At 43.1% G+C, this 106,883-nt stretch overlaps 2 protein-coding genes across 8 annotated transcripts; both read right to left on the bottom strand.

Moving 5' to 3' along the window:
• Positions 1-2,608: 2,608 nt before the first annotated feature.
• On the bottom strand, positions 2,609-55,765 carry ESCO1 (establishment of sister chromatid cohesion N-acetyltransferase 1). Of its 7 annotated transcripts, none has more exons than XM_006265230.4 (11): positions 55,649-55,761; positions 52,404-52,508; positions 50,068-52,193; positions 49,316-49,427; positions 45,884-45,950; positions 41,222-41,333; positions 25,724-25,855; positions 16,667-16,756; positions 10,190-10,333; positions 8,816-9,003; positions 2,609-3,822 (listed from the first exon to the last, which is right to left on the bottom strand). In XM_006265230.4, exons 3-11 carry the CDS (start codon positions 52,189-52,191, stop codon positions 3,675-3,677), a joined length of 3,117 nt encoding a protein of 1,038 aa, XP_006265292.3. In that variant the 5' UTR covers positions 52,192-52,193; positions 52,404-52,508; positions 55,649-55,761; the 3' UTR covers positions 2,609-3,674. The 7 variants fall into 7 exon arrangements, 6 of the variants coding, with proteins under 6 accessions (XP_006265292.3, XP_019346130.2, XP_059580167.1 ...); XM_059724184.1 differs by lacking the exon at positions 2,609-3,822 and adding an exon at positions 3,829-4,604 and having other exon boundaries at positions 55,649-55,763; XM_059724185.1 differs by lacking the exon at positions 2,609-3,822 and adding an exon at positions 4,611-6,404 and having other exon boundaries at positions 55,649-55,763.
• Positions 55,766-64,834: 9,069 nt separating this feature from the next.
• ABHD3 (abhydrolase domain containing 3, phospholipase) lies at positions 64,835-92,635 on the bottom strand. The gene is made up of 10 exons (XM_014606604.3): positions 92,624-92,635; positions 92,162-92,506; positions 88,685-88,848; positions 86,782-86,964; positions 85,092-85,137; positions 81,970-82,082; positions 75,118-75,291; positions 74,344-74,392; positions 74,095-74,260; positions 64,835-66,447 (listed from the first exon to the last, which is right to left on the bottom strand). The coding sequence occupies exons 1-10, from the start codon at positions 92,633-92,635 to the stop codon at positions 66,269-66,271; spliced, it is 1,431 nt and encodes a 476-aa protein (XP_014462090.2). The 3' UTR covers positions 64,835-66,268.
• Positions 92,636-106,883: the final 14,248 nt, after the last annotated feature.

The following is a 106,883-nucleotide window of genomic DNA, read 5'->3' as shown; positions in this document are numbered from 1 at the left end:
TCTCTTCCTTCCCACCTCTCCCTTTTCCTCTCTCCTTTCTCACCCTTTATCTTTCTCCCTTTTTTCTCTTCTTTCCCTCCCTTTTCTCTCCTTCTCTTTTTTGCCCTTTCTTTTTTTCTCCTGCCTTTCTTCTCCCTTTCTTTTCTCTCCTTTTCCTTCACTCATTCCTTTTCCTCTCCTTTTTTTTCCCCTCCTTTCACTTCCGTTCTTTCCTCTCCTTTTTTTCTCATTTCTTGCCCTTTTTCTTCTCCCTTTTCTCTCACTCCTTTTTCTGTCTCCTCTCGCTTTCTTTTCTTTCCCCTCTCCTCTTTCACCCCTTTCTCTCTCCATCTTTCTTTCTCTCTCCCCCCTTTTTCTTTCTTTTCCCCCTCTTCCCTCTCATCGCAACACACTTAACAAAAAAGAAAACACAAGACCAAGAAGGGAGAGGGAGGAGAGAGAGAAAGAAGGAAAAAAAGGAGACAATGGGAAAGAGAAGAGGAGAAAGGAGAAAAAAGTTACAGAAAAAGAGAGGGGAGACAAAAAGTGGAGAAGAAGAGAGGTAAGGAGAGAGACAGAAGGGAGAGAAAGATAAACAGGAGAGGAGAGACAGAAAGGGGGAGAGTGAGATACAGAAATGAGAGAGAGGGGGAGACAAAGAGGAGAAGGAAAGAGCGACAGAAGAGAATGAGAGGAAGAAGGGGAGAAGAGAGGAAAGCAGAGGAAAGAGGGGGGAGAGAAAGAAAATGCGAGCAGAGAGAAGAGCAAGAAAAAAAGAGGGAGAAAGTAATGGGAGTGAGGGAAAGAGGAGATGGAGAGGGTGAAAGAAAGAGCAAGAGACAAAGAAAGAAGAGAGGAGAGAGAAATGGACAAAGGGAAAAAGGGAGAAGAGAAAGAGGAGAAAAAGGAATAGGGAAAGGAGAAGGAGAAAAAAGCAAGAGAGACTGAGGGAGAGAGAGAGAGAAAGAAAGAAAAAAAGAGAGAATAAGGGAGGAAGAGGGAGGAAAAGAAAGGAGGGGAAGTAAGAAAAATAGGACAGAGGGAGAAAAAAGAGGGGGGAGGGAGACAGAAAGGAGAGGAGGCAGAGGGAAAGAGGAGAGAGAGAAAAAAGGAGGAGAAAGGAGGAAAAAGTGAGGATAGAGAGAAAAAGATGGATGGAGGGAGAAAGAGTGAAAAAGAGGAAGGAGAGGGGGAGAGAAGAAAAAGAAAAAGAAGAGGGCAAGAGAGGGAGAAGGGAAGAGAGTGAGGGAGAGGAGATGGAAAAATTGAGAGAGAATGGGGGAGAGAAAGGGAGGAAGAGGGAGAAAAAAAAAGGGAAAATGAGGGAAAGAGATGAGAGAGGGAGGCAGAGGGAGAAAGAAAAAAGGAAGGAAGGGGAGAGTGAGGCAAAGAGATGGAAAGGGAGAAAAAAGCGAGAGGAGAGAGCGAGCAAGAAAGGGAGAGGGGTAGAGAAAAAAGAGAGGAGAGAGTAAAAGAAAAAGGGAGAAAGAGGGAAGGAGAGAGGGAGAGAAAAGGAGGGGGAGAAAAAGGGAGAGAGAGAGAAGATAGAAAAAAGGAAAGAAAGAAACAGGAGATAGGAGAGAAAACCAGAGCATAAGACCAGTGAGAGAAAAAGGGGGGTGGGGGAAGGAGACGGAGAGAGGAGAAGATAGAGAGAGAGAGAATCTGTCGACGCCAGCCCCCCCCCCCCCCCCCACACACACACTTACGAGCTGGGCGTTGCTCCACATGTGGTTGGGCTGTTCCTGGCTGCCTGCAGCAGGCTGTGACTGGGTGTCTGTGTGCCCCTCCCCCCTGGCGTACCACTCCCAGGTTGTCTGCGTACCCCTGGTGGTACCCGTACGACAGTCTAGGGATTGCTGCAGTAGGGTATACTGCAAGACAACCCAGAAGCACAGTAATTTAATACAAGTTAATAAATAAATACAAGAGAAACAAGTACTCTGATTCTATATGTGGCTCACCTTGTACATGAGTAAGGCCCACTGGCAGACCAATTTAAGGAAAAAGACACTCTCAACTACTTATGGCCAAAAGCATGAAATAGAAGTGAATACGGAATTGCTCCACTGAAAGCACTTTACAGAAGGAAAGCTTATTAGAAGGTCAAATCAACATTTTTCCCTTTCTCAGAACATCCTACTTCTATAACCTTGTTATAGAACTATGATGGGACTGCTACTACTGCCATTCTTACGGTCTGATTCAAAATTAAATGTAGAAGGGCTTTCCAACTTCTCCTGACACTTCTCCCAGAGGCTGTGCTGACTCCCTGTGGTCTTACGCCTGCTGCCTGGGATCCCTGGATGGGTGCAGGAAACAAAAGCCAGAGGAATCGGGGAGAGTTCAGAGACCCTCATAGGAGCAGTGTGGGGAGTGGCAGGAGCCTGTGGGTTGCAAATTGGACAGCTCTGAATTCTAGCATCAGCAGCCAGAAAGTGAGACTTGTACTGAAGACAGAATGTCTACAATGATCATTTGATCTCCAGTTTAGCAGAGTTCAGTTCATAGTACTGTAACACCCTCCACAAAGACCACACAAAATCACACCTTTTATATCAGAATAAGCCACTTGCACAAACAAAACCTCCTCAGAACACCTATTCAATTTGGCAGCCTCAACACAGAATTGCTTTAAAAAAAGCTATCAAGTACTTTATTTTTAAAATCTACATTATATACAGATCAAGAAAGGCCACAGCATTTTTTCCAACATATACACCCTTTTAAAGAAGAGGGCTTTATGAAAAAGACAAGTAACAGAATGAAGTCCAATAACAAAGGCATATACCCAGTACAGCATTTGAAGGAACATGAAGTCCTTACACCAGTTCTTTTGTTTTAAGTTAATCTTTCACAAACAATGGTATGTAAATGTCCTATATTTTATGTTACTAAAGGACCCAGGTTAATTCGTCCCTGTTACTTACATGAATGCACAGAAAGCATACCAGGACCTACCATATGATCTGTGAATTTCATCACCCTTAAATACTGCATCATAATAGAAAAGTAGGGAGACTTTTCTGGCTCTGGGCTGGAACAACCTATCCCAAGTCAGAGGCAGCCAGTGCCCATCCTCATGGTAGCATAGGAGAGCACCCACAAATGGCACCCCCTACCTCTGAAGCCCTTTGCCCACCAACCAGATCCAGTGGTTCTACAGGCTGGATCTGGAACATGGGCAATAGGCTGCCAACCCCAGCCATAATATACTTCTTTCACTGATGTTCTGAATCTAGTTTTAAATGTTGTCAAACAGAGTATCTTCTATCTACCTTATGAAACCTTCCAAACTGGTGGTAGCAGGTCAAATACTAAAAATGTACAGTACTAAAGAGCACTGGTATATCACCAAATTAAGAACTTCAATATGTACTCATCAGTGAGACCATAGTCCTTGCATTAATTTACAGTCCACTATGAACAAGTATCTGCTGCATGTAAACATGACTAACTATAGATAAAATACAATCATAAACTTCTGTAAAAGTTAACAAAATATCTTTTTTAAAAAACAAAGTTAGCCTATTACTGCATTGTTTACAACTGTAATAAAATAGTACAACCTTTTGGCTGTTACCAGTCCTGAGTTCATTGGGATAAAAAAAATGGCCCTAGCTCCTGGTTAAGGTCAGTACCCACTCAGTACATTTGAGCAGAAGTCTTCCACTAACTTGCTGAAGGAATTCCACTTAAGTGTGATGTTGTCCATTGAGAAAATTATATACCAGGAACTGGCCCGTGCCACAGTACTGTGTTGCAAAGAGTTTTCCATCAGGAGTTGGATCAGAGAAAGCAATTTCTTCTTTACTCAAATATGAGCCATATATAAAGTTACTCCTGTTTAAAAAAAAAAAAGTTACTTTGATGAAGCAATACTGCAACAATTACCTTCCCTCAATTCAAGTCAGATAATCCTCACATAAAGATCCATGGAGTTTTAAAATGGCAAAACCAAGTTCGTCTGTCACTAGTGGGGTATTAAACCGTTTTCTCTAAATAACTAGAGTACACTTCCCTAATTTTTTAATAACTATATACAAGAAACAGTTATAAGTAGTAATAAGCTAAAAATGTAGTCCCATGCTGGCTGGCATACATCTGCATAGCTTGACAATGCACTAGAGATTCCAATAAAGAAATAATAGTAAAGGTAGGTAGATGCCAAGAGACATCTGAAGAAAGGAAATTTTTATAAGAAAGCTTCTCACCTATTCTTCATATTGATATCTAGTGACCCTACACACATAATTTGGCACCACAGAATGTAACTACAACAAGAACTATGTAGAAGAGAAAAGATTGTTATGGGTGATATCTTTTATTATATCAACTGCATGGTTGGGAGAAATTTAGACAAATCTTTGAGTACAAGGCACCCTTCTTCATGTTAGCCTTTTCCTGGTAAAAGGTAGTGCAATAAAAGCTTGTTTATCCACTTCTAGCTAAATAGCAAAAGAACAAGTTTGTTTTTTAGATGCCTGTCCTACATCTGTCCTATTAAAGGATATAACCTCTTGGACCAATAAGCTATTAATTTAATGATGCAAGCTGTCAGAAAACGGAAGTTCTGGTATGCACCACACCTGTCATCTCTCCCATGGCTTGGCATTTCTGTTTTTCTGGAAAAAATGAGGGAAAATATTTCAAAAGAGAGTTTGATTTAATTAATCTGTACAGAAGTTTTATGGACTTCAACGGTGTTACTAGTCTTGATACTGAATGTATCTATCAATGCTATTTCCTATGAGCTGTAAAAAAAGAATCATTGTATTCATTTTAGAATGGATTTAGCATTGTATTCTAAGTACCGTCTGATTAAGTGGAGGAAAATACTTGTGTTCTGCAATTAAAACTACCAGAAATACCAGGGTTCTGAGCTACAAACAACTGGCAGCAGGCAATTCCTGAGTTGTGTGAAGACTGAGTAGAAATGATGGTCCAAGACACCACTTGGTACTGGGGTAAAAGTACATCAACGGATTCAGAATGTTTAAGAACACAGCATATTAATGTACATAATAGATAAGATACTTTCAAGATGTTTATCATAAATGACTCTATAACCTTTTGTTTGACAAAGTAAGACAATGGCCTGAAAGTGTTTTCTCCTCCCTTTTTACCTTGGGGAAAAACAAGTTCAGGATATCAAAACTTTTTCTATTTTACCAGATATATTTTTGGTGGACTTCGGTTTATGGACATCTGGAGCTCTCCAAGACCTTAACTGAAAGCAACTTCAACAGTCAGAAGAAAAGCTCTTGTTAAAGAGATACCAAGGGACTAATCTATAAAATGTCCAGGTTATTATACCTGCTTGCAGATTAAGGTAGAATGCATTAACCTCTAGATCAAAAAAGTAAGATTTCAGTCAAAATGTGTTGAGTCTATGAAAAAAAGTGAGGGAGAGGATTTCAAAAGAGCTTGATTTCATTCACCAGAGAAGTTTTGTGGACTTCAATTGTGTTACTAGTCTTGGTAGTGAACGCACCTGAAACACCCACTAGAAGAGAATACAATAGAATCTGCACATCTTCCATTTTTTACACTTATACTGCAGCAGTGCCCAATGTATGCTGATGTTCCAACTGCTTTATTCTTAAAGAAGTTTAACAGTTATCTTCTGACTGACATTTACGACCATGTAACTAGTTGGGCTCCTATATGGCTCAAAGAGATCTTACACAGATTTTTTTTTTCTTATTTTGGAATGCAGGTCTGTTGGGAGGGTGTCAAAGCTAGAATTAAGCTAGTGAAACAGGTCAAAGACAGTGAATTCAAGGACTGTTGAGGATTTTTCCATTATCTTTGATTTGGCTTTAGTCCGCTAAGGTAACTGTATCCTGTAAATAAGTTAGAAATGTAAACTGAAAGAGCTTTTCGGTGTTGTCTGGGGAGTAACCTTTTTTAGATCCTAATAAAAAAAAACATTTACAGCAGCTTAATGGAGAAGTACTAAATATCACAAACTTTCTAAAATTAAAATCAAAGTCCAATTATCAAATGCACATACTCATTTGATGGTGCCTTTGATACTCCCAGGTTCTGAAAACAACTTTCTAACCCTTGTATTAAAAAAAAGTTTAGAAACTGGCTGGTTCTTTCCTGGGAGGGACTTTGGCACTGCAATGCTTAACAGTAAAAGGCCTAACTTTTAAAAGCCTTGCTACCATAATCCACACCCCAAGTTAGCTACTTGAGCTTCTTTCCAACACAAATGCCACAAAATCAGAATTTTTGATGATTTTGGATCTCAACAGTAACCTGCCTGAAATAGTCCAGAACAAATAAGGGAGAATCAGGTACCACTTAAATTGTAAACATTTTTTTTTCCAACCTACCTGTTCTCAAAAAAACAAGTGAAGTCAATATCCGAGCAGTTAGTGCAAAGAGGCAGATCCAGATTTAAGTTATTTCTCTTCCTGAGTGCAGAACAACATTCATCATTTCAGGTGAATGGTTTAACCACCAGGCAATAGCATGTTCTAGTGTGGGTTGTCAATCTCTTCTGTCAAATAGCTTCATTGGGCAAGAGAGACTGAACTACAACCTAGTAGTTAAGACCCTTACCTGCAAGGGGAGATCTGAATTCTAGCCCTTGCTCTAATGAACAACTAAGTGTTCACTGAAGAAGAAAAACAGCCATGAAACCTGCTTCTCAAACCACTAGACTCCAAAGTCATGCTCACATTCTCTATGGTTGTCCAATGGATATTTTGTGCAAACAGAACAGCTTTAACAGGAAGGGTTGAAAGAACCCCTCCACTAAAGCATTGACTTGGGAAGCAGAAAACAGAAGTTCATATCCCCTCAAGCAAGGAGTTGAGCCTGTAACACCCACATTCTGGCTGACTAATGTTCACTTATAAATGAACATTTTTCGTCTCCATATGACAGTCCTTGCACAAGACCATGAAACCACTGGGATATTGGCTAAAAGGAGGGCAATGTTCTAAGTGTGTTTTATGCAGATGCTGCACAGAATGGGGGCATTACATCCAGAAGTTCTCTGAACATGCCTACTATATTAGGCCTCTGAGGCAAGATAGATGGAGGAATGCCTAGTCCAAGATCCCAACATAGCCTAGGATCGAACTACAGGCAGTCCTTGACTTACAATGTTTCGCACTTACAACTTTTATAAACTGACACCCTGTTTCAACTTTAGGACGTCAGTTTTGAATTACAACGGTTGATCCGATGCGACACCACACCAGCAAACAAGTTCACTGTGTCGCTCACCTCCCTGGAGAACATCTGTCTAAACTCGCTTGGACACTTTAAGAAAGCAGACAAGACTCCAAAAAATCTTGCAGCCAAGACTCCTGAGAAGACTCCAGCCAAGAACCCTTCAAAAAGTCCAACCAAGAGTCCTTCAAAAAATCCAGCAAAGTCACCTCAAAGAAGTCCTTCCAAATCAATATGATTGCTATTTACAATATAAATACATTAATGTAGCTATATTACTCATCTATAATTGATAGAGTACAAAATTCTGGGGTATTTTTGGTGAACATAAGGTACCAGGCCTTGGTTCAGGAACCAATCCCCCATTTATAACATAGTTTTTTATGAGAAAATTGGTTCCGAGTTACAACGTTTTGACTTAAGATGTGGTTTTCAGGAACCAATTGTGTCATAAGTCCGAGGACTGCCTGTAAATGCTTAGTTACTCAGCATTGTCAGTACTCAGGTGATTCTGGTATGTCCAGTAGGAGACACACAGGCATCTAGTAACTTCACTGGTGGAATCTTAGGAACTTTAAGCACCTCCAAAGATAGGCAATAGCTGAGCAGAGGTTTGATGACCTCAGTTCTGAACCTAGGTGCCTTACTGCCACTGCAGACATTCAAGAGAAATTGTAGATCTAGCCCTTTAGAGCATGTATACACATGCTCCAGGGGAGGGGGGCATAGGCTTTAATCAGAGCGGCTCTGAGAGCCACTCTAATGAAAGTGCCCAGAGCATTTTGTGTATCAGCATCCCCATGCTGAAAAATGGTGACGGGGTGATTTAACTAGAGCTTGTTGAATGAGCTTTAGTTAAAGTGCCCCCGCTGCCATTTTTCACCATGAGGACAGTAATACAAGAGACAAAGGGGTCTGCTGGAGAGCAGTAATTAACACGCACCAGCAGACTCAAATCAAGTCTGCTCCAACATGCTGTAATTACAGAGCATTGGAGCAGCTTCACTACTCATGTATAGGTGCCCTTAGCGTTTAGCCAATGTGGGATAAGTGCCTTGAGCCACGCAACTCCACAAAAACTGGAAAACCTCAATTAAGGCTCAATGACCCTGAAATCATTATCAGACTAGGGTTAGGATACACTACAGGAAGAAAGGAATATGCATGTAGGTATGCAAGCAGAATGGATATAAAGATTGTATTTTTGCTTCTTACTTTAAGGTTAGAAAGGATGAAAAAAAAGTATAAAAGCTATAGCCAACAGATTTGGTCACAACACTTAAACCATACTTGAAGTCTGAGTGTTAAGAGTGCCAGAGCCCTGTTTTCTTAAGTCACTTGTGACTCCAGTTTTATCCTGAAGTACGCTGACTGCACAAATGTGGTCTTTGTTAGCCGAGCTATTTTGTAACATACAAAATATATTACAAATGTATTTTCAAGGAATTTTTTCTGGTGAAGGCAGGCCCTAGTTATTTAACTAGTTGTTAAACTGGTTGTAAAAACTAATACTGCCAGCTGTACTCAGATGTATGTCCAATTTAAATGAAAGGCCTAAAAACCCATGAAGTTTAAGTCAGACAAAAATGTTACTGTTAATTCAACCTGTAACCCAAATTATTAAAAGTAATGACTTTAATAATACCTAAGACATTCTATCATCCGAGAAGCAATTTTCTTCCGGCGCATCATGCTGAACACCCAAATTCGACTAATCCCACAGATTGCAGGCTCAGGAGAAGTTGAGCAGCACCAGGCTTTTTGCCTTTCGAATGTGACTTTGTCATTTTCTGAGCTAGCTTCTGGAATCTTCTCTTCTATAACTCGATAGCCCTGAAAAAAATGGCAAAGTATAATGCAAAATTAATTACTCCTAGCTGCAAATGAATGGTAGTACAAGATAATCCACTGTACTTTAAAATTTTAAATTAAACGTATCCACGCACTAACATACTATGTTACTTCAGCCAAAAGAATAAGTTATCTGACCATAAATAGTTTAATTTTAGTCCCTTTTGAAGCCACCACCCACTTTTCAAGTGCCATGTGTTAGGGGGAAAGGGTTGCATAAAAATTACAATATTGAAGAAAATCAAAGTACAATTACAAATTTATTACGAAATTTATTTCTATTTTTATTCCTCTTCAAAATTTTCTTCTCATTCCCTGTTCACTCTCCTCCTGTACTTTCTGAGAGGGTAGGAATATCCATCCATTTTCCTACATAAGTAAGTATCTTATGTCAGGGCCTACCATTTTAAGGTGAGTATTTAGCTGCTGGAAATATCAATGGCAGCAGTTCCCAACTAGGGCTGGATGGCAAGATTTCTCACAAACCACTATATTCTTCGATCCCTGTTACCCAGTTTGCCAACTTAATTAACAGCTACTGTGCAGCTACTATCCCTGTGCTTACAGTTTTCCCTTATTAAGGGAAATCTAAATCAAGGGACAACTCTATTTCATTTGCGGCTAAACTCTCTTTTTACTTCTTACGGTGGGATAAAAGCTATTAGAGGGACAATTAACACAGTACAGCTGGGGCACAGTAAGTCCCAACCCATGTTAAATTGCAGACACACAAATGTTGCATGCATGATCACACCAAATTATCTAAGTGGAAGCATAACACAAAAAAAATTGTGAACCAGTGGCCCATAACTCAAAGTGCTGTATCTTATCTTCTAACAGCATGGAGATTAGTTCTGTAGGATCTTTTAAATTACTTTTAAGTGAGTATTTTCTGTCTCCATATGAGAGTCCTTGCACAGAACGAGGAAATAGAAGTAAGAGGCTGACTACTGTTGGACATTCCTGTAGGTGGCATAGACTACATGCTTAAGCTTCACAAGTAGGATCTTAAATTGCACAGACATCTTACATTGCAGATTTACGAATCAATTGCGAAATCTCCAGAACAGAATTTTAATAGATTCTCTGGATCTGGAATACCTAGCAAACATAATTAGCCACTAAATACTGAAATCCTAAAGACCGATAAAATTCTGGATACACTTACCCACTGTATATGCTCAGCAATTAAACATCCAATCACTTTTTTGTCATTAGAAATAAAGAGAAGTGTCTTTGTTCTAGAATAGCACATAAGTGGAGCTTGTTGAAACCCCAAGTCATTGTCTACCATTTCTCTAATCTCTTCAACCTGTCAAAATAATAAATGAAGATTAATATACAGTAGAAGACCTACATACAAGAAAATAAAAGCCAAAAATGTAACAACAGTTTGAGTTATACAAGCACATCTGAAGCTTTATTCTTCCATAAATTCTAAAGGTTATTAAGCAATCAGGACTCATGGTAGAAGTGGTATCTTTTATTAAACCAACTAAATTTTTGAAAAAAAAATTCTTTAATTGCAAGCTTTCAGGCACAAACACCCTTCTTCAGGCATGGGATAAAAAACTGTAGTTCTTCTGGGTATAAATGAAAGTTCATATTTCATAGGAGAGTTGAAGGTGTGGTAAAATCTCCTGTTTGGAACAGTTCATTTTATACGCAGATTAGGTTCAGGGTTATTAAGAAGGGCTACTGAGAAGTTCCAAATGAAAGCATTCACAAATTTATTTAAAGAATGCTTAATTAAAAACATAAGACATTTCTTTTGATCAACTTTCAGTGGTTTCAAACTGTATGCACCCAGTCATTTCCATCATCACAATGGATCTAGTTGAGGCTAAGAAACAGGCTTCACAAAATCAAGTGTGAGGTTTAGTATTCATTTTAAACACTGAATGAAGCCAATATTTGTAGCTTCATTCTTGACACACAGTTCTCAGAACAAGGGGTACATAGTGTTGGCACTGGATTTATGATGCAGACACCTTGTTTTGGGCAGACCCAAAACCCGTAGACTGACCACAACCTTTTTCTTTGATAATAGGCAAATTTTATTGATATACAGATAACTTTATTGATACAAAGCATATAAGAATAATGCAAACAACTTTATATTTACCAGTTTTAGAGATGTTATCAGAGGGAAGGTATGTTTGGCCAGCATGCAAGCTTTATCCCAAGGTTCTTTTTTTAAATGTTACATGTTAGCAGCCTAGAGGTCGGAGCCTGTGGCTCTCCCCCTTCCTCTGACTGTGGTGGATGACAGACTGGTGGTGTGCCCTTTGTACATAGTGGCCTTGGATTTCCCTTTTGAGGACCCTTTGCTGCTCTGAAATTTTTGCTTTTGTATTTTTTTTTTGTGATTACTTTTTATTTTGGGGCATTGCCGATTGTTTTTTTGTGGTTGTGATACTGTTCATGTTTTGTTTTGTCAGCATATTTTTGTTTTACAAACCCATCACATGCACACAGCTTAATTTTTTTTTCCAGATTTTTTTTCTAATTTGGTCCGTTCCCCAAAACCAAAAATCTCAAGAGCTCTGCAGCTGGGCACTGTGACCTGGTGCCACCTTATTTTACGTTAGGGAACACAGTGCGGTACATGTTTATTTTTCAGCCTACGTGTCTGTTTGCTGCTTGCCTGTTAGACACAGTAGCCCTTAGGAAACTTTTACAAACAGGCTTTTTAGAAATTAATTAACCCTTGCCATTACCCTGGACCATTGTTTTAATACAATATTTACTTCACCTACAAGCCAATTTTTAAAAGCAAACCTTTAAGTACCATTCTCTAGCCATCACTTAGCACAAAGGAACACTGTACCAAGATGCACAATGTTTACTCTGCACATATCAACTCCCCAGCTGGGAGCAATACAAAGCTTATTTGCATGTAAACAGTGCTGCACTAATGTGGCTACATTACCTCCATGTGGGGAGTTAGCATAAAGAGCAGACATGGGGCACCTCAACACAGTGCTGTTTGGCACCATATAGACATACCAAAAAATACATCTTCCTCCGATTCGCCAATGAGAGACTCTGAGTGGATGACAACGAGTGCAAAGCAAAGTGCAAGAATGTGGACTGCAACTGATATCCCTTTCCTTGAACTCTCTGCCTTTACTAAATTCTTGAGATATGAATGACTAGGCCAACTAAGCCATTCTTGCCCAGGCTTTTCAAAGCCACTTACTCCAATTTAACTTATTTAACAATTTAACTATTTAACTAAGTAGTAACTACTATACTACACCCCTTTGGCCATGGCAAGGCAGATATTTCTCAATTCTGACCAATTACAGGCAATCCTCAACTTATGACTTTGATGTATGATGAACGGCACTTATGACCTTTATAAATTGACACGTTTCAAGGTTTCGATGTGGGTTTCAACTTTATAACGCTGGATACAGCTGTGTCCAGCTAGTAAGTCTGGAAGGGGAGGGGGGGGAGGTCAATGCCCCTGCAGTGAAGGAGAGACTGGAGCTGGGGCAAGCGTGGCCCAGCCAGGGAAGAGGGGCACAGGACAAAGGCGCAGCTAGTCCGAGAAGTGTGTGTGTAGGGGGGGGGAGCGGGCTCCCGCTCCTGCATGCCGCTGGTTTGGGAGTTGCTTGTCTGGCAGCTCGTGCCACTGCTCCCACCACTCATACAGGAAAACATGGGGGGGGGGAGGGTGCCCCCAGATCTACATAAGGTGGGTGGGGCTGCACTGCACTGCGCTCTGGGCAGGCATGGTGGCACTGGGAACAGGGTCTATGCCCTGCCGCTGCTTGCCCAGCTAGGGTAGGACGGAGTTGCTCAGCTGCCTCTGAATGAGCAGCGATGGGAGCCATCCCCCCTCCCTGCCCCAGCTGGTGCCCCTAGACTAGGGCGGGGCAGGTGGAGCTGGGGCTGTAACTTGCTGGACTATGGGAGGGCAGCAGGGACTATGGGGAGGCTACAGCAAATTTTTGGGTGGCTTCAGCACCCCCATAGCCCCTGCTGTGCCACCCCCCACCCCCATCCCCACCCCATGACTTCCTGGATGAGCAGCAGGAGCCGCCAGATAAGCAGCTCTCAGACCAGCGGCGCCGCCCACCCCCATACCCCTTGGATAAGCTGCACTCTCATCCTGTGCCTCCTGCCCCAGCCCCTGTCCCAGCCCCACCTTGATCTGCCCCCTGACACACCTATCCTCCCCACTCCCCTTCCAGACTTACCAGTTGGACATAGCTGTATCCAGCATCCTAAAGGAACCAACCACCCATTTATAACATTGTTGTTATGGGAAAATTAGTTCCTAGTTACAACCTTTCGACTTAAGACGTGGGTTTCAGGAACTAATTGTGGCTTAAGTCTGAGGACTGCCTGTATTCGTGACCAGGAAGGAATTTTTCTCCAGAGCAGACTGGCAAGAATTCTGACGGTTTTTCTTAGTTTTCCCCATGGCTCCCAGAAAGCCCAGTTGATTTAAGAGTAACGGAATTTTAAAGGTTGAAGAAAAGATTTTAAAATATTAACTTTTTTTTAGCTCACAGCTAGTGTCCAGTGCAGGTGAAGGTTAGAAACAGATTGTTTCCAGAGATAAACAGAATACATCTGGTGGATCTCACATCTACATGTACCCAAGGTCTCTTCTACTAGTCTATCCTCAGCATGTGGGACCGAGCAAGAGGTTAAGGTAGGCAAAGAAGGCTCTTTGAAATGGGATGGTTTTAGGACACGAGGCATTTTAATCCAAAATCTGTTAAACCAGGGGTATCAAATTCATTTTGCCCCAAGGGCTAGACAAACTATTCCCAGGACCTGAGGAATAGTGACTTGTACCTGAAAGGTTGTCCAAATATCTCCCAACAATACAATTGTTCCAATAAAATATATCACCCATAAAAATTGCTCTCTCTCATGTCTTGGACCATTATGACTATAGAATCCAACATCTCCAGAGAAGTTGCCTTTTTGGAATAGAAAAATGTATATATGTTACTTCAACAGTATTCCTCATACTCTCCTGTCCACATACTGAGCAGAGCAAAATCTGCTTGATTTATTACTGCACTTACTCGAATATAAGACAAGGTCCCTCACCCCTGCCACCCCAATCTGCACGGTGGGAAAAGCTCATCTTACATTTACATACAAGAAAACCTCACTAAATATACTATCATTAAACTGCTGCCAAAAGCAGAATGTGCTCAGTAATGGAACTCCAAACATTACTACAAAATACATGGTCCATATGGGGCAACAATAAGGATACGTTAGTACAGCCTATCTGAATAAGATAAGAGGATAATGCCCACTGAGTGCAGACCTCCTTTTAAAGTCATGGTGAGCCACAATACTGAATACAGTTAGACTTCCACAGTCCCACAGATGAGCTATGCCATTTCCACTGATTCCTATTTCTTCATCTGCCTTAAATTTCAGCAAACATCACCAAACAGGGCCCCAAACGGTTTACCCAGAATCCCTCTGTTGCTCCCTCTCTGTCTGTCGTATATAATTAGTGTAGTCCTGTCCCCCCCCCATGAGGTAGAGCTGAACCAGGCTGCCCTATGTCTCGGCTATATAAATGTTTTTGAGGATCCCAGAACTCATGACAAAAACACCTGGTTGCAGTTATGAATGGACAGGCTAATTACCTCCACAAAGGATCCATGAGCTATCTGGAGTACACACATACACTGAGCAGTGCTGAGCTATGAGGTCACCATGGCTTGAACTCTCATTGGCTCAACAGCCCAGCCCAATGAACTATATGGTAAATTATTAGCCATTTGCCTCTGAACTAACATCATACATAGCTTGTATTACATATAAGTAGATGCAAAAAAAGTGTTGCTTAAAAGTAAGTGTATGAATTTATATGCTAAAACTTCCAGCAGTTCCAAAAAAGGTAAAATGCATCAATTTTGGATTAAATAAATTGGTGGGTACCCAGAGTACAAAGTCAGTGTTTTCAAATGTACCCTTCACTTCCAGAGCAGAGTCTGACCATGGTGGGGAAGGGAGGGAAGACACTGCAGGGGAGAAGAAGGAAAGGAGCCACCTAACCCCCCCCCCAGATTTATTTTTCCCTGCTGTAGCAGTGGGAGGTGAACAAATTCAAGGCAAACCTCCAATAATTAGACTGTATACCTACAAAATTATAAATGCTTCCTGAGCCTGACAAAGGGTATTTGTACCCAAAAGCTTGCAACAAAGAATTTTTCCCAATTATCTGAGTTGGTCTAATAAAAGATATCAGATTTACCCAAAGAACCTTGCCTACCTATGTCCTTAGACCAACACAGCTACAACCTATACCCCCAGAACATTATAAGAAATGTATAAATTGTCCATATATAGAATCTAATTCGTGGGGTTTATCTTATATTCAGGATCATCTTTCATTTACCATATTTACTCAAATATAAGACAGGATCCAACTACAGCATAGCTGCAACTAAGCAATATTTGTCATTGCTATATTCAGTTACGTCCTTTGGAGCGAGTTAACAAAAGCAGTAATCACTGGTCTTTTACATAACATTATACAGCACTACTAACTACACAAAAAGATGAACAATTTCTTCTGTGTATGAAATATCTGACAATATCAACATATTTAAACATGTAATTTAAATTTCAGTCAAAAGATATTCTTAAAAAACTAAACTACTTAAATATTTGGCTTCATTATTAAAGATACCTTAATATCTGTGACAAATGAAGAATGTAAATTATGTTTGCTTTTAATTAGTGCCAAAGTCATGAATATTTGTTTTAGAACTATCTTTTTGACAATACTGAATTGCAAGGATATGGATATTAGAACATTCTGTAAAGTAAGTTAAAGAAAAATGGCACATTAAGAAAAAGGATATTGAAATTAAATTTAATTATAACAAACCTGTAGTTTTACTCTTTAAGCCTTCAAATTTAGAACTATGTTATTTAAAATGATGAATTCACTATATGCATGCCAGGTTTTCCTCCTCATAATTTTAAACTTCAGAACTGTTTACGCCTACTTTTAGAAAGAGCTTATATTTATATTAAAGTTGATATTCCAGTGAATAGCCATGATTATTTTAACAGGGTCAAAACTTAAACATTTACAAAAGTACTGGTGCTCATGTCATGCTGTGTTCAATTCTAATCAGCTGCTAAATCTCAAGTGCCGGAACTCTCAATTGAAACTCAAAAACAACTCAGCTGAAATCATCAAAAGTGATTCACATTTGTGTGCAATCCAAACGGCTTAAAATACCCATGCAATAATCTGTTTTGTTTTTTTAAAGAGAAAAGGCACTTTACAAAACTTAGGAATATAGTATTGAAATGGACCTCTTGGGCCAGTGAATCCAGTCCTCTCACAAAACAACAGAGTTTTTTTAAGCTTGCCAATCATATACATTTCTCAACCAGTCACTGAGTCTAATAGTCAGCCCCTGCTGTAACGATCATGGGCTTTCTTGAAGAGATTGAATATGCATAGCTGAATTCTCAGCTAGGCTAAGGCTGGATTTGGTACAATTGGGAAGTATTAAGTTGAAGTGTATTGACAGCTCTATCAGAAAAAACTTATTCATTATAACATTAACTACAATATAGATAACTGTGGCATTTAAACATCAAGCAACTTTATGTATTTTTACTTATTTATTATTACCTTTTTAAGTGCATATTTTGGATCATCAGGAAGAACCATTATTATTTTGCCATCAGGGTACTCAGCCAAAATTCTCTCCTTTTTCCATCCCTAAATAATAATAATAATAATAAATCTGAATACAAGATGCCATTTTACAATAAGAATAGTAATACATATCAACTTGTGGTATAAAAATTTACAAAAAACCTTATTGCAATTACTTAGCTGATAAAAGACCTTATCAGCCAGCCTTATTTATCCATACGATAATCATAATGCAGTCACTTTCGATGCAAGATTATATCACCCAACTAAACCTAGATACAACTTGTGAAGGTATTTTATAATTGTATAACTGAATTTTTCCCCCACAACATGATAGTTCAAACTGAAATTTAAAAAAAGGATTAACTCACTCACATAATATAACTGATGCCCCAGTCTAAAAGGCATTAATTTTCCAGAGTCCAGTGAATGGAAAAATCTATGCTTCTATTAAAAGATTTCTTCTTTAACATAGTTACCTCCACAAATACACACTCAGTTTTAAAGTTTGGCATGCGAAAGACCTCCAGGAGGTTCTAAATGAACTGATTGGCATGCAGTTGCCCAAAATGTAAGGAAGAGATTTTTTTTTTAATTGTTCATAACTATTCAAAGCCACAAGAAGGAGACTATAAAAAGTAGTATAACTACCTTCTAAGAATCTAATGGGGAAGGAGGCTACGTTGTGTGTATCTGAAGTTAAACATACTCAAAAAATAGAGGTTATTAATTCTTCTTCAGATCCACACTCATGGTGATTAATGAGCAGTACCTGCATGGAAAAAACAAAACAAAAAAAGCCACTTAAATCTAGTAAGATGGGACTAATCCAGAAATTAGAACTCAAGTTGCTTTGACGAGGTTCTGAATATACAGAAAGAGTAACTTCAGCCACTGAGCTGGCCGATCTATAGGTTTTACTCAAAGCAACTTAATGTAAAAAAGCCTTTGCAGAAACAACACAGATGGAACACTTCTCATTGAAATCTATAACTTCCAGCATCAATAAAACCTAACTAAAACAAACAACTGGATTTGGCACTGTGTCTGAATGCCATGATCTACCTGTATTGTGTCACATGCTGGGAGTATTATGCTTGATTTCTACTTTTTTAGCATGCTACTTTCAATCTCCATTTCCCAAACAAAAGAGTAAGAGAAGAATTTTAGAAATGAGGCTCATCAGAGGTCCACTTGCAGCCAACACTGAAAATGACACAGAAGGGATACTTTTGAACATGTGGTGTTCCCCAGGGTTGAGCACTAATACCACAGGGGTGTTATGCACAAGTGTAGTTCATTCCTGCCATCTTCCACCTCAGCAACAGCAATACTGAGTACTGACACAGAGTGGCATAATGGAAGTTATGCTTGGCTGATAGGAATTAATACAGATTACTATGACACTACGTCAGAAGAACAATACCATGTGTGATAGCTCGATCACAATTTTTAATAAACATAGCGTCTCCTAAACAAACCAGAGCAGGAGTTAAGCCCCCACTTTTTTTCCTTTTCAGCTCACTTAACTTGACTCTCTGACTCTAATGTATTCCATTACCTACTCTTTCCCAACTAAGAATGTCACTCATCTAATCTAAATCATGTGCTTGGTAATCCTCCCATAACAGCACCCAGAGTGATACTGTCCCAACACAAGGATGCAGACCAATAAGTATTTTAGGCAAAAAGAATGTTCCCAGGAGAGATGCTCAGACATTCTTCTTCAAAAATAGTTTCACTAAAAGGTAAGAAAATTATGAAAGTTGTCTTTTCAGAAGAATTTTAATCACAAGGAATAGTCAGTCTACCTACAAAAGCATACAGAAAAATGAGTCCTGTCACCCAACTATGCTGCCACTGCTCTACTTTTAAGTAGATTAATATTTTATTAGTAGGAATCTAAAACAAAATAGAGTAAGATCACAGAAGCAATCTTTCAGGACAAGTGAAACTGCCTCTAAATATTTATCATTTTTCTTTTGGTTCTATTGTTCTGTATCTACTATTTTTCTGAAGAGAATTTAAGTGAATAGTTGTTTTTTTTTAATACAAGATAATCATTTTGTGCGACTATTACTCCACAACTTCTGAAATCCAGAGTCTTATAACTCTGCCTTTAAAAAACACCCTGCGCTGAGAAATATTTGAAGTCTTCCCAGGTATGCTGGCAGTATTCAAAATAACATTTAGATTTAGATCACTTGATTTTATGTTTTAGAGTTTAAAAAAAAAAAAGTACAAATGGCATCCTTCTCATTTTGAATTTTGCAGTATCTCTTAAGAAGTAGATATAACCTTTTCTCTATTTTGTCAAAAATTCTAATGCTTACAAACAAAGGAACAAACAACATTTCCTCCTAAACTACCAGTATGTTGATAAATCACCAGAATATATCACAGTCTTAGTATTATTCTTATATATTTTAAACTTTCAACTTTAGTTGATCAAGTATTTAAAACTGTATTTGGTATATTTGCAATGACAAGATATTTTATGCAACTTGCTGGCATATTTTCCTTTAAAAATATATCCCCATGAAGACCTGGAGTAAAAAGAAAGTGTTTTCATCATTCTGACTTCAAAGTGGGACTCTACACTAAGGTGTTCTAAGGTGGGACTGTGAACTCAAGTAATACAGTGTTGTTTAGAATTAAAAAATAAAATCAGTATTAAAGTTGGCAGGAATGAGCTATCACTTTCTTTTACTTGTATCAAAATACTCACAATTTTGCATTTCTGGGGAAAGGGCATGACTGTAACCATATACCCGTAGAAGTAAGCTCTACTCTCATTAGATAACTAGTTGTTGAAATTCTGTATGGCTATTATTTGTAAGTAATAAAGGCACACTATGTTCACGTTAGTCAATCAGAGTAGCATCATCCATTTAGTAAGCTGAAAACAGCAAGCATTCTCTCTAACACCTGCAATGTCAGTGGATGTAGGTATCTATATTATAGGTCACCAAAGTAAGATGAGAGTCCTTTACTACAGCTGACGAACTGCTGGGGAAAAAATTATCTATTTGCATTATTATCATTTAAACATTTATTTTCTAATTCATATGCACATATTCTATTTAAACTATTTTTAAAAATTACTCACGATTGTTTCTATTGCACCCTAACAATGCACAGAATGTGTATGAAAGAATGACAAAATAATGAATAGCTTAAACAAATCTAATCAAGAATAAAGGAAATGTTGCCTATTACACAGCAGTTGCTGCAGTGTTTGCAGTATTGAAGCACTGTGATAGGAACACTAACTGTGACAGTGCAGTTTTGGCACAGCATTTTTAGGTATATTCCAGCCTAGTTAAGGGGCAGAATGAGGATACAAGTGTGACCAAGCCATTTTTCAATAGTGATGGCAACTCTGGTGTAGCTTGGAAGTGCTTGCACTTTTGCAAGTTCTGTTATGCTCACAACGTAAAGAACTTCTGATGTACAACACTTGTCCCTTGAAGATATACAAACTAAGGATACAGAAGAATGCATTAACTACGTATTTCTGAATTTTCAAAAAGCTCATATAAAAATATAAAATATGATATGTTGCCTGGCACTGGTTTTTTTTTGATACACCAGGCATAACCTGTTTCCAATCACTGCCTCCCATATACATGCAAATAGCTTGAAAATTATAATTTTACATTTTTGTTCTTCCTAAAAATGTTTATGGTGGTGTAAAAATGATATTGTAGCTGTGATGGTCCAAACATTAAGTGAGAGGTAAGGATTTCTTAGGATGAAGTCTTTCATCAGACCAACTGAAAATGTTTAGATGTGGAAAAAATAAAGAACTTTATTCCTGGTAGATTCTTTATTATGTCTTAAAGAAAAGAACTTAAGGTAAGGAAGTGAACTTCAACTGCACACCCCTTTTTTTAATCTTTCAATCTTTATAGTAGGAAATAACAGGATGAACTAGATTCTTATTTCCAATTCTGACATCAATTTTGTTCTTTTAGGCAAATTATAACTTTTGTTTGCCTCCAATTCCCCTCAACTGTAAAACAAGGATATTAACTCTTAGGGAGGGTCATCATCAACAACCTGGAAGATGACATAGTGTGCACTCTCAGCAAGGCTGCAGATGACACCAAGCTAGGGGGGGTAGGGGGTGGATACACTGGAGGGTAGGGCTTGGATTCAAAGTGACCTAGACAAATTGGAGGATTGGACCAAAAGGAATGTCATGAGGTTCAACAAGGACAAGTGCAAAGTCCTGCGCTTAGGATAGAAAAATCCCATGCATCAATACAGGCTGGGGACCAACTGGCTGCGCAGCAGCTCTGCAGAAAAGTACCTGGGGCATTACAGTGAACAATAAGCTGAATATGAGCCAGCAGTGTGCCCTTGTTGCCAAGAAGGCTAACAGCATCCTGGGCTGCGTTGGTAGGTGTGTTGCTAGTAGGTCAAGGGAAGTGATTATTCCCCTCTGTTCAGCACTGAGGCCACATCTGGAGTAGTGTGTTCAGTTTTGGGGCCCTCACTACAGAAAGGAAGCGGACAAATTGGAGAGTCCAGCAGATGGCAACAAAAATGGTGAGGGGTCTGAGGGACGTGACTTCTGAGGACAGGCTGAGGGAACTGCACTTAGTCTAGAGAAGTGAAGACTAAGGGGGGGTTTAATAGCAGCCTTCAACTATCTGAAGTGGGGTTCAAAAGAGGATGGAACTAGATTGTTTTCAGTGGTGGCAGATGACAAGTTGCAGCAAGCGAAGTTTAGGTTAGATAAAAAGAAGAATTTTCTTACTAGGAGCGCAGTAAAGCACTGGAACAGGTTACCCAGACATGTGGTGGAACCTCCATCCTTGTAGGTTTTCAGGACCCAGCTAGACAAAGCTTTGATGTTTTAAAAACCCACCATTTCAATTTAGGGAGAACTAAATCGAATTACACCCCCGTGGCATGTACAAGGAGCCTGAGACTTTTGAAAATGAGCCAGGAAAAAAATCATGCAGTGATAGATTGGTGCCTTGGAACATCAGTAGGGATATAACATTTAGATCCAGTGTACAGATCTCTGCCACCTTAACTAACTCTTGACAATAATGTGCTACGTGAATCAACATTAAGTGAGACCAGCATACTTTGCAGATTTGGTGGCACAGGCATAATGAGACTTCAAGAATCCATTCCAGCCTCTGGAAGGAAGAGCACATGTCCTGGGCTGGAGTACATACAGTGAGGATGGATTCTTCAAGGAGTTTAGCTGTTAAAATCTGAAGTTTACTGGAATATATTTCAATAATGGATTTACAAAGACATAGCTTTGTCAAAGTTGGGGATAACAGAAGACATACCCCTGGTATATGAAGGCTACTCCCATCACCAGATTTTAGCCTCGGCTCCAAAGTTGCATGACCTTATGAAAAGCCTTAACAATGGGTAGAAAGAGACAAATCCCTTGAAACGGTCAGTGTTCAGGGGTGTAGGTCGTAGCCGTGTTGGTCTAAGGACATAGTCGCACAAGGTTCTCTGGGTGAATCTGACCACCAACTGCTGATACTTCCTTACCCTGATGAAGGGTTTTTGAACCCGAAAGCTTGCTTAAAAATTGTTTTCCAACTATTTAAGTTGGTCTAATAAAAGATATCAGATTCACCCAAAGAACCTTGTCTGTCTTGAAACAGTCAGAAAACTGTGAGAAGGCCTAAGAGTAGAAAAATGTAGACCCCAATAACAGGCAGGAAAGCCTTGCGATAGTGCGTGCAGGGCAAGGGCTGGGAATGAGAGTCTGATTTGGCCCATGCCCAGCCTCACACCACTCTGCCAACTCACAGGACTGAGGGCCTGATCTGGTCCATGCCCAACCCCACAGCACTCATTCAGCTCACGGAGCTGAAAGGTTGGACACTACTGTATTAGAGCATATTCTGGGATCACAATCATGTGAGAGGCAAACGTTACTCTGTCCTTCCTATTTATTAGAAGGAAATGGGCCCCAGGGTGGAAAAAAGCTATTAGTATTACAGCATTAACGACTGACTGGAACACAGTAAGGAACAAGAGACTATATCCTGATCCTATCACCTAGCCTCTCTTACTGGGGTTTTTCTATCAGTGTCTTACTATTTAGGGCAAAAAAACCCATAGAACTTGAGAGGACCCCCTACATTTACAAGCAATTGCCACTTTGAATCTTCACACCCAACTACATGGCATAACATCTGAAACATCAAGAACACTCTGTAACACATCATAGGTAAAAACAGGGAAGACAAGGTCATTGCCAGTCCCTTGCTACTGCAAAAATAGCTATTACATGCTCAAAAGGTCTGGGGAAAGGACCATGAGCAACACTACAGAGGCAACTACAACTCCCACCTCATGGGTCCAGAGGTAAAACAATCAATTTCTGCCTAATGGTCACCCCGTTAGTGAGAAATCCGATCATTTTTTCAAATACTGACACTTTCTGAAAAAGGGGATAAAATAGAACCATTCACAACTTTTACTAAAGATTTTTGGTATTTGCCCCTTCACTCCCATACTAGCATTTGAGATGGACATAATATTTTATTTAAATTCTGCTATTTCTAAGTTAAAATTAACATTTTGGGGTTTCTTTAAGCATAAAAGGAGCAAAAAAGGGCCAAAGGCTGACTCTGAAAAACACTGTTAAGGCACTTTTAAGAAGCAAGTTATGTGAGTGCCTGCCACTGATATTACTATTGTATACCAAAGCACCAAACCCAGGTGAGCAAACTGAAGAAGGGAAAAAGAATGGCAAGTGATACAGTGGTTTGTTTTAATTGCACAATATTCTACAGGATATTAATCTCTATGCTATGAAACTGTAGAACTGGTCAAGAATAAGTAAACATAAAAAAATTCACTGATTTCCCTTATGTCTAAACTGCCTATTATAAGAACCACTACACCTATTACTATAGCATATCATTCAGAAAATAACAATGTTGTGCATATTCCCTGAGCTGACGATAAAAAGTCTGCTCTGGTGCAATTAAAAATAAACAGACAAACAAACCAAACCTCTCTCACCCATGTGATCATGTGTCCTTTTATACAAACCTTGTTTCTAGGTGTTATTTGAAAAAACTTTCCCTAGTGTTTGAACTTTCTCATAAACCATAAACTTTTTCATTACAAAGCATTATCCAATACTGGCTTCCATATAAATGAATGGGAGAAGAGAGTACCTTGAAATGGTCTGTGGGTATAGACAAATGAACTTTAAAGTCACTTTGAACAGGAGGGACAAGGCTGCTGCTTATAAATAGCATCAAACATTACAACGTAACTGGCATATTTGCATAAATAAGCAGCAATACAAGTTAGCTAATTGCCTTGGGACAGTTTAGAAATTGAATTGTAATAGCTTTTATCAGTATCCTTTGATATTAATATCGCTGTTAATTTTGTTAATAACTTATCCTATACTGGGGTGCTCAATCCCCAGCCCACAGGCCAGATGTAGCCCCCAGTGCTGTGTCATCTGGCCTGCAGGACTCCCTATGGACTCCCATAGGCGGTGCCCCTGCATGCTAGGCTGGGCATGCAAGGCCCAATCCCAGTGCACAGGGGCCAAATGGGAGAAGTGTGGGGCCCCTGAAGCCTGAACCCAGCAGGTGGGGGCAGCACAAGGCCCAATCTGGCCTGTGGACCAGCCCTGCACCATTCATCTGGCCCAGAAGGCCAAAACAATGAACACAACTGTCCTAGACATTATCTTATGACAGTAAAGAACAGAGGTCACATCAATTGCTGCAACTTTCATCATCCTTAAAATACTTGTCCACTCCGCCCCAAGGTCCCTCAGTGGCATGAACAGTTACAGGCCACATCTGCTCAAAGGAAAGAGTTGCTCTTATATTAATTACCATGCCCCCCGTACCTATTTGTCAGTATAACCTCTCCCTCCCATCACCCCACTGTCAGTCTAAACTATTTGAACCCAGATGTGTGCCCAAGCCACTTTATTGCTAGTTGCTGCAATATCTACAATAGAGGAGAGACTCCTGGGACATGTTCGTTATCTGAAGACATCATACAATGACTAATTTGGCAGATAATGGACAAAGTATGTATGTATGTATGTATGTATCATGCTGCTTTTTTATCACATGGTCAATTCATTCTTCTCTTACAGCTGATTTTTTTTTCCAGAAACACCAAGAAAGGATATTTTGGGGTTATTCAGCCAGTCAACTGAGAAAAGAATGAAAGACCCAAGTGTTTTATCAGGACTAGATAGTTGCAAAAGTATTAGCGTAATATACTGATTTTTTTAATGGGTAACTGGTTCAAACCCAGCTCTAGATTTAAGAGTACTCCAATTGCTGATTGGCACCTACATGAAATGAATTGGTGGCCTCAGTTCAGTTATCCTGGAGGTCTTATCTACTTGAGTGTAGAGTACTGAAGGTAACATGTGTGATAAAGAAAATGGACTTCATGGATTCTGATCTGAATTTCAGAAACCTGGGCAAGTTTCCCCTATAAATCTTGTAATATCAGTTTACAATTTTACTACAAATTTGAAACTGCAAAAAACTTCCAAGTTCATCTAAAATGTGCAACTGAATGACAAACATACCTATTAAGCACAAAATGTAAACTTCTATTTTTTAATTTTACACTGTATTATTCAATGAAGTTTAAACACACTAAAGCTATGCCAAAAATTTCCTAGCTAATCTACTTCTGAATTATTGCTATTTTAACTTAGCCCATTTAAGGAAAGCAAATGGAATAAGAAGTTCTATGGCATTCTAGAGAAAACAGTAAGGCCAACTACTAAATAAAAAGGACAGAATAAAACTGAAACAGACGTGTATTATCTTGATGATGAATTTTTGTAGCTTAATTATAACCACCTGTTAGGCTTTTAACAAAACCATCATTTTCCAGAAATGGATTTGTGATCTACTGTGTTATTTTTAGGGCAAGAATTTATTACAATAAATTTATACTTCAAAGTAATTTGAACTTGAGTTAATACAGTATGGAAAATGTTAATCTTATTCTTTAAAAAAAGGCATAAAATTATCTTACCACATATTTTACAGCACTAATGAATTGGTTGTGAAACAGCAGATGTTGAGTTTCATCCTCCGGATTTGATGCAGTATAAAGCATTCCACAAATATTGCAGGAAATAGCGCCAAATCTCTTTTGTCCTGCATCCTATTTAAAAGAAGGTATATTGTTCAAAAGTACAGAACAGAAATGGAATTAAATTGAAGGATTTCATAACTAGATATGCAATTAAATAACATCTGTAGACACAAGCACGCCAGCTAAAATGGAGGAAGGGAAAAAATACAAAAAATAGTGACTGGAAGCCTTACCCACCTACAGCATTCAGACAAGTTGTCAGTCTCAAGACAGACCACAGACCAAGAGGGGCATTAAGACAAATTTCCCCTCCCCAGTTACTTCAAGTCAGAGCTAAGACACATGCGTAAAGCAAAAAAGGACTATTCATATTTTTTGAAAGACAGAATACAAAGATATCGTTAAGATGCCGTTACCTACTCTGTTACTTGTAATAACTGTTATTGCCTAATATAAAAAATGCATTACTTGTTTCCCACTACCAACTCCTGTCAGATGATAAATTCCTTGGGTGTAAACCCTTTCTGAGGATCTGGAAAGTGTCTAGCATACTTTGGTCACTACTATGAAAATCCAGAACATGGAAATTAGCAGTAGAATCATAAGTAACAAATTTACTGTATTTGGCCAAGGGATTTCACAATTCTGTGAAGAAACTAAATATTTTCAAATCAATTGGCTAGCATTATACTTTTTTCTCTTCTCCTTTGGTGGTATACGAGACTTATAATATCATGCTCACCATCAACAAAGCCAGTTCTGAATATTAACTTTACCATACTTTGTATCTGGTTTTTAAGGGAATAGTTCAGTTTGCAATTTTCAACACAGGTGATAAGTACTCATGATATAAAAGAAATTTTCTTCTCGATCTTGCTGTTTCTGACATTAAGTTTATCACCTTATTTTGCAATTCATTACACACGTTAGCATGCAAATGATTTATTGTTCATTCTTTAAGCAGTGTTGTTATTTCATATGAAGTAGGCAAATATTAGAAAAAACCTTGGCAGTATTCGTAAGGGACGGTTTCATTATTTATGTATCTAATTCTCACGTATAGTATTATATGAATATATACTGCTTGAATTTAACTTAATTCAGATCTTTATAAAAGAACAGAATTATTTTTATAATACAAAAGTCAGTGGAAAGATTTTTGCAGCATGACTAGATTTTTTCAGTTCACTTCCTGGCCCTTCTTGCAACTTTAACACACTGCATTTACCTGAATCCAAGACAACCTTGAGTTTAAGACTCCCCACCAATAATTAGATTCTATACGTGGAAAATTATAAATTTGTTATAATTGTCCATGTGTAGAATCTAATTATTGGAGGGTGATCTTGAATTTATCCTGCCTACAGCAATACCAGTGATGAGGGGCAGGACCTCCACCTCCCTGCTTGTTTTCCCATGCCTGTGCCTGTCACCCCTACCCCTAACCAATCCATGCATATGCCTGCTCCCCTGCTGCCTATCCACACCATGCTTATGCCTGTCCCCTGTCACTTGCCCCAAACAATGCCTGTGCCTTTGCCTGCCCCCACTACCCTCTGCCCCCATCCCCATGTCTGTACCTGTCCCCCTGCATCCTGGTGCCTACCACCTTCTCCACTGCATGAGCCATCCCAGGCCAGGGCTGAAATCAGAACTGAGCCACCGTGTGTCTCAGGCCAGTACAAAAAAACTAAAACAAGGTTTTTTTTTCCCCCCCACACCTCATGTTGATTGGGCAGAAAAAACCTCATCTTGGAGTCAAGTAAATATGGCATATGCTGGATCTGAAAACTGATAAATAGATGCAGATGACAGACTTACTTCACAGACTTATTTCAGGGGGCTGGGGCACATAACTTCTGAGGAGAGGCTGAGGGAACTGGGCTTATTTAGCCTAGAGAAGAGGAGACTGAGAGGAGATACAATAGCAGCCTTCAACTACCTGAAGGAGGGTTCAAAAGAGGATGGAGCTAGACTGTTTTCAGTGGTGGCAGATGACAGAACAAGGAGCAACAATCTCAAGTTGCAGCAAGAGAAGTTTAGGTTAGATATTAGGAAGAATTTTCCCACTAAGAGGGTAGTAAAACACTGGAACAGGTTGCCCAGACAGGTGGTAGAATCTCCATCTTTGGAGGTTTTTAAGACCCAGCTAGACAAAGCTTTGGCTGGGATGATCTAGTTGGGGATGGTCCTGCTTAAAGGGTTGGACTAGATCAGGGGTGGGCAATTATTTCGGGCAGAGGGCCGCTTACTGAGTTTTGGCAAGCCATTGAGGGCCGCATGACAGGCAGACAGGGACAGATAAATATTAATTTTTTAAATTTTTTAGGGGCCCCCCCCGTAGGCTGGACAGAATAACCTGGTGGGGTGCTTCTGGCCCGCAGACTGCATTTTCCCACCCCTGGACTAGATGACCTCCTGAGGTCCCTTCCAAACCACAGGTGAAGGGAGAAATTTTTTTGGTGGGGGCTAAGTGTGTGCATGCATGCACATGTGCCCGCCCCCCCCCGGCGCGCGCACAAGGGAAAGTCTGTAGGGGAAGGGGCAGGGGGAGGGGGGAAGGACCATGGGGGTGGAAATGGGGCTGGGGCTGGTCTGTGCTCAGGCCAGGCCAGGTTGTGGAGCAAATCAGAGCCCAGCGGCTTCTCCAGGTATATGGGTGGGCGGCTCCCCCTGCTGTGCACACTGTGGGGGAGCCAGGGGAGGATAAGCATGTTCCCCCACCTTGGCTCCCCCACGCTGCACCCCTGGAGGAGCATCTGGGCTCTGACTGCCCCATGACCCAGCCCAGCTGGGGTCCCATTCACAGTGAATGGGGCCCCGGCCAGGCTGCGTCGTGGGACAATTGGAGCCTGGCAGCTCCTCCAGAGGTACAGTGCAGCACTGAGGAGCCAAAGGGGGGGGGGGGGGGGGGGGGGGGGGCCATGTGCCCCCCTGATCTTTCCACAGCGAAGGGTGGGCTACAGCTGCAAGCTGGGCTCTGCCTGCTCCCAGCCTCCACACCTCACTGCCGCTGCTTTGAAAGCGGCATGGTACCATGTGCCTTGTTGCCCAGCCCACCCAGTGGTGGGATGCACATGGCACCACGCTGCTTTCAAAGGTGGCAGTGAGGTGCAGAGGCTGGGAGCAGGTAGAGCCCAGCTTGCAGCTGCAGCCTGCCCTTGCCACATGCAGAGATAAGGGGGGCACATGCCTCCCTGCCCTTGGCTCCCTGGCGCCGTGCCTGTGGAGGAGCCGCTGGGCTCAGATTGTCTCACGACCAGGCCCAGCCCCCATTCACTGTGAATGGGGCCCTGGCCGGGCCATCCCTACAGTGGAGCATGGAGCGGGGCAGGGGTGAAAGATTCACCCCTGCCCCTAACCCCACTGTCTCCTGCACTGTGGGGGTCTTGATCTGCCCCCTGCCAAGCCCAGGTAAAGAAAGAAACTTACCTGCCTGCTAGGCTGGCTGTGATCTTGGCTGTGCAGGGATCTGAGTGCGCGCCCCTGCCCCCTGCTGCAGCAGCCTGTGGCTGGGCTGCTGTCCAGCCATACCTGCTGCCCCCTGCATTTGTGGGGGCTGAGCCCGGTTAACAGCCCCCTTCCATCACCTATGCTTTCAATCCTAATGTTCTATGATGCACAGAAACTGTTGTAACCTCGAGCAAACCTGCTAGTGAAGTCTAGACTTTAGGTAGAGCCTCCTGATAAATTCACAGTAAGAAGCATAGACTTCTAGTAATTGTCACAGGATACTTCAAGTGACAGAGCACTTAAAAAAACCCCAACTAGGTGGAAGGTAGAAACACAAGAAAGGCTGCCACTCTTTCCTGGCATTTTGTAAGATTTATAAAAGCCTGTAGCAATCTACATATGAACCACTGCTGCAAGCAAGCAACTGAGAAATCACTGGTTTATGCTCAATATCACAGTTCCTATATTCCCATGGCATGTAAGAAGAAAAAGAAAGTGATCATGGTCTGATAGATAAAAAGGGCAAGGGTGTCTGTTCAGATGCTTGAAGAACACTTAAAAAAAATCAGGTAAATAAACAAATCTTAAACATTCAAACACATAACAACAGTGCTGTTAACAATCCTTCTGAAGCAAAAGTATCCGCATTAAAATGATTGAGAATTTAAATGTTATTATAATTGAATGTTGGTTAGTTTGCCAACAAAAATCCTTGAACACAGGAAATCACCAAAACAATAAATGACAGAAATCCTCAAAATGTGTCAATTTAGTTCATCTAGGGCTACCAGCAGGTATTCAGCATGAGTGTTAGGAGTACAATCAGAACTTCCTAGATCTTAAATGCTGGAGGCTGCAAGTGCAAGAGGAACAAGGGAGAAACCCTGATCGTACCCTGTCCTCTCTCCCTTTCAACATCCATGCTCTGCCACTGTGAGAGACAGGATATTGGGCAATATGGACCCATGGTATGACCCACTCAATGGCTGTTCTTATTATCTTAATGTTTCTGAGAGGCATAAGAGAGCCAAATTGGAAATTCTAGTATACCTCAGATATCCGACAGGATATTTTTCAGGATTTCATTAAAATAACAATTTTAATGTATTCAAGTGGACAACAATACAAAAATATTTACCACATACTAGGGTAATACAAGAGACCCTTACAAAACACACATGAGCTTCTCTCAGGCTCAGCAGAGTGGTGAATGGGTTAATTTGTTTTAGATAAATATATTCTGCAGACCATACAGATTTTAGCTAGCAAATAAACCTAAAGCAGTATTTTAACTCTGCACACCACTGTGCATCATCCCTTAAACAAAAAATTGTTGCGCAGGCAAAAAATTGGAGTGCAGGCTCTGCAGGGCAAAAAACACTAAGCTGACTAAAATCAAGAGCAGCAATACAGCAGAAGGATTTACACTTTTTTGGTGTTTAAGAGGTTAAAAAAAATACATATTTGACCCTATAATTGAAAGTGGCAAGCAGGAAGACCTGTCCAGAGGGTGTGGGGTATGAAGGGATATGTACCAACCCTGTGTAATCCTTCTCAGATCTTGGTAATCTACCATGCTGCAAAAAGCCCCTAAACTTTAGCACAGAAGGATAAAAATCTTCACACCTTTTTAAAGTTAGAAATACGGAAAAAGGCTTTTTATATTAGTATAAAATTTCAACTGACAGAATCCCTTTAACTCATTTTAAGTTAATATTATTTCAAGTTGATTGTGTCCCTTCACTATTCTTCACAAGCCCCCATTAGAGCATGAGCTGTCAAGACCTTGGAGACAACTAGAAAATAGTGTTGAGATGATTAGTTCCAAGAAATCCAGCAGAACAAAAGGTTTTAGAAAAGCAGTAGAAAGAGCAGAAATTAGATTACTTGTCTTGAATTGATTCTTCTAGTCCCCAAACAAGAACCCTATACTAATGATTCTCAACCAGGGTATTGCAGCACCCTGGAGAAAAATTAGATACTTTCAAGGTGCCACAGGGTGCCACGCAATGTTAGCACTGTTAGGTATAGAAACATGATTCACGAGCGAAACCCTGAGTTCTCAAACAGGAATCCATGATGTTAAAAATCATTTGGACATTGTGATCTTTCCGAGTTCTTTGCAACAGAAGAATTGCTCTTATTTTTCCATAGTCAAAAGAGCAAAAACTAAAGAGCTAAAAAGTTTGAAAGGTTGAAACCCACTGGCCTACATAAACTAGAAGTACAGAATTGCAAATTCTGTAATGCTTTAAATGCAGCAGACAAACAACTCTGATAAGCTAGGCAAACTCTATTAAGATGAATGTGGGCTCATGGCAAAAAAGCATTGCAATTCATCAAGGCCAAGTTAACATCTAGAAGGACTTAGTTCTTTCTCTGTATTAAACAGGGGGGAAAAAGTCTTACCAAATTTCTCTTCTTTGAGACGGTGCATGTCTGCCAATCTTCCATTTTGGGTTTAAGGAGTCCTGCAAGCAAAAAAGGCATTTGGTGCCTTTGTAGGACATTGAAGGGAGCCCTTGCTTTGGGCAAAGGATAACTCACTTCCCTCCTTATAGACCCTCAGGCAGAGGGAGATATACGTTGCTGAGTGAGGATACTAGAATAAAGAACAGAACAGCCAGAAAACAGAGCGTCTGAAAGTGAAAAATGAAATGGCAAGAAGAAGACAGAAGTTCCAAAGAAGGAAGAGATTTCCCTCTTAGACCCTTCACAGAAAGAAAAAGGAATGGGGATTCCTGTGCGGCCTTGTGCATGCTTCCAACAACAGGCATTTCTAAGGCAAGGTTGTGGGCAGGTCACCCTGCTGATCAAGAAGAGGATCAGTAGACATGCCCCACTCAAAAAGGAAACACAAACTTTAAATGAACCATTGGGAAGACAAGTTCAGTTTACTTAGAGGAATATTGCTTTAGCCAGGGGAGGCAGAGCAATTTAAGGCTATTTTAAAAATAAATTATTTTTACGGAATTATACGTCATAAATTAATTACTATTTTAATAGTATAAACATGTCCAATTATAAAAAGATATTAAGAAAAGGAAATGTAAACAGTATTCAGACATGGATAATATGACATCTCCTAGTTATCAAACAACTCAGATAAAGAATTTGAATATTCCATTATTTTATAACACATATAACCCTACAAATTGGAAGTAGAATAGTCAAATTTTTCAGTTTTATAATAAATACCTTTTACCAAATTAATGTAAGTAAAGATCACTGTTTATAAATTAAATTAGTAAAACAATTAAGATTGTGAGCTTGGTAAGAATTTAGGAAACAAAAGAAATTTAGGTCTCCCATGAACTGTTTCTTTTAATAAATGGTAGAAGTGGAAGTAGAACCAAAAATATTTTTTAGCAAGCTGACACTGCAGAATATTTTTTTATTAAATAAAAAATAAAATTGAATTATATGTCCATTTTGCATAATTTGGATGCTCATTTAACTTTAGAGCACATAAATGTAACGTGTAAATTTTAAAAAACGGCAGTCCATAATCCTCATACTAAAATAATCCATAAGGGGGTGTATTTAATAAGTTTTCAGAATAGTTTGTTATATTCATTTGAACACAAGAACAAATCAGGGCATGTCCAGACAAGCGTGCACGTGCGGTTCCCAGGGACAAACAGCAGCTGCACATAGTTGTGCTGCTGGTACTTGTCCCCAAGGAACGTTCATGCACACATGCACACAACAAGTCACTCTGGGTGGGCTAGAGGAGGCTGAAGCCAGCATCTGGGCTGGCCCCAGCAGCATTACTTGAGATCCTGGGGGCTTCCTAGGGCTCCAGAGGTGGTGATCCAGCATGCGGAGCCTGGCCGACAGCCGGTGCATGGCTCCGACAGTCCAGGCTCCAATTTTAGGCAGCGCACACTACCTCCATATCTGCCGCTCCACTTTTTTCAGGTGCAGGGGTTTTTTTGACACTGAGATAGCCCGAGGTCAAAAAACACTCCCAGTTTACTGCAAATTAGCAGCGCAGAGAACACCTGTATGTGCAGTGCATGCAGTTTATGGTGCCGGAGAACATACCGCGCATGCACGCTGGTCTGAACATGGCCTCAGGAACTGACACTATCTTTGACCTTATTCAAGTCATAATCTTGCTACTCATCTCTCCTTGGTCTGTAAAAGAGAGATCACATTTGCTTACCTCAAAAGGGACAAGGCTTAAATGTTGTAAGTGACCTTAAACATAAGTCTCCTCCAACGGAGTACACTTTTGGATGTGCACAGACAGTATTATACTTCCTGTTTTCAATTGGGTCAGCTACCACTAAAACAGCATGGAGAGTAGCACTGTTCTTAAGGCAGTCAGGAGACCTATGTTCTGCCAGACGTCCTGTGACCCTTCTTTGCCTCAGTTGTATATCTGTATAATGAAGATTATAGTTGTGACGGGGGGATAAATTAATATTAGAGATGTTCAGATAGCAGGAAGAGGCACATGAAAGAAAATGAATGATTGAGAAGCAGTACAAGTATTAAAATAGAACATCAAGTTATAGCATATATGATGAGCATTAACAGTTGTACTGCTATTTGAGAAAGTGGCAGCACTTTTTGCAGGCAAATAAAACCTGCAGCAAGCTCTGCTATAGTCATATAATACAGAAAAATAACAAGTCACTATCAATACCTTCCAAAGCAATGATATACAATGTTTAGGGACTAAATATAAAATAGCACATGCAAAAGGAAAAAGAATGCTGAGTTACCCATAAGACTTCCTTTAAAATACAGGGTGAAAAGGTAAAGGTTACATAATTTGACAACATACCTCAGACCCAAGGACTCGACCATTATATGGACAATTAGAAGTTAGATGTTTTAAGATAGATAACATAAAACCAAAATATTAAAATGTTCAGCATTACAGCAAAGGAGGTAGTGGTATATACAGCCTGACAGAAATTAAGGTATTTGAAAGCCAGAAAGGGTATCCATTCAGCCTATCCATAAAAACAATAGTGTTGTAACTAATGATGAAACATCTCAAAAGGTGGTTTTAAATAAGGATGAACAAGTTAAATTACAGCCTATTTCATTTAATTTCTATTCCTCTATATTAAAGTGCTATTGCTAAGAGCATACTTGTAATTCCAACAGAATTAAAATTATGTTTCTAGCTATTACTATTAAAATAGCTTATAACTATACAGCAACTGAGTTTAACTTGGCTGCACACAACAAAACATTTTTATTATATTTATTTTTAAAGTAAATAATTGATTCATTTTTAAAATCAACCTAGCATTCTTTGATTTGGTACTCAGATACCTGCAACACAATAGTACCTAAGTATCTTTGTAAAATGTCCATTCAGAAAATTTTGAACTACTGCTAATATCTAAAAATGTGATTAAAAAAAAAATAAAAAAAATCACAAATTCCCATAAATGGCAACTATGAATTTTAAAAATAGGATTAAAAAAAATGTATTTACTGATTTAAACTCTTGCAAGTAATTATATTTGAAATTTTTCTTTTCAAATCAGGTATTTTCTATATATGCAAGTACAAATTATCAAAACCATATACAAAACTACCATGAATCATCTCTACAAAAACTATAGTTAGCAAATATGTAGTATTTTATGAAAAATGTTATTTTGCAGAGGACAACTTTCTCTATACATATAGAAGGTTGCAGTCTCACGTTTGAGAAAGGTAAACCAAAAAGTTTCACTGCCACATGTACTGTCACTCTTTGATTAAAGTGAACTACAGGCATGACTAAAGTCTCTTTAGACCAAAAAAAACCCAACAAAGAGTTAATCCTGATCCAAGTAAGTGTTAATTTTAAGTATTAATGCTAGAGAATGAATAAAAATAATAATATTATGGAGGTCTTTTCCTTTTATAAATATTTTGTTATGATTAAGTGTCCTTCTCTTTGGCTTGAGAAAGATGTACAAGAAAAAATGATAAATTTGTGGCCAATTTAAACTTATTTTCTAACTTTCTTCAGTGAAAACCATCCTTTATACTCTAAGATTAATACTCTAACTTAAAATCACAGAAAAATAGAGCTAAAAGGAACCACAAAAGGTCATGTAGTCTAGAGGTGTCAAACACTTTTAGCCCTGCAGGCCAGATGAAGGGAACAGGGCTGGTCTGCAGGCTGGACCAGGCCCACAGACCAACCCCATGCACCAGAGTCAGCACACAAGGTTGGTTTAGCACAGGTAGCTCATGCAACACACACCCTGGTACCAGTCCAGGGCTTGCATGTGGAGCCATATGTGGGGGTATGTGGGGTACGTACTGCACGAAGTGCCGATACCAGTCCAACTCTGTGTGCTGGGTCCAGTCTGTGGGTCCAATACAGACTGCCCTGGAGCCAGTGTGCAGGGTGCTACATGCAGTGCAACTTTGGATTGGCACCCTGTACTGCATACAGGTTCCAGGCTCTGTGCACCCTAGGCTGGCCACAGTCTGGGGCTCACACCGCATGCAGATCTGACATGGGGTGCATACTGCATCTGCATCCAACTGGCCCTGTGCACTGACTGCAGCACGCTTGAATGGCTTGTGGGCCTGATCTGGCCTTGGAGCCACCATGTACAGTCAGTGCAATACAGGCATCACATGTCATGAGCAGGACCAGGGCCAATGCACACTGCACACAACGCATGTGCTCAGTCCAAGACCCATGGGCCAGATCCTAGAGTTCCATGGGATGTATACATCTTTGACACTGCTGATCTAGTTCGACTCCCTACCCAAAAGCAAGATCATACCTGTCTAAAACATTGCAGACAAGTGTTTATTTAAACTGGTCTTGAGAAATGCCTAGGATGGAGATTTCACAACCTCTCTAGGTAGCCTGTTCCACTGCTTTACCACTTAGTGTTCAAAAGTCTAATATCCAAACCAAATTTCCACTGCTGCAATTTAAGACCAGTACTTCTTGCCCTGTCCCTTGTGGACACATAGAAGAATCAATCACTGCCCTCTTTATAACTATCCTTCAGGTATTTGAAGACTGTTATCAAATCCCCCTCAACCTTTTCATGTACAGACTAAGCAATCTCAATTCTTCCAACATTGCTTCATATGTCAAATTTGACAGACTACAAATGTTATTGTAAAATGTGTTTTAAATGTGTTTTTGTTTTAATGGTATTGTATGCCTCAGTTTTCCTGACTGACTTGTACATGGGGAAAGAAGAAGGGGTTAAGAGACAGTGAAGCCAAGAGAATACAGGAAAGCTGAGGGACATAGGTCTGGATAGGAGCAGCCTGAACAGGCAGGGTTTTAGCTTGGGAGCTCAAGAATCAGGAGAAAGAAAACAGATGGGCTACTTTGGGGGCTGGGCACACTGGAAAGAAAGCAGCTATCTTTGGGGTGCTCAGGACTATGTGGGCTAGCCTGAGTACAGTGCTACTTGCTTAACTTTTTGGAGGGGAAAAAGATTTCTTGCTGAGTGGCCTTTGGCCCAATATCTGCCTTTTTAAAAATACATTATCTGCTTTGCTGCTGGAACTTCAGGATGCACTTCTTATCCCTATTAAGAGTTAATGTCCCTCATTCTGAAGTCAATGAGAAGGTAGCGCCCTAAGGAAGGGCTGTAGAAGACCCGAGAGAGTGAGGCACCAAAAAGCTTTGGCTTCTGCTCTACACTCCAGAAGTCGGGCCTCAACTGGCTTCAGGAGTTATCCAGAGAAACCAGATGAAGCTGAAGGTGAGAACCTTTAGCCTCACCTTTAGCCTTCAGGTGAGAACAGAAAGCATGCCCCTGGGGGACTTCATAACATTATGTTTCCTAGACCTCTCATCGTTTTTGTTGCTCTCTCTGAACAGTTGCTAAATTTATTCACATCTTTCTTGAAATGTAGTGTCCAAAACTGGACAAAATACTCTACATGAGGTCTCACCAATGCTGAATAGAGTAGAAGAATCACTTCCCTTGACTTGCAAGTGACATTCCTGATATTACAACCATGTTGATAATATAATGCTGTTAACAGTGTGCTCTTGTTGAAAACAAGTCAACTCATATTCAGATCACAGTCCACTTGTGCATGCAATTATTACTTTCCAAGTGCAGCACTTTGCACTTATCCTTACTGAATTTCATTCAATTAAGTTTTAACCTTTTCTCCAATTTATGAAGGTCATCCTAAATCCAAAGCATCTACAACTCCACCCAGCTTGGTATCGTCTGCAAATTTGCTAACTCTGCCCTCTTCATTATGTATGTTAGTAAAGATAATATTAAGGTACAATTAAAGAAAATCTTTAGATATATTAAATGGTACTGGACCCAAGACAGACCCCTCAGCATCTCCACTTGATACCACCTCCCAAACAGACAGTGAAACATTGATGATTAGTCTTTAAGCATTATGGGCGTGTCCACACATGCAAGCACATATGCTTGCAGCAGCTTAAATAGAAGCGGTGCAAATTTGAGCCGGGGCTTTTTGCTTCAGCGCACATGCTCGGACATGCACTTTGTTGTGGAGCAAACCGTGCCACCAGGGGCAAAATAACCCTGCCTGGCTCCTCCTGGATCTGCAGCCCAGGGGGAGCTCGAGCCCGGGGCCAGCACCCTGTGCTGTCCCCAGCAGTATAGCTGCCCTGTCCTGGCCCCAGCAGTATAAAAAGCCACACTGGCAAATAGCTCAGGGCTACTAGCTCTCAGGAGCTTCTGGGACCCAGCCAACTGGTACCTGGGGACACTACCCCTTGTGCCAGCTGGACTGCTGAAGCAACCCTGAGAGTTCCCTGCACCCTCTGCCCACTGCAACAGTCTGGCAGTAGGAACTGCTGCCTGGCTGTGACGTGCTGCGCACCTGCCGCGCTCGGATGGGGACTGCAGAGCCAGTAGAGGCATCTGCCCCTCTGGGCCAACTGCCAGTGGACTGCAGTTGCGGAGTTGGCCTTTGTGCAGCACTACTGCCATTTGTGCCCCCTGCCCGGCTATCTGGGCAGCTATTGCCTGGAAGATGATCCAGGTGTGGTGGCCTGCTTTGAACTGTCAAACCATGTCCTCCTGGCCCCATTTGTCCAGGAGGTCAGCCACAGCCAGATGGGTCCAAGGTGCCAGCTCTGAGCAGGCAGGGTCCTGCCACTGGCCTCTCTAGCAGGAATTCTGGTGTTCCCTATTGGAAAACTGAAAAATCCCTGATAAAAAAAATCCCAAAATCACTCTCTAAAATACCCCAAATGCAAGTTCCTCCACAAGTAAAACAAAAGACCACTATAAAGAGAGAGTGTGAGACAGAGACAACGATCAGTTGGACAATGTTTTATTGATATACCTACAGTGTTAAAGCAAGTCCCTTATCATAATAATAAAGTGAACTCTAAATACAGGTTTCATGAATTCATGAATACATATTTTGCTGCTCTCCCACAGGGTGATGGCCCCCACACAAGGGGTCAGTCCCCCGCACAAAGGCTACAGCACCCCAACATGGGATTCAGCTCCCACACAAGGGGTTCAGCCCCCACACAAGGGCTACACGCCCCCAACAGGGGGTTCGTCCCCCACAAAAAGGGTTTGGCCCCCAAAGAAGGGGGCCAAATGGCCCCCGCAGGGGCTACCCCTCCCCTCCGCAAGGCCCACATGCCCCATTCCAGCCCCCTGATTGCTGCCCCACCTGGCCCCATCCTCCACCAGCTGCTGCAGCCCCCCAATGGCTGCCCCACCCAGCCCCACCCCCCAACTTGCACCCCCAGGGCCCCAAGGCTACCTCCACAACCCCAGGCACCACCACTTAAACCCCACCCCCAGAAAAAGAACAGAAAAAAAATGGGAAGAAAGCCTCTGTTTACCTGAGAAGCAGGGGTAGGGGGTCTCTGGGACCCACTGGCAGAGCCCCCCGGGCAGCACAGGGCAGCGGAGGGGGCAGGAGGGCTCAGACTAGAGCTGCTGGGGCTGTCAGCCTGTCCTGCACTGTGTGGGCGGGGCCCCAGGCAGCCACACAGCAGCTGCAGCTGCCAGTAAGTGCCGAGTTTTTTTTTTAAAGTATGGGGTGGGGGGGTAGGGATGGAGGTGTTTGGGGAGATGGGGCCGGACAGGGTAGGGGTCAGGGAGTTCAGGGGGTGTCTGGCAGGGGGAGCAGCCAGCCACAGCAGGGCTCTGGGGGCTGGCGCGGGGAGGGGCTGGCTGAGTGGGTGGGGCTGTTGGGGGTCCCCCCCCACAGTCTCTTTCCCCCTCCTCCAGCCCCCCAACCCCTTACTGACCAACGCCGGAGCCCTGGTGCTGAAACAAGTGGCCTTACCGGCCCCGTGTTTCAGCACCAGGGTGAGGGGTAACCACAGAGACACTCTGGCAGCCAGGTCTCAGGACCCAGCCTCTGGTTGCCTCAGGGCACGGTTGGGGACCGTGCCCTGCACCGCTTATTTCAACTTCACCTTTTTTAGACCCCTGGATATCCAGGCGTCTAATTTTCTCCCCGCACTGCAAGTTTGCAGCAGGGGAACATTTTTTTGTTCCCGCACGTGCTTGTTGCCCCGCCTCAAAGGGGTTTGAGGTGGGGCAAGAGGCACGTCTGCACTCGTGCCCTATGATTCCTCAAGTTAAGTCCTTTCCTTAGGGTAACTTGTCTTTCCTGTATTTCCTTAGCTTAACTTGCTTAACTTGATGTTATGCAACTCAGACTTTTACTGTTAAATATCAGAAAAAAGGGAGAAGTTATATACAATCCTTTTTCTTTTAAGCTGAAGAGAATAAGAAACATATTGATAATCAGTAAGCTTCAGAAAGTACTAATTTATAAGAGTACTGAACTATTTATTTTCCCCCTCTTACGTCTTGGATTTTGTTTTTCCTGAAAAAGAGCTTATGTTACTGAAGATCAAAATCTACTATTGTACCATCAGAAACTGGGTTTTTAAAGACTCCTATTCAGCCCCACTGAAGTGAAAGGACTATTTACATTTAACGTTAGATATGTGGTTGAATACATGTCTCAAACGAGGTATACACATAATGACTGAGACTACTGCAAATTAATTAACTGTATCCCACAACAATTTAATATCCTTAAATTTATGAACCTGAGTGGCAATAAGCAAAGTATCTATTAGTTTGTAATGCCATGCATATGGAAGCAAGGTCCCTGCTGCAATAAAGAGCAAAACTTCTGACTTGTATTCCTAGTATGTTTTTGGAAGATTAAAGACTTTCCTATGATTTTATTTCTTAGGTACTCTCCTTTTGTAATACTGAAGTGTGAATATCTGATAATGTCTGTGTTGGTTCTGCTGTGGCATTTTGTGTTCCTTCTCTCTGAGACAATTAGTGTGCCCTCTGCCCCAATTTGTGCCATTTTGAAATTGTGTTTAATAGTTCTCAATATACTACTACTTTAGTGGAAATAGCCATACTTACTAGTTTACCAATCATTTTTAATTATTTCTTTTTATTTCCCTCACAGTATTTGCTATTGTTGAAGCTCAGCTGATATGATTAAAAAGCATCAGGATGTAGGGGGAAAATTTCATCATCTTTGGTTTTAGATAGTGTCCCGGAAAAATATTTTCTCACTTCAATAAGCATATGCTTTTTACATTCAACTTTTTATGTGAAATCTGCCAGATACATTTGCTTCCCCCCACCAGCAGTTCTATTAACAGAATAAAACTGAGGATTTGCTAATAAAGTAAAGATAATTTGACAGTCTTTTTCATTTCTTTTCTATTCTTTATAGTAAAAAACTTTGTATTTGAATAAACAAATACAGCAGCTTACTTAAATTGCCAATTTTTTACAATCTTGATTTAAAAACAGTTCTATTTTAATCAATCATCACTTTTCCTGCCAATTTTAAATGACAATAATTCAATAAAAGCGTAATAGTGACTGCAAGACTAGAGAAGGAACACTGATTGTCAGCTATGTTTAAGGCAGGTTCATACAATTTAAGCATAGCTAAATTAAAAATATTTCATTGTAATCATTACAATTTCAGAGAACTTGATAAACAGTTATATAAAAAGAATGTACTTACAATTATCAGCTGCTTATCACCATCTTTTCCTGCTTCTTTTAATTTCTGAATATGCTCTTCTGATAGTACACTACTGCACCTTGGTGTTAATGTATGATTTGGCAAAGGGACCCTTTAAATATAAACAAACTTCATATCAAAAAGGCTGCCTAATTCTCTCCAACTTACATACTTCAATACTGCCATATTTGGCAGGCATTTTCAAAAATGTACTTTAAAAGGTCAACAAATGCAAATCCAATTCAAATCAATTGATTTAAGCTCCTAAATACGACAGTACGCATTTTATCTTGTAATTCAACTGAAACATAGAAGGACATGTTTAAAAGGATGAATTAAAAAGCACACCATTTGTTTGCAGCTATGTATAAAATGATGATGTGCTATCCTGTACATTGAAGCTTACATATTTTAAGACCTTGAGATCATGATTCTTTCATTTGCCAATTCCTAAAATTTTTCATTTTAGTGAAGTAGCAATATCATTTTTAAAATTATGCTAGTATTTACATTCAACACCACATTGTGACAGGCTCACTGCCACCAGGGCAGCCATGACGCTCCCTAGAAGCCCCGTCGCTTCTGCCTGATTCAAACTCTAGCGCCACTCTCCCTACATGACTTGCCTGCCACTCCTTGTTCTTAAATATTATAGGTTGATTCAGGGAGGCTGCCAATAGTCCTCAGAGTGAGCTCTAATCCCAATAAGTTGCCACTCTCCTGAGACCCCACTGGCCTCAAACCAGCCCTCAAGCTTGGTAAGTCCCAATCAGCCTGAGTAGGCACCAAGAGCCTTAAGGGCAATTTGTTTGGCTCCTTCACCTTCCCTACACCATGCCCCAAGCTTCACAGATGTTCTCTCTCATTGATGTCACAGTTCATACACTTGGGCCCCCTGGTCTCTTACTCAGTCTTTCTTAGCACTGTCCCTCAGTTCTGCATGCAGCCCCTTCTCTGGGCTGTTGGACCCTCTACTCCGGCTTGGACCGCTCTGGGTTCGTGTACTCTCTGGCTTAACTCCACCATTTCCTGGGGTCTTGGACCTTTAGGTTTCGGTCTCAGCCTTTTTCTTGGCTCCTGGGCTCCTCACTGGGGCCCAATCTCAGTCTGAGGCTCCTGGGTTATTGGTCCTCTAAATAGGCCTTCAGCTTGCCCCTGCAGGGCTCAAGGATAAACAACCAGGATAACTCAAATAAACAAGAAACATCACTACCCTCTAGCAGACACCTCTCTCCTCCAGGGGTTTAACATAAACAAAATCCACTCGCCTGTAAACCCAGTCTTTCTTAGCCCAGGGGACTTGCCTCAGCTCCCAGACCTGCAGGTTTGTCCAACTATATCCAATCCCTTCAGGAGCCCTGGAGCAGGGAGCTCCTTACTTTTTGGTTGTTGGGGAAAGACTACCTGACAGGTGCAGGCTCCGAGTTTATATAACACCAGTCTGAGCCCTCTTCTGGTCAGGTGAGTTCCTCATTAGCTCCTCTCTGCCACCTGCAAGCAGTCTCTCAGACTGCTTGATGTCTTAAAAGTGCCCTGCTACACACATGAACCAGAATATTATTAGAAGGCAGACAAGGTTCCTTGGGTGAATTTGATATCTTTTATTAGACCAACCCAAATGGTTGGAGAATAGTTATTAAGCAAGCTTTCGGGTTCAAAAACCCTTCGTCAGGCTAAGGAAGCTGCAGCAGTTGGTGTGTGTTCAGAACACTTTTATGTAATTTCACAAAATTTCCACTTTGAAAACTACTTATTGTCATGTTCAATAACTGCCCAATATCACTAGAAGAACAGCTAAGTCTAATTAGCACACCACCTCAAGTGTAAGAACTGAAAACTCTTCCCCAGATGTCTCAATGGGTCTGCAAAGGTTATGCAGACATATGCCACGCTCAGCTTCAAAGCTCTTAATGGGATTTCCCTACTGCATGGAGCAGAGAAGATGCACTAGACCTGCTTGCCTCAGAAGTAGATTAGCTTTCTGATGGCCACTAGGCCTGTGAGAATAGGGAAATATTTAATTTGGATTTGGCCGATTTGGACAACAATGATTCAATTCGGAGATTCAGATCACTGTTCTGAACCGATTCAGCTGAATCGGCTGATTCGGAGAGATTTGGTGATTCAGATTAGCCAGGGAGAGGCAGGCGCAGCTGGGCGGGTGCAGGTTCTCTCACAGCTCCTCTGGCTGTGTCTGCCTCCCCCCGGGTGGGGGTGGAGCTGTGGAGAAGCCTCCATGACTGCCCTGGCTTCAGCCTAGTCCCAGCACTAAAAAAAAAAAGCCTTGCAGCAGCAGTGATTGGGGCCTCTAGGCGCTCATGGCAGAGCGCACTGGGAATCGCTCCCCCTGCCTGGCACCCACGCGGGAGTTGCCCCATGGTGCGGGTGCAGCGCAGCTTGGCAAGGCGTTGTGTGCCATCTGGGAGCTGGGGCTGAGCATTACTGGGTTCTGGCCATCCCAGTTCCCACAGAGCGCACAGCACACTGCCGAGCCACAGCATACCCACACCAAGGGGCAGCTGCTGTGTGGGTGCCACAAGGAGGGGAGAGGGGTGATCCCCATTGTCCTGCACTGCATTCAGGGCAGTGGGGGGCAGTAGGGATCTTGCCCCCCCCGCACCTGCATGACAGCTGCTCCATGATGCAGGTGCAGCACAGCTCGGCAGGGCAGGGGATGGGGCTGGGCAGGGCAGCCATGGGGGCTTCTCCCATGTCTCCTCTGCCCCAGAGGGGGGAGATGTGGGGGCTTTGCCTGGCTGCCACTTACCTAGCTGGCACGCGAGGGAGAAGGGCGGGTGTGCAATGCAGGCATGGCTTGCTCCAGGCAGCAGCAGGGCATAGCCCCTGCTCCCAGCACTGCCGTGCCCACATCAGTGCTGGAAGCAGGGGCTTTGCCCTGTTGTCACCTGCCAGTGGGCGCAAAGGGTGCAGGATGAGGGCACTGCAGCACTGGGAGAGAGAGAGCTATCTCCAGTTGCTGCTTGCACCCTTCTACCTGGAGCAAGCTGTGCCTGCATCCCACCCCCCTTGCCCTGGGTGGGCAAGTGACAGCAGGGCAGAGCCCCCACTCCCAGCACTGCCACACCTACATCCCACACCCCCACTGCCCCCCGGGAATTAATATGACTCCACTCTTCCCAACTGAAGGAAGCCTCAGAAAAATGCTCTTGCCTCATGGTGGCAGCACTTGGACAATAAAAAGGAGAAGTGGAAAACATCTTAAAGAGGACTGCCACAGGCTAGTACTTCTCTAGATTTAGCATAAAGGTTCATGGGGATCCCTGAAAATCATAGGGAGAAACATCCATAGGACAATTACTAACACTAATTATTTGACAAGTGAGGGTCAGGGAAAGAGCAATATGATGTTTTTTAACAGAAGTTTGACGTGTTGTGGTCACTGTAGTAGATGAATTTTTGCTGAGAAGGTTATTTTAAAAGAGTACTTTTCTTGCCAGACAAGACAGTAACATACATGCCTTTTCACTTGATTACTAATTTCCTTTGACATATTTTCAATAATGAACGTATTTCAAGGGCTTGATTTTTGTTTCTGTTATCTTTTTTTTACTGGACATAGGGTAGAGTTATATTACTCCAATGTGCAATGTATTGATTTCTCTGTAAACTCAACACTAATTACTTCACTATAACGTAAAACAGGTACAATATCTAGAACATTTGGTAAAAAAAGATAAGGACAAATAATTTAAATAATAGCAAAGTGAAATTAAGGACAGGATTATACATTTGTAATTTAAAAGGAAATATTTTTTTTTAAATGTCAAACCAAACAAAAAAATTTCTTTTTAAAATTAATTTTAAGATTAAATGTTAGGAATTTATTTTTGCAAGTTAAAATTATTCAGTTGGAAATCCCTACACCTGCCACAAATTTCCAAACTTCTCTTTTCTTCTTTTCATAGCTACTTTGAATGTAGCGTTATTTTTGAAGCAAGAACTCTTCCCTCAAAGTTAACATCTACAACACTTGAGCACTCAATGCGTTTATATGATTTGGAAGTATTGCTTATTATTCGGTTTTTGTTGCGAACATGTCTAATGACACTTGGATCACTGGTTATTATGTCAGCATTCTGCTAACCCAGACTTTTAAAAACAGGGAGGATCAACTGACTGCAATGTGTTACCTGCTTAATAAGAAGAGCATGATAAATCAGCTAGAACTGGTACAACCACTTCAAAATTCACAATACAGAAGTGCAGTTAACATAAAAGGCAGCCTCAGTTTCTGATCTTCTCAGGTCATTGGTGTCATGCTAAAGCCAATGTGGCTGGGTCAATAGGTCATTATCAACTTCCAAAATTAATTTTCATTCCAAAAAATTTGTACCAACTACTACTTTCAATTATTAAACTAAACTAAATGACTCTTCATTTAGCTGACGCTAAATTAAGCTGACGGCATCTTATCTGTTAAGAATTAACTTCTGCTTTGATAAACATGTTTTCTTCCATTATCAACAAATGTTTTCAAACTGGATTACATTCTCCCTTATGAAAAGGGCAATATACTGATTTCAGAAAGATGTTTAAGAGGACCAAGGGAAAACAGACAAAAATATTTAGTCTTAAAGGCAACTTTATTACAACTTTGTTTAGCAAGAACTACTGTCCCTGAGAAATAAAAAGGTACCGTACCTGTTCTCATTAGTCTCAGATGTTTGATTTGTGAATAAAGCACGCACCAACTGCTTGGGAGCCAAACCTGCAGTCAATCAAGGATTTTTCATTTCATTATAAAATTTCTTTTAATACCAAAGCAAATATAGATAAACAAATATTGAAATGTGTTAACCTCACTATGCCAAGACAATTCAAGATAACACTATTTTATTTGTATTAAAATAAACAAGTTTAGTACAGGATTCTGATATTACTCCACACTATTTCTTTCCAATTTCCATTACAGGAAAACTGCATATTTCCACTACTACTACACACACCACTTCTCCAGCAGTCAAACAGAAGCAGCAATGAAATGGAATTTTAATCTGCTTGTGATGAAATCAATGGCCTACTATGTATAGCAGGAGAGCCACAAACATGATTCTCACTTGCTCTGGGTACAGGAAATAGTGGCAGGAGGAAGAGAGGGGGAGAAAAAGAACGGAGAAAGGCAGTAGAGAAGAACAATTCTTTCTCCTGTCCTCCCAACAATACTGCAGTGAAAAGATTTGCAGACATTCTACTAAAAAGTGTAACCCATGTAATTAAGCACTGATGGTGGAGTATCAGGCACACTCATAGCAAAATAGAAGGAAAAAGGATAGCATACAAATAAGAGCAAAGAGATATGTCACTGCTCTACCACTGGCATGTGATGGAGTTTGGTTCTTTGTCTCTTGAGCCAATGAGGCTATAGGAAAATTCTCATGTCATTATAAACAAATTTGGACAAATGAAAGAGCAGCTGTGAAGTGAAATGTACACACTCTCCCCTTAGACAGGAAATGAATTCGTGAGAATTTGCTGAAACAAGAGAATAAATAAAGGAAGAACTCTCAAGTTACTCAAATACTGGTGTAGAAAGGATGGATAAAAAGTAAATGAAAATGGTGGAAGGAGAAGAGATGCATACTCATTAAAGAAGATCCAACGGATCCAAAAAAAAAAAAAAAAAAAGAGAGCAAAAAATAAGGGAAGGAGGAAGGAAGGAAGGAATTGAGAAGAAGAGATGCATGAGTTTTTTGTATTAATTCAATCAACATTTCTCCTCAGATGGATTGTTCAGAAAATAATTACTCGATTCCATACCCAAAGCCAGAAAAAAAAAAAAAAAAAAATCACTGATCACAGTGAATAGGAAACTTTCCTAAGAATGTGCTATCAGCCAATATAAATATAAAAATTCAGATGCTTTAACTTTAATAATTGTGAAAAAGGCATTCCAAGAGCAAACCAAGGTTTAAAGCAACATAATGCCATCTACTGAAGGGTGCAAGACAGCTCAGCAGCTCTGTGAAAACTGACCAGAAGCCTGAGTTGCCATTTGGCATTTTGCAGATCTTCATGGGTACAAGCAAATCATCAGGTCACTTTCATTCCACACTAACCTAGGAAAGCTATGGAGGGAGAAAGATCCTATTAAACATAATTCTAAAAATGACATCTGGAGAAAGGAATATACTTATGCTACTTTTTCCTAATGTCATACAGAAAGATGAAGGCAGAGTGGACAAGCTGACACTCTCCCCATCTACAACACATCAGCAGAAGATCAGGGAAGATAAGACATGGCAAAGAACTCTCACCCTAGGAGCTACAGGGAGTACAAGGAAAGAAAGAACAGAGAAAGAGAGAGAGAGAGAGAGAGTGTGAGGGTGCTGCTCTTCTCTTTCAGCAGCCGCACACGGTGAGTGGCTTTAAGTTTCAGATATCTAGTAGGCAGAAGCTTACATGAAAGACATGAGCTTCTTAAGGAATCTCAGCAACTTTCCCTTTGCTAGTACCTAGAAGGAAGCCAAACTTTACACAAAAAGGTGGGACAATGCTCAGTTTTAAGTCTCCTGTTTAGTAATTAAAATTACAAGCTGCAAGTGTAAACATTCAGAAGAGAGAGAGAAAGAAACTGACAGGTGGGTACTAGCAGAATGCTAAATGTCTGATGACTGGTTATTGGAAAGTCTGCAGTGAAGATGGGAAAGAAGGTAAAACAAAACAAAAGATGAAGTAAATCAAGATAGTAGAACACCATGAAAAATGAATAATATTGGTAAATTGAAGCAGCATCTGATTAATACTATTCACAACCAATTTATATAGCCTCTAATTATACTATTTTAACAGATTACTATGACAGAATTAAACAGAATTAATAGAGCTGCACTGACACAGATTTTGGGGCACAATACCAATAGCTGATTTTTAAGGAAGCATATTAGCTGATCCTGATCCAATTTCCGATACAGAGCTCAGCAGTGTGGAAAGTTGTGTCCAACTGGTAAGTCTGTTGTGGTGGAAGGGGAGTGGGTAGAGAAGGGACATGGGGGGGGGGGGGGGGGGGGGGGGGGAGGGGGGTGAAGATCAAGGCCTCTGCAGTGAGGGATGGAGTGGGGCTAGGGCAGGCGCTGCCCAGCCAGGGTGGGGCAGGGTGAAGCCACACCCCAGGAAGGAATGTGGAGTTGCCCCCCAGATCTAGGCAAGGCAGGGCAGACTGCCACTGAGGGCTGGGGCCAGGGTTGCACAAGGCTCTTCCCGGCACAGGCTGATCTGGGCTGTGCTCAGGGCAGGCAGAGGTAGCACTGGGAGGGGAGCTACAGGGGGCTGCAGCCACCCCAAATTCGCTGTAGCTGCCCCCCACCAGGAAGAGCCTGTCACAACCCTAACTCCAGCCTCCAGCCTGCACCACCCCGTGCAGATCCGGCGGGACACGCCCCCCATGCCCTTCCAAGGTGCATGCAGTGGCAGGAGCCACTCACCCTCCTTGAGCCCCCCCGAGCTAGCTGCGGCTCCATTCTGCGCCCTGCCCCACCCTGGCTGTGCAGTGCCTACCCCTGCCCCACTCCCTCCCTCACCACTGGGGGCCTTGATCTGTCCCCACCACCTTCCACCTTCCCTTCCCCCTCACCTTCCACCACAAGAGACTTACCAGCCAGACACAACTCTCCAAGCTGCCGGGCTACGTTCCTCACCGCCTACATGCTGCACCGCGGCGGCATGCATGCACGGGGCACTTATTGGCCACATCAGGCAAAAAAAGTTGATTTTTGACACAGTCGATTTTCTTTACATCTGTGCTGATCTGATATCAGACCGATGTATTGGTAGCACCTCTGAGTAATTAATGTATTTCTGCTATTTGACAAGAACTTGTGGTTAGTGAAATTTAAGAGCTAAAAAACAAGTTAAAGATGTCACTTTTACATGATTAAAAACAATTACATGCTATGTTATTACTGAGAATATGGCTGTGGATTCAGGAATGTTCACTGATATTGTGTTTTTTACTTAAAAATTACTAGGCAAGTTTTACATCCTCTATTCATATTACAAAAAAAACTTTTCCTTTGGCATTAGTAGCAAAATAAATAAATATTTAAAAGTGACATGGAATTTAAGGATTTTTTTTACCTTGAGATTGACACTCTCCTGCCTCTTTCTTGGCTTGTTTTGGTGCTGGAGGTCCTGCAATACTTTTTGCTGGAGAACTTTCTGGGCTTGAATCCAAATGCAGGCTGAAACTCTAAAAATAATATGTCAGAACATACAAGATGAAAATATTTCATCTCACACATTCCTTCCACCTCTTTCTACTAATTCTTAATTCCAAGTTGAGTACTGCTCAGTGCTTTTTTTCCCCTCTTTGAGACTGCTTAATAAACTGATAAGCAAACTCATGTATAAATTTCCACACGTATATGCCTGTGGCTTTATAAATTAGCAAAATGTAGTTAAATCACACATTTTAATGGCTATAAAAACTTATTCAGAAATAAAACATTTTAAATGTGTCATTTAAACTTAACACATTTAACAAAATTGAGATTAATCTAGATCAAGTGTACTTGGTCTGCCCCTGAAAGTACACTTTTAACATAGAACAGCTGTGGAATACAGTTCCATTTGTCAAAAAGTATACCTGAAATACTGAAAGAGAACTATTTTGAAACTACTGCCCTTAATAAAGCATAAAAGACTAGTTTTCCTATTTGAAGTATACCTTCTTGTCTTTAAAACGTAATGCAACACAAACCTTATTAGCTTAAGGTTTCTGCACTGAGTGTCATAGCTATACAAAATATTACTGTTAAAGTTGGTTACATGAGACTAACATTGTTCGGTACCAGAACCTCCCTCCACATCCCACAATTAAAATGGCTTACCTCATCTGGGGCTGGCTCAGGACATTGCTTTGTTGAATTATCCAAGCCATTTTCAGCAGCTCTTTTTGTGGGTTGTTTTGCTTCTGATGTCACATCTTTAGCTTTAACTCTTTCAGAAGGAACTTCCAATTTCTCCTGCAAACAAGTTTTACTTTCATCCTCACATGCTTTTGTCATTGGCAATTTGACTGGAGTTTTTGAAAGCTGCGTTTCCATAGTTCGCACTTGACTCATCTCTGCAACTGTAGATTTCATTTTTAACAAACCAAGTGTGGAAACACTTGCAGATTTTAAGTTACTTTGCTTCATATGATTAGCTTTCAAAAGTTTAATTTTGGTCCACTTAGAGTTTTTGTTTGTGGAATTATTTCTGCCATTCAGTGTACATTTGACAGGCATTCCTTTTTTGCTAGGGAAGAACCTCTTGCACTGAGTGCTTTGATTGGGTTCCTTCTGAGTAAGTATTTCAGTCTGTCGCAGCTGTTCTTCTGCATACTTCTCTTCTCTTTTTTCATGCTCAGTGTTAGGAGAATCTCTTTTTACCTCAACAGTGTCTGACTCAATCTCACCTGCAATTTCTTCACAGAGTTCGAGGATGCTTACACGTTTGGACTTCTCAGCGTTCTCTGGCTGATGGGTTTGATCTGCTTCGCTTGCTCGTGGCTGTGAAACTCTCTTAACTTTTACACTGCTTTTTCCATTCTGATGCACAGGTTGCTTTTCCTTATTTTCTGTCACAGAAGTTGGTCTAAAAGGGCTTACCACATCTACTTTTTTCACATGGCAAGAAACAGGAGACACTGTGTTTGGCTTTTTTTTCTTAACTTCTTGCTGAAGATTATTATCCATAAGTGACCTTGAGCCCTGATGGCTATGTTGGGAACTACTGGTATCGTTGTTTTTATGGTCTATTTTAAGTTTACTCTCTTTTGGAGAGCTAGTTTTTTCTGTAAGTATTTTTCCATCTTCATTTGTACAATCAGGTTTTATTTTTACATTTTTCTGCTTACCAGGTTTAAGTGTTTCAACTTCAACACCTTGATCATATTTTTTCGTCTGGGTGCCTTGTTTTGTTTCTGAAACTTTTCCTTCTTTAATGTCTCTGTTACGCAGTGATCTTGCTGGCACTTCTGATAACTGCTGCAATCTCTGTGACCTCCTCATCTGTTGTTCACTTGGGGTGACTGTACTTTTTGACTTAGAAATTTCTTTCATAGATTTTTTCTGGCACACTTCCTTATTTATTGTGGCTTTTGGTTGTTGCTGTACGTTTTTATTGTTAGAGGTGGTGCTTGAAGATCTTGTAGTCATACGCATCCCTAATTCAGGTACATCTGTGTTACCACTAACAGAATTATCCAACTGTTTTTCAGCTTCTTGAGAAGACAATTTTTTTGCAAGATTCTTTTTAGTACCCTTAACATCTATTTCTAAATCTCTATCAGTTTTTACATCTTTAGAGCTTTTAGAAGACGTATTTTCTTTAGAATGGTCTTTAACAGATTTCATTTCTACGTGATTTCTTCGAAGTGCTGTATTTAATGTTTTTACACACTGCAAGACAGGACGTCTACTACTCTGGGTTTCAGATGAATGCTTTTTATCATTTGAAACTGTTTTTAATTGCTGCTGTCTCTTGCTTTCAGAGACCTTTCCTTGCGTAGAATTCAATTTATTCTTTCCCTCAGGACTTGTTTTGGAAGAGGTCTTTGCAGATTTCAAGAAACTAGTATGGTTCATTTTTGAAGTTTTGGAGGGTGACTTTGTACAAGATACCATACTTAAAGATTTTAGAGTTGATCTTCTGACAGGTCCTATTTTACAGGATCTTCTGTTTAAGTCAATTTCACTCTGTTTAGGTTGTTTCTGCACCGGTTTAGTGTGGGAAGAAAGCATAGCACAATTTTTGTCGTCTTTACTTACCACCAACCTGTTTAGTTTGGTAGGTGTTTTGAGTGTTTTCTCTTGCACTGCAGCTTTATTTGGCTTGGACTTCTTTGAGACATGCTTTGTACCTGAAACCTCTCTTTCTTTCTTTGTTGAAGCTAAATTGCTGTTCTTATCCAGCTTTGGACGTTTAGCAGAAGGTTCTAGTAGTGTAGACTTCCTTTTCTGTGCTGCCATTTCTGCAAAATAAGTAATAAGTGAACGAAACTTCTACGAACCTTTTCAACTACTTCAGCATATTTCAATATCAATATAAACCAGCCTATTTAATACAATTAAATTAGATTAATCATATTGTCTATTTACAATTAATACATACAAGTCGTGATCAGAAACCAAAAACTGTGCAAGTCATCTTTAGTTTAATATGCTATACTTATTTTACTTACAGGTATTTTACAAGAAGCAACCACTGTTTTGGCCAAAGAAGCTTATCAAGGTGTGCCAAGAGCATTCCTTATGAATATGCTTATAAACAGGAAGTTACATGTCACCTATGAAGAACATAAAAAAATTTATGGAGATAAAATAAATATACTGTATTTAAGTAAGCTTTTTCCTTCCCAAACTCAAAATTCACAGTAGAGCTCCGTATCTACCATGCTAAAAATTTCCCATTCTTTCAAATAACAATGCTTAGCTTTGGCAGTGCAAGAGTGATACTATAGCTGTGATGGTGTAGAAATTATAAGGGGCAAGCATTTCTTAGGGCAATACTATATCTTTTACTGGGCTAACTGTAGAGTTGGGACTGTTAGACAAGCTCTAGAATGCCTTCTTCAGGTCCGACCAGAACAAGCCAGGCATAACATATTAAGAACAGTACTCTACAGTTTGTCTGATAAATGATATTACCTAAGAACTCTTTGATTCTCACAAAGGCTAGCTTTAAAATATCTTAGTTGTTCTCCTAAACTGAAAAGAGAAAACAAAATTTAAGCTGATAAACTACATATATTGTATAAATATAACTCTCAGGTAAAGAGTCCTCTGGACTGTAGGTCAACCCTTGTATAAAGGCATCATGATAATACAATTTTACAGTGGGAGCCCTTCAGTTCAGTTGTGGCTCTGCATTACTCAAAGCCCAAGGGAACAAAAAAGTTGACAGGGCTGTTTTTGGAAATCATCACCTCCATATACACCACTGTTAAGTGACAATACATGTCCCCTTTGCATCTGAAACTAAATAACCCACTTCTATTGTACTCTTGGCCTAAAAAGGTTATCAGTGCTACTAAAAATACTAAAATAAAGCAAAGATATGCATTAGACAAGCCCTATAACAAAAAGATGAAGAAGAAAGATATAGTAACTTCCAATTAAGATCTCAAAACATTTTTAATATTCATTATTTAAGAAAATATATATTCTAGCTTCATGTTTATCATTTCCCTTCTTGCATTTTAAATGTTGCTGAAATAAATAGAGGTGACTATTTAAGAACAACTTTCTAGCTGTTATGCAATCTTCCAAAGCCAAATGGAACAAAAAGTGACATACTAGTCCTATCCATAATCTGCAAGATATATATTAGTATTTATATTTATATTTTACCCTTTCCCGTGTTCCTTGGGTATCGTCACTATGTCAGTATGGAATGCAAATCAACAAGATTCTAGTTAGCTTCACTGCTGCTATTAAACCCACCCCCCCGGCAGGCAAAGCTAATGAAGATGATGATAATATTCTGCTAGGAGGAGCTTTAGTTATCCACTGGCCTTCCAGGGCTGTCTGGCTTCTACTTACAGCTTTCAGAACAACAATAAAAATAAGAACAGCAGCAATAATGTTTCTCAAGTCGGACAGCTCTACAACACCAATGTATAATTTAAACTTCTTCCAGTCGGAAGACACTTAGAACACAGCTTCAAGTCTGGAGCAGTGACCAGTGTACAGGTGGGCAATTATTTGGGCCCACAGACCACAGAGAGTTTTGCTGAGCTGTTGTGGGCCAGGTCAGCACCCCCACACCCCACCCCATGCAACAGTTACTAAAACTCTGCATGTGAGATGGCACCGCGGGCAGGCAGGCAGGGAATCGTGTTTGGAAACAGGACAGGTGAGGCTGGGATCCTGGGATGAGGTCACGAGGCAGTGACAGCACGGGCCAGGGCCTGGGGCAGAGGTGATCCATTGTCCCTATGCCCCTGTGATGGGCATTCATTCTATAGGCAGGGGCACACACGGAGCAGGTTGCAGCTCTGCCCCAGCTCCTCACTGTCACACCCCAAGATCCTGGCCCCAGCTGCAGCTCCCTCCCACCCACAGCCCCATCCCATCCACCTGCCAGTTTCTATGGAAACCCCAGGATTGCAGGGTGGTAACAGTGTGAGGCTAGGGGAACACCATGATGCATTCCCCACATGCCCCCCCCCCCCACCTGTAGAACAGGGGCTATGTCACCGCCCTGCGATCCTGGGGTCTCCATGGAGACCGACTGAACAGAAGCCATGTGGGCAGACACGATGGGGCTGCAGGTGGGCAGAGAGCTGTGGTTGGGGCCAGGTCCAGAATCTTGGAGTAGACACAGCATGGGGCCAGGCCAGAGAGGAGGCACACCCACCCCACACGCAGAACTGGCTCCCGTCACAGAGGCATGCAGGCAGCAGATTGCGGGCCCTGGCCCTGTGCTGTCACGACCCCAAGATCCCAGGGTCTGTCTGGCCCCGGCCACCCGTCTTGCTCTACAATATTACTTCCTGCTGGCCTGTGCTCCCATCCCAGCTGCATGCCCTGCCTGCATGGGGCCTGCCCCTGATGGTGGGTATGGGATGGACTGCCCAGGCAGTGGGGCTGGGTCAGCAGCTGGAAGGAGCTGCTACTGGGGCTGCCGGGAAATCGAGTCTAGCTACTGCACCACCCCAGCCCCGCTGTGCACCTAAGGGTGGCATGGCTGGCCGCCACTGCCCCCCCCAGGTCCAACATAATTGCTCCGTGGGGCACCTTTTGCCCACCCTCAGGCTTGCCCAGGGCAAGTCTGAAAAAACAACCAGAAGGAGCAGAAGGAGGAGGTTGGGGGGGAGGGGGCAGGGGAGGAAGTCCTGGGGGAGGTGACACGAGGGAGAAGTCCTGGTGTCAGAGCTGAGAGGCCTCCTCGCAGGCAGCAGCCCCAGAGGCTGACCAAGCCTGTGCCCCTCACACCCACCTCAGACAGGCAGGCCAGGTGGCTCCAGCAAAGGGGCTGCCATGAGCCTGCCAACCCTGCCCAGCCCCTAGCTGTTTTTGCCGTGACAGAGCTGCCGGCTGCGGGAAGCAAGCCCCGCCGGCCCTCGGCTCGACTCAGGAACAAGGGCGACCTAGGGCCCTGGCGGGAGAGAGCGTACCCCCCGCGCCAGCACTGGCGCAGATGGGGCCTCCAAAGCCGCGCAAGACATTTCTTCAGCGAACCGACAGCCAACCCCGCACAGGCGGCTGCCCGCGCCCCCGGCCCCACCTAAGGTGGGGGAGAGGCCGTCCCTGGCCCGGCCGGGACCCCGCAAGGCCAATGCTCCAGGCTGCGGCACCTGCCGGCCCGCCCCGGCCCGGCCCCCGCGGGGAGGCAGCGCAGGGCCGCGGGGCCCGGCAGAGAGTCGCGAGAAGGTGACGGCGGCGTAGGCGCGGGCCCGGGCGACGTCGCACAGCGCTCACTCACCTCAGCAGCGCCCGGTGCGTGGCAGCGGCTCAAGCCGCGCTCCGCCAGTGCCCGCCGGGGGAGGGGGCGGGGCGGGGCGGGGCGGAGGGGAGGGAAGAGGGGGCGGGGCACCGAGGTCAGTGCGGCGCGTGCCCCCCTGCCATGTCCCTCCGAGCCGCCGTCGCGGAGAAGGGGCGTGGCTTGCTCACATCCGGGCACTGAGCCGCCCCCCATTAGTTCTTCCCGGTTAAAAAAAACGTACAGCGTTTCCTCCCTCAGTTCAGCTCCTTCCGGCAGGGAAGCGCATGCGCAATGGGAAACACACTGCTGTTCGGGCGCAGCTGCCTCTGCGGGCGGTGTGCTACAACAGCGGTGGCGGGTGTATGGTAATTCTCTTATTTGTACGATCATTTCACCCCTCCTACAATGTACGAGCAATACTAGTAAAAGTGTTCAAAACCAATGAGCAATCAAGACTCGTGGGAGAGATGCTATCTTTCTTTCAGACGAACAAGATTTTTGCCAAAAAAAATTATTTAATTCTAAACTTTCGGGCACAAACACTTCATCAGGGACCCTAGAAAAGATTGTAAAAGTTCTCCTGGGTAGAAATTAAAGTTCATATTTCATAGGATTTCACAGAGGAGTCAATAGGTGGAAAACTCCTCTGGGCGGTCAGTTTGTAGCATGGGCGACTGGCACCGCCTTAGTCAGTGGGGCCATGTGCCTGTCAGGCTGTGGCCTGTCCTACCCACGGGGGAGGGAGGGCCCAAAGCCAATCCTGCTGACTGGGAGGGGGGCCCCCCCACACCCAATCTCATTTCCCCCTGCGGCTAATCTTGCTCCTCGGGTTGGGGTCTCACTGCAGCCGATCCTGCTGACTGGGAGTGGTGCCCCCAGTGCGCTCCCCGGCAGACCCAGAAGAGCATGTGGAGGGCCCCCCCGCACCTGTGGGATGCTCCATGAGCCAATCTCACTGCTGCCCATGGCCAATCTTGTTCCCTGGGGGGATCCCCCCACAGCTGATCTAGCTGCCCAGGGGAGGTCCCCCCCCCACTGGGGATCCTGCAACCCCGAATCACTGCAGCCGCTTCCAGGAGCGGCTGTAGCAAGTGGCGGGTACTGAGAGGGGAGGCACCAGCACTCCCGCCTGCTCCCCCTGCCCATAGCCTAAGCATTGAGTGCAGCTGGACGGGGTGGACAGGCACTCTCAGGGAGTGCAAATGCACCCCTATGCATCACCACTGTCCTGAATCTCTCCAAATCAATTCGGAGGGTTCTGATTCAATTCGGAGAGATTAAAGGATCCTCTGATTCAGTTCGGATTTGGAGATTCAGCCACTGAATTGGTCCGAATATTCGCCGAATCGAATCAGGGACCAAAGCTTCACACAGCCCAGTGGTCATCCTATGTCTCATGTTAATTAAGCCCTGCACCTTGGCATGGAGCGGGGGGAGGAATCTTTGTTGGAGTTGGGGACTTGGTATGAACCTTCCAAGTAGGATCCATAGTACAGTAGCAAACTCAAAGGAATCTTAGAGCGAAACATTGCTTAGCAAGTGCAGTATTCCCAACTGCATTTACACATGCAGCTGGAATGGCAGTTCACTCAAATTTTAGTCCCACTTGTCCTGAGGATGGGGAGGGGATGTAGGAGAGGGGGGCAGGAGTATTACCTCAGTACTTCACGGGCTAGAAACAGACAACTGGTTTGATTTTGATTTGAGCATCTGGACAAGTATTAGTTTGGATAATTCATAAGTACCTCATGTAGGACAAGGGGCTGGGGTTTGCCCTAAAATAAAACACTCAAACTGGAATCAAGCTGGTTGTCTGCTTTTAGCCTGATTTAACATTTTACCTGAGAACAAATTGTGCTGCTTCGAGGGAACTGCCATTTAAACCTTGTGTGTAAACAACTGTCCCGCACCTCCACTGATACAAGTTAAATCTTGGACTAGTCTGCCCTGGAATAAATGGTAGTTTGATTGTACTTTTGGTTAGGTTATGGAGGTGAGATTACAGATTTGTACAGGACGATTTGGATAGGGATGATCCTGTCTCAGGCAGGGGGCTGGGCTAGATGACCTCTAGAGGTTCCTTCTGGCCCAACATCTTCATGATGCTATAGGCCTTGCACACAGAGAAACCAGCCGTAAAGTTGTTATACATTTTCAAGCATTAAGGTTGTAGTTATTTGGCTCTTTTTATAGCTAGGTGGGCACTTTTATGGCGTGATAACTACTTTGCACCTGTGGCCGGTCTACGTTTATTGTGCGATTTGTCAGTGAACTGCATAATGATTGCACATGTGTCGGGTCTTACCTTGCATGCATGGCCACCTACATTTATTGTGCAATTCACAAGCGAATTGCATGATAGTTTGCTCTTGTGGCCAGTCTTATATTGCATGTATGGCCAGTCTACATTTCTTGCACGATTCACCAGTGAATTGCATGACAATCACTTTGCAAGTGTGGCTAGTCTAAATTTATTGCACAATTGCCCAGTGAACTACATGAGAATCACTTCACACATGTAGCCGATCTCAGTTTACAACACGATTCACCAGTCAGTTGTTTCATATGTGTAACATGTAACTAGGACCTATGATTCTTGGTTTTCAATCGGGGCAGTGGTGGGGTTTCTAGGTTTGCAGGCTCCCAGATCCTGTCCCCAGGGCCCTCCCTGCTGTGTGCTCAGCCCTGGCCTGACAGGGAGGAAGCCCCTGCTGCCTGAGTTGAGGGAGGCGCCCGGGCAGAGGGGAAGGGAAGCACGAATAACACGCGTCCCCAGCTGCTGGGTGGGCACGGAGGCTGTGGGAGCATGGCAGTGGTAAGCAGGAGCTCTCGCAAATGCAGCCAGCGCTGGCAGCGGCATGGAGCTGGCAAACGCCGACCAGGGTTCGGCGACCACCTGCAGACATCTCTGGCAGGGGGTGCACCGCCACACTCAGGGGGTGCACATGCACCCACTAGGCATTGCCCCTGGTTCATAGGATCCCAGTCCTATGATTAATTTTTGAGGCAGTTAATTGTGCAGCATATGCCAAACCCAGGTCACACTCAGAGAGCCTTAACTGACTGTTGAGTTCGCTGTCAGCACTTTCTTATGACTTCTTGCCTCCAAATAAAGAAATGCTTTAAATCTGACCACCAAGTTCTCACTCACTCACTGGAAATTACAGTGAGCAATATAAAGTAAATAAGACTTGTTTGCATGTTTATTTGCATACCATTTTGCTGTATGATATTTTTTCAGCAAATAGGATCATTTTGAGCTTCCAATATGATAATTTAATATTTAAGACCTGGCAACACTGGCATGCAGGCACAGCCATCGCTTGGGATGGGATGGGGGAAGAAACCACTGGAAGAAAGGAAGGAACCTCTTTGTGTTTTGAGGCATGAGCCAGTCAGCAGCTGCCTGTGGCTTAGACCACATCTTCTCCTCAAGGGCAATCTCTTGTACAGCTGCCCCCTCTTCCAAATAATATTGGCCCCCCAGAGCACTTAGAGACTGAACTGGTCATTTGGTGTATCTGCATCAGCTCTTCTCTGCCTCCAGTAGGAGCTCTATGTTTTTTGGCACCTGTCACTAATTCCCAGCTGCATCCATATGCATAACTTTCCCTGCTCCTCTGAAAGTAGCATAATGCCCCTTTTTAAACCCACAGTGTGTCTGCACCTTGAAGGCGGTGCCCAGTTCTGGTCCCCACACCTTCACAAGCGGATAGAAGAAATAGAGAAGGTCCAGAGAAGGGCAACAAGGATGATTAGTGCATGGAAAGGCCTCTGTAGGAGGACACCCTGAGGAGGCTAGGCCTATTCAGATTAGGAAAGAGAGGCTTGAAGGTTACATGAAAAGGGTTTATAAAACACTAAATACCAAGGAAAGAGTAAATATGAATTTATTATGTACTTTCACCCATGAACGATGTGTGCCTCCAGTGGCTGGGGGGGGTATGACCGTCCACAGGCGGCGGCAATGGTATCAGCAGCGGGGGAGCGGGGAGGTCCTGCATGCAGCAGTGGCAGAGGGGGGTGGCGAGCGGTGACCACCTGCAGGCACTGCTGGCAGTGGCAGCCAGGGGCTATTGGCAACTGTCCACAGATGCCGCCGCTAGTGTTGGCGGCAAAGCGGGCGGGGGGGGGGGGTGAGCAGCAACCGCCTGCAGGTGCTGCTGGCAGTGGTGGACAATTGCAGGGGGTGCACTGCCAATCTCAGGGGGTGCATGTGCACCCACGTGCACCCCTTACACATTGCCAATGCTCTCACCATGCAAGAACAAGGAGGGGGTGGGGGTCACAAAATGAAACTAGTAAATAGTAAATTTAAACCTAACACATGGAAGATTTTCACCAGAGGTGGATTAAGGTTTATTGGGGCCCTGGGCAAACACATGTAGCCTGGGTGTACTCGGGTATGTACTCCCTTCTCCAGTTGAAGGGGATTGTTAGCAGGGCAGGTGTGTTTTGGGTGGAAACTGCAGGCTAAGTACAGTTTCCCTCCTTCCCCTATAGAGCCAAGCCAGGACACTGTGAACTTAACTATATATAAACTTATTAATACAATAACCATAGGAAGAAATGGATATATGTAGATATATACACAAAACATAGAACTATATTCAATATATGTACACTCCTTTACCTGTATCCTGAGTGGGGAGGGTAAGTAAACCAGACCAAAAGGTAAAGATCAGGCAATATTAAACTCTTATTAAAATACCAGCTCACAAACATAAAATGTAAATACACAAAATATGAGGCGCTGACTCCCCTATTTGGCCCCCTTCCCAGTACCGCTACTGCCTGCACCCCTTCTACCTGCAACCTGCAGAGGCATGGTGCTCCTGGCTGAGGCTGACACTGCTCCTGCATCTCCTGGCAGCCCCAAGCAGGACCCTTTGCAGGCTGGAATAATGCCTGCCTGCAAGGGAAAATTCACTATTTCCAGAGGGACCCATTGGCCCATGCATTAATCCACCTGGTTTTCACACGCTGTGTCATTAAAGTGTGGAATGCACTGCCACCAGCAGGTGTTGTGGAAGCTGACAGTTTAGCCAGATTCAAAAAGAAATTGGACTAATTGTTGGCAAAAGGGGACATCGTTAGCTACTGAGCACAGGAGTTAAGGGTACAGACTCTGAATCAGAACTTCCTAAACTTGAAATGCTGAAGGCTGCAAGTGAGAGGAACAGTGGAAAAAATCCTGTCCACTCTCCCTTTCAGCATCCAGTCTGCCACTGTGACACACAGGATACTAACCCATAAAATGCAGTTATGTTGGTATTTTTTCCCCATATAAAATAAGCTGCTAGATTCAAGTAATGCTCTAAATTAGACCTATCCCTCTGCCACCCCATTTGCACAGATTGCTGCTGGAAGGTAGATCCTTACATGGAGCTAATCGTGGAGAGTATGGCTCATCTCCCCTCAACCTTGAGATGTTTTGCTGTGCCTGTACGTTTGTGTTTGTCCTCACAGTGACACTGAAATGTGTAACCTACCTTACTTTATATGATACTTTTTCCAACCTCGCTTCAGTGAAGCACAGCTTGTCCTGGACACGTGGAAATTTTCAGTAGCTGCATTTTTTATTCTGATTGCAGGATAAGTTATTTATAACTCTCTGTAGATCAGAGGTAGGCAACATTTTTTGGCTGGAGTGTGGAAAAAACCACAATGTCTACCTTGAAAGGTGCTGGAGTGCTGGCATATCAGAAAAACAAAACAAGGGTGGAGAAGTACATAGCAGGACACACTGCATAGTAGTGTTATAAGGTCTCTCTATATATAATTAAACTATTGTTGTATGTGAAGTAAATATTGGGGCTAGGGCCCACCAGCAGCACAGGGCTGGGGCCAGGGCCTATTGGCAACACGGGGCTGAGGCCAGGGCCCACCAGCAGCAACACTGGGCTGGGGTGGGTGGCAGCAGTGGTGGTGCCAGCCAAGGCTGGGCCTGTCAGCAGCGCTGGGATGGGCCTGGGCCCCAGTCTCATCCCAGCACTGCCAATGGCCCAGGCCCAGTGCTGGCATTGGGCTGGTGCCGGTGCTGGGCTAGGAGCGTGGGTGGGGCCAGGGGCTCTTACCTGGCTGGGGTCGGTGGCGTAGTCAGGTTGTTCTGGGGCTGGGGTTGGCGGCAGTGCAAGGCTGTTCCCAGGCAGTCACGTGCTACTTGGTCTGGGCACGCCTCTTACCACCCCTTGGGGTGGGAAGCAGCCTGTGTGCCAATAAAAACCATGCCGCCTACCACCATGTGTGCCTTAGGTTGCTGACCCCTGCTGTAGATGCTCCTCTTTAACTCACTGTAATCCATTATGACTTTACATCTATTATTACATCTATTATATTTATATTACCTTTATTATTATATCTATAATTACCAAGTGGTTCATAAACTTCCTGGATGAGGTTAAGCTTCATAATTCAAGTTAACTATGTAAATTCAGAGCGCATTGCCCTTCTTTTTATTGTGAACATGAAGTGTGCAGAGAAATGAGCAAGCTGAAGGATTTAAGAAAATCTATTTACCCTAAGTAGGGAAACTCTATAGAAGGTAACATGATAGGTCAAACCTTGGTTTCCTACCCTACAGCCACAGAGGAAAGCACTGGGCTTTGTGCGGCTCAGGGGCTGTGCAGGCAGGCTCCACAGAAGGAAAAAAAAAAAAAGCAGCAAGCCTGATCTTTTTGTTCCCCCCCTGAAGCCTGCCTGCCTGCCTGAGATGCACTGGAGCCTGATGGGGATGCACATGACAAAGGGGGGGATGCACATGACACTATGCTGCTGCCACCAGAGCCTGTGCTCACATGGTGGAATTACGGCTCAATGCATTCTGCATTCAGCATATGCAGCACTATCAGCAGTTTGTGACTGAGGAGCTGAAAACCTCCCCACCATCTCCTCGCTAGTGCAAGGTTTGTAATCTTTTAAGGTGGGGCAACATTTAAGATCAAGTCACATTTGTGACTGACAATGCTACCCAGCTCATGGAGCTCCTAACGTGTTCTGAAGGCCAGCAGGCTGTGGTCCACCATGCACACAAACTGATAGATTTTATAAGCTGGGTCAAAGACAGGGCATTGCAGGAACTGTCAAGATGCAATGAAACCATTGGAGACAGGAACTGTTCCAAGCAATAGCTGTGAAGCTGAACCAGTACCACACGTGACCCATCACTTCCACCACGGTGTAGACAACCAGCTGCCATCTTCCTTAGCACTGTTGGCATTTTAGGTCCCAACCAGGTGCCTGTTCTGAGTTGTCACCATCAGCTACTGAAGGCAATCCTGGGATGGCGAAGCATGACAATGAACATGCTGCTTACATGAATTTTGTCAAAGAATGCCGGATGCTTGTGCCTGTGTTCAAGGACTCTGCAACCTGTTTCCACATCTCTACACACTAGCAAGATACTGCCTCACCATTCCAACAAACTCAGTGGACACTGAGCATGCCATCTCAAGTGTATGGGCAAGTGTTCACCCACAGAGAAAGAGAATGCTCTGCAGCAAATGTGGCTGGGTGCAGCATACTTGCATTTAACAGCTACCCTGAACTCCCTGTTAGGGGTGTGCAAAGCAGGCCCTATTCGATTCAGATTTGGCCCAAATCAGGGACAGCGATTCAATTCGTTGATTTGGATCACTACCCTGATTCGGCCGAATCTGAAGATTCAATGCCAATTTGGAAAATCAGTGATTCGGACATAGACACAGCTTTAAAAGGTTTTTCTATATACTTTGAGGTAGCAGGCACAGCCAGTGATTGCTACAATTCTGGGGCGCAAGGAGCATCCCACAGGAGTGCGGGAGGGCCCTCCATGTGCTCAGCAGTAAACCTGAAATGGACTGGAAGTTCTTCCAGGTCTGCCAGGGCACATGCTGGGGGTCTCTCCCCCATGCCTCCCTGGCTCAGCAATTGGCTGCAGGGAGACCATGAGTGTCCCCTGCCGACCCAGGAGGCACCAGTCACCAAGCCAGGGGGATGCAGGGGGCCCACCCAGCACACTCTTCAGCAGAACCATAAGTGGACCAGAAGTGCTTCCAGGTCTGCTGCTGAGCATGCTGCGGAGCCCCCATGCTTCTGTGGGATACTCCATGCGTCCCAGCATCACAGCATTCATAAGCCCCTGTTACCTAAAATATGTAGAAAAAACATTTAAAGCTGTCTCGATATCCGAATCTCTCCAGATCAATTTGGAGGGTTCCGATTCAATTCAGAGAGATTAAAGGGTCCTCTGATTCGATTTGGAGATTCAGCCACCGAATTGGGCTGAATTAAATCAGGGACCGAAGGTTTGCACAGCCCTACTGCCTGTCTCAAGGTTAGCATTCAGTTTCAGTCAGCTCCTTCTTATAATATCCTTTAATAAATTGTATATAGTTGGTATTATTTACAATTCATAATGTGCACAGCTTTATTTTAATAATGTATTTCATTTGAGTTTGAGTGCTTAAATTGTGTAATAACATGTCAATGTTAATCTCCTGATTAAGTCCACAGAAGCCATTAAGGGAAACATTGTTGGGCAATTTAAGCCAGGTTGGGGCTAGGTGAGGGGCGAGATGTTGGGGCCTGGTGAGGGGCGAGATGTTGGGGCCCCTCAGCTGGGGGGGGGGGGTGTTCTGCCTGCTGCTCCTTAAGTTTGGTAGACCCCTACTAATAAATAGGATATCATATATAGGAAACAGCAAACTAGGCCCCAGGGTTCTGACAGTTTCTATTAATAATCATGTAAGTCACTAGTATTACTAGTTATTCATATACTGTATTGTTTCATGTAATCTGTCTGAGGGATGTTAGAGAGAGAAAATTGCTGAAGCTGGTATTCATTTGTCTATCCTAGTCAAATCAGTACAGTGCATTTGGAAAAGAGTGTAATACATGTTGGAAAAGAAAGAACTGCACAAAGCATTGAATTTTAAGTTGGTCTGTAGAAGTGTGTGTTAAAACAGATATATTTAAGTTAGTTTAAAACCCCACTCCTACAAATGCTTGATTGAGGTTATGTTCAGTTTTAAACTGGTAAATATTTGCACTGATTTAAGCAATTTCAGAATCAAGACTTATTTCACTTACACACTAAAAGGAGAGACGGTAAACCTGTTATTATTCAGGCAACTTTGCATTGAACTATAAAAATTTCTTTAATAAAAGTACTTTTTAAAATGTTTAACTATGAAGTTCTGAATCATACCTAGCCACACTTATGTGCCATGCTTTGTTTATAAAAACAAGTGAGAATTAATAAAGTTAAAGTCAGAGAACATACTCTTTTAAAGTAGCACAACATTTGGTTATAACATTGTTTGGCTGCTGCCCGCTAGTAGATAACTACTGTGACATAATTGGATTAATTTAACATCGTTTCGCTTAAAGTCACATTTTTCAAGAGTGTAACTATGACGTTAAGCAAGGAGTAGCTAGCTGTACATGAGTTTCTAGTCTGAGCTGTTCTTGGTGCAGTGCCAAAAAAAAGAAAAGTGCAAGAGTAGTTTGCAGCTCCCTGACCTGGTATGACATGCATTTGCTTCAGTGAGCACTAGATTAGGACTTTGCAACAGTCTTGGACTCTAAATTGTGTTCAGTTCATTTTAACCCCTTCTTTGCAACAACAGTATTGTGGAAGCTGGAAGGAAAATGATGATGTACACTCAAGTTTCATACCATTCTTTTGTCACTTTAACAGACACAAGAGGCTACAAACATTTTGTCAAGTCTTTAACAAGTGCACAGAACAAAAAATTTCTCGCCTCCTTTTCTGTTATATTAATTGTATATATTATTTACAACAAATGGAAATATGAATTCTTTAAAGTAGACTGCACCCTACGTTCCTAACATTTATTTTTAAAAACCCAATCCTGCAAAGTAGTAAACAATGTGCGATTCTGTATTTTATGTTTCTTTACCATACTTCTGTGAAATATATGCATTGTATATACAATTCTACATAAGATTAAATAGATACTTAAATGCAAAACAATTTTTTTAAATGACAGTTTATTATGCATTGCTTCAACAGAACCTTTTCGTAATATAGAAATACTATAAATTAGTTAACAATAAAAATAATTGTGCGAGACATACAGCATTACCATTATAACTAGTCCTAAATCTGTAATTCTCTCAGGGTAAACAATAGATACAGTATCAGTCTAATTCGGTTGTAATCCATTCTTAAACGTAAAGATTACTTGAAGAAACAGTGCTGTTTTTGCATTCCTCCTCCTCCTTCTATTCTTATATTTCATCATTCTCACCAATTTGTAATAAACAACAAAAATGAGGGTAATTTTAGAAGTTATGGTTTTTATATTATAAATCAAGTCTCCTAAAATGCACTGGCTTAAATAAAAACCCTGAGGAATTATTATCTATTACTTAATGATTTTGGTTAAGTGCAGTTGGATGTACGCAGAGTGCTGTTTTAAGGTCATTCTTAGTAAGGCATATTATAAATACAAAAGTGACAACGTAACATGTAAAATTCTTGCTACAAAATTTTAGGCAAATGTATTTTTTGCAGAAAGTAATGGACTTCATCCATTTTGCTGGCTTACAGTAGTTAAAACTTGTGCATTAGTCTGAGTTGCCCTTTTCAGAATGTGCTAAAATAGTGGTCCAAAGCTACATGCTAATGATTTGTTTCCCATGCTCAAAAATAGCTCGCACAAACTGCTTGAAGACTCTGTCCATGTAAGTGCAATTCCTTGGCCACATTCCTTCCAGAAAACCAATATGGCCTCCACAGGAGGTAAGAACAATAGCAACATTTGGATTTTGTTTGGCCATTTCCACTGGAACAGCTAAAAAGGGAGAAAAAGAAAGGTTTGACAGTCCTCCCACAAGTCTTAGTAATATCTATTAAATAGTTTTCATGCTAGATACAAATAAAAAATTGCATGCAACAGAAATAAAGGAAAAGAGGGTGCAGGACTGGGACATTAGACACTGTCCCCAGTGCTGCAAAATAATATTGCTCTCAAGTATCCCTGGCTCACCTGCTCCTACCTGCATGCATGAAACTTGGAAATGAGGGGGCACATGCTGTTGCTGCTGTCCAGGATACCAAAGAGAGATCTTAAGAGTGACACTGGCAGGAATGCCAACCGTCATGAAAAAGATCACGAGACTCCTGATTTCTAAGTCAAACTAACTCTGACTCGTGATCTCCTGATAGAGAGATCAAATCTCAGGATTTTTTCTTCTGGTACATGTAGAGTGTGCCAAGCTGGTAACCCTGTGGAAAGGAAGGGGCAGGGGGAGAGAGAAGGGGAGGGAAGGGGCAGATCAAGGCCCCCCTGGTGAGGGAGGAAGTGGGGCAGGGGTGAATGGGGCCATGGGCAATGCATAGGGGGTGCACGTGCACCCCGTCAGGTTGTACTCCCCATTTAGCCATCAGGGAGGGAGGCAGGCAGGAGCACCAGTGCCCTACTCTGCGAGCACTGGCTGGGGAGCAGGGCCACCAGCAGAAGCGGCTGTGCCACTTCCGGAAGCGGCTGCGGAAGTTCCGGAAGCGGCACGGAAATTTTTACAGTGAGTGAGATCAGCTCTTGGGGGATGACCTCCAGCCAGCGGGATTGGCCGCCAGCAGACCCGCACCTCAGCCAGTAGGATTGGCCGCTGGGGGACCCCCACCCAGTTGCTGACTGGTGTCTGCACATCCCTGCCCCCACTTGAATCAGGAGGCACCGGACACCCATGACTGGGGCAGGTCACACAACAGAGCTTTGGGCAGCCATCTGTGTGTGCGCGCGCGCGCGCGCATCTGCCTCTCACTCCCAAGCCACAGCCCCCCCCCAACCCTGCTGCTGCCCCTCACTCTTGACACACAGTACTCCACATCCTGCCCGGGTGTGCAGGGATCCCTCTTCCCCAAGCTCCAAACCCCACACATGTCCACAGCCCCCCACTCCTTCATAGATAACCACACACACACACACACACACACACACACACACTTCAAAAATAGCATCTAATGATTTACATTCCAAACCTCTTGATTTTTTAAGAGTTTGTCTCATGATTTTCGACATCGTGAAGTTGGCAATACTGCATTGGGGAAAGGGGACTGAAGACAGGCAGAGTGAGGCTTCACTGCCTCATTTTTGAGTTTGATACCAGTGGAACAGAAGCAGATCAAATGCCAGAAGTATTAAGAAATTCATGTAGAGATAGCCTTTCAGACTATTTATACCCTTATGGACTATTGATCTGACATGGGATTGAATGGCTGTTATGCAATTGTGTTATTCATACTCATGCTGTAAAAAATTCATTATTTAAAATGTAGCTATCTTTGAGAAGTGAATAGCTAAGGTTTTAAGACCTGAAAAGCATTTATTTTTTCACCTGGCTTAGAGCACCACTATGAGCACGAATAACACACTACTGCCAGACGCCCCACAAAACGAAAATTTTCAAGTATTAAACACTTTTTTACAGGAAAATATAAAATTACTCAAACTCTAATCATGTGACTGTTTAGGATCTATAAAAAAAAAAATTGCATTTGATCTTGACAGAAGCAAGCAAACAGCATTAAACAGGGTTCTTTAGTTCTGGCAACTCATGTATGTAAAACTACATTGTTAAAAAATAATCATTATTTTCTAAGTGACATCAATATTATGAAGATAAATCGAGCTACATGAACTCTGCTAATACTTCTATCATGCTTTTGACTCATTCCCTTTTGTCTCATCTTCCTATCTATCCATGAATTCTCTATCCCTTTCTCTTATCACTGTCTTTAGTCTCTATCCTCTCTTTTGTCCCCCACATTTGGTTTCTAATGACCATTTAACTCTATTATACCATTTGCATAATGGCATGAAAAGTAAAACTTAACAACATCGTGCTGCAAGCCTGAACCATAAAGAAAGAGAATAAAGAGAAAGTTTAGTAAGGTTTTACATTCATGACTGCTGCTATTTCAGACCAAAATGGAGTGGAACAGTACAAAGATATTAATAAGGCAGTAAACCATAAGCACACATGTTTAGGTTAGACACAGCAGCACTGGGCAGATTAGTGAAAAGATGGAAGTTAAGTCAGATGCACAGCATGCAGGCTGCTGAAAGGCAGTACCCTAATCACTAGGCCAGGGAGGTCAAAGTCATCTGGCCCTGTGGGCTGGGCCCTGAGGGGCACAGAGCTGGTCTGCTGGCCAGATCAGGTCTACAGACTGGCCCCACATGCCCAATTTAGCCCACAGGGCTGGTCTGGTGAGGGTGCTTCAGGCAGCACATACCCTGGTGTAGCCATGCATGTTGCTTGCAATGTGCAGCTCCAGCTCTGCAGCATGTGGGGCCAGGGTTAGTACATGTTGCATGCATCAGGCTGGACAATACACTTCGTGGGCTGGATCCAGCCTCCAAGAAGCATCTTTTGATACCTCTGCACTAGATTATTTGGCCAAGCCTGAGATGGTCCTTCTCTTCCTCTAACACCTGCTAGTCATGGGTTTTTGTCTGGTTACTATTTCAGGACTCTCACTCTCCCAGGTATGTCTGTACAGAGCCATGTACCTGACACAAACATCCACACAGCTACTGCCCTGCCAGAGTGCATGCTCACTCTGCCCTGCCAGAGTGCATGCTCACTAGCTGTGAGGATGAATGCATGTCCACAATGCCTGCAGGATAAGATCACACATTGCATATAAGTGCTAAAAACTCGTGGTAACTGCTATTTGAGCTTGTAAAGTGAAACCAGTATTCCACTGTAGGTCTCAGGCCTGGTCTCCACTACAAAGTTTTGTCAACAGACATTGCCTTGTCACCACAGGCTTATGGGTTCACACATGTATTTTGTAAGCCAGCAAGCCTCAGTCTTTCTGTTGCCAGAACAATATCACCTCTCTAAACAACTTACACCATTAATTAACATGCAGCTGCTACCAAAATGCCAACAGAGATGAGCTCCAGTGACATAACTGATGTCAACAGCTGTAATTACTGACCTCCTTCTGGTGCACTGTGATTTTTGCTGATTTAACTTCTCACAGTGAAGAAACATGTCCCCAGCAAAAAAAAGCCAAGTCACTCCATTCACATGGCTATGCTGTTAGCCAGAAAATGACATGCAGGCTGATGACACAAAAAAGATATGGCTTCTCATGGGAAGAAAGGGCAAGTAGGGGTTGTTGTTTTTTTATCCTAACCTGAAATTTCTGCCATCCAACACACAAGTTTAAAATAACTGGCTAGAGGGATTATTTGTTGGGCTTTTTACTGGGGTGCACTGATTAAGATTTTTTGGCCAATACTGATAGCCAATGATTAAACAACCATATTGGCTGATGCAGATCCAATGACCCAGGCGTTGCCAATTGGGGGTATGCATACCCCTATAGGTACTTAGAAAGGTCCTAAGGCAGAGGCGGACAATTATTTCAGGAACAGGGACGCTTACCGAGTTTTGGCAAGCTGTTGAGGGCCACATGGGTAGCGCTGCCCTTTGATAGGTGCCCCATCCCCTGGTCACCATCTTGGGACCGTAAGTTCCACCCTCTAACCCCTGACCTTTGCCACCAGAAGTCCCTCCCTTTGCCCCCGGAAATAGTCCTTTCAGCAAGGGGTTTTGCCATCTCAGAACCAGAAAAATACCAAATTATATTCTAAAAATCAAACATCTACAACATTCATTAATTTGATTTCAAAAAATATTTTTGTCTTGATTTACATGCATTTGTGTGTACATAGAGGTGACTGCACAGTAGCTTAAAATGAAGTCTTACTCTTGTATACTGTGGAGGGGTGGGAGGCATTGGGGGGTGGGTATACGTTTGTGGGGGTTGCAAGTGTCTGGGTATGTGGGGTAAGGGAGCATGTGGGTGTCTGTGTGTATGGCAATGCAAAGGGGCATGTGGGTGCATGTGTATAGTGGGGTGTGCTTGTGGTACTCACCCTATAAATATACACACCCCTCCCTCCTGCTTCTGACCTCAGGGTATCGGCATGGCCCCGTGCTCCCATGGTCCAGTGATGCAGCCTGGGGCCACATGGTACTGAAACAGGCATGCAGGAAAGTAGTAACAACCGGGGCCAGCAGAGGCTTCTGGTTAGTGGGGTGAGGGTGGGACAGAGCTGGGGGGCAGGGCCAGGCTGGCCTTGCTCCCTTGTCCTGCCGGGTTCCCTGAGGTCCTACTGGCCCCCCCCCCCCCCACCCCAGATCCTGTCATCTTTGACAGACAGCCAGGAGCAGATAAATATTAATTTTCTAAACTTTTTAGGTGACCATGGTTTTTTAGGTGACCATGGATAGGATGGCCTGGAGGGCCAGATCTGGCCCGCAGGCCGTATTTTGCCCCATGCTTGTCTTAGGGAGCATGTGCAGGCAGGTGGGGGATGGAATGCCACCACCCATCACTGTGCCACCGCCTCCCAGGAGCAGGGCCAGGGGGACGAGGGCAGCAGTGCCCCTCTGTGGGCCACACGGGCACCGCCTGGCCAGCCAGACACAGGAGAGAGGGGAAGGAGCTTGCATGTGGTGGCCACTGCTGCCATCCACTGCCCCATGCCACTTTCCCACAGCCAGTCCCACATGCAGCTCTGTGGGCTGCTGATTGGCGGCGCACAACTGGCCAGGTGCGAGGCCCATCAGCAGCCTGTAGAGCCACACATGCAACCAGCTGTGGGAAAGCAGGGTGAGGTGGTGGCACAGGTTGGTGGGTGGCAACGGTGGTGGCTGCATGCACCCCTCCCCCCATCTGGATGCTGCCACCAGAAGGGGTACACTTGTTTAAAAAAGGTTGAAAACCCCTGCAATAACCCACATTTAGTAATAGTGCAGGGCATTTTAAACTACTGATGTAAACCCTTTTTTTTTTTTTTGTTTGTTTTGCATTTCACACACACACACACACGCCTCCGGTCTGCTCCAGACCTCGATGGGGAAGGCGGTAACTGCCTTGTTTCCACACACGTCACCCCCTTGCCCACGGCTTCTACCTGCAGCCTCACTCCCCATGCAGTCCATAATGCCATCCTGGACAGGTGGGGAAGACCTTCATGAGGACAGCGGTGCCATGTGCACTTAGAGCTCCAGAGCATACTGCTGCCTCAGTGCTGGCAGGACCTACACACCTGAGCTCCCGCAGCTGCTGGAGAAAAAGCTGCTTTTGCAAAGGCGCCTGGTGCCCAGTGGAGCAGAATGTCCCTTGCATGGAGCCATACCCCACTTGTGCACAGCCCAACACCTCTGCGGCATCCCAAGCACTCAGGTCCTTGCTGCGTGCACGGCATTGCCAAGGCAGCAGCAGCAACAGGAGCTGGTAACAGTTCCTTTTTTTTGCTGAGCATGGTGCCCTGTGACTGCTTCCTGGTGCAGGACAACAAGGACAAGGTGACCGTGGCCCACAAGGTCCTACCTGTGCCAGTAGAAAGGTGCACCACATTACGATGGAATACCAGGGGCACCTAACATCAAGGGGGACTGAAGTATTTCAGGAAAAGGAATTCCAAGGAGAATTCCAAGAGTCCTTTAGGGATCCCAAGTTTTCCTGTGCTTGACAGAGGAAAACTGAAGAGTGGATTGTGTGGTCTTGTTTGTCTTGAAGGTGGTGCAGTCATTTTGGGTTTCCCTGGAGACCCTGGAGCTCTAGGAATCCAAGATCCTGAAGGCGATGAAGGGATTGACAGCTTGCCGGGCTTTCACGGTGCGGCAGTGGTTACACTGTTTGATCAGGATTGAGTAGGCCTCATGAGAATTCCAAGCCTGAAGGGTGAATTGGCGGCCCAGACAAAACAATACTTAAGATTACGGGGGACTCCAAGGAGTGAAGGCTTCCCAGGTATGCCAGGACCACTGGGATTGCCTAGCTTGTCATATCTTCGACAGCTACCAGAGGCAACATGAGCAAGTGCGCCTGGAAAAGTCAGTATCTGTACAATGGGGGCCACTTGGAGTTATGGGTCAAAGGGGATAACAACATCTTCAATGTCTACCAGGAAGTGTTGTCAGACCTAGGCTGAAGAGCTCCCATGGGTGTCCTACTGCCAGGAGGCCTGGTGGCTTCAGCTGGACTGCCAGGTCTTTCAGGTGACTGCTGCTTCAGTGAGAAGATTAGTAAAGAAGTCTTCAACAGAGGGAGGTAGCACATTAGCATGCATTTTTTCTGGAGCATTTGGTAGCCCAGGACACCTAGGCATCACAGGATTACTGGGTCCTAAAGGCTTTCCAGGGCTTGTCGCAAAAAAAAAAGCTGGGGGGAGATGGGAGAAGCTGAGCTTTCCTTGATCACTGTTAAAATGATCCAGGTCAGTTAAATTTTGAAAGGAGGAAAAGATGTGATCAAAGAGGGTAAGTGGGCTGAGTTCTAGCCTGAGAGTTTGGTGGGGAACACTTTGGGGGAAGGGGAGGCTCAGCATGAGCATGCTTTGCTATAAATCCTTGCTATACATAGTTTTGTAAGACTGAATGTCCTTTTCATCCCAGGGGGAGATAGCAGCCTGTGCCTGGCAGCAGGCTGAAGAAACAAGTCCCCAGTTGGTTCCCCCATTTCATTTGATTGGGTAAGTGTCAGTCCCCAGGCTAAAACTATACTTTTGTAACAGTATTATTATGAGACTGGCTGACTGTGCCTGAAAAAGAATGGAGAAAACTGGGGAGAGAAAATCTCAAGGGGGACAGAGTAGAGGGAAAGTCCCAGGGAGGACAGAGTGGGCCAATAAAGATAGTCTGGTGCTAAGCAGTCTGCTGTACTGTTTGGGATGTCAGCACGCTGACTTGATTCCACCCATTCTCTCCCCCACTCCTTGAAGAAGAGAACACCCCCCTTTCCTGGGAGCTGACTAAGGAGTTCTCCATTGTGGGGGTGCTGAAGATCACTGGAGAAGCCAGAGGCAGAAAAAAGCCAGGGTCTCCAAGCTGGAACCTTGCCTCTCATGAAACCACATGAGGGCTGGCTTCAGGGGGTCCTTCAGGAGCAGGAGACCAAATAAGGCTTCTCCATGGAGAATCATGTGGCAGAGCTTTTCCTGAAAGGGGCATGATCCATGACAATACCATGTTAGATTCAAAATGAGATTCTTGCAGTATCTCATTTTCAATTATCTGGCTAAAACCAAATAATTTTGCATTTAGTCACTGGAGTTCTATGTCACAGAGGTCACTGGCTGTCATGGTTACTGAGGAGTTCAAGTACCCTGAAACATGATCTAGTCCAAGAACAAAGGTTTGGGGGTTTTTTCCCCAGGACAGGCTTCAAATAATTCTGATCAATAGAATCATTAGTTCTTATGTACTTTGTATTAGTTGTAAAGAGCCTCTAAGAACTTCAAGTTCAGTGTGGAAAATTGGAAGTAAATAGCAAGAATAACGTACAGCAAAATGCCAACAGATACAATTCTTAGACACAACCTCACATATATGACCTGTCCTTAAATCAGTATAGTTTCTATCAAACTGACTACATATATAGAGAAACATACAAGAAAGCATTAATTTACCATGGCCTGGTGAGAAAACATCATCCACAGAGTTCAGACACAGCAGTGGAATTCCTACTGACTTCAACTTGTGATATGGGCTTGCATCTTCGTAGTAATCCTCAATTGTAGGGTAGCCAAACATGACTGAGGTAAATTGCTTATCAAACTCCCTAATGGTTTTAGCCTGCAGTACACAAATCAAATATGGAATTACATCAGCAACAGGAAATGAAGCATGAAACCAAAATAGACTTCTGATTCACGTACCTTCATGACCAGGTCCAAATCAAATAATTTTTCCAACATTTTTCGATGTCTGAAAACAAGAGAAAGTATTTTAACATATGTAGAAGTACTCTTTCTTACAAAGATATACCTAGAAATAAATTCTATAAGTAAGAAAGTATGGTTTTTATTTTTAGGTCTAAAAAAAAAAAAAAAGTCTGTCCAGGATGATAAGCACTGTTCACTCTCATATAAATACATGCAGAAAATTGCTTGATGTCTGCATTAATCATGAGAAATACACCAATGTCAAAAAGGAGAACTGTATTTTTAGGAATATATACTCTTGAGGGGTTTTTTTAAACAACACAAGTAACTCTTTCCTGTGTTTTCAAATTGGACACATTTATTAAATTAGTACATATGTATCCCACAAACTCAATGAGATTTTAAAGAAAATCAAATAGATGCTGTCTATCCAACTCTTGAGTAGCCGTACGTGAGCCAACATGTATAGAAGATAAACTATACTCTTGTAAAAAGAGTTAGCACAAACCCATCTATCCATTTTAAATCCACTTAATCTCCATTTTGAAGACTCAAGTGGTAGATAAACCTTGGCCTGGTTCTTTACATAGAAGTGAATTTGATGAGGAAAATCTTCCAAACAATATACTTTAGAACTTTCAATAATGGATACACAGACAAGAAAGGTTAGGTGAAATGGTATAATAGCAATTTAATTTTCAACATTTTATCTCGCATAAATTCCAAGCTAACATTCTTCCATCTAAAGAGTTCAAGAAATTGACTCACCTACTAATGGAGGACTGTAGACAAGTAGTCAAGTAGTAGTTAAAAAGAAACCAGTTCAGTCGTTTCTCAAGTGATTCTACAGATGCAAAAATATTCCAACCTGGAGAGAAAACTGCGGCTGCCATCAAAGGAGTTTCTTTACCAGTTTTGCCCAGGTAATTTAAAAGAAGCATGCTACAAACAGGGATAAAAACCACAAAGAACATAATTATCCAATCATCCATTTAAAAACAATCAAATGTAGAATTCTAAGTCTATTTCATTCTCCATAGGTCTGTGTACCAGCCTAGCTGCAGTATATGAACACCTTCCAGAAATGTATTAAGCAATATAACTAACATTTATCATGTGCATTTTATTTTTTCTCTCTCCAACATCACCACTGCTTCACGCCTGGGATACAGAGCTTTTTAATGCAAGGAACATAAAGAACAAGAAAAACAGTGAATAAAACTAGCAAAACTATCACCCAGATACCCAGCCTGCAAGTTTTGCTCTTCTGATCAAATGGCACTTACAGTCTCCCTTGCAGCAGTGTGAGATTTAAGAAGGACAGCTAATAGATACCTGACACTCCAAATGTAGAAAGACAAACAAGAAATCAAACAGAAGAAAGGGACAATAATAAAAAAGGTGAATAATAGGAGGCTGCCTTAAAGCTACAGAGTTAAAAGTTTCACATGCCTTAGTTGCTTAAGGGATTGTGGTCCAAATCTTATAATGTACCCAAACCATCAGATAAAGTGAAGAAGGGAGATCAGCTGTCAGTGCCACCATAAACACCAGATGTCATCTTTGCGCTACCATAAACACTTCTTTTTATGGAGGCATCTGAATAAGCAGGGAAAGTTGGGGCTTTGGTTTACATGTCTGCAAGTGGGGGTTCCCTGCTTGCAGACACGCACCCTGTGCTCTGCAAGGGATTTCCTCATGCATACCTGCAAGCATGGGTGGGAACACCTATGCGAGTTCCCCACTCCCCCGCGAGACATATTGCAGAATACCTAATCCTGCTCCACATAAGATGTCTGTTTCCAGGCTAAGAGCCAAAGACTGCAGTTTGTTTCTTAGAACAATGGGGTTGTCAGCAGCACATCCCCACTATCCTCACAGTATGCACACAGACCACTCAGACTGAGGGAGCCTCATGTAACAGGCAGTACCTAACCCCTGAACAACCCTAACAGTTGGACAATACCACTGATGGCATCTGCCCTGACAACACTGGTGACTCCCTGGAGACAGGCAACAACAACAAAAACCATGAAAGCAACCCAGTAACAAACCCAGTTGGTTTGTTTGAAGACAATGGCAAAACTCCAAATAATGCCAGTGCAGTAACATAACTTTGGGGGCAGGCAAGCATGGCTGATTCAGAGGGGATGCATGAGCAGGCAAAGGCTCACTTTCCCCCTTTCCCACCATCGTTCCCAGGGTGCCAACATATTAAGTTATGTTTCTCTTCCAGTGGGCCTGGGATTTGGCCCATCAAGTTTTAAAAGCTTCCAAAAGCTTTAAAAGCTACTCGCCCACCGCACTGTAGTTATTAGAGATTATAAAGAGCCAGGCTTATCCTCAGTAAAATCAATAAGAAAGAAAAAAAAGATTCCACCCTGTACTAGCAGAATTCTTACTGAAAGTCCCCCACTTTGAGTGCCTTAATAGAAAGGGTGACTGGGTAATCTCCTTCCTTCCTAGCAGCACACTTCCACATTTCCTGAGTACTTGTACAATCCCTGTCTAGTCCAGCTGTGGTCTCTGGAGTGGAGCCACCACAAGCTAAGTGTTAATTAGGTCTTGCTGGTTTGGTCAAGATTATTTCCTGCTTCTGAGGCAGATGCTTACTGAAGTCCACACCTACTCCAACACCATGTACCTATCAGTTGCTAAGCCCCACCAATGTAGAATTAATTCCTGAAACTTTCATAGGCTAATGGGCTCCACTTCCTCTTCCATTTTTCAGCTCAATTTTTTTCTTCCGTCCTGAAATCCATTGATACCTGCTTTTATCAGGAAGATCGTAAAATGACAATTTCTGATAATTTAACTGAACTCCAGTGACCTCATGACATGATAGACATAATGGCAACTAGTTCTCCCTGGACTTTGGGGCATTCTAGCAGGTTTGTGGCCACTGAGTTCATGCAGATTCGTGGCCGTTATGCCCCAGTGGCTGTGTGTTCCCGTCAGGCTCAGCCTCTAATGCAGCCCTCCCTCGATCACTTACTCACCATGCCTTGTTTTCAGTAGAAATAGTGTAAGGGAGGATGCCCATCGGCTGTTGGAGAGAGCCAGAGTCCATGCAAATCATTACTGGGCCCCTCCCCTGAATCTCCTTCACTCAGCTAGGCTCTCAAGTCTAATAGGCCCTTCTCGGCTCACTGTGCTCTTGCAGAGCACCTGTAACCTTAAGGGCAGATTGCATGGCTCCGTTCCTCCCCATACCACAAGCCTTGCAGGTGTTACTGTATCGTTATCCACTCTGTAGAGGTCTTGGCCTTATCAACCTTTTTCTTCCATGCTCTCACTGGGCCCTTTAGCCCAGGTCCACAGTACAGGACCTGGCTCCAGACTCCCTGCCTGCAGATACTTTACCTTCTCAGTCTCTAGCGGTGGTCCCTCTTGGACCTTCAGCCCTTCCTGGGCCTTGACTCCCATCCTGGGCCAGTTGGGAACACTTGGCTTCCCCAGTCCTGGCAGTCTGTCTAAAGCCCCTCTTGGGCTACCAGCTCTCTGAGTAGACCTTGAGCCTCCCCCAGAGGTCCTAGTCTTCCCCAGAAGTGGCCTGGAAAACAGTTGTTCACCAAGCTCCTGATGCACTCCTCTGATATAGCAGCAACCCGCTATCAAGTCCCCTCTCAATCTTCTCTTCTTTAGGCTAAAGAGACCCAGGTTCCTCAGCTTCCCCTCGTATGGCTTGCCTTGCAAGTCCCTGATCATATGGGTGGCTCTTTTCTGGACTCTCTTGAGTTTTTCACGTCCTTATTGAAGCGCAGCACCCAGAACTGGATGCAGTACTCCAACTGCGGTCTTACTAGTGCTGAGTACAGCAGGAGTATCACTTCTTTAGTTTTACATGAGATTCATCGGTTGATGCATGCCAGTGTGTTATCTGCCCTGCTGGCCACCACATCGCACTGATTGCATGCCCCCTATAAGCCTTATCTCACTTGTCCTTTCCCTTGGTCCAGTGAAATACCAAAGCAAAGCAGGTATTCAGGAGTTCATTTTTTTCCTGAATGTCTGTTACCAGCTGGTCTGAGGTGTTAAGCAGGGGTCCCACACGTCCATTTTTTTTCCTTCTACTGCCTAAATATCTAAAGAAGGACTTCTTATTGTCCTTTCCCGTGGCTAACCTAAACTCAGTCACCACCTTCGTTTTCCTGATCATTTCCCTACAAGTGCTGGCCACTAATGTATAGTCTTCCTTGTGGACTGTCCCTAGTTTCCACTGTGCATACATCTCTTTTTTAATTAATCAAGTCTGCTCTGACACAATGGATTTCCAGCACATCAGAGCAGGCTCCCTGCATGTGTGTAAGTGTCCTAAGGGCCTGACTCCCACTGGATTAGCAGATACACTGTAGGTAGGTAAGTATTAACTAAAAAGATGAACAGAGACACAACAATAGGCAGTGTTGAAAAGACAGGCATTGGGTCGGTTGGAAGTTTAGTGGAGTTCTTCAAGGACTGGTCTTGGGACATACCTTGTTTAATATTTTCTTTCTTTAACGACCTTGGCACAAAAAAGAGGGGCTAGTGATAAATGTTATCAGCACAAAGCTGTGAAGCTCAGTGAATGCAGAAGATCAGGATATCATACAGGAAGAACTGGATCACAGTGAGAACTGGAACAAAATTCAATATACCTTGACTTAAAAAGGCTTTGACATGGTCTCCCACAACCTTCTCATTAGCAGGCGAAGGAAATACAGACTAGACGGAAGTAGTGTAAGGTGTATACAAAACTTGTTGGATCATCATGCTCAGCAACTAGTCCTCAATGGCTCAATGTCAAGTTGAGAGAAGGTATCAAGTCTCTCCTGGGCTTGGTATTCTTCAGTATCTTCATTAATGATTTGGATGATGCAACTGAGTGCACATTTAGTAAAACTACAGGTGACACCAAGTTGGGTGGAACTGCAGACACTCCAAAGGGCAGACTGACCTGGATAGATTGAAGAAATGGTCTGCAATCAAATCAGATGAGATTCAACATGGAAAAGTGCAAAGTCCTACACTTGGGACAGAATAACTGCATGCACACATATAGACTAGGGAATGACTGGCTAGGCTGCAGTACTGCAGATAAGTACCTGAGGATTACAGCAGACCACAAACTGACTATAAGCCAACAATGTGTTCTTGTTGCAAAAAGTGAACAACATTCTGAGTTGTATTAACAAGAATGTCACTTGCAAATCAAAGGAGGTGATTCTTCTGATCTATTCAGCACTGGCGAGGCTTTACCTGGAGTTCTGGGCCACACATTTCAAGGACACAGACAGTTTGGAAAGAGCCCAGCACAGAGCAATAAAAATGATCAGAGACCTGGGAGACAAGACTTATGAGGGAAGGCTGAAAGAACTAGGATTATTTAGCCTAGAAGAGTGAGAGGGGTTTTTAATAACAGTCTTCAAAATATTTGAAGGGCAAGTATAGAGAGGATGAAGAATTGCTTTTCTCTGTGGCTATAGGGGACATAATTAGAAACAACAGCCTCAAGCTGCAGCAGGTTAGAGATTAGGAGGAACTTTCTAACAGTGAGGGTGGTCAGGAATTGATTGGAACGGGCTACTTAGAGAATTTGTGGAATCTCCAATCTTGGAATTTTTCAGAAGCAGATTACACAGACACTTGGCAGGGATGGTTTAGTCGAGGATGATTCTGCTTTGAGCAGGGGGCTTGGCTAGATGACCCTATGAGGTCCCTTCCAGCCCTACTTTCCTATGATCCTATAAAACGATTATGAGCTGCCAAAATGCTGTAGCTATGAAAAAGGCAAGTAAAATCCTAGGTTGCAGTGTCAAGGTACTTCCAACAGACATAGGAAATCATTGATGTCATCGTACAAAATAGGAGCGAGACCTCATTTGAAATCTTGTGTACAACCCTGGTCACCTATGTTCAAGAAAGATACATTCAAACCGGAACAGTTGAAAAGAAAGGTGACTGGAATGATCAGGGAATGGAAAGCTTGTTTTAGGAGGACTAAAAGAGCTTAACTTGTTTGGCCTAGCAAAGTGAAAGTTAAATGGAGATAGGATTATGAATGCATCAGGGAAGAAGTAAACATCAGGGATAGAAAACAATTATTTCAATTAGAGGACAACGATGGCACATGAAAACAAATGGGTCTAAACTGGCCAAGAATAAATTTAGGTTGGAGATTAAAGGAAGGCTCCTAGTCATCGAAGCAGTGAAGTGCTGGAACAGACTAAACAGGAGTAGTAGTGGAAAGAGGCTTAATTAGCTTAGAGGTGAAACTTGATCCGTTTATAAAAGATTATGCAATATTGTGGCTTGTGGTTGCAGAAGCCTGGACTCAAGTGACCCAAGGAGTCCCTTCCAGCCCTACTGTTCATAAAAGCAGCAGTACGAACTTTGTGAAATATATTCAGTAAGAAGATAAAATGGCAAATCAGATAAAAATCAGATTAAAAAAAAAATCATTATACCATTGGGTAATTATTGTGTGTACTATTTAATAGAAATAACAGAACGCTAATTATTAAACACACTGTCATTGGCCCCAGGTAACCTTACAGTTAGTGGACTTGATCTTCCAAAGAAGCATGACTGCTTTGTCTTTCAACCTTAGCAAATACTGAGCCAAGCTTTATGCCAAAATAAGGATGATCTTCCTTTGGCCTAGTGAAACCACATGGGTTCTCATGCAACCCACATGGCTGCCAACATACCTACTATACTTTGCCAAAGCAAAATTTCACCAGAATACCTCTATACAGTGCTAATCTGCAATTATAGTCCTAGACTAAGAACAATCAACATAAATTTACAGCAGTCAGCTTATCCTTGGAAGACAACATTGTACCCAAAGACCCCAGGGCTTAGTCACTGCCTTTATACCCTATTATACCACTAACTTGCAGTACCAGCTTTCTGCTGTACAAGTACATTAGTGACAAATGGAAATGCAATCATCATCAGGCCCCAGATTTTGAGTTTGAGGGGAAATATTTTCACTTTTTAAGTACAGCAGGCATATTATAATAGGCAGATAAGGGAAAAATAACATTTTGCTTCTTCCTTTTCCTAAACCTGTTTGTTTTTGATAGGTTCTGCTCCCCTCCATTCATGTTAGTAATGCAATTGCAAATTTTTCTGTTTGACAGGTATCACTAATATCCAAATTTTCAAATTACCTAATCTGGTAAATCAGTTAAATGAAAATGAAAAATAGTAACCCCATAGTTAAGGTTAAATGAGGAGTTTAATTTTATGCCCTTTTGGTGACCACTGACTGTAAAAACTGTTTGGTCAGAAATTCTGTCCAACTCGTTTTAGGCTGATGAAGATTTTAAGTGCGACTAATATAATTTACTTACTTTTATGAATTTGTTTGCCTCTGTAACTCAAAAACATATTGTGAGTTTTTCTGAGCTTAGTTTGAAAAGGGAAATTTGGTTAAAGTTGTGCTGATGGGTACTCACTGAAACTAAATCCCATTGAACAGAACCCATAATTAGAACCTTAGATTTTCTTTAGCATATTAATGATTCCATTTAACTTCAGGAAATGTTACACTACACTAAATGACAGTCAAGCAGCAACACTTATTTTGCAATTGCTAAACTAAGCTATAGGGATTTCTGTTATGTAATTTCTTACCCTCCCATAGAAACACCTGCTGCTAGAAGTGGAGCTGAAGCATGCAAGTTGTGTACATGATGAATCACAGCTTCCAAATCCTCTGTGTTAGCAGCACAATAAGTCCTTGGTGTCTGTAAGGAGCCACAAGGGAAAACACTATTTTAAGCATTTGCATCACTTTTCATGTTGAAGTATGAGCTGAGTGGTTTAAATTAACCAATTTAAACATTTAAATTAACTTAACATTTCTCACTGAATAATAGCCAAGATAAAACCATAAACTGGAATAATATCAGGGGAGGTAGAAGGAGTTATATTATTAAGCATGCTTAATAACGACTAGTATGCTCAATATTTGCAACTGTCAAAACATTAACTAGACAGCTTCTGAACATGCAGGTTTTGGTTGAAACTTATTAAAATTATGGGAATCAATGCAAGTTAAAACCCCTAAGGAAACAAAGCATGTCATGAAGTCTGCATTATCTAAATACGAACATTATCTACAAAGAGTTGTAAGATGCCTTAAAGTTTTCTGTAAATACAGATTTCAAAACTAGTCAGTATTTAATTACTGCAAAATTCCTGGTTTTAAATAACTTTAGTGTTAATGCTATTACAATGATCTATTTCTATTTTTTAGTTCTAAGTTAGAGTAGAAAACACCCTGAAGAAAACATAATGGCTTTTTATATTTTACTTAGTTGCAGACACTTAATACAAAAATACTTAAAGCTGATTATACTGACAGGCATCTAGATGAAAGATGTATCAATTAAAGCTCTGACTGAGGAAAGCACTTAAGCATGCATATTGTCTATTCTTATTCAGGACAGCGCTTAAGCACAACTTAACTTCCAGTATCCCTTCAATTTCTGAATACAGCCTAGAAAGAATCCCATTGCTTCTACTGTGAGTTGGACCTGGCCTTTCCTGAATTTTAGTTGTAATATTTGTCCTTTGCTCATTTATTGTCCCAAATGCATGATAAAACAATGTTTTTCAACTTTAAAAAAAAAAAAAATGTTTAAAAATGAGGGTCATTAGTATACCAAACCAACCGATACAAATTTACTTATCAGGAAAATTAAAATATTAAAACAGAAGATAAAGATTAAAAAGCTAAGAGTGGGATAAATGAAGCTGAAGCTTTTTTCCAAACTAATTTGTTCCTTTTATGCTACTTACAATTTTCATTCACACTTTTATTATTTTAATTAAATATTGGAGAAAAGTAAATGATTTCAGTAAGGCAGGTATGATGTTGTCCCAGAGAAAAGAGTTATATTTTGCAAAAACAGAAGCACGATACATTTATTTTACAGTTAATTCCTGTAAATCTACTGGATTTCCACTTGCTAGATGAAGTTATTTTTAAACAGTGTTCAAGAAAGTTATACATGGCTTAGCTGAAATTAAACTATACTCATCTAGAATATGACCATTCTAGAAAAATATTTTTTTCAGTTATACATCATTGACTATTACTCAAATGCAAGTACAATAGCTTTTCATACTTCATACTTTAAATAGTGATTTAAAGTTAAATCTCTCTATAAAGACCAGAACAAGAATGAGCTGCTTGACTGCCTTTACCACATTGCTTGACTATGCCTCAAACTCATTAAGTAGGGAGTTTATATTAATATGTAGAAAGCCCCCTGCAGCAAATGTTATTATAACTTTAGCTGTTTCAGTTCACACTAAGTTCTTATAATGCTCAAAGATTTAAAGCTGATTACACTGAAATACACACAATACATCCAAACAAGAAGTCTTTTCACTTACTGAATCTGAAATTTATCAATAAGGACTTTGTTTGTCACAAAACTGCTTTGTACCTATATCTCCAGAAGTATGCAGAAAATTGACATTTAACATGGCAGTGTTTGCACTGAAACATTTGAATTAATTGAGAGAGAGCATTATGAGCATTTTAAGTTGTTTGATATCAGTGGATTAAAAATGAAAAAATGAACAATAGACAGTATTATGTACTTCTATAACAGCTGCAGAAGCATCAACAAAATGTATATAAAGAAACAAAGCTTATTCGGCAATATTTTAATCACATCTTGTGCCAAGCTGCAGAAAATGCTTAGCTTTGAGATCTGAGTAATTTATGGAGCTGTCACTAATTTGTAAGCCAATGTGCTATGTAAATTCTATACAAAATAACTTTTGCTAGTAGCCCATCATATATTGTAGCTGTTCAGGAAAAAAATTAAATCACAATCCATATAAATCAGGTTCATTCATACAATCATGTATATAACAGTGGATCAGTCAGTTAATTGTAAAGCTTTTTTTATTATTATTATTATATTCAGGTTGGTTTAAATTTATGCCAACAAATTTCATTTAAAATAGTTAATGCAGCTCAGACTGACTTTTAAGTCAAGAGAGAAAAACTGCACTGGACAAATTTAATATACATATTTGAAGAATTATGATCTTTTGTATTTTCCTTATAAAAATTATGTATTTTGCTGGAAATAAATTATGCAACATCTTATAAAATGAAAATGCTATTTAACTCGCTACACTTGTACTGTACAGATAACAGTACATTTATTGCTGCAAAACTCAGGGACGATTCTTCAGGGGGAAAAAAAAAAAAAAAAAAAAAAAAAAAAATCAAGCTTTTACAGTATATCTTTAGTGATGATAAGGTTCAGAAAGTGACCATATGATTTCTGAACTTTAGATGCCTATTGCAGAACAAGGAGATCACACAAGTCACTATCAGATAAGGAAATCATATTTGTATAAGAAAGGGGTGAAGATGTAAAATAAAATCATGAACTAAGCACCTGATCCTGAAGTCAATGTAAATCTTTCCATGAATTTCAATGGGTCTTTGACCAAATATATTTCAACTTATTCCTTGAAATTTGTCAACCGAACTGAAGTTAACAGATTCGGATGAGTGCTATTCAATTTTAAATAAATATACTGTATTAACTTAAAGATGTGCAGGCAGCCAGCTACAGCCTACATTCTATTCCATACATTTGGTAACATACCACATGAGATTTGTCTCTCTAAGACTAGACTCCAGCCCTGTGGGTCAATACTGATAGTTTCAATATGTACTGCTTATAGTGAAAGTTCATCTTGATTTTAAAAGTAATCCTTACCAAGAGATCCTCTCCAGCAGTTCCTCGATTGTTAAAAACCACACATCTAAAAATTGAGAAGGTAAATTGAATAGGTACATTGATGCACTCAAGTATCTAGCAGCCCTCTTTGTTACTCATTTATCTAAAAAACGTAATTTGAACATAACTCAAATGAAACTACAGAAAATAAGTGAATCAGTAGAAAACCTAAGTTATCTACTGGAGATATTTATGGTCCTCATCCTAAAATTGACCCATATGCCTGCTTGGAGTCCAGAGAACTCACTGGGACTCTTTTTTATGCACAAGAGTCTGATCTTGCAATCTGATTTGTGTGCATAGAGGTTCAAGTATATATAATCTTCATTAAGCAGCAGAGATGAGCCAAAACAAAAACCACAGATTCATGTATCCTATATTTTCAAACAGGTAGGGAGAGCAGAAGGGGAGTTTTCAACCTGTGCCGAAATGGATCCCTCTTATTTAATCTTAGCAAGAGTGTATGAAGTTCCTTATAATAGGAATTATCTTGATTTAAGAATCTTTGGGTAAGGTTTTTTGGGGTTTTCTGTTTATTGCCTGCTCCACAACTGTACAAGAAGTGTTTTGTTAACATAAAAATTGTTAGTTTAAAAATTAGATTAAATGCAAAAAAGATGAATTTCACTCTTTTATTTAATAAGCGTTGTAATTTAAAGTGAATTAAGCTTATGCCATTCTATTGTAATATGACTTAAAATAAGTAGGTGCCATATAAGGAATTAACTTTCTACTCAAAATAGGGTGGGATATAAGGTGATATGTATACTCTATGAAAGCAAGAACAAAAAACTTGATCCCAAACTCATTTTATAGTTACATGTTCCAGTCTCAGGTGATAAGTATACATATCTGTCATGAATACGTGTAAAAATGGTATTAGGTGGCAATAAAATTAAGTATCTATTATAGCAGGTTTCAGCATTTCCAAGTGGACAACAAAGACTCAAACATGAACATTCATGTACATATTTACAAAACTCAACACATTCACTGCCAAAACTCAGGGTACAACGGTAGGACTCGGAATACGATACTGGAGTAACCACAGTAAGATATTATATTCTAAAACAGAACTGTAACAAACTTATAACATCTAGAAGCTGTACTCATGGAGCAATTCACTTCCCTTACCAACTGTGATCCTAACTCTGAGTAATCTGCCTGTGCATGAAGCATGTTAAGACTGACAGATCTACCCACAAGTCATCAGCAGTAGGTGTACAATGTCATCCCTTGCCACATGGTACACAGGGGTTTTTAACCACTGGATCCAAGTCTCTAGTCCTTACCCTGTCATACTTCTAGCCACCTCTGACAGATTTCCCCAAACTAGTTTATTTGGGGCTGCACTAAACAGTCCTCCGCAGGAAGGTACACGGGAGACAGACATGTGGACACACAGCAATAAACTTTTATACTGCACTTTAAAGGTCTGATTCCCTATTCCCTACCATCTTGTGTAATCATTTACAACTGAGCAAACTGAGTTTAAGACCTGCTTAGTATTTTGCATATACTTACCAATACAGTGCTATATCATTCTTGTTTATTACCTAGCATTATCCCATGTAAACGGATTTCTCTATATATCATTTGCTTTAGATAGACAACATATACCTACATTTAATCTTAGTTGAACAAGCAAACTGTATATACACAAGATTACCTATATCCCAATTTTTTACTCTGTTGGATCATATGAAGAACGTAGGATTCTTTACTTGTTCCTGTAAGGCCAGGCAATACCAAGATTGTGGGTCTTGTGCTGTCGTCCGGATAACGTACACTGTCATTATTATCAAACCAATCTAGTGAAATTTGTCCTCCATCTGTTGTTTTAATAAGCTCGCTGAAATACACAGTTCAGAAGACAACACCGATTAGCTTTATTCAAAAAAAATTAAAAAGGCATACCACTGAGTCATTACCAATTACCACACAAAAAAATTATATCCTTAATTTTACGTTAATATTAAAGTCTGACATAACACACTTATTTGTAAATTTCTAATTCATAATGGGATAAAGGCCTTCAGGAGCTTTAGTCTTCATAGCTACTCAGCACCACTATTTCAGTCTGCACCACATGAAGAGCTGGCTCTCAGTTTCTTAGAGGGTGCTGGCTTAATGAAGTTCATAGGAGTTTTACCTGCCATTCTATAAGCATCTTTGTTACACCATCATTGCTGTAGCATTTTAGTGTCTTCTGATAGTGCATTAAACAAACTAAGCCTCTCGCACATACATGTTCTCTTTTTCCAGAAGAAAATAATTAGTATTTCTTGGGTGGAGTATCACCTGACAGAAGTTATATCAACACACACATGCATATAAAGCTATAACTACTTTAAGTAAAAAGTTGTGAAGGCAGGATTTTGGCATGAAAAATCTACAAGGAATTTTTGTTAGGGAGCATTTTTTAAAGCTTCTCTCTCTCAAGCCTGCAACAAACTCAAAACATGTTCAGAAGCCAAGCAAGGTTTAAACATATAAATGGGCTGAAAACATGTTCTGAAAGTGTACTGCATTTTTCCTCATGTTGAACAGCTTTCTAATGAAGAGAATGCATCATACCAATACTATATTGTTGAGAATGAACATCCTATGAAAAAGCATATCTGAGATATAAGATTTCTCATCAATATAACACCCATGGCAACTGCTAAAGCATATTTTTAAGTGTACTAGCCAAATCCTTAGCCTTGTTCAACCAGCTTTGCACTGCTTCATCAGTGTGAAGCAGATTTAAAGCTGGTGTGAGTGGCCAGTAAAGAATTCTTTCGGTATTAAGAATCTTCATTTGGTGCAAAGTCAGCATTGTCTAATCTATGCCTCTTTCTTTTCAACCCCTAGAAGCCAGGCAATGTTGTAGGTCCAGACAAAGGGGCATGACTAGAGCATTACTGTATACTGATAAACCCTATTACTATGTACTGATAAACACCCCCATAGAAGATACTGTATGCTGGATCTACCTTATATTGCCCAAGAGCCTGAACTGTCTTCTGTTGACCCCATGGACAAGGAAGATGAAAAGGTGGTATAAAATCACTCCCCACCCCTTCAGGTTCTGTGCCTGAGGCCTTGCATGCGATTGCAATTATTAAAGAGAAATAAATATAAATGCCTATTCCTGTCCTAATTCAGGCATCCAAGAACAAAAGATAAACTATGATAGCAAGATTTAGCCTAGGAATCAGGGGCTGAACAGGACTAAGTTTGCTGCAATAGGACTAAAGGAATACTAAAGACTTCAACTGGGAGAAAAAAAAAAGTGTTAATATGTCCCCCCCAAATTATGGTGCCCATTAAGCACCACTAATCTAGGCTTCAGTAATATGAGCTTACTGCTGTAACCATCTCTGCTGTAATATCAAAACCTACCTTGTGGCACAAGAGGCTGAATTTGTTTCTAGGTGGGCATTAGATCCTGCAAGTTGTAAAGGTGACAGTATAGTATCTGAATACTGGTATTACCTAAAGTACTTATTACACTTTCAAAGTAATGCACGCCCACATTCAAGGTAATATGCAGAAGACTGGTATCTTTGCAGGAGAGAGGCACTTACTTCCTATATTGCACCTGAGGTTTGGAGGTGATGAAGGGGCGCAGAAGTGTCTGTGCCCGGCCCTCCCAGCACCAGATTGTAGGGTAGTAAGTTTCTGTTACAACAGGACAATATTTCTTGAGAAAGCAGCAGAAACTCTTACTGCCAGCCACTAGCTGAGGTTTCTAAAAAGAGAAAGTGTGGTCAGGTATTCAGAACCCACAAACAAAAAAGGCTAGCCTGTTGCATTCTCTTCCCACACGCTAATTGCTTTTAGGTATTTCTGTACTAGTAATGGCTTATTTCTTTAAAGTAGAAATGAAAGTAATTTAAAATCAAAAGCAAACAAAGCTCCAAGGGAAAAGCAAAAAAACACTATTGATTCTAAACAAAATAGATTTCTGGTATATTTTTAAAATATGCTGTTAAAGTACTGTTTGTGCTCTAACGAAAAATACATTGGAACCGTAAGCATCTTCCATCCAAGGTTGGATCACGTTATAGCTATGAATTAAGACCCAAAACAAACATGAGGGGTAAGATGTAGATATACTTGTTTCACAGATGGGAACCCACAGAGTTTAATCAATAAGCCCATCATACAAGAAACCTAGTCGTATCTTCACTGGCATTTTTTAATGTCATACTGTATATACCCTCAACTGTGGTCTAGCAGGCCTACTAACTCTATCCTACTCACCATAGTAGCTAGATCTCTGTATTAGCTTTCCCAGGCTAGCTAGCCACAGGGTAAGGACAAAAGTAGTCGAAGGTCCACCAAGCCAAACAGTTGGGCTATCATGGTTACGGCATGCTAGTTTTTATAGCCAAAAGCACATCAGGGAGTGCCATAGCCAGCATTGCATCCAGCCACCTTTGACATCACAACATGAAATGACTCAGTACCCATTTACAGCTGGGCTGACTGGGACAGAGTTCAGCACCCATCTTGAGAAATGTTTGAGCTCAAATCTCGAGCGACAGTATAACCATTCTGACGCTGCACCCCAGCGCAGGCAGTGCCACAACAAATTATCTGAAAACTGCTAAACACAGCCTAAGATACAGACAGCAACAAAACCATATCTGACAGGAAACCATCAGTGTAAGTTCCCAGTAATCAAAACATACTATTTCCTGTACACTGTCAACTGATGAAATATTGAGCCCGAGCCTCATATGTTAATTGGCAGTTCCGTGAAACCCATTTCCACCAGACGTGGTACTGACTCACTGTATCCAAATTATTTCCGAGTCCTGGATTTATTTGTAATGTTATTACAGACAGGGAAACAGAGAAAAGCACCTGAGATACTTATTTTATTCATTGCATTTATATGCCACCCTCCCCAAGAAGGCTCAGGGCAGGATAAGAGACAGAACCACTCACATGGTATAAAGCAACAGATTCCCTAAATGACACCCTAGGACTTTCAAACTCCACCCACCCCACCCACTTCTGCTTCTCCCATTCTCACCCAGGACATCAAATGCTCTCACACATCCCAACCAAGTTTTCCAGCACTCATTCACTTCTAGAAAACCTCTTCTCTGTTTCCTTCTTCCCCATGTCCACCCACTTCCATGTCTCTCTCCCAGGGGGACATCCCTTCCATCCCTCCTCAAGGTCCCTCTCAATCCTGCAGCCCCCTGCTCCACAGAGGGGCCTTGGTTGTTCCCCTAAAACCCACCAATACTTCCTCTCTCCCCCTCCAGACAACCCTCACATTTAAAACAAATCACAACAGGAAAATTAGGAAAGCCCTGCAACATAAATCAGTAAGACTGAATATATTTATTTGATGCTAATTCAGAGGGCAGAAATATATATATATAGAGAGAGAGAGAGAGAAGGAAAGGCTGCGAGAGCTATTTCCCTTGACTGTAACCTTAGTAGATGCTTAGAAGTCAAGAATGGAGATGAGAGAGAATTCCCCTTCCCAAATGGTTCCTTTTGCCCAAGTTGTGTCTCCTGAAGCAAGGGCATTAAAAGGATGTGCTGAGGTCAAATCCCCGTCCTCCAATCTGAACACATCAAAGTAAGATGTTAGAAACCTCAGAGCAAGAAAAAAAGGGTTGCAGTACATCAGTTATGCGTGTAAGGAAATAGAAATGTAAGAATGGTGCATATATATGTGTGTGTGTGTGTGTGTGTGTGCACGCGCAAGAACGGTGCGTGTGGGGGGAGATGAGAGAATGGCCCATGTGTAAGAATGGCGTGTGTGTGTGTGTGTGTAGGAATGATGGCTGCACATGCACATAAGAATGATGCCTGTGTGTGCATAGGTATGCACAAGAATGGTGTGTGAATATGCGTGTCTGTGTGTGTGTGCGCATGTGAGAGAATGGCCTGTACATGTGTAAGAATGCTGTATGTGTGTAAATGTGCATGTAAGAATGACAAGTTTCTTTGGGTAGATGTGATATCTTTTATTAGACCAACTGAAGAGTTGGAAAATTGTTCTTTACAAGTGTTCAGGCACAAACACCCTTCAAAGAACACATTTTTCCAACTATTTAAGTGGTCTAATAAAATGTATCACATCTACCCAAGGAACCTTGTCTGCCTATGACCTTAGACCAACACAGCTACAACCAACAACACATGTACGAATTATGCCTGTGTGCGCATGTGCAAGAATGGTGTGTGCACGTGCGTATGGGTGTGTGTATGTGGGTGAGAAACAGTCCGTGAGTGTATAAAAATGGTGTGCATGAGTGGACATAAGAATGATGCCTGTGTGTGTGAATGTGTAAGAATGGTGTGTGCATGTATGGTGGGGGTGTGAGAGAACGGCCCCTGCTTGTGTAAGAATGATGCCTACGTATATGTGTGTATGTCTATGTGCATGAATGGTGTGTGCACGTGTGGGTGCGTGCATGCATATGAGACTGGCCCTTGTGTGTGCAAGAATGATCTGTGTGTGCATGCATGTGCAAGAATAGTGCATGCATGTGGGGGGGTGAGAGAACGGCCCGTGTTTGTGGAAGAATGGTGTTGTGTGCACAAATGGTGTGTGCATGTGTGGGGCTGGGGATGTGAGAGTGTGGAAGAATGATGTGTGCACGCGCGCGTGTGCAAGAAAAGTGCATGCACATGTAGGAGGAGGTGTGAGACTGGCTCATGCATGTGTAAGTGTGTAAGAAGGTGAGGAAGAGAGTGTGTGTGTATGGAAAAGTGTGTAAGAGAGTGTGAGTGTGTGTCTAAGACGGTGAAGAAGCGTCTGCGTGCGTGTGAAGCGGAGGCCAGGAGCTGTCTCTGCTGGGACCAACCCCGGAAACCAGCGTTTCCTGCTGCAGCGCTACGAGCCAGAAGAACCCCGGGGCCGCAGGAAGAGGACAGGGAGGGCGGCTGCAGGCTCGGCTCGGCTCCCAGGCACCCCCCGCCCCGGCTGCCAAGGGCGGGGAAGAGCGCGCAGGGCCGGCCGCCTCCAAGGGCGCGGGGCCGGACAGGGCTGCAGAGGCGCCGGCGCCCCCCACGCCACCCCCACCACTCACCTTGGCAATGCTGCTGAGGTAGCAGGCGGCGTACGCCACGCCGAAACCCAGCACCAGCGACCAGCCCATGCCGGAGCCGGCCAGCCCGCCCCGCACGCGGCTGTCCAGGTAGTGGGACAGCTCCCGCGCCAGCACCGGCAGGCTCATCCCGGCGGCGGCGGCTCGCTGGAGGCCGGACGAGGCGAGAAACGCCGCCGGAGCGCAACCTCGCGGGCGTCCACCTGCGGCGAGTAGGAGCCGGCTTGGCTCAACCTTGCCTTGCCTTGCCTTGCCCCGCCCCGGGGAGGGGCGAGCTCCACCTCCACCGGGAGCCCGCAGCGCGGGGTGAAGCTCCGGCAGCCTGCTCTAGTCCATCTCTGGGCGGGGCTGCAGCAGCTCGGGCAGCTGGCGCCGGAGCCATCAGAGAGCAGGCAGAAGGGGGTTGCCCTATTCCCTGATGCTGGCTTCTTCCTCAGAGCTAACCTTAAAGGCCATTAGTAAGGAAGTAGGCATGCTAAGGACATACAACCTTATCAGAAAAAGTCTATTCACTACTAAGAAAATAAAATAATACCAGCAAGCAAATACAGCACCCTGAAAGAGGAGCGGAGATGTGATGAGGCAAATAGGGAATTCCAACCCTGCGGCATGCTTACTTCATTACTATCCACCTCTCAGTGAGGAAAGATTAGCTTTGAAAAAGGAAGCAGGACCAAGGAGCCAATTTCAGCCTTCTTCCTCAAGGGGGATGATGAACATGAAAGGGACAAGGCCATCTGCCCGGAAGGGTTGCACAATAAGCAGGGAGGAAGGCTTCTGAATGGTGCAGCCTAGGAAAGTGAATGAGCTTGAAGCCCTGGGGCTCCAAAATATAAAAATAATACATTCTTATCAGTATCTTAGAGAGTAGCTGGTTCAGATGGAAAGGATAGGGGCAGGGGGGTGGGTACATAGATACACTTGCACCCCCCCAAGCTTAAAAATCAGCATTTATAGTCTCCGAGCATTGAGGAAATCAATGGACTGCATGGCTCGTTATCACGTACAGGCAGTCCTGGACTTACAACATTTCGAGTTACAATGTTTCGCACTTAGAATGTTTATAAATTGACACCATTTCAACTTTCTGATGTCAGTTTTGACTTTACAACGCTTGATCCAACGCCACGCCACGTCAGCAAACAACTTCGCTGCGTCGCCCATCTCCCATCTATCCAAACTTCCTTGAACACTTTCTTTAAGAAAGCAGACAAGACTCCAGAAAAACCTGCAGCCAAGACTCCTGAGAAGACTCCAGCCAACCCTTCAAAAAGTCCAACCAGGAGCCCTTCAAAAAATCCAGCCAAGTCACCTCAAACAAGTCCTTCCAAATCAATATGATCGCTATTTACAATATAAATACGTTAATGTAGCTATATTAGTCATCTATAATTGACTGAGTACAAAATTCTGGGGTATTTTTGGTGAAAATAGGGTATCGGGCCTTGGTTCAGGAACCAATCCCCCATTTATAACATTGCTTCCTATGGGAAAAATCGGTTCCGAGTTGCAACGTTTTGACTTAAGACGCGATTCTCAGCAACCATTAGGAAGAACTTCTTCACAGTTCGAGTGGCCAAGGTCTGGAACGGGCTCCCAAGGGAGGTGGTGCTCTCCCCTACCCTGGGGGTCTTCAAGAGGAGGTTAGACGAGTATCTAGCTGGGGTCATTTAGACCCAGCACTCTTTCCTGCTTATGCAGGGGGTCGGACTTGATGATCTATTGAGGTCCCTTCCGACCCTAACATCTATGAATCTATGAACCAGTTGTGTCGGAAGTCTGAGGGCTGCATGTACCTGATCCCTTCTCCCTCTTCCTCTCGCAAGCATTAACAAGCCTCACCAGGTCAATGATCTACAGGTTTGACTAAGCAAGCTAGCCTTTATTCTGCAATTCTGTTGGATGGGAACAGAGGCTGCTTTACTGACATATGAAACAAAAACCAACAAAAAATAGCTCTTCACTTCCAGCCAAGCACAGCATGTGCCCAGTAGAGGCATCAAGGTAGCTGGACCCCACTTGCCCAACATCTGTAATAGATCACCCACTTCAGTAATGGTTTTTGTCATTTATTTAACAGCTGATTGAATCAGCTTTATGTAGAAGTGCCAAAAAGCCCTAGCTGAACCATGCCATCTATACAGATGCTGGGGAGATGGGATCCAATGAACACACTTCCTCTTCTGGTCAAGTGCTTTTTTTGTTTTTCTTTTTTCATGTCCATCATCAGCCATAGTGCTTATGTCATGCGCCTGCAGGCTGTTAACTTATTCCAAGTAAGATGCATTTGTTTTTCCTTCTACATTAAACTGAAAATACCAGAGTCCTCAGACTCTAGCATATTATTAAAGCATCTAGCTTTTTTACATGGAGAAATATAAATAATGTGTTATATGGGATGATGCACTAGACCATCTGCATACCACTCTTCAAAATCCTAGATCCATGCAAGTGGATCTTTTCCTGATGTCATGTATCCCTTCCCATTCCTTATCATACAATATTGCCATAGCAACTACAGCAACTGCTTAAATGGTTAACTGTTTTGAGTGCAACTTTTCTGCCACATTGTCAGAAGCAGGATTAAGATACAAATGCTTGTAGTTCCTTTGACAATGAACAGTGGCACAATCATAAAACCATAGAAGTTAGGGCTGGAGGGAACCTCAGGAGGTTGAGGCCAGCATTTCTCAAACTGTGGGCTGCAAAAATATATGAAAGGGTTGCAATCAAACTTTAAAAATGGATTCTTTTTAAAGGAGGAAACTTAGGGAAACCTTGGCTTTTCCCTTGCAGGTTGGCAGAGTTCCAGCCTGCATGGGGCTGCTTCGGACCCCCCCCAACCCCCGCCCCACACACTGGGAGAGTTGGGACTGGCTTTTGATGTTTATAAATGGGTCCTGGTCCAAAAGAGGTTGAGAACCACTGATCTAATCTGACAACTGTGTGCTCAAAGTATGACTGTTCCTAAGTAGATCCTCCCAGCTGATCCCTAAGTGCCAGCATCGACAGACAGACAGACAGACAACTCATGCGCACAGAGTCTATTGCACAAAATAAAACTTTCTGAGGTAACAAGACCATAAAGTTGGGTAAGCCAGCAATAACTCATTATTACTAATAGTGTTACTAATGCATTAGTATTGTAGCTGTCTGTTAAGCAAGATTCCTACTCACTGCTTTTTCTTGGTAACAGTCTTCAATTCCGTTCTTTTCTCACAGCATGCATCTTGCACTGCAGTGCGTTTTACTCCAGCCTCTTCTGTCCTGGTTCTCACTGTAACTTATCTGGAGTTGGTTGAATCTAGAGTTTAAGGGAAGGGAAATTGTGTCTGGTCTGCATGATGAGCTCTAGCACCTAACTTAGTACCGGCAGGATTTAGAGCTTTGTTACATACTACCCTCTGCAGCTTTGCTGAAAGCCACCACATAATGCTCATAGACCATATATATTATCTCAACATCATCTCCAACCTTGTGAAGCTGCTTCTGGACCACTGTAAGAAAAGTTTTCAGGAAGAAATCAGTGGTTTATGAGCCCCAAACTGAATATTCACAGCTAGAAGCACTCACTTTAACTAGTAGGAACTCCTTTCTTCCTTTAGGCTTATGCCTCAACTTCACATCCCAGCAGTAGGAGGCATATTTGTTTAGGGAGATGCTTCACCCTCACAGAGTTGAAGCACAACCAAAATATTCTACAGCAGGGATTCCCAAACTGTGGTATGCATACCCCTGGAGGTACACAAAACATCTCTAGGGGGTATACACAGGAGAAATTGTGTAATGGTGGATTTAATTTTCATTATAATAGTTGGCACTTAACGGGTTAAAATGTAAAACATGCTGGTAGGGGTGTTGCAGGCAGGTGGTCAGTCCAGAAGGGGTTATGCAATAGGAAACAGTTTGGGAACCTCTGTTCTAAAGGATAGAGGACAATCTCTGAGCTAAAGAAAAGGGGAAATAATTCTTTTATTTAAAAAGAAAAGAAGCACCTGAGAAAATAAAGCTGTCATACTCATTTGGCTACCCAGAAAGATACTAGAACAAAGTACCAATCAATGTACATACATACTGCAAAACTGGGGTTGTTTAGGGGACTAAAAACTAAAAAAGTCAACAGTATGCTGCTCTTGCAAAGAAAGCAAAATTCATTTTGGAATGTGCTAACAGGAGTTTTGTACCTAAGACCTGGGAGGAAATTCTGCACTAGTAAGGCCTCACCTGGAATGGTGTACTCAGTTCTGAGATGCATGTTTTAAGAAATATTTTGACAAATCGGGGACAAAAAGGATTCTAGGTTTAGAAGACATGACCTATGAGGAAAAGGTGAAAGAACAGCACTTGTTTTACCTATCAAAAAGGGAACAGTGAAGAGACAGGGTAGGCCCTGGGAAAGATGGAGCCCTGTGTGAACTAGGGAGCCTTTTAGCAAGTACAGGGTCTTTTCTCAAGTTTATTAAAACAAACAAACAACTTTTGGTCACTTCAGTACATAGTTCTTGAATGTGCTGCACTACAATGGCCTGCAAATTATGTTTGAAGCATGCAGACTCATTTCTGCCTTGAGATCTGACTTCGGGGGTGCACACAAAAGGAGAAATAGTCAGAATGGCCTCAAATCAACTTAGTGGTAATTGTTTCACAAAAAGTGGCAAAAAAGGGTTTCACAGGAAGTGGCAGGAAAGGGTAGAGATGGTCCCTTGCAGGAACAGATACCCCATTTGTAATGAGCTCACACCCAGCTGGAAAAGGTTCAGCTTCAGTTTGAAGTGGTGGGGAACTAAGATAAGTCCCCTGCTTCTTCCCCACCACCCCCACCCCCCTTCCCAGGGGCCTGGTTCATACAGGACTTAATTAACCTAAAACATCCAGGCTGTCCAGGAAAAGACTAAATTATTGGTTGGAATGCCTTGCTTAAATCACTTTCTGGCTTGCCTTAGGATACTTTGGCTCCAGACTCCAGCCCCACCGGCTTATAGTCCCTTGGCTTTCTAACAATCTTACTTCCCTTGACGCTGCCTTGGTAATCCAGGTGTCACCATGACTACTCAAGCCCCGATCCCTTACACAGGCACTGCCCAACTTCAGAGCAGCTGTGGACTTCACCCCTCACACATCACAGGCCATGGTCTACACACTGCAAGGGCTGTAGGCCAAGGGAGTGACATGGAGTCCCCAAGACTTCGGATGCATGCAGCCCCCCTACTACAAGCAGCTTGATCCCCTTACTGCTGCTAACATGTCAGCCCCCTGCTGCCAGCACTATGTAGGTGATCCCCACATCCCACTGCTGCCACATGAGCTCTTATTCCCTCCCCACACCCCCCACACTGCATGAGCCTTCATGCAGCTGCCACCATCCTATGGGTGATCCCATCCCCACCTCAGCAGCTGGAGCAATGGAGGCTGTGGTGACTAAGCATGAGTCTGGGGGCCACGCTAACCCCTCATGGGCCAGATGTGGCCTGCAAACCACCACTTACACAGCTCTGCCTTACACCATTGATAACAACCATCCCTTCCCATGCTCTTCTTCCCAGCCCGCCACTGCCCTCAGCTGACCCAGAGTGGAGCATCCACTCCTGCCCTGCTCCAGTTGGGCTGCATATGGAGCCTGGCTCAGTGAGAAGCAGCAGCACTGGTGGCAGCAGCAGGCTGGATGCCTTCCCCCACACCTGCAGCTGGGCTGGCAGGGAACACTCCAGGTGGGGGAGCGGGCAGGGAAAAGGAACCAGCTCACTGCTGCCACTGTCCCTGGCTGAGCCTGGTTCTCTACAGAGCCTGGCCAGAGCAGGCAGGAGCAGCTGCTCTGGAGCCTTCCCTCCCCCCACCCCTGGGGCAGCCAGAAATAACAGCAGCAGTGGGTGCAGGAAAAGGGAGGGAAAGTGCTGCTGAACAAGCTGGGGATAAAGAGGAGGAGGAATTCTTACCTGCTGCTCTCACATCATTGTCAACTGAAAGGCAAATGCATTTCTGCCACAGCACCCCCTCTGGATCTGCCCCTGCTGTGCATGTTGGCTAATGGCTGCATAGCTAATGCAGATCTCACATCTGACCAACCTACAAACACATGGGCCTTATTTTCCAAGTTGAGCACCATTCCACATTGAAGAAAGGCCTGAGCAGTAGTCAGATACCTCTTCGATTGTGTACCCAAATGCATAAGCAAATCGTTTGCAGTCAGGAACGGGTCATCTTGCAGATCCATGACTTGGCCAGAGTTCACCAACCTTGGGTCCGTCTACAAGCTAGATCCAGCTCTAAGTACTTGAAAACAGCTTCCTTACCAACTCCTTTTCGCTAAATGGTAACTTTATAGAAGAGATGAAGTTCTCTTATGACCTTCTCTTTTAACATTGTTTTTGAAAAGATGAACTCTTTGCTTTAGGCTATTTCAGCTGAATAAAACACTGCTACTGCTTTATATTTCAATGTAATGCCAGACAATTTTATCAGACTAAGACCTATAATGTGCAGAATGTGTCACCTTCTGTTCTGCTTGACCACACCTATAAGTAAACTAAAAAAGATTAAGTTCAGAATTATACTTCCCAATTGGTTTCACTTCCTACATTTAAAGGCCACAGGAAGCAGTTTACCTGGGAGTCGGAGACTCAAATTCTAAACCTTCCTTAGCCAGAGGAGGCTTGTATTTGCACCTCTTTCCCTAACCACTAAGCTAGGGGCAAAGTCCCTTATTCCTCCTGTTGAAGCTGTCCTGCTGAGCAGTTGAGAAGTAAAGATCCAGGCCAAAAAGAAAAGCAAGTAAAAAAAAGCATGCGACTATGGCCCAGTGACAGGGACAGTCACATAAGAGAGCTAGGTTTGGCTTTAGCTTCCAGCCTGTGCTTCACAGTGCTGTTTATGTATTTTGCTCCTGCACAACAGATCTAGCTTCTGCTTCTGCTGTCCACTCCTCACTGGAGCTGCTGCCACCAGCACGTTTCATGCTGGGGTGACAGCTCCAACTCTAGAATGAACCACAGCGAGGCGAGCTCAGGGTCTGAGTCCAGCACAGGGAATAGGGAACAAGGCACGCAGCAATGATGGTAGGCAAAGCAGCCAAAGGGCAACTTGGGCTCCATCTGCCCTCACTTGCCCTCCTGCTGCCAGTTGCCATGTCCACCAGGGCCCCACATTCTGCAGCAGGCCACAGCCCCCTCCACCCCCGCACCATGCCCTTCAACTTCCAGTATCTGGCAGGCCAGATACAGGTGCTCTGCAGGCCAGATCTGGCCACAAACAATATACTTGACATCTTGCACTAGATAAACTACAATGGCCAAATTGAGATGCTGAAGTAACCTAGATATCTCAGTGGCTTTTTTACCATTGTGGATTAGGATGAATTCAAACACCTAAAAGCTACACAAGTGGATTTGCACTAGCCCTTGTGGTTTTTCTTCTCTTTCTTTTTTATTTAAAATGTACAGTAGCTTTAAGGATTCACAGTGAGCATTTGAATTTAGAAACACAATAAGTTGGAAATACCCATGTGTTGTGAATTTTCTCCTGCTACCATGATTCACATGGCAGCTTCCATTCTGTACTCAAAGCTATTCAGATTGGTGGACCACATATTAATAAAGTGCAATGGACACCTCCTTGTCCACTTATGATCAAATAGCATCCCTCTTGCTTTCATAACAATTCTGCACATCAAATAGTGAATATATTTTTAGCCTTTTCTAAAGCTATTAGATCTGGCCATGAATTTTACAATAATACAGCTTTTTATAGTGATGCAGACTTCCTCCTAGTAAAAAACAATAGGGCTTCCAGAATCCCATGACTTCATGGCACTCCAACCAAATAGATTGCCACAGAAGAGGCACCAGAACCCACGACTCTGGGATTCACAGATGCTACGGTTGGAAGGGACCTCAACAGATCGAGTCCAACCCCGTGCCTAGGCAGGAAAGAGTTCTGAGGTCAGATGACCCCAGCCAGATGCCTATCCAGCCTTCTCTTAAAGACCCCTAAGGTAGGGGAGAGAACCACTTCCCTTGGAAGCCCATTCCAAATTTTGACCACCCTTACTGTGGAGAAGTTTTTCCCGAGTTCTAGCCTAAATCTGCTCTCTGTCAGTTTGTGACCATTGTTACCCCAAGAGGCTCCCTGGTGAACAGAGCATCTCCGATCCCTTGCTGCACCCCGCCATAATGAATCTGTATATGGCCACAAGATCACCTGTTAGCCTTCTCTTGTGGAGGCTGAAGAGATCCAGGTCTCTCAGTCTCTCCTCATAGGGTTTGTCCTGCAAGTCCCTAACCATATGAGTGGCCCTCCTCTGGACCCTCTCAAGTCAATCAACATCCTTCTTGAAGTGCAGCACCCAAAACTGGATGCAGTATTCCAACTGTGGTCTGACCAATGCCGCATAGAGGGGAAGTATCACCTCCTTGGTTTTATTTGTTATGCATCTGCTGATGTAAGATAAAGTGCAGTTAGCTTTGCTGATTATTTTGTCACACTGATGACTCATGTTGGATAGTTCTAACACATGAACTGTCTAAGGTCAGGGATTGCCACTTCTAATAGCTTTTTTTCTGTACAAAGTTCATTATTTATATGTGCCCAATATACACCCTCTATTAATCCTGAGTCACAATGATCTTGCCCGGAACTGCAGAGCAAAGGCCATTTTCTGCTTAAATGCATGTAATTTCAAGTGATATGAGAATTGTGAACAGCAAAAAAGCTGTCATCCTGCTATCTTGAACTTTCATAGTAGTTCAAGGAAACAGTCAACATTCCTAAATAATCTTGCTTCAAATGCCCTTTGCTCTCCATACCTTAAAAAAACTGATTAATTCTAGCAACCTGGGCTACTGTGTTAGGGAAGAATACAAACTGTTCTTCTGCAAGTTATTCTCAGTCTGAATTTTTTTGAGCTACAGACCATGCAAATACTTGCCACCAGGCTCAGACAGGCTCTAGAGCTCACCTGACTGGTGCCAGGGCTGCAGGGCTCAGCATGGCATGTTGAAACCCCTTTGGGATTCTGGCCCATGCTTCAAATCAAAGCCCAGGAAATGTCTGAGGAAAGGCAACTGACTCAGGCCAAGATGTGCGTGTCTGTCAATTTTGGGGCAACCAAGACGATTCAGACCCTACTGCTTCAGAAGCAGGCTCCCCTGGAGGCTTGCATTGTATCTTGGGAACTGAGCATCAGGCTGGCAGGTAAAAGCAGGGCACTTGTGACTGCCTGTGGCCTCTGCTTGCTGGGGGCACAGGGCACTCTCTCAGAGCACTTACTTGCTTATTGATTTAGATATGTATTTTGGTGTGTGTAGTGGTAGTTTGGGCATTCGAGCTATGAAAATGCCACTATTGGTCATCTTCTGAGATTTGGGGGCTTGTGTGCAGAATTAAGGATAACAAGGCTGCCAGCTCAAGGCTGGCTGTCGTCCAATAAGCTGCAACCTAAAAGCGCAGCCCTAGTTAGCTTGAGAATTTTTTTTACCCCCAAAACATACCAAGCTCAGATGGGCTCCAGAACCCACTTGACAATACCAGGGGTAAGGGGCTCAAACATCCAGGGCTTGGCATGGCATGCTGAAATCTCATGCTAAGCCCTGCATCTTTGAGCCCCAGAGCTAGTCAGGTGGTCTCTGGAGCCTATTTGAGCTTGGCATGTGTTGGGATGGAATTTCAAGCCGACCATGGCTGTACTGTCAGGCTGAAGTCAGCAGCCCACATCCAGCTTTGAGCTCACAGCCTTCCCATCATTATTTCAGCCCGTGAGCCAACGGTGCACTTCTCATAGTCTGACAATGCAAACTACCACTGCATGCATACCAAGAAAAAGAAAGGAAGAAAAAAAATGAAGTGTCCTGAGAGAGGGCCCTGTGCCCAGCAAGAAGAGGCCACAAGCAGTCTCAGATTGCTTTTACCTGACAGCATCATCCTTAGTCCCCAAGGTAAGACACAAGCCTCCAGGATTGCTGGCTTCTTAAGTGGTAGGACCCGAATGGCCTCAGCTCCCAGTTGTCCGAACCACAGAAAACCAACAGTGGCTAATTCCTGGCAGTATCATTGGTGCCTATACAGACAAGCAGGAAGGAGTAGCAATCCAAAGGACAGATGAACTTTGGCAGTCTCTGTGATGTCCTAAATTTGGGCTCCAGGCAGGTAGCACACCACCCAGTCCCCAAATCTGGAGGACAGATTGGTGCCTCTGTCCCCCAGAGAAAGAAGTCACTAACCACCACCACCACTCTTATCTTGCTTCTTGGTACAGTGATCTATTCAGTGTCATTCCAGGCAGTGTGGATGGTACTCTGAGATGCAGCCAACCTTTCCTTGCATCTCATCCAAACCAAAACTTCTGCCCCCAGCATCACCACTCAACCCAGCCAGGCTTCAATCTTGCTGCCATAACGAGGCCCAACTCAGGTCAGAATGCCCCAACCCAAGTACTGAAACCATCCCCATACACTACGTGCACCAAACCACTCAAGGCATTCCACCAATTAATTCTGCCACTCCCCACCCAGATCCAGATCCCTGAAGATCAAAACTTGAACCCAATCAAGTGAGCACCCTGCTCCTAACCTAAGCCCCAGGTCATAGCCAACTGAACGGCCCCTGCTCCATCTGTCCTAAGTTCTCAAACTTCAAAAAAGTAAGGCTTGCCTCCAGCACAAGCACCCAACCAAACAAACTCAGACCCTAGCCTGAGCCTCCAAAAAAGGCTAAACAATCCAGATCCCATCATGAATCCCTAGGCTGCTCCTAACCCTGACAGTCCAAAGTAGCCAGGTCAGCAAGGCCCCTTATCCCAGCCAACCACTTTATGGCTGACCGTTAAACCAGTCCAGGCTGGCCTGAAGCATCCGGCATAGCCTAATATTTTGACCACTCTGTGTTACTGAAGTGGCCGGCTGGCCAGGGTTAGTTGACCCTCTATTTCCCCATATAGACTCCTGTATAGGAGCAAGAAGTATCTAAGCAACAGTGCTGAATCTAACCAACAACTTGGTAGTTCACTCCAGCTTGCTTCTAAATTCTGCTTCATCTCCCGGCTTCTCAACCCAGATTCCTTCTATGCTCCATTCTCTACATCATCTCCAAGCTTCTTAACTCCAGTTGCTCCTAAATCCCACTCTTGGAACATCCTTTTAGCTTCTTGATCCAGCTGATCCTCGGATTCTGCCCACCCATCCTGACCCTGGGCAGGATCTCAATTCCCTAGTGAACCCAGACAGTATCTCAGAATGACACTTGCTCCCTGAGGGCCCAGGGATTCACCCCACAGCCCAGAGACCCCTGCCCAACCCAAAGTCAAGGGATTAAGATGCCCCATTCCTGAAATTGTAAGCCTTCATGCAACTAATTTACAGTACTACCACTCCATCCCACCCCTAGGCTGCAACCAGCCAATAAAGCACCAACTCACTCCGTCCCAAAGGGAGCCCCAAAACTGCTCTCAACCAAGCCAGAAGCCCCTACATGCAGTCCAGGCAAATCCCACCTCACAACCCAAACATCAAGACTGACCCCAAATAAGACAGTACTAAGCTCCCAAGCTTCCAAACTATTTTCTAAAGCCCCCTCCACTCCTCAAAGGATGAGACAAAACCTGCCAAGAATCCAGATTCACCCAAAATAGTCAGCCGCTGCCAGACTTAGCTAACCATAGCAGGCTACCAAAGCTGCAGTCATCCAAAGCAACCACCACATGAAACCCACACCTGTAGGTAGCCACCCCTTCTTAAGGCTACACTTCACCAAGAAACAAAACCAGATGTCCCCCCTTCATTAGCACCCCATACTTCACAAGCCAGCCTGGCCAAGTCAGGCTGCAATCTACATGCTAGAAGCCACCACCTGGTTTCAAGCCTCAACCTACACCCAAAGTGATGGCCTAATTTAGGTTCCCAACCAAATGATGGTACCATCATTCAAATGAAACCAACCATGCCAGGACACCCCTTCCTGTCTGAACACCCAAACATAACTCATTTACAGCACACCTCCTGCTCCCAGTGTACATGCAAGCAAACCAGGGCTCAACGACTCCCAAACTGTACTACAAACTGCACCAACAAAATGACCCATCCCACCAATACTTCCCATGATGCACACAAGGACACAGTCTCTGTCCCCATGCCAGAGCATGTGGTCAAACAAACTGAAGTTACCCCAGCCTGCCCAAACACAAGATTTAACCAAAACAAGGCAAGTTCCCACCCCTTGTATTGCTGGTAGGTGTTGTAGGGCTTGAGTCCCCATTTACCAGTGCCCTGCCCCCCAGCAACGTCAGGATGGGACCCCAAGTCTGTACCACCTGCATGTTCTGGTAGCTGTTCCTGCTTGCCTGCCATGACTTCGTGTTCTTCTTGGGAGATGGTTCCCAGCACGTGGCCTGTCGGATCCTGTACCTGGGCTTCTTCATGGGGCTCCAACCTCCCCTTTACCTCACCTTTACCATATCCACAGCCAAGACAGACATCAATTTCCAAAAGTCCCCTTTAGAGATGACACCTTCTCACCTGCAAAGCCCTGCTTCTGTGGGGTGGTAACCCCCTGGTCAGCTCCTTGTAGGCCATCCTTTGTCTGTAGACTGTGGCCTGTGCAACTAAAATCACCTCAATCTTGAGGTAATAGGAAAATCATGAATAATGGCAACAGAAAACAATCAATCAGTTTCTGCTGATGAGTCCCTAGGTCTAGTCTCCCAGGCCCCAGGGCTGGGGCTTTTTACCTTCCCCCCCACCCTGCTCTTTAAGAGCCACCTTGCAGGCTCAGCTGCTCTCTGCTGCACCTCTGGCAGCTCTCTTGTGGGCCCTCCTCTGGGTCCCCACCTCTTCCCACCTCCACCCTGTCCAGCCTGAGGCTGGGTTGTCTGGGTGACTTTGGACGGTGTTCTCGCTGCTTGCCTTGGCAGCCCTGCACAGCTCTCCCTGTCGTGCCGGCTCCAGGCTGTCATGGCCCCATAGCCCCATGCTGCCACCTGTCTCGTTGCCTGGTGTGGCTCCTGGTGTCCATCCCTCCTCAAGGGCTCCTTGTCAGTGGGGTAGTTCCACAGCACTCAGCTGGCTCCTCCCCGCCCTGGCGCCGCACACCTCTTTTACCACACTCATCTGCAGTGTCAGGTCCTCCTCCTAGACCCAGATGTGCAGCTGGGTCTCCAGTGCCAGTCTCTTCCTGGAAAAAGTCTCCTTAGCTCGCCTCAGGTTCTCCCGAGCCATGCTCCTCAACGCTTCCCCGTCTTCCCCCGGCAGTGTTCCACAGCGTTTTCTTGCCACTGTGCTCCAGCTTCCTTATGCCAGCCCCAGCTGATCTTCAAGCCACTTTTTCAACAGCCGCCTCCTCTCCCTGGCTCCACCCTCTCTCACCTCAGATTCACGGGCTCAGGCAGCTCCGAAAATGGTGCACCTGAGCCTGCCGCCACAGCATCTCCCTGCAGCTGTCTCTCATCATCTCCCCTACAGTGAGTGATGGGGAGAGTCTGGGTGGGCCCCCTCTCCCTTTCTCACAGCTTGTTTCTCTCAGTAACCGTAGTGTGAACCTTTGCAGATGTGACAACTAACTTGGTCAGCAAGTAAAAGAAACCAACTAACACAATTAAACAGAGCACATGGCTTGAAAAGGAGGTAAGGGAAGACCGTACATTATATACACTATATCATAGGTTTATCTTAAAATGGTAGTAGTAGGTATAGTGGTCAGTGTAACCAAATGTATTAGATGATATTTCGCTATAATAAATATTTTTATTAAAATGATTAGATAATTCGTAAAAATAAAAACAGCCTCATCAAAGAATAACAAAGTAAGGTAAAGAAGAAACAGGAACAGCATTCCACATCAGGGAAGGAAAGGGAATAAGGAACAACACCCCCACCTCTTTCCCAATGATATAAAACCCAACTAATTGATACCTTCCAAGTCCACAAGAGCTCTGGTTCAGTCCAATTCCAAAAGTTTAAGTGAAACAAAGAAATTAAGAAAAACCCGATGTCGCAGGGCACCTTAGTGCCTGCTCCTAAGAGAGGAGAAACTGCCAGGGAGAGAGCCCTGGCAGAACCAAGTGAGCACAGCTGTGGGTTGCCGGAGCAACTAAGGGGAGCCAGCTGCCTGTAGGGGGCAGGGCCTGGCCCTTATAAAGCCCAGGGCCAAAGTCAGGCTGGCAGTTCTCTGCCAGCAGCCGGAGAAGCAGGAGCTCCCTTGGCCGAGATATGGGAAGGAGCCTAAGTCGCAAGTACAGCTCATGATAGCCCTGGAGGCTTGAGCTATGATGATGAGTTATGGCCATGCGGCTTGCCTTTGTGTTACAGCCTAGGGGCTTGTGGTTTTGCTTTGTGTTTGTGTTATTACACCCGGAGGCTTGGGTGAGGCTGTAGGGGTTGGAGGAGGCCTCAATCACAGGGACCCCAGAGAGTGTGGGGTGCCCTAGCGCCAGGAGGGCGCATTATTGTTCATAGCGCCAGGAAAGATGCAGCTCGCACGCCAGTGTATGAGCAGCTGGCAGCGAGGAGCGCGGCCAGTGGGTCGCGGGTGCAACCCGTAGGTTGCAGACGGGGACCTAGACCCCGGGTTGCATGTGGGGGAACCTAGACCCTGAAGGCGCAGCTCGCACGCCACTGCGCGAGCAGCTGGCGGCGAGGACCGCAGCCAGTGGGTCGCGGGCGCAACCCATAGGTTGCGGACGGGGACCGAGACCCCGGATTGCGTGCGGGGGAACATAGCCCCC

This window comes from Alligator mississippiensis, chromosome 3 (assembly GCF_030867095.1).
Source record: "Alligator mississippiensis isolate rAllMis1 chromosome 3, rAllMis1, whole genome shotgun sequence".
In the NCBI taxonomy this organism is placed as follows: Eukaryota; Metazoa; Chordata; order Crocodylia; family Alligatoridae; genus Alligator; species Alligator mississippiensis.
The sequence above is the reverse complement of the archived record's forward strand: the minus strand, read 5'-3'. Positions and strand labels throughout refer to the sequence as shown.

Bases quoted from the DNA above. Each gene is read 5' to 3' on its own strand.
- ESCO1 (XM_006265230.4), bottom strand. From the start codon at position 52,191: ATGGCAGCACAGAAAAGGAAGTCTACACTACTAGAACCTTCTGCTAAA. The intron at 25,856-41,221 runs GTAAGTACATTC...TCTTTTAAATAG, and splicing joins GTGATAAGCAGCTGATAATT to GATGCAGGACAAAAGAGATT. The intron at 3,823-8,815 runs GTATTATTAAAG...TTTTTTAAACAG, and splicing joins CGGATGATAGAATGTCTTAG to GAGTAACTTTATATATGGCT.
- ABHD3 (XM_014606604.3), bottom strand. The intron at 75,292-81,969 runs GTAAGAAATTAC...CCCTGTTTGTAG, and splicing joins GCAGGTGTTTCTATGGGAGG to CATGCTTCTTTTAAATTACC. The intron at 66,448-74,094 runs GTAAATTAATGC...CTCCCTTTTTAG, and splicing joins TGTTTTCTCACCAGGCCATG to CTGTTCCAGTGGAAATGGCC.